The sequence below is a fragment of the Macrotis lagotis genome, chromosome 8, assembly GCF_037893015.1.
Source record: "Macrotis lagotis isolate mMagLag1 chromosome 8, bilby.v1.9.chrom.fasta, whole genome shotgun sequence".
In the NCBI taxonomy this organism is placed as follows: domain Eukaryota; kingdom Metazoa; phylum Chordata; class Mammalia; order Peramelemorphia; family Peramelidae; genus Macrotis; species Macrotis lagotis.
The window spans coordinates 6,665,646-6,809,824 of record NC_133665.1 but is presented as its reverse complement, the minus strand read 5'-3'; the positions used below and the strand labels follow the sequence as shown (position 1 = coordinate 6,809,824).

Here is a 144,179-nt window from a genome sequence, read left to right as displayed (position 1 = left end):
AAAGGCAGTCAATTGCTCTGCCTTCAATATACATTTCACTGACTTACATTTTGGGATCTTATGGCATATGGCCAAAACCTTTGAAAGGGATAGAATTAAGGCTGGCTTGCAGTGTATTCAGTAAAGGATTTGAAGTTATTTTTCATTTCTTTATTCCTATTGTCTCTCCACTGAATCTTCAATATAGATAGCATTAGCCAGAAAGATCTCTTTTAAAGGGAATATGATGGAAGGATAGTTTTAAATAAAGTTTATTCTGTTGCATGTTTCATTTCATTGACAACTCTACGCATAGATTGCCTACCATTCCCCACCTTAGACTTAGCTATCCCCAACACTATTTCTGAAAACAATTAAAAAGAAGGAAAAGGTGGGGCAGCTAGGTGGTGAATGGATAGAGCACATACCCAAATTCAAATCCAGTCTCAGACCCTTGATAGTAGCTGAGTGACTTTGGGCAAGTCACTTAAGCCCATTGTCACATAAAAACAAAACAACTTAAAAAAACAAAAGGAAACAATAAAGAAAGAAGGAAAAAGGACCCAGAGTAAAAGGTTTTGTCCACTTTATTGATGACAACCTCTAGAAGTACCAAGAGTTTCTCTGAACAGTAGTTGTTGGTATTTATTAAACACCCACTCTGAACTAGGCACACAGGTACTAGGAAGACAAAGAATGGCAAAACAGTTCCTGCTATCAAGGAACTCAAAGTTTAATGGGGAGATAACACTTCTTACTCCCAGGGTCTAATTCAGTTAGAATCCAAAAGAACCAGAAGATTTAGAAGTCACTGCCTTAAGGACATAGTTGATTCAGTCTGTGTTTCCCAGCCCAACAAGTAGAAAAACAGGTAAAAAGAAACAGCTAAAATGTTCTTAGACTGAGGAGTCCTACTCCCCTCCCCATATACATATTCCACATTCTTATTTAAATAGCTCTTGACTGGGTTATCTCAAAGGGGCCTTAGGTCTATTGGTACATTTGAAAGACTTTGCATCTATTGTCTTATGACAATATCACTAATATTTTTTTTAACCAGTTGTAGGCATTTTGGACATAGTTTGTATTTGAAGAAGGGCTAGGATCTCTTGGATCTTGAATGTACTCCTTTTTGGATCCCTGTCAGTGTGTGGCAGAAAGTAGCACTTTAATAAAAACTTGTTGACTGAACAGCTGAAAATTTAGTAGCTGACTATCTTAATTGGCACATGCGCCCTTCTGTATGTGGTTTGTATAGCTATCAATAATTATTAAAAAATAACTATCAAAACATCAAAATATAATGATAACTATAAAAAACAATTAAAAGTCCTGTAGAATGGTTTTTAAATTAATATGGTGCTATTTCTATTGGAGGGAAATCTAGAAGGTATGGTTACCTGTTTCACCAAACTCTCATAGCCCTTTCCAAAGCTGAGTCATCTTCAAGACATATCAGCCCAGTCTGAAAAACATATTTAAGTTCCCTGCTCAGAGTAAACTTATTTCTTTCCTTAAGATGATCATCTTTGTTCCTCAATAACTATCCCTCTTGTTCTCCATGACCAAAGTAAAAAACATATAGTATAGCAATACTATATTGCATTGTAAATAGCAATTTTATTTCTTCTAAAAAAAGTAAGGCCATTTGATTTGTTTGGAAGCTCTGGGTCATTTTTTGGAAGAGAATCAATTTGACTTAGGCAAAAGAATGCTGAAACAGAAATTTAGAAGCTTAAGCTCTTAAATCCTAGTTCTGACCCAAAATGGTTGAATGATCATGGGCATATGATTTTATCTCTGTGGGTCTCAATTATCTGCAGAATGAGGAGATTGAACTTCTATGGTTGTCTCCCAACAGGATGATTCTTTGATTCCAAACTGGAACTCTTGTATTCCAATGGAAAGTTCCCTTTCTCAGGTGACATCACTGGAAATCATACATGCAAATCTAAATATAAAAACAGGCATGGCATTTTAAAATAATAGGAACAGAGGCATAACTAGGAATCATTTTGCTTCAGTCAAAACTATTCAAGGGTGGGGAGGGAAGAATATAGTGTAGAGGAGAGTGTGAGTGAACTATGTGGGACTGAGGTGTCTAGGTGTGATTAAGTTTGACAGGGGTGTACCTAGCACAGGCTAGCAGAGTACACATGATGTTTACTGCAGGGAGATGGGATGGTCTCCTGGATAGCAAAACAAAACAAAACAAAAAATCTTTCACTCCAGTTGTCAGTACACAGAGGCAAAATTCCATTTACCCCATGTTAGGTATGGTTCTGATAGGAAAACCATGATTTGTTTGTCTTCCACACCAAAATCATTCATTCCAACATAGGATGGGAAGGGAGGAAAGGAATAAGCATTTTTTAAAATGCCTATTATGTGTCAGTCACTGTGACAAGTACTTTTACCAATATTATCTCATCTGATTTTCACAACAATTCACTGAAGTAAGTTTTATTATTATCACTATTTTACAGTTGAGGAAACTAAGGCATACAGAGATTAAGTGATTTGTCCAGTTAGTGTTTAAGGCAAGATTTGAACTAAAAAATTTCACTGCTCTAACCAGCATATTATCAACTATCTCACACTCAACAAAAAGAATACTATGAACATACACACACACACACACACACACACACACACATATACACATACAACTAAGAGTTTTGGCATAGCCTGTATATGACACAAAAAGAAGACCTCTTTCTGGCATAGCTGGATACAAACATGGTAACTCTCTTTACCAGAAATATGATAATCTGTAACCACATCTCTGAACTTCTGGCTTCCCCTGAAAGCAAAGTGGTACCCAAAGCAGAATTCAACATCTAGTGGTGCCAATGCATTGATGAATGTAAGGAAGATTTTGGTAGAAAGCTTAAGCTTTTTTGATATCTGAAATCAAATATTCAGGAATCAGCTATATTCCTGTAAAATATCCACTGAAAGAAAATTTTTCAATGGCCAAAAACCATCACCAAATACCACCACTAACAAACCATCTAAAGCAGCATACATATATTAGATTAATAATTTATATATATATATATATACATATAATACATATATATTTATTCTGCATTGCTGAATTTTGTGAAAGGATGTAATATGGGTAGATTTTTTTTTCAGTTTTATTGTCCTTGGCTTCTATACCACAATTTCCTCTGAAAAACAATAATAGAAGGAAGGCGGGGAGGGAAATTAAGTGAAATCAACAGACACTTATATGTATCTATGACTGAGAAAGAATACTACACTCCACAAGAGGACCCCCCACTTCTAAAACTGAGTGGAGAGTTTTATCAACAGTTTTTCAGACATGAGATTGATCATTTCAATTCATTTCTTTGTTGTTTTCCATTTAAATATTACAGATCTGGAACTGATTGCTTTCTTTTCTTTTCTTTTCTTTTCTTTTCTTTTCTTTTCTTTTCTTTTCTTTTCTTTTCTTTTCTATTTTTTTTTAGGTTTTTGCAAGGCAAATGGGGTTAAGTGATTTGCCCAAGGCCACACAGCCAGGTAATTATTAAGTGTTGGAGACCGAATTTGAACCCATGTACTCCTGACTCCAGGGCCGGTGCTTTATCCACTGCACCACCTAGTTGCCCCTGGTTGCTTTCTTTGATATAAGATCATGCAAGACTTCCTATGATTCTCTGAATTCCTCAAAATCATAATATATTGTGTATATATATATATATATATATATATATATATCTGTGTGTGTGTGTGTATAAATATACAGTATAATAATATTCTATCATAATCAGAAAATAAAATTTGTTTTATATATTCCCCAACCGATGGACATTTATTTCTAAATTTTTGCCACCCCAAAGAAGGTTGCTATTATGGTGAGAGGGTAGATGTATTTCTTTTTTATTTTTTTGCAAAGCATGGGGTTAAGTGACTTGCTCAAGGTCACATGGCTAAGCAATTATTAAGTGTCTGAGGATGGATTTGAACTTAGATTCTCCTGACTCCAGGGACAGCACTCTATCCACTACATATCTAACTGCCCCAGTGCATTTCTTTATTTGTTGACCTAGGAGAATTTTTGAAAGTAGAATAATTAAAATAGTATAACACAAAATGTGACCTACCAGGCATATCTTACCACAGAACTCTACACAAAATGGATATGGTGACTATATTTATTATCAGATTCTTTCTTGTTCTGGACTTTCCAAAACCATAATAACCTAAGAAAAATCTCTGGCAGTTATCCCCCATTATCAATAAAGCATCATACCGTCCTTGCCACCCTACCTCCCTTACAAACACACATACACACACACACACACACACACACACACACACACACACACACACACTCTGCTTTTTCACTTTCTTTTATGTTTTGCCTACTCTCATTAAAATATAAGTGTCTGGAGGGCAAGGACAGTCTATTTTTCTACTTGCATTTGTATTACTATGGGAGATATTTTATGAAATACATCATGGCCCCACTAAGTAGGGAAGAAAAGATGAACACAAATAGCTTTCATGAAAAGTAGAAGAGGAAAAGCAGAATACAAAGAATGAGGGCATTAATGAAGGAAAAGAACAAGAACCTTTTTAATCCTTAACAACAAGTTCCTAATTTTCAGATTCAGATGGAGCAAGAAAAATCTCTAAAACCTATTGCTTAAACATTTCAACAATACCTACATCCCTACCATGGGCAGTTAGGTGGTACAGTGGATTGAGTTAAGAGTCTAATGTTCAAATCTGGTGTCAAACACTTACTAGCAGTGTGACCCTGAGCAAATCACTTAACCATGTTTGCCTCAGTTTCCTTACCTGTAAAATGATTTGGAGAAGGAAATGGTGAGCTACTCCAGGATCTTTTCCATGACCCAAATGGAGTCATGAACAGTAGGACACAACAGTAGGACAAACATTTCCACCCTGTCCCCACTTCCTCCTTAAGAAACTCAAATCTCAAATCTAGACTGCTTTAGGACATAAAATAAGCATCTAGATTTAAATAGAGTTTAAACAAGTCAATTTGATAATTTGTATTTCTTACCAGAGGCAGATCTGTACCTGATTGTTAAGACTACACAAGAAGATCTCTATTATTCATACATATCTCCAATAGTAAGGGAAGATGGAAAAGAAACCTGCTTGCTCAGGAGACAGGACCTGGTTTCTTGATTTAATGCCAACTGGTATTAAATTAAACCCCAGGATGTCTGGCCAGGTTTCTTGGAAATAGAGTGACATAGGACTTTTTGTATATTTTTCAAACAGATTTACAAGTGTGCTTCAATTTTGGCTTTAAGAACCAGTAATGTGAATTACTAGTCTCCTTTTATAATGTGAATAATAATCTATTCCATTCCCCCTCCCAATTTATATTTTATCAGTTGGATTTTTAAAATATTCTCATTTTCTTGAAGAATGTTATACCCAAATAAAGAGGAAAAATGATCTAGTAGATCAAATGCAATATATATGGAATCAAAGTAAATGAGTTTATTTTATTTTATTTTATTTTATTTTATTTTATTTTATTTTATTTTTAGGTCTTTGCTAGGCAAATGGGGTTAAGTGGCTTGCCCAAGGCCACACAGCTAGGTAATTGACTCCAGGGCAGGGGCTTTATCCACTGCGCCACTTAGCCACCCTAAAGTAAATGAGTTTAAATCCTGGTAAAGCTAGGCAAGGCAATTCCTTCTCTGGGACTTTGCTTCCTCATCTGTAAAACAGAATTATTATCAGATAACTGTGGGGGGAGGGGGAATGATAAAGCTAGGTGGTGCAGATAGAGTGCTAGGCTTGGAGTTAGGAAAACAGATCTTCATGAATTTGAATCTGGTCTCAGATACGTTAGCTCTGTAATCTTGGAAGAATCACTTAATCCTGCTTGCCTCAGTTTCCTCATTTATAAAATGAACTAGAGAAAGAAATTGCAATCCACTTTAATATATTTGGAAAGACAACCCCAAAACAGGTCAGTAAGAGTCAGAAATGTCTGAAAAATGATTGAATAACAATAGGTAGTCTTTATCAAATGTTTAAGATGTGCCAAGCACAGTAATAGAAGTAGGAAGATTTTGTGTGTGTGTGTGTGTGTGTGTGTGTGTGTGTGTGTGTGTGTGTGTTTGTGTTTGTATAGGGGATGGGGATGACAAGGAAGTTATGGTAGAGGAAGTCCAGAATATAGTCTGAAAAGAAAGAGAAGTTAGCTGATTTGGATACCTTCCTTAAATTGAGGTTCTAGAAGAAGCCAACCAATCAGAAAAAGGGGCCATAGGGGTATATTCCTAGACTTGAGGCATGGATGGCCTGTACACTCTCCTTAAGAGGAAGTTCTGGATTGGATTAGATGACTGTTGAGAGATAGAGTATAATGGAAGGAACATTTGTTCTAGAGTCTGGTGATATCAGTTGATGTCAGTTCAAATCTCATCTAAGATAGTTACTAGGTGTATAAGGAAGAGTAAGTCACTTGAGTTCCATTGGCCTAAATTACCTAGACTATATAATAAGAAGTTGGGCTAGATGAACTCTCTTCCAACTCTAGATTTATGATCCATGACTGTATGTTCCCTTTTAGATCTGGAGTCTTTGAAGGAATCCATTCTACCCCAGTCAAAAACCTTCCAAGAGTCACCAGTTCCTTCCTACCCCACCCCCTTCCCTTCCTGTCCTTCTCCTTGTTTCTCCTTTCCTCTCCCTACTTTGCAGAAAATATTTTTTCCCCTACTCTCCCAGAGGGTTATAATTCATAGATATTTGCTCAAAAGATGGCCTGTCGTAGTACTGTGAAAGTAAAGAGATGAAGAGAAAGGCTATAGAGCATCTGAGAGTGGAAAAAGCTGTTCTTGTCAAGGTCAGGTATATATCAGCAGTGAGACAATGCAACACTCATTTCAACCTGAGGCAACAATAGACCTTGACCTCGGCCACATGAAAACAACAATTTGCCGTCATCTATAAAACACCTTCTTTACATTCCACCATTCCTTTTGCTTTCCCAAACCTCAGCCTCCTGAGTGAGTCACCGTATTTTATAACTTGCATGTGTGCGTGTGTGTGTTTTGCATCCTAAGAGTTGGGCAAAGATTTATTTCATTCTCTTGTAGTATTTTATAGTTATTAGGCAGCAATAAATTTCAGTTAAGTTAGCACTGCATTTAAATATGCAACTGCCAAGATGGAAAGGTGCTGAATCTATAGCATGTGATAAATTTCCATTATTTGCGATCATACTCCAATTCTGGACCCTGGCTAGGGAAGGTAGGGAATGTAACAATTTGGTTGGATACCTCCTCTTTACTAAAGCAAAGATCTGCCACATTTGAGGCAGTTACGCTTTCTTGGCATAGACTCTGTTTGCACCTTAGCAGCTGTTTTGTTTTTTATTTAGAGAGAACAGGGTTGCCACCATCTGTCTTTTGAAAAATGAGCTCTGCTTGAAGCGACACAGAACCAAGAAAAGGCAGAACTAGGAAGCCAAGTGCTGTAATGGAGAAGGGGTCAATTTGAACAGGAAACAAAACTAATGATGAAACCTTTTACTGCTTGGGAAAAAAATAGTAATGAATTTCAGGTTGGTAAATAGGTCTAGACTGACAGTCTGGGAGACCGCACTCCCCAGTTGATCTGCCAAACAAGTAGAGTACAATGTAACTTCAATTCACTGGAAACCAACTACCTGGAAGTCTTATTAACTAGATTCCCAACTCACTGTCCTACATGACTCAAAGGAGAAACATCGAAATCACAGTAAAATATTTGATAACATAAATTGATTTGACTTATTTTTCTCGTAGGATGGTCATTATTTCTTTTAAATTTTTTAAATAAAGTGATATTTCAGTCTTCCCAATACATATTTTACCCTTAAGAAAATCAAAAAGTTAAATGAAACCATTGGATAGAGTGACTGTAACATAAAGAGAATTTAATATTTTGCCATTGTAGTCCATTATCCATCAGAAGAGAAGGAAATACATTCTGACATTGGTCACCTGTAATTAACACTGGGTATTGTATTCATTCTAGATTCTGTTATCCTTCCTTGTCTTCATTTCCCTTTTTTTGATATCTGTTCCTAGTTCTGCTTTTTTTCAAGCTATATCACATAATAATTATATTTATTGGGGCTTATATTTATATATATAAATATACAGACATGTATATATATATTCATATTCATATATATCCATATATATCCACATATGTCCATATATTTATATATATAAAACACACATTTCCTGTTTATGAATACATATTAAAATCAATCTGCTTGTCTTTATCTAACTGGTCAAAAAGACTTCAATTGAAGACACTCAGACTTTCCATCATTAAAGAAAGATTTAATTATGATTTATACCTTTTACTTATTGAGAAAACAAAGTGAGTTATTCACCTACAATTATTTTCCTTTTTCTTTCTCTTCCTTTCTACCTTCTTCCTCTTCCTCTCTCCTTTCTTATTTTTTCCTTTCTCCTGTACTTCCTCTTTCCTTTTTTTTCTCTCTTCCTCTTTTTACTTTTATATTTTTCCTCCTTGAGTGTTTATTGGGATCAGTATGGGAATTTTGACTCAATTTGTTTCCAGTCTCAACTATGCTTTTATCTTTAAGTAGTCTTTAAGTAGTCAAGTGGATCCTTGCTTAAAGGAAGTCATCATATTAGTACCTTGTTAATATTGTTTATCCTAAATTCTCAAAGAGGACCATGACATCAGGGACATGATATCATGACATGCAAATGAATTAGACAAGTGAGGGAGGATGATACAAAGTCATCAACCTTGCTTTCTCCTCTGGAGCCATCTGGGTTCAATGATCAGATATGGTTCAGGTTGACTGGAGATGGTCCAGGATGCAGTGTGGGACTTTGGTCCCAGGACTAGTTTCTCTGAGGCAATACCCATTCAATGATTAAGATTAAGAAATGGGGCAGAAACCATATTGGAACCAGACTCACTGAGGATACCTCATCAATTTACTGCACTGTATTTCAGAACTCCTAAACTCCAGATTTCCCTCCCCGAGTTATACTGTGTGTACCACCATTCTAGAAATTATTTTCTTTTAATTTTTTCAAATACTTTCAACAAAAATCATAGGAAATTCTAGATCTATAGCTAGAAAAGATCTCAGTGTCCATCTATTACCAACTCCAAACCCTTATTATATAGATGAGGAAACTGAAGCCCTGAAAGACTAAGAGCTTACCAGAGTTCACATAAGTATCAAGTGTCATAGGTGGGATTTGAACACAGGTCCTTTAACTTCAGAACTATTTTACTTTCAAATATATTATGATAAAACCAATAAGCACAGAAAACTGAGGGGCAGCTCTAAATCTATGATGCTATTACAATTCCCAGCTCAACAGAAATATAAGGAAACAAAATGCCTAGAATACTCAAGCATTCCATTTCACTAAGGTTTTACTGTAGAATGAAAGAAGCCTAGTGACCAAAGAAGAAGCAAAAGTTTACAAATTAATATTAAGCATCACCAAATACCCATCATGGGTGTTTGAGAGAGGGTGGGTCAGATCCATCCCTAGAGGGGTTTCGGGAGTCATTGTAAAATTTTCAACATAAGCATTTATACCTCTGAAATCAGCAAGTTTTACAAACCAGGGATTAACTTTTTGTTCTGTTGAATGTCTAGATATAAAAGTAATGGAAAAAAATGTTAATAATGTAGAGTAAACTAAAAAGTATGTATAGTGTAAAATGGATAATTTTGATTACATTAAATTTACAAGGTTTTGCATACACATATACACACAAACCAATTCAATCAAGATTAGAAGGAAATCAGGAAACTGAGAAAATAATTTTTATAGCAGATTTCTCTCATAAAGGTCTGATTTTTTAAATCTATAAGGACAGTGTCAAATGTATAAGAATATGAGTAATTTTCCAATTGGTATATAGTCAAAGTGTTCAGATTGTCTTAAATGACAGAAAAGAAAAATGACAAATGTTGACAGGGATGTAGAAAAAATGGAACATTAATGCATTTATTGAAAAACACTTTTGAACTATGCTCAAAGGATTATCAAACTATACATAACCTTTCCCTTTGACTCAGCAAACCATGAGGTCTGAATCTCAAAGAAATAAAAAAAAGGAAAAGGACCTATATGTACAAAAATATTTATAGCAGCTCTTAAAAATATTTATAGCAGCTCCTTTTGGTAAAGTATTGGAAATCAAAGGGATGTCCATCAATTGGGGAACAGCTGAACAAACTGCTGTATATGATTGTGATGGAACACTATTATCCTATAAGAAATGATGAGCTAGATGGTTTCAGAAAAACCTGGGGAAACTTACATGGACTCATGCAATTGAAGTGAGCAAAATCAAGAGAATAATTGTACACAGTAAGAGCAATATTGAATAATGATCAACTGTGAATGACTTAGCCATTCTCAGCATACAATGATGTAAGACAATTCTGAAGGACTTCCGAGGAAAAATGCTATCTACCCCCAGAGAAAGAAATGATGGAGTCTGAATGAAAACTGAAAGATACATTTTTACCTTTATATTTCTTGGGGTTTTTTTTTGTCTGTGTTTTGTTTTCTAACATGATTAATATGGAAATATGTTTCACATGACTTTACATGTGTAATCTATATCAACTTGTATGCTCTTTTAAGGAAAGGGAAAGGGAGGGATGAAGGGAGAGAATTTGGAACTCAACATTTTTTTAAAAACAAAAATTAAAATTGGTTTTGTATAAAATTTGAAAAATATGCATTTTTTCAGAAATTCTTAAAAAAAAGTCATGTCCAGTTTAATTTTTTTCATACAGTCAGTTGTTAAATATTACCAGCATATCCTTGACTAAGGACTTTGATAGAATGACCTAAAAGCCATTGAACTTGACTCTAAATCTCAGGAAGAATTCTGTTAAGTCATTTGTCCTTAGTCATCAATTTGCCCATTCTTTTGCAAAATTTTAATATTATCAACCTAAATATCAGTATATATTTTTTAACACAATAGTCTATCCCAATTAGATTAAATTATTTTATAGGATTGTCTGTGACAAAATCAAGCCTTAATTGGTTATTCCATCTTTGCTTTCCATTCTTCCTTGCTGCTTAGTCACTCTCTTCCCTGAAAGTAACTAAGTGACCAAGCAGCTATAATCTCTAAAAATCTTTTCAGAATAGTACTTAGTATGTCACTAATGCACCATCAATGCCTGCCCTTCTCTCCATTCCAATTTTGTAGAAGCTACCAAGGATATCCTGTCCTATGCTACTTACTTTCCCCTAACATAATCAGCAATTTAATTTGTCGATTGATTTTAAAGGTATATTTGTCTTTTTTCCTATTTAAGTCTATTATGTCTGAGGCCAATCTCTGAGAATCTTTATCTTTTAAGTCTTCCAAGGCTCACTGAATATTGTAGAGCTCCAAAAAATGCTAAATCAATCAAACAAATAATACAAATCAGATAGATGCTAAATTTTTTGTCCTGGTGACTAGGTAGAGATGACTTTGTCCACCAATGAAATCCCTGCTGAATTTTAGATACCAGCTTCTAAAAAAAGGCCTCTGGAATGCAAAGCAATGAATGAATGATATGTGCATGCCAGAATGAATGAGCTGGATGGAAAAATATTAAGTTATTTGCCAGACACTGTAGCAAACACTGAGAATATAAATACAAAAGTGCAAGCTGTCCTCATGAAGCTTAAATTCTAAAAGGGAACTAACACATTTAGTAGTGATGTATCAGTGGTAGAAGGGATTTTTGGTCTGGAGAGTCTGAAGAACAAATATATATAAGAAATAAGAACTCATATTAATTGCCAAAAAAAGGAGTTTTGGTTCTGGAGTATATAAAATGAAACAAATTCCCCTCAACTTTGTAGAAAAAGGGAAGGGGTACTCGGGCATAAAATATTACATATTCTATCATATTCTATCTCTGTATTGTACTATCTCAAAACTATAAATCAGTTTTGCTTCATTGTAATTATTTGATGAGGAAGAGAGACAGAAATAATGTACAATAAAAACAAAAAGCATAAGTAAAATTTTAAAAATTAAGTGGCATAATGAAAACTTTAAAGTATATTTCAAATATTGTCTTCTACATATGTAGTACTATGTTAAATGATGGTGATACAAACACAGAAGGGACTATTAATAAATATTATGATGGTTAGTTGATTATCAATAATAATAAATGAGACATCTTAATTCTTTTGAGCTTCCTCTGTTTTGTAAAATGAGTCAGAACTTATGAGAAGGCCAAAGCAGGATAGAAAAAACAGTGAATCTCCTTGCAAAAAACCTAAAATAAAGGTCACCCCAGTCCTGTCCCAAAGCCGACCTTCTCCTGTGTCAGGGACTTGGAAGAAGTCTTCTACAGGCAGGCAGAAGGTAGTATCACCACCCTCTGTTGCCTACTTCCCAGTGATGCTATTATAGCTTGTCTGTTATTACTTCAGCAGCTTGACAGGAAACGCCTGCATTGTAAGAATACTTCCCTTAATGTTGAGGTGTTTTGACTTTAGGCCTCAAATAAATACTGTAATCTAAAAAGGGGAGGGGGAGAGGAAAAGATCTGAATTCCTTCACTAAGACTTCACAGAATTATTCATAGCAGCTTGTCAGTCTGCTGGGATTAGTCAAAACTTGAAAGGAAACCCAACATTTCCATTCTAATACTGCATGCATAGCTTTCCAGCAATTATAAAGCATACTGTTCTATGCTTCCTTTTATATAGGTTAGCTTAAAATTAATTGTCCCAAAAAGAAGTAAGGACTATTAGATCTCATTTATTGTTGGAACTCTCTCTCTCTCTCTCTCTCTCTCTCTCTCTCTCACACACACACACACACACACAAACACACAATTTTTTTTTGTATTAAAGAATTATAATTGTCAGAAAGAAAGAAGCAAAGCCAGAGTGATGGGGAGAAGGTTGTTTCAGACTTACTATTTTACTACACTAATTAAGGTCTCTGCTCCTACTTTCATTTTGGTACCTATCAATAGGTTACACAGGTTTACTGGGGTTTGAAATAAATGCAGAAAATTATTCCAAATATCTTAAGGGATTGTAAATGCGACAGATCCTCTGATATCATCCACATGATTGAAGCCACATGTTGGTTGACAGAATTCTAGGAAATACACTCTTCTACATCACTTCCTTGAGCTCTAAGTGATATCATCAAGCGTTCAATTCAATTTAAGAAATTTGTATCAAGTATCCTCACCAGGCATTTTGTTAGTTGCTAGATAACAGAAGCTCATGATGATAGACAATATTATGGCATAGAAATGTAATAACACAGGTGGGTTCTAGATTGCCTATTTCACCTTCCTTGAATTTATATAGAATGTTCCAAGGTCTTCGTATGGGTTTGGAGTTTAAGTTTAAATTCACACTAAGATTTATGGGACACTAAGTATATACTCACATATTTTCTTGTGTGTATATATATATATATATATATATACATATATATATATATATATATATGTACATGGTTTATATATTAAGGATTTTTAACATCATTGTAACTTTCCCAAAACTCCTGCATTATACACACATTGACATAGAATATTCCCTTGCAACAAAGTTATATAGTTGAACAAAGCAAATCAACACAGTAGCTATGATTGACAACTCATAATTCATTTTACACCTGTAACATCTAGCACTTAACCAGGTGCAGAACTAACAGGGACTGACAAGATATCACATCACATAAGGTAACATCATATCACATAACATAACATTAGCTACTACCCTCTAATCAGTGATGTCTATCAATATTGTTTCAATGTTTTCCTTTATGTTACTGTAGTCATTATATAAATGATTCTGTTGATTCTGTTTTTTCCACTTTGTATCAGTTCATACACATCTTTACAATTTTCTTTGAATTTTTCATATTTATTGTTTATATTTTTAAAGCATGGTTTTAGCCTTTAAATGGACATTCACTCTGCTCCCACTTCTTTAATCCCATAAAAGTGTTACTATAATTTTGAACATTTGTCTTCTCTCTTTGGTCTCTCTCTTGATACTTCAGAGGACCATGTATCTCTCTTTCAATGGAGAGAGATTGAAAGATTTATGCTATTCTTGGCAAAGGCAAGTTGGTCAATATACCAATATACCATGAGGTCCCCAAATGGAAGGAGACTTCAGAAAATTGGTTGTTCTGCCTTTTCCACAGGTCTTCTATAAGTTCTGTAGATAAATATGCAAATATTATAATTTTTCCAATCCAGAGAGCTTCATGTATGGGGACTTTCTCCACCTACCCAGATATGACCAGGCTATGAACTAAATATCATCCATGTAGACTAATAAATGAAGGAGAATGTATCCTGAGATGATTTGTTACAGAAGTTGCTTTTCCTGTTACCCTTAAGATGTCATTTTTGTACTGACTCTTGTTTTGATTCTCAGCTTCTGGAATATGGTTTGGGATATGGATCCCAGATGTGAATCAAGTTTTTTCAGTTTTCCTGGAAACATTCAGAGAAATGACACTTTTTCTTTCTGTCTTTGAAAAAACTGTATAAGCTTAATCTCAGAATGAAATCTTTTCTTCTATACCTATCTCCCCAGTTCACTACCAATACACGGATTGCCCTGAAGATTAAACAAAAAGGAATAGAATATAGCAGCAAAGGTGACTACATTCCTATTACCCACACAGTGCTATATTTGTAACTTCATATCACCAGTTTCTCCAGGCTTTGGGCATAGAAGTCCTTGGTTTGATGATTATCAATATAGTTCAATACTTTCATTATATAGATGAGAAAGCTGAGGCCTGCATAGTATGTATGGTTTGCTGACAGTCAAACAAGTATTGAGTGAGAAAGTCAAGATCTGAACCTACATTCTCTAATTTTCCATGACAGCAGCAACAGACAATAAAGTTCCTTTTCATGACACTTTAAGTGTCATGTCACCAACTCAATCATCAATATGTTTTACAGCAATACTGTCTATTTGAGACTATCCTAATAGCAGCCACCATGGAAACTAAAGTTTGGATCACATGGATTTTGTCTGTTCTGGAAACCTCCTATATTTATACCAGTAAACTGAGGGAACTCATATGTGTGTCATTTTCAGTATCTGTACAGGAAATGTGAATTGACTAAAGAAATCTCCCTCCACAATGTTTTCTATAACTTTCTCTGAGTACCCATTAAAATCTTTAAAAAGAATTTCTGTACCAATGATTCACCATTTAGTCCCAAATTGTCGATGATTTGGGGTTGCAGGCCTTGGTAATGGTGTGTGCTCATAAAAAGTTAATAGATTCAAGTTAGGGTACTTAGAATGGTCCACCTCAGTTATCCATAGCTTATTAAACTCACCCCTCATGGAATCATCATGTGCTTTTCAACAAAGAATAGAGTTGGTGCCCTTAGGCAAACAGTTATAGAAGTTAACTAAATTTGAATTCTCTCTGGGCTTTTCGAATGCATTCTCTTTTTCTTAAGAGTTCTCTGAGCTTATATCAAGTCTAATTGATTTTTAGCAAAGGGAGTGGGGCCTCCCAATGTAGCACTTGGTCCTTTTTTTCTTATCCCTTGTAGCTAATAACAAGAGATCCATTTATAAATTGTTAAACATGTTCACAACTAAACGACACCAAAATAGCCAAGGAATATTTTAATATTCATAGTTTGCTTTGATTAAAATACAAACTTTTCCACGTTAGCTCTAGGATTATTTTTCATAATGCAGGCAGGTTATGGAGCCGAGTGCCACTTAATTTAGTGTTTAATCAGGAGAACTACTGTGGCATTGGGCTGATTAGGCTGGCTCAACTGCTGCCTGCTCAATTTTTCCCCATAATTGCAGGATATTCTTTATGGTGACAGGGGCCCGAACGGTGGAATTCCAATATGCTATACATCAGGTTCTCCATTATTGGATTAGCTAGATGTGGCATCGTTCCTACTGCACTTTCACTCCTATCATTGATCGCATCGTTCTTTCTATTTCACAATTAATGCAAGTCCGCTGGATTGATCAATCTTCTGATGAGCTTGGCCCACAGTCAATATATTCTTATGGCTGTGTGTTACTGATCTGGATGGTTTATCGCCATGCCTCTGGATTTGTCATTCTAGCCAGAGATTTTCTCATTTTTAGATACTTCAGATCTCATCAAGCTGGCTAATCATACAGTGTTTTCGAATCACACATATAACAATAAAAAAAAACAATAGTGGGATAATGCTTTCAATCACACAGTTGGTTGTCTGGGTAATTATTAGTCTGTTAACTGAATTTTACTTTATACAACTTTATTGATATTCATTCAAAACCCACAAAAGTCAACCAACAGAAAACAATGTCCTTTAGGCAGTGTTATAAAAATGCAGTTTTGCCAACAAATTATTCTTAAGTAACTTTTTTTCATTGGGAGAGTAATGTTACAGTGGAGAAATTATCACAATTTGCTTTCTAAGCTCATGCCAAGCAATTCAGTTCATGAGCTCAGGTTGTTGTATGAGTGGTCTATAACTGGATACCTACCCTTTGCCAGTTCCTTGTATGTGTCTTGACTAAAGTTGAGTTAGGAAAACTTCAGCTTTCCTATCCTTGCCAAACTTTTGTTGGTGTATGGTAAACTTCTTTCCTATTCTCTGATCCCTCTCTGTTTTCATTCACTTTACCTCTCTGGGAATCTAAAGATTTCTCAATTGCTAACTTCAATGGTTTCTTCTTAGTCTTTTTTTTTTTTTAGGTTTTTGCAAGGCAAACGGGGTTAAGTGGCTTGCCCAAGGCCACACAGCTAGGTAATTATTAAGTGTCTGAGACTGGATTTGAACCCAGGTACTCTTGACTCCAGGGCCGGTGCTTTATCCACTAAGCCACCTAGACCCCCTAGTCTTCTTTCTTCTTGACCTCGCTACAGTTTGGTTTGTTGTCAACTAAACTTTCATTTTCTCATCTGCCCTTTTCTTTAGTGACATTATTCTTGGTTTTTCTCCTCCCTGTCTAATGAGTGCCTTTCAGTATTTGCTGGTTTATAATCCAGTTACTGTATATTTCAATTTTAGTTCTCTATCACTCATTGCTATAATTAATAATAATAATAATAATAATAATAATATTTATCCTTCATTTTTAAAGAAGGAAGGTGATGTCATGACAGGCACATGTGTGCTAAGTCACCAATCTCACTTTCTCCTCTGGAGCCCATCTGAGTCCCATGGTCAGATATAAATTAGGATGATAGGAGATGGCCCTGGATGTGAGGCAATCAGGGTTAAGTAACTTGCCCAAGGTCGTACAGCTAGTAAGTATCAGAGGTTCATTTCAAATTCTTTTCCTCCTGATTCCAAGACCAGTGCTCTATCTACTGAGCCATCTAGCTGCCTATGGGATACAGTTATACCTATTAGCCCATTGGAATGTCAAATTCAATGTGTGTAAAAAAATCATTCTTTTCTCCACATATCTTTTTTCCAAAGATAGCAGCTACCAAAGTAATCTTAAAGCATAGGTTTGAGATCATGCCATTCCATAACAACAACAACAAAATTCTCAGTCATTACCAATTACCTATATGATAATACAAACTCTTTTAGCCTGTGTTTTGAAGCTTTATACAATTGTGACCTAATCTATCTTCCCTGACATATTTCAAATTATTCTTTCACATTCTATATTCTAGCCAAAATCAAAATCTAGCCAAAATAACTGTGCCCTGAACTAATTTTTCTATTTCCTCTTTATATGGTTGGTAGGTTGGTTGGTTGGTTGGTTCTTGTCCTTTTTTGAAGAAGACCAATATGACATCACTATGTTTGAGGCAAATTACAGTGTGTCTGACTGTGACTGATCAGACCAATATGAGCTTGGAATACTCTGCCACAGGTTGGGCACAAATTATTCATGTGAATACCTGGGGTGGATACTCTAAACTTACATATGTCATGTTTCTTTTGAGCTGCTTCAATTCTGCTTTCCTCATATAGCACAGTCACTTCACTGATGAGGGCACACCATGCTGCATGGTCTTGTGCAGTGTCTCCCATACTGTACAATCAATTTTAAAGTTCTTCAATGAGACCTTCAGTGTGTCTCAGTATTGCTTCTTCTGCCCTCCCTGTGAGCTCTTGCCCTGTGAGAGTTCTCCATAAAATAGTGTTTTTGGCAAGCATATGTCTGGCATTCTAACAGTATGTCCAATCCATCATAGTTGTACTCGCTGTAGTAATGCAATGCTAGGTAGTTTAGCTCAATAAAGGACCTCAGTGTCTGGTATCTTCTCCTTTCAGAGAAGAATCTTCCTAAGAACTTAAATGGAAGTCATTCAGTTTCCTGGTAAACTTTCTAGGTTTCACAGGCGTATAGCAATAAGGTCAGCACAACAGCTCTGTAGACTTGTAGTCAGTCTAATACCTCTTCTCTCCCATACTTTCTTTCCAAGACTCCCAAATACTGAGTGAGCTCTGGCAATGTGAGTGTCAAACTCATTGTCAATGTGTGCCTCCTTGGAAAGGACACTGCCAAGGTAAATGAACTTGTCTACCGTACTCAAAACTTTTCCATTTGCTGTAATCAATGGTTCCACATATAGGTGGTGTGGTGCTAGCTGATGGAGCATCTGTGTTTTCTTAATGTTAATTGTTAGACCAAAATTAGCAGAAGCAGCAGAGAATTGATCCATACTTTGTTGCATCTCAGCTTCAGAGACAGCATTGAGTATACAATCATCTGTAAATAGAAGATCATGCACCAACACTCTCTCCACTTTGATCTTGGCTTGTAGCTTTTTCAATTTAAAGAATTTGCTGTCAGTGTGGTAGCTGACCTTGAGACCAAGTTCATCCTCAGTGAAGGCATTTGATAACATGACTGAAAACATCACATCACACTAAAAAAATATGGGAGCAAGGACACATCTTTGTTTCTCTCCATTTGTGACTGGGAAATCTTGAGAGCATCATCTACTATCTAGAACCCAGGCATGCATGCTGTCATGTAATTGATGAACAATTCTGGTGAACTTCTGTGGGCAACCAAATTTTGCACAGAATATCCTCCACTTCTGGAATAAACTATTTCCTCAGCCCTACCTCTTAGAATCCCTTACAAGTTTAGTTTTTGCCTCCTTATACTAAAAGGTGATCTATCCTCTACCTTTTTTTTTATCCTCTACCCTTTGTTAATGCTCTTCCTTTCATCAAAATTACCACCATTTTACCTATCTATATTTATACTGCCACTTCTCTGTCTTCATTCCAGAATTTAAGTTCACCAAGGGTAGGGAGTATTTCTTTTGTGTTTTTTTGTTATTTCCAGAATATAACACAATATCAAATGCATAAGAATCATTTGCTAAGTTGTTAGTTTAATAAGTCAATCTGTTGACTGAGATGGTTGCTACAATTTCTAGATAAACTATTTTCCCTCAGAAGGAGTTGAATAAGCAATTTCCCTCCCTCTTTTCCTTATTTATATGGATTTACCAAAATAATTAGTCAAATTATAAATATACCATATAAGTAATATTCATCATTCAATGTATTCCTCTCTCAGGAGGTATCTACCTGTCTCGTCTACCTTAGGAATGGGTAAGAATAGGAATCATTTGTTGTCTAAAAAAATCTTTTAAGAGAGACAAGTTTTTCTGTTATAATCTTTCTTTGAGAGTTTATGCTTTCATGAAAAATCATCATAATAAACCAGCAGACACTTGACACTTACTAGCTGTGTGACCTAGGGTGAGTCACTTAACTGTGCCTCACATCCAGGACCATGTCCTGTTATCCTGATTTATATCTGCCATTGGATCCAGATGGTTCTAGAGGAGAAATTGAGGTTGGTGACTTAGCACAGCACTCTCTCACTCAAATTCAATTTATGTGCTTGTCATGGCATCACCTCCCTGATGTCATGGTCTTCTTTGAGAACAAAGGACAAGCATCATCATGATCATAATAAGCCAACACTTAATGAGTATCTACTACCTAACTGGACACATAGATAAATAGTGCATATCAATGATAATATTAATATATATATGTATATATATTATATAAAGTAAAAAATTAATAGTAGAAAAATGAACAAAATAATATTAAGGGAAAGATCTAGTGGGGATGGATTCATGAAGGAAAGCCTTGAGAAAGATGGAAAGGATTGAATCAAGTGAAGAGATAAAAAAATCTATGAACAAGCATTTATCAAGCACCTGCTCTGACCTAGACAGTGTTTGAGGCACTAGAGATACAAATATGAGAGAGAGAGAGAGAGAGAGACAGACAGACAGACAGACAGACAGACAGAGACAGAGAGACAGAGAAAGGGAGAGAGATATAGAGGCAGAAACAGAGACATAAAGACAAAGAGAGAGAACTGTCTTCAAGAATTTTGCATTCTATTTATATGCAAATATTTAAGTATATAAAATATAAACATAAAATAAACTCAATACAATGAAGGTTGCAGAATTATCTCTTTTAGAAAGATACAAGCAAAAGTTTTGAGGTGAGGTAGCCTCTTAAAATCACTAATTCAGTCATGATTACTGTGTTGGTTTAAAATAATCCCATGCTTGGGAAAACAAGTATTCTTTGGATTTTGTGGTTATAGTTTTAGACAGTATATTTTCTGTATGGAAATTCAAAGCATTTAATTCCCCTAATGCTGTGTTAAAAGCCAGTTTGCACTTGAAAGATTAGCACAAGAGAAATAAAGATTTCTTGACATTTTCCAGAAAGAATTTGATATTCTCTTATTTCCAGATTATTGCTTGATTCTACATAATATTCAGTTGTGCATATCTTTGTAGTTCTTTAAAATTTGAACTCATTAGTTGTCCACACCAGAGTTCAGATCCATACAGTTTGTTACCTAAAGTCTATATGTAAATTCTTTTAGATACCTAGATCAAAAGTGAAGATGCAGATAAATATATATCTAAATGTTCACATTTTGCAGACAAATAGACACAAACTACTAGGTGGCAGAGTGGTTGGCAGAGTGGATTGAGTGCTGGGCCTGGAATCAAAAAGATGCATCTTCATGAGTTTAAATGTGATCTCAGATATTTACCAGCTGTGTGACCCTTAACCCTGTCTTCCTCAATTGCCTCATCTGTAAAATGAGCTGGAAAAAGAAATGATAAAATACTCCAGTATCTTTGCCAAGAAAAGCCCAAATTAAGTCAGGGACAGTTGGACATGACTGAAACAAAGACACTGACATCTAAACCCCTCACTAATATTTTCTGTTCTGTCCAGATATTTGGTTGCATGTAAACACAGATGAATAAGGCACTGAAGTCAAATAAATAGACATCTTGTTTCTTTTTTAAAAATGTATTTATTTATTTTCATCCATATGTACATGCATATTTCCAAGTTACAAAATTTCCCTCCACCCTTCCTTCCCACCTCCCTCCCCTCAGCAGGGAACAGTCAGGTTAGAATTTTACGTATATATATTTTGTTAAACATGTTTACAAATTAGTATTTTATGGCATGAAGAATTTGGATTAAGGGAAAGAGATAGTTAAGAGATAATTTTTATAAAGTGTTCATCAGATTTGGAAGCGGTTTATTTCCTGTGTATTTTGTTTTGTTTTATTTTTCTTCCTTGGGTTGGGGTCAATATAATCCATAATTAGTCAAATACAACAGTTGTCCTAGCTCTCTGAATTGCTGAGAGGAGCTGCTTGCATCAAGGTTGTTCATCTCATAATGTTGTTGTTGATGTGTACATTGTTCTCTTGGTTGACATCCTATTTCCGAGTTCAGAAGATCTGGGTTCTAATTCTAAGAAGATCTAAGCAACATTACTCACTTGCTGGATGTGTGATGCTACTCAAATCACTTAACCCCTTTATGTCCCAGGTAACTCTCTAAGACTCAAGTTGAAGGGGAGGTTCAGTTCTGTCTTAGTAGAGAAATGGATTATTGGGATTTTATTTTAGCAGTAAAATCTCAAATTGACCCAGAAAAAAATCAACATCACTGTTGTTATTTGATTACCATTATAAAATATATACTTTTATTGAGTATTGTATCTAAAATCAATATAACTGAGTCTATATAAGGCAAGGAAAGTAGATATTTGAGGAATTATTAATGCTTATTCCATATTGGAAATTGAAGAGATGCCCATCAACTGGAGAATGGCTAAACATGATATGATATGTGAATATTATGGAGTACTATTGTTCAGTAAGAAAATTATGATCAACTTGACTTCAGAAAAGCATGGAAAGATTTGCATGAACTGATGCTGAGTGAAGTGAACAGAACCAGGAGAATATTATACACATTAACAGAAATATTGTGATCAGTAATCAAAGACAATCCTGAGGTTTATGTCTCAGAAAATGTCATTTACATACAGAGAATAAACACTGAATTCTGAATGGAGGCAAAGCATAAAATGTTCACTTTATAACAACTTCATCTTTTTTCTTTCTTTCACGTGGTTTTTTCCTCTTAGTTCTAGTTCTTCTTTCACAGTCTGACTTATAAAGATTATTAAACACAATTTTACATGTACAACCTCTATTAGATTATTTGCTGCCATAGGGAGGGTGGTAGGAAATGGTGAAAAAGTGTGGAATTCAAAGACTTACAAAAGGATAAATGTTGAAACCTATCTTTTCATGTAATTGAAAAAATAAATAAGAAAAAAGAAGTTATAAAAAAGGAAAAAGGACTCACCTGCACAGAAATGTTTTTAGCAGTTCTTATGTTGACAAAGAATTGGAAATTGAGGGAATGTTTATTAATTGAGAAATGTAGTATACATGGTATATGAATGTAATGGACTCACCTAAACTGAAGCTGAATGAAGTGAGCAAAACTATGAGACTATTATACAAAACTGTGTGATGATCAATTAAGCTATCTTTAGCTTTTCTTAGCAATATAATGATCCAAGTCAATTACAGAAATTGCAAAAGACTCAAGATAGAAAATGCAATTCACATCCAGAGAAAGAAGTGATAGACTCTGAATGCAGATGAAAGTATATTATTTTCACTTTCTTGTTTTTCCTAGCTTTTTCCCTTCTGTTTTTTTCTTCTCTCACAACACAATTAATATGGAAGTAAAAAAAAAATCTTTGCTCCAATGACTACAAGTTCTCTAACATCAGGGACCATTTTCCCTGTTAGTCTTTCTATCCATAGAAGCTAATAGTACCTTATCTATATTATTTGCCTAAAGAGTTGATTCTATTCCATTAACATTTTCCTTATACTTAATAGGATTTTAAAACAACAGCATTCCAAAAAAAAAAAAACCAAACCCAAAACCCCCTCCAAAACTAGATCTCTGGATAGTTTCTGGGCAGGTCCTTCCTATGATTTGATTTTGAATCTAACTGAAATCTGGAATCTTGGATCAAGCAGAAGAAAATAATAGCTAGAAGTCTTACTTTGGAGAAGTTAGAAAGAAAAATGATAAACTTTCCAAGTCCTTTGCTTCCACTAATCTAGATAGTCTAGTGTGGTTCTATTTTCCACATAGGATATTCCCTTTCTATTTGTCAACTGGGAATAGTAACATCTGATTACCTACCTAACAGTGATGTGATCCTGGAGGAGACAGTGCTTTGAAAAACACTGAAAAGACAACTGGTATTATCATCATTTGCTATCAAAATTGATCTTAACACATGAACTGAAGAGTTGAGTATACCCAAGGTAAACATCATTCCCCTCTAGTTTTTTTTTTTTTAAGAGAGAACAGTTGGGGCGGCTAGGCGGTGTAGTGGATAAGCACCGGCCTTGGAGTCAGTAGTACCTGGGTTCAAATCCGGTCTCAGACACTTAATAATTACCTAGCTGTGTGGCCTTGGGCAAGCCACTTAACCCCATTTGCCTTAAAAAAAAAGAGAGAGAACAGTTAAAAAAAATTTTTTTTTCATTTATTTAAGACAATGGGGTTAAGAGTGACTTGCCCAAAGTCACATAGCTAGGCAATTATTAAGTGTCCCAGGACAAATTTGAACTCAGGTCCTCCTGACTCCAGGGACAGTCGTTCTATCCACTGGACTACCTAGCTGTCCCTCTAGTTTTTTTTTTTTAGGTTTTTTTTGCAAGTAAATGAGGTTAAATGGCTTGTCCAAGGCCACCCAGGTAGGGAATTATTAAGTGTCTGAGGCCAGATTTGAACTCCTGACTCCAGGGCGAGTGCTCTATTCACTGCACCACCTAGCCGCCCCTCCTCTAGCTTTTTGAAAATGATAATGACATTAAACTGTAGCCTTTGATTGGGTGATGCTATTTCTGGACATATGCCCTGAAGAGATCAATAACCAGAAGAAATATCTAATACATAATACAATCTTCCTAGTAGTATCATTTATAATAGCAAAAATAAAGAAAGAAAAAACAATGAGTACTTATCAACTGTGAAATGACTCAATTCTCTGTGTTTACAGAGAATATAGACATATCTATTTATTTAACCATACACACATGTATATATCTGAGAGAGAGAGAGAGAGAGAAAATGTGTGTGCATGTGCACATGTATATCTTAGGTAGGTGGCAATAGAGTACTCATCTTTTAGTCAGGAAGACTTGAGTTCAAATCCAATTAAATATATAACTTAACTGTGTGACCCTGGGAAAATTATTTACCATCTGGCTACCTGAGTTTCATTAGTTATAAAATGAATTATATGAATAAAATCTATCAAATGGGACAAAATTTGCAAAGCACTTATCATAGTGCCTAAAACACAGTAGGTCAATAAATGTTTATTTCTTTCCCCTTGTTCTCTGTTCCCTTCTATATGAAACAGTGAAAAACAGTTATTCAGTCATTCAATCAGGTACTACTCTTCATGACTCCATGGACCAAACTGTACATGGGGTTTTCTTAGCAAAGTTGCCATTTCCTTCTTCTGTGAGTTAAGGCAGAGATTAAGTGATTTTTCCTGTGTCACACAGTTTGTCTGAGGCTGCAGATCTTCCTAACTCTAGCTCCATCTACTGAGATACTGGCTGTCTCCTGTGTGATGGAAATGGAAAATTATGATGTACAACATGATGAATTAGAAAATTTTATTGAAATACAGAGCAATGTACATGAACTGGTGCAGGAGAAGAAAAGAACCAAGAAAAATACAACCATATAAATGAAAACAGCAGTAAACATAAACACTACTTAACTTACAGATTAAGTGATTTACCCAATTTTGATATTAAGGTACAGTTTAGAAGAATGGATAGGGTGACTCAGAAAGACTGGGATTAAGGTTTTTCTCAGGCATAAGGTATGTGACAGTACATAAGGCACTTCAGAAAATCTCTATTCCTTGATTTCCATATCTGTAAAATGAAGGAGCTAGTTTCTATGTTCTCTTCTTAGTGGAGAGGTAGGACATTATAAGGGGAACATGTTTGCTTTGTCAATGGATTTTTCATATCATCTTTCTTTGATATAAGGGAGAATTCAATTGAAGGAATGATACATTAAATAATTTTGATGTAAAAAATTTTTAAATGATTAACCCTTTAAATAACTATAAAAGTGATCACTGATATAAGTTATGTTTCATCTTACAAGCAAAATAATAAATAACAAAGTTGTTAATTTGGTAGTTTCTGTGGGTTTAGGATTTTGGATTGATTCAACTTTAAGTTTGCTATACTGAAGTATGGCTAATTATAAATTTTTCTATTTGAAAGCCAGCAGCAACAATTTATCCCTGCTTACCCCAGACCAACCTAAACAAATGAAAGACAAATTAAAACAAAAATAAAAAAAGAATATATCTATTATTTTAGCAGTACCTCCTTATATTCTTAAGGTTTATTTCTCTTTTTTCCTTTTTTTAAAAAACTGTTTATTGGCAGGCATAATGGGAGCTATTAAGAATTTTTGTCTAAAATAGATATGGGAAGGGTTTATGCTTTTTTTAGAAGTTGACATGATAGTACCCAACATTGAGCCAATTAAGCAGGCCCTTTGCTAACACTTTCCTGCTATTATTAGTAGACAAGTTATTTGTGCTAACAGAGCAGGAAATTCAACCTCAGAGAAAGGGTAAGTAAGTTCAGTACTTTGCAATTGGGAGGACAAAAAAGTTAAGATTCAATTAAGTCACATCACAAGATTTATACTAATCATTAACCAAAAGTTGTCTTCTGCTGGGTTTCAGGAAACTGAACAATGAACTAACAAAGAGAAAGACCTTTTAAAAATTAAGCAATAATTATAGTATGTTTGCAAAGTGCAGTCTATCTTCTACATCTCAAATTTCGTGGCTGTGCAATTTGCATACACATTAAACTCTGTGGGAAATTGGAAAGCAATTCAGATTTCAACAATTAAAAGATACAAATTAAAATTGTTAGCATTAACTTAAAGTTTATTGCTAGTGCCATGCTATTGTATATAAATGAACCCTTGGATCAGGCAGAGATTTCTTGACAATCTCTTCAGCAATTTCACCACTTTCTGAAATTTAGATTACTAACTAGATTTTTAAGACATGTATTGATTGTAGATATTTCATTTTGTCAAGAATTTAAGAGAAAGTGTTTTTTGTTATATTTTCTAAGGGGGAGGGGTATCGGGTATTTATTTGGTATAAAGCAGTGACTAGAAAACTCAAATCTTTGTAGGACTTCGAAAACAAAAATAAAATCATAAGACTGAGAATATTTTGTGTTTCTGTAGGATAGTAAGAAGAGCACTAATCTTGGAGTTAAAAGATTTGGGCTAAAGTTGACAAGTCACAAACTTACTAAATCTGTTTCTTCCTTTGTAAAATAGGGGCAGAGGACCATTTATCTGCTCACACAACCACAGTACTCCCAAGTTTATTCTGAAAAGAACAGTGAGACAAAGTTATTAAAAATGTTTCAAGTAGGTCAATTGTGATGCAAATATTAATATCATATATGCGTGTGTGTATATGCATACACATATGTACATATCTGAAGATAGATCTATTTCTATATGAAGCTAGGTAACATCACTGTGCAGAGTGCCAAACCTGAAGTCAATAAGAATCTTCTTGAGTTCAAATCTGTCCTCAAACACTAATTAGCTGTGTGACTCTGGGCAAGTCACTTAACTCTGTTTGCCTCAGTCTCCTCATCTGGAGAAGGAAATGGCAAACCACTCCAGTATCTTTGCCAAGAAAAACACAAAGGTTTGAATGTGGCTTGAAAAGTTGAATGTGGCTGAAAAATGAATAAATAACAAACAAAAGCTATGCTAAAAATGTCAGGCTGCCTGCTATAGTGAATAGATTGATCAAGATTGATCAAGACCTAGGCTTAAGCTTTGCTTCTGACATACATTGGCCACGTATAAGTCACTTAACCTCTTAGTTCTCCAGACAACTCTATGCATTTATAAATTATATATAGTATTTTTACATAAATATACATATATAAATATATAAATATTTACCTAAACATGCTATTAAACATTGCAACATAATGTGCATTGTAACAAATTATAATTCAACTTACATTATATATTAGAATCCAACATATAAAATTATGTATAACAAATAAAAGTATGTTTTGTTCCAGGGAAAGCCTTTGAGAAATACATATTAGTAGGGAGAAACATGACAAAATAAGTTATTTCTATAGGAATTTTTAAAAACAAATTAGCAATGAAGATAAAGAAAACTTCATAATTTTTTACAATTACAGGGTGCAATGTTTACAGGAATACAAAAATGGGGGGAAGCCTCGAGAATTCTTAACTGTGCTCTAAACCGGTTATATTTGATAACCATGAGATCATTTTAATTAAAATTTACTAAATTAAAGAAAACTACGTTATCCAACACAGTTGGGAAATTGGATGTTCTGGTTAATCACATATTCTAATGAACATTCTCTTACAGGTGGTGTGATTTTGTAATTTTCCATTAAACTATGCAGAGAACAAGGTCTGATAATATAAAATAGTTTAGTTTTACTAAAGGCATTGTCCAAACAAACACTATTTGAATTTTTGAATGTATGATCAGGGCACATCTGCTGGGGGATAGGAATACATATACAGTTTTAGATTCTGGTTTTGGTTTTATTTTGTCTTTTTTTTTTAAATCAACTCTGACCTTGATTTTTTGTCATCAAAAAGAGAAAGCCATCAGTTTCTGCAAAGGCAACAATTTACATGAAATTTAGTCAGTAATACACATAAATTCTCCAAGCATTGCAAAATATACATTTTAAATAAAGCTGAGAAAATGATAGCTTTTAGGATTTTAAGTGTATTACTAGGGTCCTTTCTTACCTAAATATGGGTGAAAGAGATTAAGCAGACTATACTTTCTTTGAATTATTGATGTAATTAAAACATGAGCAGCTATGCAACACCATTCTTCCTAGGGCTGGATCTTGACACTGAGTTTAAGGTGGAATTTTGACTTTCTCCTTTCCCATTAAAATCAGAAAATGAAAGAAAATTGGCTGTTGGTTTTTCACCTAAGAGATTCTGAGTTTTTATCATATTTCTTAATGTGCCATTTTAAAATGCAAAAAAGGGGGGGACTATTTTTTTTTTACAAAGAGTTACTTCAAGCTTCTTTCCACAGTGGCAGGAGAAGTAGTTCAGGATATTGGGGAGATCCTTCCTCCTCTAGATAACATATAAGGCCTTTTCCCACTCTCACTTGAATGTATGGTCCCAACACCTAAGTAACTATTTTTGGAGGATGGATTTGTTTAACCCTACACTCAAGATGAAAGTGGCCTCATTAAATAGAAGAGCGGTATTCTATTAAAGAAAGCTGTGATCATCACAGCTTAACCTAAAAGTGCTAATGTGGCCTTTTCTTTTCTCTAATTTTGCAGACGGGAAAGCAGCTTCCTGTGGCTTCGCTGATCCTGATGATAGCCCAGCTCAATTCCCAGGCTCTCCTCATCACCAGCAGATATCATTTCAACAGATGTCAAGAATAGCTAAGTGCACTTAGGCCTATTTGTTAAATTCCTAGGGGGAGGTGGATTGGCGAAATCCATCCAGTAATTAAACCCCGTATTTCTTTCAAGCTGCCTCTACCCCTTCTTCCTTTCATAATCCCTCTGCCTCGCATCAAATCATTTAGGCACTTATTGGCTACAATCAATACAATATGAGATACATTAATTTCATCCCTGCGAGACTTTCTGGGAATAGGAGGGTATTGCTTCGCAAGCATTCTGAAGTGTTCACACATGCATGCTATCGAATATACCGATACAGCCCCTGTACTGGCACCGGCAGATTTATGACTGTTCCATACTGGGGCCTACAGAGCTGGTTTGCAGCCAAACATACATAAATTGGATTGGAGCAGAGAAACGTTAAATATATTACCTAATGCACACAAATGCTAAATAGTGTAGATCATGGGGAAGAAGGGGAATGACCGAGTTGAATTTTAACAATTAAGCAGGGGTCTGTCCATATGTTCAGGCGCCCCTTGTGCCCCACTATGGAGAATAAAATTATGGGTAGGAAAGACCTTTCACCAGGTTTCCCAATCACAGATCCTGGTCTTCATGGCAACATAGCCCAGAGTACACCCGCCCTCCTTTCTGCCGTTCGGGTTTTCATCTTTTATTGCCTTTGATGCTGGGATGCGATACAACAGCAGCATAAATTGCTACAACTATTTGTGACAAACGTGGAAAAGACATTGGTTCTGAAATGAAGCAAAAATCAGCATTTATCGTATTACCTTCTTTTTGTTATGAATTCATCACTTTGGTTATTGAAACACACATTATGGATTCCTAGCCTCTGAAGGATAATTGGAACAACAAACAACAACGCCAGGCAGCCTTGTAACTACTGTACGATATAATTACTTTTCTTACTATACATTGCCATGAGCCATCTCTCAGCTATCAATACGGTTCAGCCTGTAATGATGTTATTTGACATGTGAAACAAAGAAAGGAAAGCTGATGTTACATTTAAACCCTGGTCTATAGGCCCAGAGCAAAACAAAGGACTAATGGAGTGGACTAACAATGAAAATTAGGAAATTGTAATGGGGGCTTGACTGCAGTCACAAAATTAAAATCTATCAAGAGAAGAAAACAATGAACATTCTTAGATGCCAGTCTCTGAGTTTGATTTCTTTTTAAATGGAGAAATAATTGGGGAGGTAGGATTTTGCATTTAACAATGAAAATCATTATAATTTTCTCATTAGCTCAGTCTGTTTAGGTTCGATGCAACCAATCTAGATGAAATGTTAGGACTCTTTTGGGAAAGGGATAGGGTGGAGCCAAAGGAAGAAAAAAGTACAGCTTTCTGATTAATGAGAGGTAAGAAGGTTACTAAGTAGTAGACTGGATCTGGGTTTATTCCTGGCTCTGTTATCAGCTTTGAGATACTCTCTTCCCTTTTCTAGACCACAACTTCTTTTGAAATGAGAAGATGGACCAGTTGATCTCTCTGGTTATTCTATTTTATTTTTTAATATTTATGCAGCATTTCCTCTTGAATAGAATCTTTACCCTGATTTGAAAATATTTCTTTCTCTTAGTCTAGTAATAATAATGAGCCAATGTTCTCATTACTGATAAAAACAGAGATTGGTTTTTGAGGTTGATGAACTTCTTGGTGGACCCTTCAACACACTTTCCTGGGTTCTGCACTGTTCCCCAAATGTATCACCCTTCCTTTGATACAATGGTGAGGTCAGCATCTAACTATTCTCTCCCCTTGCATCATACGAGGATGTTTAAAGATTAATGCCAACTGTACACATGAACAGAGCCTAAGATATATTTCATGATGTGAAACAAGTCTCACTTCTATCAATTTCCTGGTAGGTGATCTTAGACTAGATCTTTAAACTCTGAGATTAAATGTACTCATTTTCTAAATAAGAATAATCATACCTGTGAAGCCCCCCCTCCTGAAATATTGGGAGGGTTAAATAAGACAAAGGCAAAGCATTCCCAAATCTTAAAGAGCAATATAAATGTCAGCCCTTTCCTTCCATACTCATTTTGAGAAATAGAGGGAGAGATCCTCTCTAGGATTGACATAGGTTACCATAGACCTAAGATCTAGCATGACCACTATTACTTGTTAGTGAAGTTTGGAATGCAGGGGGCACCTTGGATCAATTATTTATCAAAGCACATAATGAAGAGTGTGGTCCATTCTCTTATTGAAAACCACATTGTGGTAACAGGCGATTTTTTTCTCTAACTATTGTGAATAAATCATTGAAAAGGAAGGATTCTGCATTTTATAGCACAAGTCATTTGGGACGTTTTCATTAGACACAAACTGTTTAGGTAAGATTCAGGTGATTCTTTTATAGACATTTATACAAGCTTTTGGGGAGTTATAAAATATTTTACACTCATGATATCATCTGATATGTATCAAATATATACAAGCTATTACTCACATTTTTATCAGTGAGGAAATTATGATTCAGAATGTTTAAGTGGTTACCCATGGTCACACAATTACTCTTGGTCAAAACCAAGATTCAAAATTGAATCTCTCCTGATTCTTTATCTACATTTCCAGTATATGACACTGCCTCATAATTTATGGCTAAAGTTTTAATTTTGAACTACTTCTCATGCTGGATTAGGGAAATTGCCACAAGTAAGCTGCTGAATTGAAGTCAAATTAACTCTGTGCTTTTTGTCAGATTCCTTATTATGCTACAAAATAGGGGCAAGAATTTCCTACCAAAGAGTAATGAGTGTTGGGCTTTTTAAACAGTAGGTCTATGTTCTTTGATGTGTCTTGGTGATGAGTAGGTATTCCCTTGATGATAGTGAATTGGGGATGTAGTGGCACAGAGAAGATAATATTTTCCAAGGACATGATGTTCTATTTATCATGCTACTTCACAAAGAAAAACCATCTTAGTTAGGATCACCTGAGCAAAATTATGAATTTAATGAAGTTCATCTTCGGAATCACTCATTTTCCTCTTTCAATGTCCTTTTTACCCCCCTTTTAGTGACTGAACTCCCCTCTCCTGTCCTCTAACAATCAGTGCCTTTCTGGTGACTATACTACTCATTTGAAATTAATTCACACTAAAGTGTTAATTATTTAAATATTACCATTCCAGAAATATGTTTCATGTAAACTAGCAGGGGGATACCAATGTTGAAATTTAAAGAAATTAATCTATAATGGTAGAATTTCAGGTTCTGTAATATCTGCATGGAAAAGAAGGTAGAAGATAGATTATCTAGTTTTAGATACCACTATGTATTAAGTACTGCTAAGTTTCATTGTCACTATTTCTCTGGAAGTCCTTGGGATAATCATTGAATCTGTGCAAGTCTCAGGTTCCTCAAATGTAAAAATGAAGAAGCATATCTCTTGGACATCTAACATCTCAAGTTAATCCATGAATCATTGATATTTACACAAAGTAAGGTTTTTCTATTAAATCCTTTAAATTTAACAAAATAAATAATTATCTTTTCCTCTATCAAACAAACTAAAAGTTTCAACAATATGATTCAGTTTATATCCTTATTTGCCCCTACTTGTCTTGATGGGTAATATCTCCCTTTTTGACTTCATCTCTATTTATTGCACATAGAACCAGCTGTCTCCTAGATATCTTAAATTCAACATTTTCAGAACAGATCTCATTAGCTTAATCTCTGCAAAACATACCATTAAAGAAAGTATTTGAGGGATAAATAACTTTTAAGTGTGTTGTTTGAGGTGTCACATGATTTACTTCTTCATTGATGATAGGATGCCATATGGCTACTTAAAGGGCATGATAACTAAAAGTAGAGTCAATATTAATCATTTTATGTCCAGAATAAGCAACCAAATTACATCCAGGGAAAGTCTTCCACTTTCAGGAGTGACCCATAGGAGAAGATTATGCTAACCATATTTCTGATGGCATTCTATTTTAAATAATTATTTTTACTAACTAAATATTAACTTTTTTTGTGAAAGATTGTGTTTTTCAAAATGCCCTGGAACAAATGTTAGAAATCCTGCCCTAGTTTTGTCCTTTATAGTGAACTAAAGGGTGCCAGTAACCTCTTTTTTTCCCCTTCAATAGATTGAAGAACCTGGAAGGGCCCTTCTCTACCCAACCCTCTTATCTTAAAGATGAAGAAATAAATTCGGAACACAAAAATGAGATGCTCAAGGTAATGCTGAGAATTCATGGAAAAGGTAGAATGAGAACCAAAATATTTTTGTGTTTTTTTGTAATAATGATGATGATGATGTCACACTAACTTATTTCCAGTGTTTTGTATTCTAGTTGTGGTCTTTAAGCACTACAGTCACCCCTAATCCTTTCCCTTTTAAATAAGTATTGTCAAGGTCATCAAATGGAAATTTATGGATACCTCAGCTTCTCTAGTGAGAATTGGGGTTGTTAAGATTTCATAATCTACTTAACTCAAATGGCTATTAATAACTCATGTGGTTATAATCTTATCACCAGTTTCAGGGAGACAAATATTAAAAAAAAATTAGACTGAAAACTGCCTCTGGAGTCAGGAATTCAAATCCAGTCTCAGGCACTTAATAATTACCTAGCTGTGTGACCTTGGGCAAGTCACTAAAAACCCTATTGACTTAAATAAATAAATTTTTAAAAATAAATTAACCTTCTTTTGCATATTGAAAGAGTCCAAAAGACCTGTCAATTATCATACTTACAAGTCACCAATTTGGTTAGTTATTGACATCAGTTTTCAAACCCCAAATCAGTCATTAACTACTAGGCTACATTGCCTACTGTTAATATATCTTTGAAAATAAGGTATTTCACTATTTAGGAGGTTACCTCCAAGCCATTAGGGAGTGACTCGAATTTCTGAGAGGATGAGGATGACATTTTTTCCCCCACAAATCTGTGGCTCTAGTCTCCTACCCAAGAGGCTTACAATTAAGTGTGCTAAAAATTAAGAAATTAATATAAAAATGTTACCATGCTGCCAATGCTTTTATTATACTTTAATTTACTAGAAATATTTCCACACAGTCCCCAGGGAGAGAGAATACAATGTAAAATTGCTTACATCTTTCTTAAAAGCTGAAGTAAGCTCTTCCTTTTCATCTTCCATAATCTTATTAAAAAAAGCTAGCAAGTTTGCTGACTAGAAGCAGCAAATAGATAATTATATCACTTTGAGTATTTTTTCCCAGACTTTTTCTAGGATCCTTCTCCTTCCCTCTTCAATTCTCTTCCACTTTCTTCCTCTTTTTTACGGTTACAAAGAAAATCTACAAAACCCATTGGATAGACACATGCTTAATAACTCTAATTAAGTTACAACTGATTCCCGAAATAGCCTGCTACTGCAAGCGGGATAAATCAAATAACCAAGCCAAAGAATTTGCACTCAGAAATGCCCTTTAGATCTATAACATATCCTGTGTCTAAGGACCTTTTCTTCCTGATATGGCACCAAGGGCAATGGAGCAAAAAAAAAGATAAAGAGAAGCATTTTGGCTACAAAGACAAGAATTCAAGTCCCCACTTTGGCTCTTGTTCACTTTGAGGCCTTGGCAAAAGTCAATTAAATTATATTAGAGTTTTCATTTTTCTCATCTTTTAAAATGGGGATGGTAATATTGGCACTGACTGTCTTATAGAGTTGCAAAGATAAAATGCAATTAAAAAGATTGCCATCTAAATGTAAGCTATTCCTATTATTCAATCATGTCCCACAGGCATCTTATATTCATCATGTCTGAACCAAAAAATTGTCTGTCCCAAAAATCATCTCCCTTCTTTTCCTCCCTAAAAACAAAATCTTACTCCTTATATGAATTTCTATATTTCTGCTGAGGATTCCACTATTTTCCCAGTCACCCAAGTTTACAACCTTGGGACTAAGCTACATTTCTTTTTTAAAAATTGATATTCTATTTTATTTTCCCAATTACATGTTATGAAACATTCAACATTCATCCAGATGCATATTTTTAAGGTCCTCCACCCTCTCTTCCCATCCCCTCCCCTTAGTGGCAGTCTAGTGAGCACTGTGCATGTACTTTTGTGTTTAACATGTTTTCATATTAGTCATTTTCTATATGAGGAATTTAGTTTAAGGGAAAATAAAGAAACCAAGAGATAGGAAGGAAAAACTTAAGAGAAATTTTTAAAAAGTGAAGAGTATTCGTTCATATTCTGTAGTTTTTTATTTTGTCTGGATGTGAATGGCGTTGTCCATAATAGGTCTCCCAGGGTTTTCCTAGCTTTCCTAGCAGGGTTTTCCTGCTGAGAGGAGCTGCATCCATCAAGGTTGATCAACTCACAATGTTGTTGTTAATGTATACAGTGTTCTCTTGGCTCTGCTCCCTTCGCTCACCATCAGATCCTGTCAGTTATATTTCTATCTTCCTTTCTTTCCCTCCTATGTCTCCCCAATCCATTTCCAGTCACTAAGTTCAACTAATACTACTTCCTCTACCATTCTTGAAAATATTCCCTCCTCTCCACTCACAGGAACTCTCACTTCTTTATTCATATGACCATCTTCATCACCTCCCACTTGGACTACTATGATAGTCTCTGGAGTCCATTTGCTTCCCTGCTTTAAGCCTCTTCCTATCTCCAATCTATCCTCAATAAAGTTATTGAATTATTTTTCTTTATAGTACAGATCTGATGATATCACTCACTTGCCCAAGAACCTTCAGAGGAGCCATATTTCCTCTAGGGGGAAATATAAAAGCTTCTGTTTGGAATTTAAGTCTTCCATAGCTGTGCTATAACTGATCGATCCAAGCTAAGTTTGCATTCTTCTTCTTCATTCATTTTGTGTTCTGTCCAAACTGGCCTATTTGACATCCTTTTTTTCTGCCTCTATTGCCTATATCTAAAAGAGGGCTCCCTCTTCACCTCTACCTCCTTTAAACCCTTCCTCCCTTCAAGTATCAACTCAAATGCTACCTCCTATACCATAATTTTCCTGATTCTCCCCATATAATTTATCAAAATTATTTGCATTTACTTTATACGCTTATAAGAAACAATATACACTTAACCACAAAATAGAAAAATATAAATGTATATATATATACATATATATCTATAGCTATAATCTATCTTGATACTTTGTTTACCTGTAAGTATAGTGTATCCTGAGAGAACATAAGCTCCTTGATGGCACCAACCCCACACAATGTAGGTACTTAAGTGCTTGAATTGATATAAAGGTAATGAAAGGCACTTTAGTCTTAATTTCCATACTTCTCTTTTAAAGACAGAGACTAGAGCTGAGACCATCATTTTCCTTATCAATATCTTATCAATTTAGTTAATATTATTAATAAATTACATATGTAGAGGGTTGAATATTTTATTGTTTTATTATAGCCATTATCTTATTTCATTCTCAAATGTGAAACAGGTGAGGCAAGCATTATTATTCCTATTTTACAGTTGAGGAAATAGAAAATTACAGAGACTTACACCTCAAGTCAAACACCTCCAAAGGAGCAGATGGAAAGGTCTTCTGAGTTTTAAACCACTTCCCTTTCCACTGCATCATTATATTTCCTTTAAAACTAGCATTCCTTACTTAGATCATGGCCTCCTTTCACCACCCCCAAGTCTAGGATTTGTCCTTCGCTTGGAAGTAGAAATTCATCCAGCTCTTCCTTTCCAACAAACTAAATATTCCTTCAAAAGGCCAACTTCTTCAGAAGAGAAAATGCCTCCATCATCAATTCTTCTTAACCAGTATTGGCTACTATTATTTCTGTTTTACATATGAAGACAAAGAGACAAAGGCAGAGAGGTTAAACAAAGGCAGACAGACTTGCCAGGGTCTCGGCTGGGATTTCAGTTCCTATATTCTTGAGTCTGTTTATTCTTTACATAAAACTATGTGTGACATTGAGTAACATCGGATATTCTGTCAGACAAGGTCCAAGTTTTATATGAACTTTTTTTCTTTTATTGTCCTCACTTATTCATTATTAAAAATGATTAAGAAACTCGTGTGTCTGTGTGTGTGTGTGTGTGTGTGTGTGTGTGTGTGTGTGTGTGTGTGTGATGAACTCTTAATACAATACTGGAATTTATTCAATCTTTCTCTAAAGAATATTTTAAATGAACAAACTAAAATACATAGAGATATTAAAGAAAACATTTATGTTGAAATAAAGATGTTTTCCCCCAATAAAAGTTCACTTAACCTGTAAAATCTTTCCATGGACCCTAGGATAAGAACTCTTATTATAAAGGATTACTCTATAGGAAGGGGAATGAGCAAACAAAAAAGGATATGTATATAAATATGAAAGTGATATATATATGAATAAAATATATCACTTTTTAAATATAAAAAAGGGGAAATGGCATCTTTTCCATAAAACCTTCTTGTATTAATCTTATCTCATATTGATCTATTCCAAGACAACTACTTCCATCTTCACTTACTCATCTCACATTTCTCTGTATTTAAATTGCCTAGGAATTTTTCCTCAAGGTTTTTGAAAAGTGTAAATCTTGATTTCCTTAAGAGACTTTAAGCTCTTCAAGGATGGATACCATATTTTCTACAACTTTTTATAACCGCTTCTGTGCATTATATCGGGATGAACATTTCACAGAGTCAAAAATTGATAGAACTTTCAGGAATCTTAGAATTCTAAGCACTCATCTTATATATGAGTGGTATTACTTAAACAAAGAAATGATATTATTTAACCAAAGTTACACCATAAGTACACAGATCTCGTCATCTTACTGTAAATTCAGTACACTTTTAAAATATAACACATTATCTAAAATCATTCCTAGTAATTTGCTTAGTGAATCAGATTGCTGCTTCTTAGAATATCACCACTCAAAGACTAACTCTAGGGTGGATTTTTCAGTTGTTTTTTTCCATTTCAAGCTCTCCATGGAATCTGTTGTGCTTTTTTCCAAAGCAAATTTTTTTTAATACTCAAGGTCATTTGGTCAGCTTACCTATTTTTCAGGACATTAGAAAATTCAAGAATTGCACCAATTATGGGAACTCAGTGATCATCTACTTCTGCCCATAGGTGGTTGTGCACTTTCTGCTTAAAGACTTCCAGTAAGGGTGAACTCATTCCTACCCATAAAAATCCATTCCCTTCCTAAATAGTTCTGATTACTTAATTAGTTTTATTAATTAGTTAATTGATTATTTAAATTTTAATTAGATTTAATTTTAATAATAAACAAAAATCAAATATGAAGATTTCAATATACAAAGAACAGAAAGTAGGATTTCATATGAAACTAATTATAATAAAGCCTTCTTTTTTAAAACATCAAGTCTAATTCTATTTGCTATTTCTAAACATTGCTCCTAGATTTGTCTTCTGGGGTCAAATAGAATATGCCTGACCAAATTTCCACACTACAGTCTTTAAAGATGCTTGAAGACAACTATTATCATAATATCTTCTAAGTCATCTTCTCTGGGTTAAAGTTATAGTTCCTACAACTAATCTTCATAATGCCTTATCTTACTGTTCATCCTCTTTCATCATGGTATAGCTTCTCTATGTCTTTCCTAAAATGAGTTATCCATCCATAGCTAAACACAATACTCCTATTATGGTCTGACCAAAATTACTTTGCCTTCCTTGTATACTACTGACTCATATTGACTCTGCAGTCTACTATGTTACCCAGAATTTAATCAAGCTTATTTTTAATCTTCATTAGGTTATTAGAACTCAAGTATTAAATTTGATTTTATTTGATTCAATCCAATAGTGTAGCCTGCCAAAATGTCTTTGGATACAAATTCTGTTGATCAGCATGTTAACTATCCCTCCAAAGTAGTGTTATTTGCAGATTTGACAAGTATCCCATAGGTACCTCCATTCTGGTCATTGACAAAAACACTGAACATCACAAAGGTAAGGAATAAGTGCTGGGAATTTCTACCTGAAATCTACCTTTAAGCTACATAATGATTATTAATGACTATTCTTTATTATGGACATGAAACAAATTCTGGATCCAATCAGAGTAGTAGTAATAGTAATAGTAGTAGTAGTAGTAGTAGTAGTAGTAGTAGTAGTAGTAGTAGTAGTAGTAGTAGTAGTACTATCCATCATATATCTCTTTATTTTGTCTAAAAGGATAGTAGGAAACACAGTCAAGTGCCATGCTTAAATCTTAGCAAACTTTACCTAATAAACTTCATTAAAGCTCTAAACTAAAAATAAATGTGAAAAAAAGAAAATTAGGTTGAACTAGCATGACCTGTTCTTGATGAAGCATGCTGGTTTTTATTAATCATGTTTCCTTTTCCCATATGTCCACTAGCCATCTCTTTAATAATATATTTAAAACTATGCCAGAAATCTAAGACTGCCTCATTAGTCTACTATTAGCAGATTCCTTTTTCATCTCAGCATAGCTTTACCAAGGAATGCAAGAACTTGCTCCATCAACACAAACTGAGACCCTTTGTGACTTTATGTAGGCTTCAAGAGCTATCTGAATTCCACGATTCACTCATAACCACAGAGTTGATAAGAGTCAGATCTGGGAATTGAATATAAAACTTCCAAGGATTCCAGTCAGGAAGTCACATTGCATCTTTAATCTCAATGAATCCGGCTGAAAGAATTGACATGAATTTCAGGATGCATTGATAATACTTGTGATTTGAACATACCTCTCAAACCTCATGAAAATCTCATCTTTTTATCTTGTTTTTTATACAATAGTTATAAAATTGTAAGACTTTTTACCCTTTACTTTCCCTTATTTCATATCACATGGTACTCCCAACTTGGCAGCATTTCCATTTAGAATGGATTCCCAGAAATCCTTGGACACTATTGAGAAATGCCATTTCATTGAACTTCTTACTATAGCTCTGACAGCTCTATATTACCAGCACAAACTTTCAAGACTTTTCTCCTAAAGAAATAGCCCTGTAAGTCCATTCACAAAGGTATGTCTCCACTCCCTCTGATCCATCCACCAAACTACTGTGGAGCAGATATTTTAATGTGCTAGTCACATAATTTCCTATTAAAAATATTCAGTGGTCTCCTAAAATATATCAAGTAAATTGTAATCACCTTATTCTGACATTCAAGGGCTTTTCACCATTTGATTCCAATCTACCTTTGTGTCTCTCTTTCCCACTAGTCCTTTACATAAAATCATGTCAAACTGGATAACTTGTCATTTCTTAAATATATCCATGATTTTTCATTTTTGTACTTTTTATCAACTACACCAACTGATTGGAATTTACTAAACCTAACCCTTACTGCCAGAATCTTTTCCTATTAAGATCCTTTCCATCCTATAAAGTCTAGCTTAGATATTACCTCTTTCACAAAGATTTCTCTCATCTTTCACTCCCCAAATTAGAATCAATCTCTGTTTCTTCTGAACTCTCAGTGCTTTTTTGTTAATAACACTTCTGTGATATTTGTTTATAATTTTTCTTGTTTATTATTATATATTTATATATGTACACATGATGTATGAACACAGGTATTAAATGTGAGTATATGCATGAACATGAATAAGTAAGTATATATAAATATATATGTATATGTGCATATGTAGATATTTTCTGTACTCAAAGGTAAGCTTTATCAACATCAGCAGTTATAGCATATCTTATCTAAATTCTGAATCTATCCAGCAACTAGAATACTCATCACACAGTAGGCATTTAATATATATTTGCTAAAATGAACTGAAAATTATAATTTTCATCTGTTATTTATGGCTTTTCCCAAATGATAAATTCATTGAGGAAACGAACATTGTCTATTTTATCTTTGGTTTCTAGCTAAGAACCCAGCATTAGATCCTAAATATAGAAAGTACTAAATAGAAGCTTTATTCAATTGAATTGGATTCAATTCCAATTGTGGGTGTGAATTAAAATATGTATATGGATTAAAATATTCCTTTGATTTCATGTGCAAAATCTCAACCACTTAATAGAAAGGAAAAATTAAAAAAGAAAAGCAAGAACAATGCAACCGTCAGCCAAAATCCCCCACATATCATGACAACAGGCTGAGCACTTTTATTATATCATGAAAACTGCCATGCTAGCATTGTAATAAAAAAGAATACTGCATTCTTGAAGACCCCAAAGTGCTCAAAATCATAGAAACATTTTGTAGATGTCTCTAATGACTAACCTTCTAGGACCAGGGGCACCATGGTTGTTGCTATGATGATTCCTGTTTAAATTGTACTGATGTCTCCCTAAGTCCTATTCCTGAATTTTAAAAGGAAGAAATGAAAAGATACAGTTTGGATAAAGAGAATGGAGATGAGGGAAGAGTCAAAGATAGTTCACAATTTCTAACCTGATATATATTATATTATATTATATTATACATATAAGGCATCTAAGGCAATTGCTTCATTCTACAAATGAGAACTAATTTGCTTAGGGTCCTAGAGGTAATAAATAGCAAAACAGGGATTCAAATTTGGATCTTGAAACCTAGATCAGTTAAATAATGGCAGATTATAAATATAGTCTCACACACCAGGATGAAATTTTTTTTTCCATTTTATATACTAAACTCCTCCCTAGAAGGAAATTTTCCCTTTAGAGAAATGAATTTTAGTACTTGGTTTAGAAAGCAAGCCATCTTTGACTCTTTCCTCTTCTCTATTCTCTTTATCCAAATTATATTTGTTCATTTCTTCCTTAAACACATCTTTCCATTTCTGTTACCATAGCTACCAATGTAGCCCAGATATTTAGAGAAGTTCTTCTCTAAACCATATCAGTATGAAACTCCTACCTGGTAACCCTTTTGTCCTTTAGTCCTTCATTTCTCCAAACCATCTTGCATATTTTGTTAGGTTAGTTTTCTTTTAAAAAATTTTTTTTAACAATGGATAAACATTAAAAAATATGAAGATTTTGAAAAGGGTTCTTTTTTATGTGTATATATATATATATATATATATATATATATTATATATATACTAAATTTGTCACAATAGGACAATACTGTCTTTTCCTTTCTGAACTTCATTATTCTCTCTTCAGTTTGTTTTAAAAAGTATTTTATTGATATATTTTTTTATTTACTACTTCCTCTTCCCCAGAGAAGCCCTCCATTGTCAATTTAAATGTAATTAAATGAAACAAGTTAATACATTGGCCATGTCTGAAAATGTATGTCTCATTCTGTACCTCAAGCCCATCAATTTTCTTCTAGGAGGTGGGAAACATATTTCATAATTAATCTTCTGAAGTCAAGATGGATCACTAAATTGATTTTAAGTCTTTCAAAGTAGTTTTCCTTTGAAAATAATTTAAATTTTTGTTTTAAATGATTGTAGTTACTATATGCTATATATATATACATGTATATATATATATATCTATACATGTATATATATATATATTTAATACCTTGTTCTTCTGGTTCTGTTCATTTTGCTTATTTTCAATTCATACAAGTCTTTCCTAGTTTTTCTGAATTTATAACTTTTATAATATTTTATTGTTCAATAATATTTCATTATATCAATCAATAAGAATTCATTCAATATAATTCATTCTCAAAGTAACAGGCATAAGATTGGTTTCCAGTTTTTTGCTATAAGAGAAAGTGTTGCTCTACATATTTTTGTACATATGAATTCTTTCTTCTCTGCTTTTTTACAATTTTAAGTATATTCCTACATGTATTATCATTGAATACATGAGCAAAAGCAGTTTGTTTCTTTTTTGTGTATGATTTTTTTTCCCAGTTAATGAACAAATTCACATATTCAATAATAATGCAAGTGTGCCCATCCTCCCATAGCCCCTTCAAAAATGTTTATTTTCTTCTTTTGTCACCTTAGCCAATTTGATGAGAATGTGGTAAAACTTCAGAATTATTTTAACTTACATTTTATTATTAGTTTTTAGAGTTTTTTATTTTTATTTTGTCTTTTGAAAACTGTTCTTATTCTTTCACCATTTATTTATTTGGAACTGTTATTCTTACATATTTATTTTAAGTCTATAGATCCTACATCTTTGGGTTAATTCCACCTCTCCCAAAGGATTTATACAGTCCTCTTAACTCACAATATATACATAATATCACTCCTTCAGAGTGGAATGAAGTATTTCAGATTGATTAGAATTCAACATCTCCAAAGGCCAAATCAGTTAGAAAAACAGAAAATCATAGGGAAGACTAGATGGTTCTAAAAATGTCAAAAATTATCAAGGGAATAAATGAGAAAAGAATTGGAAGGGGATTAGCAGTTCCAGATTTTGAACTAAACTATAGAGTTGTAATTGTGAAACAATTTATTGCTAAGTAATAAATAGAGGTGTTGAGCAGTGGAACAAATTAGGAACATTACATACAGAAGTGAATTACCACAATATCCTGGTATTTGATAAATCCAAAGATTCCTGGTTTTGGGACAAGAATTTTCTATTTGACAAAAACTGTTGGGAAAACTGAAAAGATAGACTGACAGAAACTAGGCATAGAACAATGTATTACACTCTATATACCTTTATCTGTTCAATATGGTTATATGATTTAGATGAAAAGATTGACATAATAAACATATTAATGAAACATGGAAGAACTTCTCTGCCCTATGGTCATAGGAGGCAAAACAGATAATTCTGATTATGTAATTTTTAAAAATTACATAGACAAAACAATGAGACTAAAATGGAAAGAAAAGCAAAACATGAGGAAAAATGATAGCAAGTTTCTCTGATAAAAGGCTCATAGCTAAGATATACAGTCATTTCTCAAATGATATTCAAAGAATAAAGTTAGGCAGTTTATAGAAGAAGAAATCAAAATTATCAATAGTCACATAAAATATTCTAAACAATTAAGAATTAGAGAAATTGTTAAAATAATTCTGAAGTACTACCTAACATTAATCAAATTAAGATGACAAAAAATTGGAAATTAATGCATTCTGGAAAATAATATGGAATTATGCCCCCAAATTACAGTATGTACACCCTTTTATTCAGCAATAAAATTTTTGTTCTATACTCCAAAATGATCAAGGAAGAAAGTAACTCTATGTACAAAATTGTTCATGGCAGTACTTTTGGTGGTGTCAAAGAATTGGAAACTGATAAGGAGATGCTTATTTATTAGGGAACAGCTTAACAAATTTTGGTAGATGAATGGGACAGAATTTTATTGTGCTGTAAGAAAGGATGAAGGGTATGAAACTTGGGAAGATTTATTTGAACTGAAACAAAGTGAAATGGGCAGAACCAGAGTAAATCAAAGACTTAGCAATTCTGATCAATACAATAATTAATCATACTTACAAAGAAATTTTGATTAAATGTGCTATCCACCTCCAGATAAATAATGGATAGACTCAGAATACAGATTGAAGCATATTTTTTTCTCTTTCCTTTGTCCATTGTATCTTTTCTATCTTTCTCCACTCCCTCCTTTTAACATGACTTGTGCATGACTATACATATTTGTAATGAGTTTTGTTTTTCAGGTCTTCTTAATGGATAGGGAAAGGGAGGGAATTTCTAACAGAACATTAGGCATATATACATTATATATATATATATATATATATATATATATATATATATATAAAAATTTTTAAAGACTATAATATATAAAGACTTTTTAATTAACATTTTATTTGTTTTCCAATTATATACAATAGAAGTATCTACCTATCATTTTTTTGTAAGGTTTTGGATTTTACAATCCCCCCCCACAAGGCTGTCTGATAGAATTGAATGTGTTATAAGAGTAAACATAAACTCCCCTCCCTCTCCCCAAGAAGAAGAGAAACCTTAAGAATAGAGAGGAAAAAATGTACTTCAGTCTGTATTCAGATTCCAATGACTCCATCTCTGGGGTGAGTTGCTTTCTTTATCATAAGTCCACCAGAGAAGTTGCTTCAATATTTTTCCCACAGTTGCTATTACTAGCTGTACCTCCACTGTATTCCTCTTCACTCTAATTTATTCTATTCTCTTTCTCCTTTCATCCTAGCCCTGTCCAAAAGTGTGTTGTATCTGGGTACCCTCTCCCTTGATCTTTCCTCTCTTCTATCACCTATTCCCCCCTCTGTCCCCCCATTCCCTCTTATCCCATCCCTTTCTTCTCATTTTTCTCTAGGGTAAGATAGATTTCCTCACCCTATTAAGTATGTATGTTATTTCCTCTCTAAGCAATTTCTGATGAGAATAAAGGCTCACTCACCCCCCCCACCTTCCCCCTTTCTACTCCAGTGAAAAAGCTTTTTCTTGACTCTTATGCGAAATTTCTTAGCTTCTTCTTCATCTCCTTTCCCTTCCTCCCAGTACTTGCCTTTATCACTCATTGACTCCATCTTTTTACTATGTTATACCATTATATTCTGTTCCTTCTTATGTCCTGTCCATATATGCTCCTTCTAACAGCTCTTATAAATGAGGAAGTTCATATCAGTTATCAATATCTTCTTCTCATGTAAGAATAAAAGCAGTTCAATATCCTTATGTTCCTCATAGTTAGTCCTTCTCTTCCACCCCCTCTATGGTTCACCAGAGTCTTATACTTGGAGATCAAACTTTCTGTTCAGCTCTGTTTGTTTCAGTAGGAAAGTTTGAAAGTCCCATTTCATTGAAAGTCCATCTTTTGCCTTGAAAGAGGATGTTCAGTTTTGCTGGGTAGTTGATTCTTGGTTGTAAACCAAGATCTTTTGCCTTCTGGAATACCATATTCCAATCCCTACAAGCTCTTAATGTAGATGCTGCCAGATCCTGTGTAATCCTGACTCTGGAGCCTCAGTGGTTGAACTGTTTGTTTCTGGCAGCTTTTAGAATTTTCTCTTTGATTTGGGAGTTTTGGAATTTGGCTATAATATTCCTGGAAGTTTCTCTTTTGGTATCTCTTTCAGGAGGTGACCAGTGAATTTCATTGATTTCTATTTTACCCTCTGCTTCTAGGATCTTAGGGCAATTTTGCTGTATTATTTCTTGAAAAATGAAGTCTAGTCTCTTTTCTTGATGGTGGCTTTCAGATAACCCAATAATTTTTAAATTATTTCTTCTGGATCTGTTTTCAAGGTCGGTTGTTTTTCCAAAGAGATATTTCACATTTTCTTCTAATTTTTGGCATTTTTGGAAGAGTTTTATTTCTTCCTGATTTCTTGCAAAGTCATCAGCTTCCTTTAGTTCCATTCTGAATTTGAAGGAGTTATTTTCTTCAGAGAGCTTTTTTTCTATCTCTTTTTCCAGCTGCCCAATTCTGCTTTTTTAAGGCATTCTTCTCGTCATTTGCCCTTTTGTTTTGCTTTTTCCATTAGGCCTAAACTGGTTTTTAACATTATTTTCTTCAGTAATTTTTTAACATTATTTTCTTCAGTATTTTCACCAAGCTGTTGGTTTAGTTTTCATGATTTTTCTGCATTGCTCTCATTTCTCCTCCCAATTTTCTCCCCATCTCCCTTAATTGTTTTTCAAAGTCTTTTTTGAGATCATCCATATCTGAGCCCATTTTCTATTTCTCTTGGAGGTTTTGCATATGGAAGCTTCGATCTTGTCATCATCTGAGTATATGTTTTGATCTTCCAGGGGACTAAAGTAATGCTTTATGGTCAGATTTTTCTTTTTCTGTTGTTTACTCATTTCCTCAGCCCAAGACAGCACTTCCAAGGCTTTGGGTTTGTTCTTTTTGAGGGGGACACTCCACTGGGATCTTTATTCCTCCAAGGTCTTAAGCTCTCTTGCCTGTCCTTTGATATGTAGATGACCACCTTATTTCTCTCTACCCTGGAGCTAAAAGGAGGAATTCTGCTTGGTTACTTAGTATGGAAGTGCAAATTGTAACCTGGATCTGAGTGTAGGCAAACAGCAGAGTCCTACCCCATGGGACTGCAGAGAAATTTCTGCATACTTCTCTGACCCCTTACTGTCTCTGGGGGTGCAGGCTGCTTTCTCCAGATTCTGTAGCCAGTGCTCCTCACTCCAGACCCATTCTGGTGTAGCAGAGTTCTCTCACTGCCCCTTCAAGCTGTTACTGGTGATCTCTGGGCTGGGGCTGGGCTGGGCTGCACTGTGGCAGTGGCTTTTTTTCAATCCTGGTCCTGGTGAAACATACCTTTACCGCAGAACTTCTAAGTTATCTTGGACTAGGAAAATGTATCACTCAGTCTTTCTGTGGATTATGTGCCTCTAAATTTTTGGCTAGAGTCATAATTTGTTGACTTTTAGAATTTTGGGGGGAAGGAGTTCCCAGGAAATGCTGCCTTCATGCCTCCATCTTGGCTCTGCCCCACCAAAAACTTTTTTTAGGTTTTTTTTTTTTTGCAAGGAAATTGGGGTTAAGTGGTTTGCCCAAGGCCACACAGCTAGGTAATTATTAAGTGTCTGAGACTGGATTTGAACCCAGGCACTCCTGACTCCAGGGCCGGTGCTTTATCCACCGCACAACCTAGTCACTGCCCCACCCAAGACTCTTTTTAAAGACTATAATTCTAACTTTTCTCCCCTGGAAGTTAGTTCAATACTCTTCAAACTTTCACCCTTCTTCTTTCTTGAAGGCTAGAACAAGGAACTTATTGCTATTCAAAATTTCAGCCATTCCTAAATCTACCATCTTCCCCTACCTTAGGAAAAGACCCAAAAATCTCAAAGGATGTCATGTCTATCTATATACAAGTTGTCAACAAACTATATTCCATTATATAGTTTGAGGTTTGCTTTTAATTAGCCTAATATGACATGTTACTGGCTGAAAATCTCTACTCAAAAAGGACTCAAAGGAAATTATCACATTTAAAAAAATTCATGGGCATAAGTAGATGATGGTAGAGAAAATGCCTAAGGATGCAAAATTTATTTGGGGCTTAAACTCAACATGTCATTAGGTTCTCTGAAATTTCTCTCCCCATCCCACCCCCTTTTCATTTTAAGACAGACTAATCACTAGGAACACAAAGAAGTTTCACTTTGCAACTGCCATAGTCAGCTCTCATAGTCAGATGTATTCATTTACTCATGTTAAATTTGAGATCAAACCTTTTTCACCCAGAATGGAAGAGTGGAAAGAGCCAAGAGCTGTTGTTATCATGCTTTCTGCATCATACTTTTCCTAAGGCTCTGCTTTGTCCATCTTAATATTATTGATTTTAATCAATCACAGCATACAAGCTTTCAAATTAATAGGAAAGATAAAGAGGAGGGTGGGGGTCAGTGAAGAAGAGTGGTTGCCTATCACTGGTTTGTTTGTTTTGTTTGTTTGTTTTTTGCTGTTTTGCTTCAGAGAACTTTAATTCAAATTTTAGACTGTGACCTATTCTGGATGAGCTTTGGACAAATCCAACATTGCTGTCTGGGGTATTCCAAGATCAAAACAATCAATCAACAGTCACTTGCTCACAGCCTACTAGCTTACTAAGTGATAGCTATTATGTTTGGTGCTAGGGAAAGAAATACACAAAAAAATTACATAATCTTTACTTTCAATGAGTCTACATTCTAATTATTTGATAAATGATTCTTTCAACTAGAATAGGGTTCTTTTTCAAGTACTTTTTACCCTGGGTTAAGGTCCCTCTTCCAAGGTAAAATGATAGATAGTATCTGCTAAACATGAAGAATGCTTTAAAATAAATACTGGCATGCCAACTGCTAGTCTGTAGGGATTAAAATCTCATTTGTCAAATGAAATATCTTTTAATTTGCACATATGAGGGCTGTATGCAGATATTTTCTGCAAAACAATACACTCAAGTAGAGTATAACACTTTTTTCAAGGTACTACTCAAGTTGAGAGGACATAGTTGAGACTGCCTAATTAGATGAAATATACTGTGTTCCTGCCTCAAGGCTAGAGGCAATGGACCTAGCTGTTGTATTTAGGCACTATAGTTTGAAAAGTCAGTCTTAATTGCATAAAGAAAGGGGGAATAGTTAGCAAGGAGAAGAAATAAGGATAATTCAGGAAAAAGAAAAAGTTATGTAGCCTCACCTTAGAATCTGACTACTTTAGACAAGGAGTTAGGGCATACACTAAGGAGAGAAAATTTGCAGCCCATTCCTTCCTGGAAATCTTACTCTGTTTAAATATGGGTTTTATACTATATTTTCAAGACATTTCAATAATGTTTTGAACATAATCCAGTTTATATTGATTCATTAATTTTGTGGAAAAATAAATTAATATTTCTTTAAATATGTGTATCCTCATGTAATAGTGAATATTTACACTTGTTCTATTGTGAACTAGTAAAATATTTACAATTTATAGTCATAGGTATTGTGAAGATGTAAAGATTCTTACATTTGTAAGTTAGATTCTAAAACAATAATTTCTTCAGCTATTATCTCCACTCATGACTACCTCTGTGAAAAGGCTCTGGACTTGGAGTCATGAAGACCTGAATTCGAATATAGCCTCAAATAAGCCATTTGTATTCAATACTTTCAAATCTTCTCTACTCATTCCTCAAAGCTTTGTAATCTGACTTTCAACTTCAGTATTCAAATTATACTACTTTTCTCCAACAACTAAAATCAAACAAAAAACAACCCACCAAAACCCAACAACTAGCATTTTAAAGACTAAATTCATAAATCTGTAGTATTTAAATTAATTCTTCATATAACCTTCCTCCCTTCTTTCCTCTTTACCTTCCTCCCAAAATTCAAAGGGGCTTTAAAAGTCATTAGTTTATTCCCTCTTTTTATAGGTGATAGAACTGGTTACCTTACCATAAAGTTTATGTAACTTGCCCAAGGTAATATAAATAATGCCATGGACAAGATTCAAATCCAAGCTTTCCAAGTCCAAAGCTAGGATTTTTTTTTGATTTTTTTTTTTAGGTTTTTTGCAAGGCAATAGGGTTAAGTGGCTTGCCCAAGGCCACATGGCAAGACATTTATTAAGTGTCTGAGGCCGGATTTGAACTTAGGTACTCCTGACTCCAGGGCCAGTGCTCTTTCCACTGTGCCACCTAGCCCCCCCCCCCCAGTATTCTTTACATTACACCAAATGCTTGCTTTCCACCTGCAAAAGGAAAGGAGGAGATGAAAAGTGAACAATTGGCTAAGATGCTGGACAATAAGATTTGCCTATTTGTATCATGGTCCAATACATATAAGAATTATATATAAATTATAATGTTATAATAATCACATCATATCATTATGTAAAAGAATTTATCATTATTTGATTATATTAAACTATTTATAAATCCAATAACATAAGAATTATGGAGTTTATTTAATCAAGAATAAGACTATATTTGCCTGAAGTTTTGATGATTAAAAGTAACTTAAATTAAAAATATGAGTGAAGAGTCCAAGTTTAGCCAAATTTTACCAAATAAGGTAAAGAGGAGCAGTTATGACATATGAGGATTAATAGCAATAATGGTTTTCAATCATTCACAATGGAGAAAGAATAGCAAAAATGATACCTATCAGTTTAGATATTTATATATCAATACCATGAGTTAGGATAATAAAAAGAGCAAAAGACCTTAATTCTAGTAAGTATATATCATTTCATATATACCAATGATATATTAGAGAGATACAGCCCATAGACACTGGCATATGCCAATGAATAGATAAACAATGTTCACAAGAAAAACCAGTAGAGTAGTTCTATACATCAAGAAGGCAGGTGCAGAAATCCATGAACTTGAAAGGGTCGGGGAAGGACAAGCATAATGAAAATTGTTTGGATGAGAGTCAAGAGAAGGAAAAATGAGAGAAGTATCATGATGGGAATAAATTCTAAACCTCTAGCTTATCTGAATTAATATGGTGACAAATTCTTAGCCAACAAAATTGGCAGAGATGTTAGATACAGCTGTTATACCAGACTCCAAGTGGTATGGTAAAAAGGCTGCTAGATTAGGAGCTACAGAACCTGGATTACAATTCTAGCTCTGACTCCAAAGTGACTTTGAAATCTAAATTTATGATCCTATGAAATTCATATTTGCTGAAAGTTTCTTTTCACTGAAGAACATAGAAGCTGGCAAGTACTTTTGTAAAAGTACATTTTTATTTTGTTAAATATTTTCCAATTGCATGTAAAAAAATTTTACCCATCATTTTAAAAGGTTTGAGTTCAAAATTCACTAACTCCCACCCCTCTCATCTTCATTGAGAACATATTTCAGTTTTGAACTGATAAGTTCTTAATATCACATAACCAATGACTTTACCATATATTATATGTCTATGCATACACACATATACACACATGTATGTATATAAATGTATTTATATATGTATATATATGTATATACCATATTTCCCCATATATAAGATGCACCTTAATTTTGGGGCCCAGAATTTGAAAAAAAAAGGGATTACATAAAGTTATTTAACTCAAGTTTTATTCATCATAAAATTCATACAACTCCTATCCATTAGCTTGTTCTCATTTGTGTTTGATGATGAATCACTGTCTTAGGAGAGTCTCTGACTACTCTCCTGCCTGTGCTCTGGTCTGTGGTTGAGCACAAGCACTCCCTGGCAAGTCTGGTGCATGGACGCATGCTTAGTCCATTCCATTTCATGAACCTGAATCACCGATTGTGTCCTCCTTTGACATCACTCACTTCTTTTTCATTAGCAATTCTGGCTTTGTGCTGAACCATCTTTGTGGACACAGGAATTCTAACAGCCCTTTGCTCTTCCATCCATCTCTTCAATTCCCTCTCTAAATCAGGCCATTTTACTGACTTGACTCTCATGGCCTTCTTCTGCCCCCCATGTTTTCAGTAGGGTTTCTTCTTCCTTTAGCCAGTCTCAGATTGTTTTCTTAGTTGGAGGAGGTAATTGTGCATATACATATACATATACATATACATATACATATACATATACATATACATATACATATACATATACATACACATATACATACATATATATGTACACACACACACCATAGATAGATTGAAATAAACTGGCATGTCATCCAGTCTACCCTTCTCATTTTATAGTTGAAGAAACAAACCCTTACCAAAGATGATATAGCTGGTGGGAGCCAGTATTTGAATCAGGTCCTCTGGTGCCAGATCCTGTATTTTTCCTCTCGCTTCATGCTCTTGATTTGTCTTGCTAGTAACTTCATATTTTGAAAGACCAAATAAGAAATGGAGGACTAATATTACAAATTTGATTTTAAAACAAGAGGGAAGAGTTATTTACTTAATTGGAAATGATAAGGATTTTGACATCCTAGAGACTGCAATAGATAAGGAGAGATCAATTATGAGTCATTTTCTAAATACTCCTTTGAGGGAGAGGTTTTTTCAAGTTCTCAGAGGTAAGATAAGTAGTTTAGCATGGTGATTCATGAAGGATATAATTTCTCAAATGGTAATTCAGTTGATTTGACAAGAATAAGGACCAAAGAGAGTTAGCATTCTAAAGATGTGGTTACAGAGAAATTCTTTAAGTCAGATTTTTAAAGGACATACACAAAAGATAGAATTGAGAACAAGCAAGTAAGAATGAATACAAAATATTGGCCACCAATTTAAAAAAAAATTCCTTCTAAAGACTGCGCTGTTCAGGTATTTTTCATTTGTGTTCAATTCTTTGTGATAACATTTGGAATTTCCTTGCAAAGAGATTAGAGTAGTTTGCTGTTTCCTTCTTCAGTTCATTTTACAAATGAGGAAACTGAGGAAAACAAGGTAAGTGATATACCTAGAGTCACACAAGTACTGTCTCTGGTCAGATGTGAATTTAGGAAAAGGAGACTTCCTAAATCTAGGCTGGCTACTCTATCCACTTTGCAAGAAACAGGACATGTACATGAAATAGAAAAAAGAAAGAGAGAAAAATTATGTAACAGAATGTCTAGGTAATTTTAAAATAATATCTACTAATTTCCAGGTAGAAAGAAAGATGATAGGTTGATAGATTTACAGACTGATAGATCAATGGAACATTTATTAAATACTTATGTTCTGAACAATACAAATCATAAATATATACAAATTCTGGGGTTATACAAACAAAAATAATTATTTTGTTTCTGTGTTCTATAAAAATCATATAACAGGATGATCAAAATAAAATAAAACAACTAAATACTAATTTAAGAGATCAATATAATTTGTAAGTAAATTACCCTCTATGAATTAAAAATATTTGCACTACTGAGAGAATTGAAAGACTGCCATTATTACTGAAATGGTATTGATGAGTTTTGAGGACTGATGGAAAACAGGAAATATCTACAGTTTATAGATGGCCAAATGTTGACCTGATTCCCAAAAGGTATAACAAAGTGAATACTTTAAGCCCTAAACCAATTTTCTTAAACTGTAGACCAACTTCTGAGAAAATTCTTAATTAGGAAAGTCATAACTTATTAAGAACCTAGAATTCAAAGAGGTGTGATCACTAAGAGTCAACATGGCTTTGTAAATAATGAGTCAGATCAGCCTAACCTTTTCTCTTTTGTTTTACAAGTTACTGGAGAAGCAGATTACAAGGGGATGTCCTGAACAAAATACATCTCAATTCTGGCAAAGAATGTGACAATGTGTCTTATGCTACTTTTATGAACAAGATGGACATAAGCTAATTGGATCACTTCAAAACTGACTGAATAATAGTTGATTAAAAGATCCATGTAAAACTGGAGGAAAAAAGTCACTGTATTCTCTTTTTTACCCAATTTTGTTCAATATTTTATATAATAGATCAAGATGAAGACATAGTCAGCAAATCTGTGCATAGCAAAATAAACTAAGAAGAATATCTATCATTAGTGTTTTGTATCATAAACATCTGTGATAAAAAAGATAGGAATAAATTTACTAAAGATAAATGTAAAGTTCTGCCTTTAGATTCAAAAAAGTAATTGTATGAATACAGAGTGGGCCATTAAGTGGTTACAAAGTGGTTCATGTGGAAAAAGGATTATGAGTTTTTATAAAATTAAAGGTGAACATGAATTAGTTGATGTGTTGATCATTAAAGACAATGTTATTTCTGATTTTTTATGTCTGGTGGAGAAGTGTCACTATTCTGAATTAGTCAGCCCTTCTTTGGGAATAATCTAATTCAGAGTAGCACATTTATTTATTTTTTTTTTTGAGAATTTCACAAACTGGATATTGTCCAAAGGAGGTCAAAGACAGTAATGGGGATAAGAAAACACATCACATAATCACTAATTTACGAGTCTTTTTTTAACTGGGAGAGGAAAAGAGTATAAACATGACAGTAGTCTTAAAATATTTGAAAATTGTCATATGGAAGAGAAAATGCACTTTCTCTGCTTGTCCCCTGAGGGCAAACCTAGGACTAGAGGATAGAAGTAGAGGGAGGAATGATTCTGTCTCAACATAAGGAAAAACTTCCTGTCAATCAGAACTGCACAAAACTGCGATGGGTTCCCTGAGGACATAGTGAGTTCCTGAGACTGGATGTCTTTAATTAGAATTTGGTTGACCACTTTTCTGGGATATTGTATAGAGTTTACAATTTGAGGAGAAGTTGCACGGGATGACATTTGAGATGACCTTTAGCTGGATAGTCTATGATTATATCCAACACATCTAATCAGTCTTTAATTCTTATTGAGTCTATGTCCATATTATCTCTGTTTCTTTCCTGCTCTTCTAAGTTCCCATATTGCCCTCTTTGCCATGAGCTATTGCAATAACATTTCTCTTTACATTCTTCCACCTCAGTCTATATTTTTATTCTACTGATAGAATCACTGTTTTATGTAGTCACCCCTACCTCATGTTCCTGCCCCTGCTTTCCAGTCTCCCTTTTTTGAGCTATTTTCCTTCATTACAATTTAACTCCCCAGGGATAAGAACTGTCATTTTTGCTTGTGTTTGTATTTCAAGAATAATGTTTGGAATAAAGTGAATACTTACTTTGTCTGCCCATCTGTCTATCCATTTATCTATCTATCTATCTCTATCTTTCCATCTATCTATTATCTATCGAACTATCCAATCATGCATAGAGTTGCACATGCCATTCCCCTATTCAGAAACCTTCTTTTACTTCACCAGAATAAATTCTTTAGTCAGGAATACAAGAACCTTTTCTACTTTCCAGACTTTTCTCACATTATTTCTTTTAAACTCAATTTCTTGGATAAATTCATTAGCTTGTATTTTTTTGCCTAGAATGTACTTTTTCTTGGTTTCCATTTTTTTCTCATGTATGAAATTCTATATTTCTTTAAATCTTTATTTTCTCTTTCTTTTTTTTTCTTTTTGTAAGGCAATGGGCTTAAGCGACTTAACCCAAGTCATGCAGCTAGGTAATTATTAAGTGTCTGATAATGAATTTGAACTAAAATCCTCCTGACTCCAGGACTGGTGCTCTATCCACTGCACCAACTAGTTGCCCATTTATTTTCTTTTAAGGTCCAACTCAAAGAATATCATATTATCTTATAACATGCTATATCAATTTATGGATGAGAATACAAACCAAAAGATATTTTTGACTCATTCCAAAATACTCTGTTAATAAGTAGCAGCTGTGGGATACAAACCCAACTCTTGTTCTCTTTAATTAGAATTTGACCAGTTTTCTGGGAGATTATTTAGGGATCATCCTTTGAGGAGAGGTTTCATGAAATGATATTTTTTGTATGTTATTTTATTTTATTATTTTCAATGAGATATAAACAATTTTCAGCATTCATTTTTTTTATAAGTTTAAGAGTTCCACATTTTTCTCCCTTCCTCTCTTCCCTCTCCACTTTCCATGATAGGGAGTATTCTCCAGATAGGGAGAATTTGATATAGACTATATGTATACAATCATGTATATATGATTCCATATTTGTCACATTGTGAAAGAAAAATCAGAACTAGAGTGCCAAATGATATTTGAGGTGCCCTCTTAGTTTGATTCTCTGCCTAGTACAACTAATTAGCCTTTAATTCTTTTTGAGCCTTGTCAGTCAATAAATAAAATATTTATTAAGCACTTACTATATACCAGAACACTGTGCTAACTACTTAGTTTACAAATAAAGACAAAAATCATAATGCCTGTCCTCAAGGAAAATACCTCTTAATGAGAGAGACTATATAAATAACTATGATATGCAAGATACATGTAGAAAAGATGGAAAGCAATCTGCAAAGGTAGCCATAAGCACTTAGGGAGATCAGGAACTGACTCCTACAGAAGGTAAGCATTGAGCTGAAACTGGAAGGAAATCAAGAACACCAAGAGCCAAAGTAAGGGGCAGAGCATTCTGAGTATGAAGCATATCTGGTTGAAAGACAGGGAAGTGGAAGGTCACACCTGAGCTAGTATAAGAGGGCAATCACAGTATGTAGGGGGAATAATATAAGAAGAATGGGGAAGCAGTAAGGATCCTGATTATGAGGTGTAGAGTCCCACTTCTGGACTCCCTTATCTTTCCCAGGGCGGGGCGGGAGACAAGAAAGACAAAGGAGACAAGTACTCCACCAAGATCTCCAAGTGCTCCATTTATTCATCAAAACACCAGTGCCTAAATACCTTTCCATTCTCTAATCCACTCCCACACCTGTGGTACTTAGTAAGATAAGATCTGGTATTCCAAGACACCAGGTGAAGATAATTCACAATACTCCCAATACACAATAGTTTCCAACAGTGAGGAAATTTAAAAGCCAAAGAAATGGGCTTTTTTTTTGATTCTGGATGAAAAGGCAGCCCTTGAGCTCACTGAATAGGGACCAGACCTAGACTTTAGAAAAATCATCCTGGTAACTGATAATGGATGGAACACTCTTTCTTTTCCTCAAGCCTCTTCTGATCTCTCTAATCAATAATGCTACTTCTATCAAAGAACTTTATTTGTATTGAATTATGGTCTTTTCACATATTATAGTTATTTTTAATCTATATCATAGATGACAACACAGTGAGGGATAGGTGCATCTCTTATCTGAACACTAGCAGAATGCTAAGCATATAATAGACTTTCTTTTTTATTATTTGAACAGGGGCTTTTAAGATATTTCATTTTAGAATCAGATTTTTTAAATTAGCAATCAGTGGACAATTAATAGAACATGATAGAATCTAATATTCTTTATACCTCTCAGTTGTGTAATGTTAAATTGTAGTCCATTGCATTCTTGAAAATCACCTGCCTGTTCCCTTTGCATATTTTCATTAAGGATATGTTCAATGTAACAATAGATTTTATTCATAAAAATTTATTGAGATGAGAAAGACAGATCCATAGAGTCTGATATTTTTCTGGTCACCTTTTGTTGATAATAACAATAATAATTCTTGTAAAATCTTTCCCCTTTTCACCAGTCATCCCTCATTCTCTGGATTTATGCTTTCTGACTTGGCTCCCATGGACTCCTTTACCCATTTAAGATTTCTTTCTAGAATTTAGACTCTTAATAAATGTTTGTTAAGATGAAATAAAAATATAGTGTTTCAATTATTCTGGCTAATTAAGAAACATGTCCTAACTTTCTAAGTGTCACTGTTGGAATCCTTAAGAAGAAGTGGCAGTTCACATTGTATTGTGAAGACACAATGTGTTCAAAGAACATATGGGAAGGAACTTCAAGGATCTAGTAGGGAAGAAAAAATTAGCTGAAACAAATGACAACTTTAGCAAAGTTGCCTTGATATAAAATAAATCTACATAAGTCATCAGAATTTCTATATATTACCAACAAAATCTAGAAGGAAGAGAGAAAAATAAAAATTTTTTAATGAATACAGACAATATAAAATTCTTGAGTCTACCTGCCAAGATAAACTCAGAAACTATATGAACATAATTGCAGAACTCTTTTTTCTTTTTTCCAGAACTCTTTTAATAAAATAAAAGGCTAAAGAATTAGAGAAATCTTAGTTGCTCATGTTTAGAAAGAGACAATATAATAAAAATAATAATACTACCTAAATTAATGTCATAAGAATCAAATTATAAAAACCCCTATTTATTAGTGAGAAAAATAATAAAATTTATTTGTAAAAAATAAGAACAAGAATAATAAAGGACCCAATGACAAAAAAGTGAAGAAAGGCAGCCAATTCATACCAGATTACAAGCTATATAACAAAGATGCAAACATCAAACCAATATGATACTGACTAAGAAATAGTGATGGATCCGTGGAATAGGTTATTTATAGACAATGACTATAGTAATCTTGTGTTTGTTAAAACCAAGTATCCAAGCATTGGGGTAAGAACTTACCATTTGACCAAATTTACTGAGAAAACTTGAAAGGAGTTTGGCAGAAACTAGTCACACATATACTTCAAAATAAGATCAAAGTGGGTGAATGATGTAGATATTTTACCTCTCATAACTACAGAAGAGTTTATGAACAAATAAGATAGAGAGAATTATAGGAAATTAAATGTTTTGTACAAACAAACCCAAATTCAGTCAAAATTAGAGGGAAAACAGGAAATTGGGAAAATATTTTTGTAGCAATTTTTTCTGATAAAGTTGTTTTTCAAATATATTTGGAAGTGTAAATAATTTATAAAAATAAGTCATTCCTAAATCAATAAGTGGTCAAATGATTTGAATAGGTAGTTTTCAGAAAAAGAAATCAAAGCTATCAATAATCACATGAAAGATGCTCTAAATTGCTATTGATTATAAATATCAAAACCACTCTGAGGTATTAACTCACATCCAACAGAGTGGCTAAAATATAGAAAAGGAAAATGCTGAATGCTGGAGGTAATACAGAAAAGTAGATGATTAATGAATTCTTGATGGCATTGTTGAACTGGTCCAATCATTGTAGGAAGAATATGGAACTATACCCAAAGAGCTATAAAACTGTTCATACCTTTTGACTTGATGCTACTATATTCATATTCCAGAAAGAAATTTTAAAAAGAAAAAAAGGATCCAGATATAAAAAAGATGTTTATAGTAGCTCTTTTTGTCTTGGCAAAGAATTGGAAATAGAAAGGATGCCCTCAACTGGGATATGGTTGAATAAGTTGTAGTATATAATTGTAAAGGAATGCTACTGAATTATAATAAGTTATGAAGGGAATAGTTCAGAAAAGCTTGGAAAGACTTGTATAAATTGATTCAGTGAAGTGAATAGACCCAGGAGATCTTTCTACATAGTTACAGTAATGTTATAATGATGATCAACTATGAAGTACTTAGCTTCATTGATCAGTACAAAGATCCACCATAATTCCAAAGAAAACATGTTAGAAAATTCTATTCACCTCTAGGGAGAAAACTGATGAATTCTGAGTGCAGACTGAAGCATAATTTTTTCACTGTATTTTTCTTGTTTGTTTTTTTCTTTTTTGAGACACACCTAATAAGGAAATACATATTGTATGATTTTACATAAATATGTGATATCATATTGCTTGCCTCCTTAAAAGAGAAGAAAAGGATAGGAGAGAGGAAAATATGGAATTGAAAATTTTAGGAAATAAATGTTAAAATTCAAGAAGAAATGAAAAAAAATTATTTTCTTCTTTGCAACATATCTTAACTGTTATTGGTTCTGCCTTCTTGAATCAAAGAAACCAAATCTAATTCTTCTTTTACAAGATATTCCTTCATTTCAGTTCTTTTAAATTTGTGAAAACAATTAGCATGGTTCCCATGAGCCTTCTGTCTTTTAGATTAAATACTCCTGGTTCCTCTAGTCTAAACCATCCTCATTCGGCAGGGAGTTAAAGTCCTCCACATGCTATAAAATGAAGGTATTGGATAAGATGGTCATTAGGGTCACTTCTAGCTCACAATTTATGGCTCTAAAATGCCCCCTGAATATTCTAATCAGGATGCCCTCCACCTTACCAATGTTTCTCCTAAACTGTGATACTAGAACTGAATAGTATATTTTAGATATGATCTGACTATGCAGAACACATAGATAGATGATGCCATTAAAAAAAGGCTTCCTCTTAATGCAGCTCCTCGTAGGAGTTCAGAGAGCTAGGACAATCTAGAAGACTGGATATGGACAATGTTATCCCCATCCAGAGGAAGGAAAAACAACAGCAACAACAAAAGAAAAACAAAACTAAAAAACCCTACAGAATCTGAATAAACACTACATTCACTTTTAAAAATTTACCTAAAGTATTTCTTTCCTATCTCTTGGTTTTCTTTCTTTTCCTAATTCCTGATACCAAAATGATTAAACATGTTAAACACAAATGTGTATGTACAATGTTCACCCGACTGTTTGCTGCCATGGGAAGTGGGGTGGGAAGGGAGGATGGAAGCAAATTATACAACTTAAAAATATGCATATGCATTGTATGAATGTTGAAAAACATTCACAACACTCAATTGGAAAAATAAAATATCCATTGAAAAAAATGCTTCCTCTTAGAGTATCAAAAAAATATAAAGGCTATCCATGATTGTGGCATAGGAAGGAAAAAAATACTGCAGAGTAAAACAGAAAAAGCAATAATAATGCACATGCCCAGCTTTGAATGAATCTATTCCAGCTTTTTAAAAATACTTCAGTAAAAGAGGAATCTCCATTCTATGTCTATTAATCTCTTATTACATTGTTAGTATTATAGGGGGAAAAACATTTCATAACTGATAGATGTGTCTGCCTGAGTATTATCTCCCATAGTTAAATTTTCTCTGAAATGGCAATCATTGTAATTTGACCCTGGTCTACAATGGAGCTGTGCTTTGTGTCCCCCTTTATGGCACATGATGAAATGCATCTGCTCTCTTCCAAGGAGGAGAAACAAATGAAAGACCAGCAAGGGAATGCTGTGCACAAACTGTAAATACTTTGAGAGGCACAGCATATGAACTTGAAAATACTGTTGATTTACCTACCAGTGTTTGATCTGCATTTCATTTTCCAGCTGCCAAGCCAAATTATGATTGAAGTAGGGTGCAAAATTTTATTTATTATCCAATCAGGACCCTGGAGAGCTATGGGTAGTGGAAAAGGGCTGCCTTCTGGTGTCCAGATGCTTCTGAATGGGACAATGTACCAGTGGTCTTACAGAACAACATGTGATCTAACTGCCAGGGATGGGTGGCAGAGAGAGTAGGAGGGCAGAAAGAGAAGGGTAGAGAGATAATGAGGAGGGGAAGAAAGAGAGAGAGGAAGAAGGGGAAAGGGAGAATTTGACTATGGAATATATTGAAGAAAGGAGAAAACAAATGAGATTGACACCATCCATTTGTGGCTAGCCTTAGCTAGAAACTTCAATATCTATGAGTTCTGATATTTTGACTTTTATAGATCAAATCTTTCTATACTATAGTATATGCTTAGAAATGCCAAATTCAGACAAGAATGAATTCAGGCAAAAAAAAAAAATGGGACCTAGAAATCTAGAAGTTAATTCAGTGCACAATTGTTTTGCCTGAAAATATTTGAAATAAAGAGAAATGATCCTCATCCCATAGGTGCGCCCCCCCCAACAACTAGACCCTTTTAATATGTAGTCATTTGTTTAGTAAGGAGGGTATTTCTATGTATTGTGATTAGTGTTCACCCTTTTCTCTTTGAAGGCAACAAGATATGGAGTAAAGATAATAAGATTTAGAATTAGAAGATATAGGTTCAAATCCCAGCTCTGCACCTTACTCCCAGTGTCATCTTGAAAAAGCCAGAAGACCTCTCTGGACTTCAATTTCCTCATCTGCAAAATGAGATGATCTCTAAAGTCCCTTCCATATCTAGGTCTTAAGCTTCTAGAAGTATCTAAAACTCCATCATTAATGATTACTTCATTTGAACGAAATGCTGATTTGCCTTGCCAATTACACATACTCCTCACATGAAGGAATTTATCAGATGAAACATCTTTCTCTCTTCTGAGAGAGACACAAGATCATTTAGACATTCTATGTCTTAGTAAGGAGAGGAATCATTAAAAGTAGAGAATAAGAATCTCTTGTATCCAAGGGGAAACTACAAAGAAAAATTTTATCAACTTTACAATTTTGCATAAGATTAGTCCAGCAATAGGGTCAGCTAGGTAGCTTAGTGGATAGAGCACTGGCCCTGGAGTCAGGAGGACCTGAGTTCAAATGATGATTTCAGGAACCTAGCTGTGTGACTTTGGGCAACTCACTTAACCCCATTGCCTTAAATAAATAAAATTAAAAAAAAAGATTAGTACAGCAATGTTGTTGTTCAGTCACGAACATGTGACCTTATGGACCAGGGTACTCCTATACTGTCCATGAAGTTTTCTAGGCAAAGATACTGGAGCCATTTGTCATGTCCTTCTCTGGTAGATTAAAGGGCAGAGGTTAATTGACTTGCCCCGGGTTTCACACACAGTTATTGAGTATATGAAACTGGATTTGAACTCAGTTCTTGACTTCAACCTCAGCACTCTATCCACTGAATCACTAGCTGTTTTCTTCTTCAGTGGATTAAGGCAAACAGGTTAAATGTATTGTTCAAGGATCATATAACTCCTAAGCGTCTAAGACCAAATTAGAACTCAGGTCTTTCCTACTGTAGGACAAACTCTCTATTCATTGAGTTACCTAGTTGTCTCTAACTAGGTATTATCCAAGGTTTAAAAAAATCTCTTTTCCATCTTGCACTCTACTCCTGTGTGCCCAAATGACAGTCTAGCCTACTCCTCTTTATGGGTCATAGGAGCTGAGGGGAGGGCAGGCTAAATAGGCTCTTTAGCTTGAAGAAGAAAGCAGAAGTGACCATCGTGTATTTTTTTTTGCCTTCCATCAGCTTCTCCATATTGTAAGTGTGATAATTCTTAGCTTTGCACTGAGCTGGTCCAAAATGGGCAGGAAGATGAGGAGGTTTCAGTTCAGTATTAAGTCTTGGCCCATGAAGTCTTCTTTCTCATAGGACCTTCACTGAGCAACCTCTGCAGTTGGCCACTGGTCAGGAATCTCTGGAGGATGGAAGGTACCTGATATCTTCCTCTAATGAGCTTATTACAGCATGACCAGAGTCAAAAACAGTGGCCTTCAGCAGTCAAAGGACCCAGAGGTATTTAAAAAGGATTGGATTAAAAGATACAGAGATAATGAAGGTATAATTCAGTTTACAAAGCAATAGACAAAGAAAGGAGATATTAAATAAAGTCATGAAGTATAGTGAGAAGAAACAGCTAATATGTGCACTTGTCCACAAGATTTCCTTTCTGAATTCCTTTGCCTCCTCTTGGATGCCATTATATTTAAAACTAAACTGATGATAATTAGATTGCGGTAATCCATCACTGAGACTCCCAACCCAGTTTTCAACTGTTTTCTTATAAAATTTGTCTTCAACTTTCATTACTTCTCTAAAGAAAATATGATTTGATGGATTTAATCCTGTCCAATGTAAGAAAAAGAAGATGAGGTGATAATCTCTAATTTCTCAATTAGCTCCCAATATCAACAGAGTAGATACTAACACTTCTAAATGGGATGAAATGAAAGAAAGTTTTTCATCTTAAAAATCATTTTAAAGTGATCTGTTTTCATCATCTCTATTACTGTTAATTTAACAGACACTTAAAAGAGAAATTCTTGGAATGAACTATTTGGGGTGGGGAAGACAGGTATTGGCCAAGTTAAATACTTCATAACTCCTCTAGTCACTTTGAACTGAGACAAAATGAAAACAAAACTAAAGATGATTGTGGAAAAGGGGGTGCAAATTCAATGAGGTAGAATACCCAGGCAATATGACTTCCTTACATTAACACTGATAGCAAAGTAAGAAAAGAGGGAGTTACCCAATGAATTATATTTGAGCTCCTACAACTTCTGGTGTCCTACTCACCATGGTGAACTCTTAGCTTACAGGGCTCAATCTTAGTTTAGAACCACAACACAGTTCTTTTTTCTTTCTGCTAACTGTAGAATTGCTAGGGTTTTTCATAAGGGTTTTCTAATTCTCTATGGCACCTGGGGTTCAGGAAGAATTAGTGGAAAGAAATGGTACAATGATTATGAGTTTATTTTTGCTTGTTTGTTTGTTTTGCAGAATGGAAATTCATTCATTCATTCATTCATTCATCATTTATTTATTGCACAAAAGAGTTTAAGTAGAAGGTTCTGGATTCAAGTTCCATCCCTGATATCTAACAGTACCTGTATGACATGAGTAAGTCATTTACTCCATTTCTTCCTCTGTAAAATGATGGAATTAGAAGAGATGACTTCTTGGTCTACTTCCCTCTCTAGATATTTGAATTTATGAAATATATCCACTTGTTTACAGGCGTTCTGTTCACCACTTTGGGTTTACTCAATGACCTAGAAAATCACTGGTAACAGTTCTCATTTATTTAGTTCTTTACAGCCTGCAAAATGCTCTTTTTGTAACAGCGTTGTCATTTTAACAAGCAATTATTGAATGCTTATTATGTGCTAGCCACTGTGAAGGGAATAGAAATACAAACAAAAAGAATGGTAGCTCTTACCTTCAAGAAGTTTATCTTCTAATGAGGGAAACACAACACATAAGAGGAGGCTGAAAAATGGTAGGGGAGTATGAGTAAAGAGAAATAGAGCACTTTTTCTTGGACATAGTAGAGAAAGTTCAGAAAAGGACCTGAAGAGAAATGAAGACATGACAAACCTGTGTTCCTTCCTTAAAATGGGAGTGTTTGAGAGGAACTAGTCAATTAGAGGAAGGGACCACTGGGAAAGTGTATTTATTTCCAACATAAGAAAGTCAAGGATGGAATGGATTTATTTCTAGGGTGAAGAAATTGTTGAATCTTGGTAGATGAAGTCCAGAGAGTCAGTAGAGGAGCCCAGAAAAAAATGAAAGTAGGTTGCATGAAATATAAAGTTCAAGCATGATGATTCAAAAAAAGAGATATGAGAGGACACTCCCAACTCACACCTTCCTGGAGATGGGAGGAACAGGTAGAGCACACTACAAAAGTTTTCAGATATTTTCAATGTAATGATTGATTGTGCTGTTTTTCTTCTTTTTCCTTTTTTTTTTTGGTCTTTAAATAATATTTGCTATAGGATGGCTCTTTGGGACAGGGAGAAGAAGAGATACTGGAGAAAACCATTAGAATATATAAAAAAAGTTGAAGATACTAAAAAAAGCCTTTTTAAGAAAAGGGGGAGAGATTACACAAATCTCTTCATTTTACAGGTAAGGAAATAGGTTCAGAAAGTTTAAATAAATGACCCAAGGACTACAGATGGCAAAACAGGGAATCAGGACTTGAACTTAGATGATCTGATTTAAAATTCACAGTTCTTCTCATACTGTTAAACCCCTAGAGGCAGTACATCTTTTATTTGTCCTACCCAGCTGTAGTCAACAACATGGCAATGTGAAACCATTAATTCATTCAGTAAGAATTTATTAAGTTCCTTTTATATACAAGAAACTATAGAGACTAATATCTCTTCCACTCTCTGGGCAACATTTAAATTAAAATTGGGCAGAATCAGGAGTTCTTAATATAGAATCTGTAAATTTAATATGTGTGTGTGTGTGTGTGTGTGTATGTGTGGTTTGATTGCTGTATTTCAATATAGTTGATTTCCTTTGTACTCCTACATATGTTATTTTATGCTTTTGAAAACATTATTCTGAGAGGGGATCCATAGGCTTCATCACATTGTCAAAGGGACCAATAACACACAAAAAAAGGTTAATAACCCCATCATTAGCTGGCCTCCAAAGTGTTAGCTAAGTTCAAAATCAGATGATTCTTGAAATGATCATTCTCAATTTCCCACAAAATGATAGGTAGATGATATTCTATCTTGTACAAATTTAACTGATGTTATATAAAAGCTTCATAGAAATTTGTCTAAGAGGAGATGGCAAAGGCAGCAACTATATTCAAGAGTTGATTGTACCTCAGCTATACTGAAGGAGTAGGTGTGGTGTGGGTGGGAGGTGTGGTGTGCATGGGTGGTGTGGCCCATGACCCCATTCCTTAGACTAGTGTCAAATTAAAATAGAAAAGAAGAGCACTAATAAATATTCATGAGGACCACATATTGACTTGGTTTTAATATAATGCTATGTTTTATTGTTATTTTTACTTTTTTGGTTAAATATCTTCCAGATACATTTTATTTGATTCTGGATGTACTTGAAACTGTTAAGGCCTGATGTTTGAAACTTCTGCTTTGGATTGTCCCAAGACGGTTAAGACACAGGTCTCTACAGGACCAAGAGGTTAATGATAGCTAGCTTGTCATAGTAAAGATGTCCTTCATATTGGTACTCTAGGGCTAAACTCTGTATATCATAATAGCTGATCTTCAGATAATTCAGTGAATCAATTATCATCAATCAGTTTTATTATTGTGTGCTAAGTACTAAGCACTGTTCTAAATTTGGAGAATATAAAAGAGGCAAGAAATAGCCCTAGACCTCAAGGAGCTTACAATCTAAGGGGACAGAAAATATGCAAACATAAAGAAAAGGCAAACTATATACTGATAAATAGGAGATAATTAATAGAGGGAAGACAGTGCAATGAAGAGGGGTTTGAGAAGTCTTCTTGAAGAAGCTAGGATTTTATTTGGGACTTAAAGGAAGACAGACAAGTCAGTAGTCAGAGCAGAGGAGAAAGAATATCCCAGACTGGGGACAGACAACATGAGAAAATGCTCAAAGCTAAGAGAAATGTCACTGTATCTAAAAATATATGATAGGATAAAGTATAAGAAGACTGGAAAGGTTGGAAGGGTCTAGGTTATGAAAGGTTCTGAAGGCCAAACTAAGCATTTTGTCTTTGGACAACAACAACTACTACTATTTGATTCTAGAGACAATAGGGAGATGGTGGAGTGTATTTTATAGGGCAAGTGACATGCTAAAAATCTCTACTTTTGAATCATAATGAAGGTCACCAAATTAAGTTGTTTGTCCTTGTTTTTGAAGAGAAACAATAACATCATGGAGAAATAAATTTAGGTGAGGTAGAGTTGTCTTACTGTCATCAGTCTCACTCTTCCAGAGTTACAGAAGTCCAGTGGCAGGGTTACTGGTGACTGGTGATGGCCTGGGATCTGTGGATGATCATGACAACTTCAATATCTGACCAAACTTTAGGTCTTCCACAGAACCTAGCTTTGGCTGCTTTCATGGAACAAACTGTTTTCTCAATTCCTGGAGCATAGTGGTCATTTAATCTTTGGTGATTGTTAGGAAATGATTGATTGAATTGTCTGGAGATCAGCTAAAGGAAGTATTCATGTGATTGGGGTACACATCCCCTAAACTCAGGGGTGGGGAACCTTTTATCTGTCAAGAACCATTTGGATATTTACACTGTCAATCACAGAATATATTTGGTCATTTAATTAAATTCACCTCTAAAAAGCACCTAGATTTATTGAATTTCTTGTTCCTGCCTGTAGTTCCCTTGGCAATGCCACACCAATGTGCTTGGTGGCCAAAGATTCTCTATCACTCACCAAAATCAATGATGACATTGAGACCCTTAGTTACCCTCAACCTGATTTAACCTATCTGCTGAGATGGATTGTGACCTCTTTATATACTACAGCTTCTTGGAGTCACAGATGAGAGTTGGGTGAAAGGTAGACAATGAAGGGGAATAAGAAACCCCAAAAAGGGCTCGGCAAGACCCCCACACCAGAGGTGCTAGTTCTCCCTGAATATCTGGAGGGGATCCAGCAAAGGAGATAGAGGACTGGAGATAGAGACAGAGACTTGAGACAGGCAGAGCCACTAACGAATCATCACAGTAGTCCAGGTGTGAGGTGATGAGTGCCTTTATCAGAGAAGGGATAGCCCAGAGAAGGGTACATATTCCAGAGAGGTTGAGAGGTAAAAATTCACAGGCATTGTCAACAGATTGCATAAGAGGGGATGAGGGATAGAGAGGAAATCAGGCTGAAATCTATATTGGGAGCCTGAGGGCCTGGAAAGTAAAAAAATGCACAAAGAAAATGCATAATAGCAGATAAATATAACAGAAGCTATTTGCATATGGGAAGAGGGACATGAGACAATAAAAGTTTAGTAAAGATACCTTCCTAAAAATTATTATATATTGGGGGAAGGAAACAGCCATTTTCCACTAAGGTATATATGGTTTGTTCATTTTTGTCAGCCATGCCTCACCCCCAACCTTTTCACCTCTCTACAGTTGTTGACTCAAGCTCTTTCAGTATGATACTGTTAATAGCAGACTTTAATCTTTGGTGATTGTTAGTAAATGATTGATTGAATTGTCTGGAGATCAGCTAAAGGAAGTATTCATATGATTTGGGGTAAACATCCCCCAAACTCAAGAGTGGGGAACCTTTAATCTGTCAAGAACCATTTGGATATTTACATCATCATTATTTTCAGGATACATCTGGTCATTTAATTAATTCACCTCTTCATTGTTTGCAAATCACTTTATTTGTGTTATTCTCTTTCATTCTCAGAACAATCTTTTGAGATAGGGGCTATAATAATCAGTTACAATTTACAGATGAGACAGCTGAGATAGAGAGGTAAAATGATTTGCCCAAAGTCATACCACTAAGAAGTAGCTGTAATGGATTTGAATTCAGATCTTCTTGATTTCAAGGGAAGAACTCTATTCTATCACCTAGATAGCTGCCTATAAAGAATATGTTGGCATATCATATTCTTCCTCCTTTTCCCCCCTCAAGCTACATAATCTGTGTTTCCAAAAGAATGAGATACTATATTACTGGTATGAAAATCTTGAATCTAAAAAAAAAAATCTCACTATAAGTCTAAAACTATACAGTTCTTGCAGGTTAAGGTACTTTCCCCCATTATGTTACTTAAGAGAAGCCTAGAAATACTTCCAAAGGAAAGAAATACATAAAGTGCAATATATTTATTTGCATTTCCAAATTATGGAAGTATAGGTATAGTGGGGAACTTAAGGTCAGTAAGATCTGGCAGAGTAAGATCTGGGAAAGTCCCTTAATATCTCTAAGGCTCAGACAATATTCCAAGACTGAATCTGCAGCTCTAGATGGTCTATGATTGACACAGATGGAAAGAGTTCCCATAACAAGGAAATCTTGAATCCTTGACATCTATGATGATTACTTTTTAATAATCATTCCTTGTGACTAAATTAGTTAGATTCTACCACTGCTATGCAGAGGGGGACCCAGACAGCCCAAACCAGGTGAATGCAGTGCCAGAGTCATTCTTCTATTAAGTCCTGATGTCATTATACATTTTGTTAGAAAGGAATAAATATGTTATTTATTTACCCAGATAGGTTAGGATCACATATGTCCCTATCTCTAGCACTCCTAAAGTGAAAGTGCCAATTTTTTGCTACCTTCCTATAATTGTTCCCTCAAGGCTCCAAATCTATCTTAGACTGCAGGCAAGTATGCCAAAGAAGCTAAAAAGAGCATAAAGAGTATGAAAGAGCAGACTATCTTCTCCCTACCCCGCCTCAGTATCAATCCTGAAAACTTGATTTTGTATTGTTCCCTGCAATTATCCCTGCTGTGATAAGCCCAGGGTACCATTCTTAGAAACTCAAAATGTGCCTTTCTGAAAAGCCATTCAAATTGACAGTTATCAGATGTACTGAAAACAATCGTTTTTGAGAGATTAAAAACAGAGAAAGTTTAATATTTCTTTGCTCTATCTTCTCTTTTCAAATTCAGCTTTACAGAACCCACCAGTCCCCTGAGTTTTGCATGTAAAGGTAGTTTTAAAGTACAATTTTAAGCCAAGTGAATATTTCACAGATGAAAAGACATGTGCTTTCCAAACTACAATATTCAGAAAGGTGGATTTTAATTTCCGCAAAGACAAAGCCAACAGAAAAGAGAATGCATATCTTAATGTATTTAAAAATATAATATTACTTAGATGGTAAAGTTTTATTCGGAAAAACGATCGTCAATTATGATTAATATTCTCCTTATAATTAATTCAGAATCTTATTAAAATCCAACTTTTATAACTTTACATATAATAATGTTGCCCATGTCAGGACAGAGACTATGCCTCATCATTAATTTTACCTGTATCATTTCTCAGCACTCAAAAAAAAGGCAATAAAAGAAAACCTCCTTAGAAATCAGCAAGGCCCTGATCACACTCATCTCCATAATAGCACAATTTCCAATTCACGCCTCATTTTCATTAATGTTTCTGGCCATAAATTTTTAAGCATATGATAAAAAATTTCTGAAGCGGCATAAAACTAACATGAAGAGGGAGTTCATTAGCATGTGACCCTAATTAGAAATTCCATATTAACTTCCCATTTCTACTTGTGCATATCCAATAACATTGGATCTAATATCCTAGATATGGCTTTTACATTCTTTGGGGGAATTAAAAAATTTCTTTCTTTTTATTTTTAAACAATCTGTGTATTTCCATTGTTATTGAATAAGTCAACAGACAATGGTATCACAGCTGAGCTTTTCATGTCCCAAATTATCCAGGAGAATTGTGAGAAGGTACTAGCACAATGCTTTATTAATGATACCAGATCATAAAAAGGAGGAAATATGCTGAGTCCAGCTCTTTCCTAATGTTGGGTGATAAAAATGCTACTTCAGGATTCAGAAGGTTAAGTTCTAATGTGTATTTTGAATAGAGTGTGCTGGGATAATTGCCTCATAAAGCAATGCATTGACCAGCCTGCTAATGGCTGCAGAGTGCAGAACTCAGCAAAGAGTGCCAAGCTTACTGGAAAAAATGCTGTGGCTTGACTTTTGTAGATTTTCCACATTAACTTAACTTCCCCTACCCCCAATTCCAAAATGGATAAAATACCACTGTTGGTGTACCTGTCATTAAATAAACATAAGAGGAGAACAGAGTGGGTTGATAACATAGCAAAAGTTAAGAATAAAATTTTGATCTTAAGAGATTAAGAAATACAAATCTTCCTCTTTTCCTTGGAAAGGTGGGGTGCTATGGGTATAGAAAACTACATACCTTGTATGCATACCTGCATACCTATAGTCACTGCATCAGTTGGACTTGTCAGTTATTCTTCTTTAGACAAAGGAAATTTACTGGCCAAGGTGGGTGAGATGGATGATGACATAGCTACAAATGGCTGTGGATGTTAAATGGATGTTAAAAACCAAAAAGAATCAATTTAAGAGAGCAAAGGGGAATTTATAGGCAAACTAGTATATTTTCAAGCTAACTAAAAGATAAAACTAAGAATTCTTGCTGTGTTGTATGGATGCCCTATGGATAACATATAGGGAGGGACATGGCTTGGAATGACCAGGACAAGCAAACATGAATGTATTAGGATCTGTAGGACTGGAGGGCATAAATTAATCTATCATGGAATCTATCATTAATATAGTGAAAAAAAGAGGTGACTGAAAGTGCCCTTTGTTGAAACCTGAAAAAATGGCAACAGATTGACTCAGTGGTCACATTTCTGTGACTTTTGCACAGGGTCAGGACTGTTCCAAAATAGATAAAAACATCATGTCCAGTGGACTTAGTGATGTTCCAAGGCAGAGGCTGTCACATAATAGGCTTATAGGAACATTGCTGGAGAGTTGAAAGGGATCATCTACTTCAGTGGCTTCATTCATTCCTCAATGAGGAAACTGAGGTACTACAAAGGTCAGAGACTTGTCCAGAGTCAAAAAAAGCAAGTAACAGAAGTGGAAATTGGAATCCTCTGCCTCAAAACTTAGTGCTATTTCATCTTATATTTTTTACTCCCACTCATTAAAGGGTAATTTCAGCCAATTTCTTCAATCTTGTGGAAGCTATCCCTCCACTGGGCTAAACCCTGATCTTAATCCTTGCCAATAAATATACAAATAAACAAAATGTTTGAACCTATGAAGTTAATATTGAACTGTAACTAATGAGAACAAAGTTACTAACAAAGGAATGTAAATGTATAGTTTTTTTTTAATTAAACAACTCAGAGATTTACCTCAATATATCAAGTTTTAGAGATACCTACTTTTTAAAAGAAATTTAGCAAATGTGTGTCTGGGATAAGAACTCACTATTTAACAAAAATTGTTGGGAAAACTGGAAAATAGTATGGCCAAAACTAGGCTTAGATCCACATCTCACATCCTATACCAAAATAAGGTTAAAAAGGATTTAGATATAAAGGGCGATGCCATAGATAAACAATAGACCAAGAAATTATCTAACTGAATATTGAAAGGGGGCAAATTTATGACCAATCAAGAAATAGAATATATTATAAACTGCAAATGAATGATTTTGACTATATTAAATTAAAAAGGTTTTGCACTAATAAAATCAATGCTGCCAAAATTAGAAGGAAAGCACAACTGGAAGTTCTGATAAAGGTCTCATTTCTAAAATATATAAAGAACCGCAGCAAATTTATAAAGCTGCAAGTTATTCCCCAATTGATAAGTGGTTAGAGGATATGAATAGACAGTTTTCAAACAAAGAAGTTAAAGATATATATATATATATATATATATATAAAATCATATGAAAAAATGCTTCAAATCATTACTGATTAGAGAAATGCAATTTAAAATAACTCTGAGGTATTGCCTCATACCTATCAGATTGATTAAGATGACAAAAAGGGAAAATGATAATGTTGGAGAGGTTGTGGGAGGATTGAGACATTGATGCATTGCTGGTGAAGTAGTGAAATCGTCTAACCATTCTGGAGAGTGATATGGAACTATGCCCAAAGACCCAAAAAACTGTTCATTCCCTTTGACCCAACAATTCCAATTCTAGGTCTATATCTAGAAGAAATCATAAAAATGGTATAAGTCCCATATGTGTCAAAATCTTTAAAGCAGCTCTTTTTGTGTTGGCAAAGAATTGGAAATTGAGGGGATGCCCATCAAGTGGAGAATGCTTAAACAAGTTAGTACATGAATATTGTTCTATAAGAAACCATAAATGGCCTGACTCTAGAGAAGCATGAAAGGAAATACAGGATCTGATGCTGAGCAAAGGGAACAGAATAGAGAGAACAATGTACACATTAACAACAACACTGTAAGATGATCAACCCTAATGGAAGCAGCTACTCTCAGCAGTTCAGAGAGCTAGGACAACCCTATTAGAACAGCTATGGACAATGCTATCCCCATCCAGAGGAAGAAAAACAAAACAAAACAACAAAAATTCTTCAGAATCTGAGGAACACCACATTCACTTTTTTAAAAAACTATCTCTTATGGATTTCTTTTCCTTAATCCTAATTCCTTATACCAAAAATAGTTTATCTGTAAACATGCTTAACACAAATGTGTAAGTACAATATTAACCTGTCTGTTCACCCCGAGGGGAGGTGGATAGGAAGGGAGGGTCAAAGGAAATTTTGTAACTTAGACATATGCATAGGCATATGGATGAATGAAAAAAAAAACCCTTTTATAATATGTATTTGGAAAAGTAAAACATCAAGAAAAAATAAGATAAAAACGTTTAAGTGTTTCCTACATAGCATTATACCAGGGGTCAGAAAAGATAAAAAGAGTGAATAATATAACTTTAGTAATCTTAACAGATTTGGAAAAGATTAAAGACACAAACAACATTAACTATAGTTCACATTGTTATATGAAAAGTACATTACAGAGCTTCAGATTAATGCTATATTAATTCCCATGGGAAGGTTATTAGCAAAAACAAAAACAAATGAACAATACATCAAGAAATACATCCTAAAGATGGTGTCATTTTAAGGGCATACTAAATAATAGGATTTCAAAAAAGATGACAAGAGAAATATTCCAGGTATAGGGAACAATCTGAGCAAAGGTACAAGAGAGTTATGGGTTTTCCCAGGAAGCTGAGAATTGTTTGTTTTGGGTAGGGAATGGAAGTGAAAAGAGGAAGTATGTAAGATAGTGTGGTTTCGTATTATGAAAAACCTTGAATGGCAAGTAAAGGTGCATGAAGAGTAGGCAAATGGGAGGCAATGAAGTTTGGGCAGAGGAGAGGCATTAACAAAAGATAATTCTGGCAACAGTACAAAGGATGCTTGGAAGTATGTCAAGAGTAAACAAAGAAAACCATCTGATAGAAAGCGATAGCAAAAGGATAATCAAATTGCAGTGCTAACATTGAAAGGATGGAAAAAACTGATTACTGGAGATGAGAATTAACTTTTGCCACATGAAAAATGATAAAACGACTTTCTCTTGCACAACTGGTGAAATTAAAACCTGAATGAAGTGTAACTCACTATTTTTTTTTTTTGGTAATAGGAGTGTCTCTTTTTCTACACATCTTTTAAAATTTATTCTTATTTTGTACAAATAATTTTTTATACATTACTAAAATATTTTTGTTTAAGAGTAAACATAATACCCCCTCTCCCCAAGAAAATATAGACCCATATAAATGATAAAGTAAAGGGAAGAGAAAACATTAAAATTAAAAATAATAATACTAATATTAATAATAATAATAATAATTGTAGGTATGACCAGGTGGTGCAGTGGACAGAGCACCGGCCCTGGAGCCAGGAGCACCCAAGCCCAAATCTGACTCCCAACAATCACCCAATTGTGTGACCCCATGCAAGCCACCCCAACCCCATTGCCCTACAAAAACCAAAAAAAAAGACCCAAAATAAAATAAAATAGTAATAATAATGGTAGGGGCAGCTGGGTGGCAGACAGATCACTGGCCCTTGAGCCAGGAGCACCCAGGTCCAAAGCAGACCTCAGACACCCAACAATCACCCAGCTGTGTGGTCCCAGGCAGGCCATCTAGTCCCATTTGCCCTGCAACACCCCCCAGAAAAGAATAATAAAAAATGTGCTTCAGTCTGTGCTCCAACACCACCAGCTCTGTTCTTTACAATTACTCCATCACAACAGTTACTTCCATATTTTTCCACCATTGCCATTGCTGATTGCAACTCCCTCTATTCATACTTCTCTACTACCATGAACTATATTTTCTCTCCCCTTTCACTCTGACTCTGCTGTAGGGTAGCTGAGTGACACAGCAGACAGATCCTCGGCCCTGGGGCCAAGAGGCCCTGAGCCCACACACCACCCATTACCTAGCATCCACCTGGCCCTATTGTCCCAGACAGGCTATCCAATCCCAGCCCCTTGCAAGAAGTAAAAAAGAAAATGTCTGCACATTATTTTTTACACAAATATTTGAAAAGATTTTTTTTAACACTGATGAGATCAAAATTCTTATATTTAAATATGTTTCTGGAAGAGCTTGAAAAGATGACTCATAAAATCAAGATATTGTGTTACTCTAAATTACTGCTTTGGAGAAGAATAATTATTGAAACAATTCAAGTTCCAACATCTTAATGACATATATTCTGGGGAAGGGCCCCACAAGTAAGAAGAACTGAGTTGGACTCTTGGTTCTGCTACTCTACATGTGCCCTTGGCAAAGTCTTTTTCCTCTCTGGGCCCTAGCTATTTTCTCTGAAGAATCAGAGAATTCTCTTAGATCCATTGAATTTGTTTATATCATATAATATACTTATGTTTGCAGAAGGAAAACAAAACAAAATACTAACACAATTAGTAGTTTCTGCTGAAAAATTTTGCTTGTTTTTATTTTATTTTATTTTATTTTTGGAAGGCAATGGAGTTAAGTGACTTGCCCAAGGACACACAGCTAGGTAATTATTAAGTATCTGAGGCTGGATTTGAACTCAGGTCCTCCTGACTCCAGGACTGGTGCTCTATCCACTATGCCCTTAGCCACCTCACTTGTTTTTATTTTAAATAAGTGCTGCACTCATTTATCTGGACAGAGATGTTCACATGTCAAAATACCTAAACATTTGATAGTTTGAGTTTGTCATAAAACATAAAACTTTCAAATTTTAAATATACTTATGAAAATGTAAACTGTTTTTTCACTTACTAAGGATCTATAGTATTTAAATCAACAATTAGCTATGGTAATAAAAGTATAAACACAAACACTATTCATTTACTGTTTTTCCCTATTGTAGCATCAAACAAGTATTTGGTTGTTAGCTTAGACATAAAAAGATAACAAGCATACATTTCAGGTTCTGTTGTGGGAGTCATATGAGCAGTATCTGGGCCTATGGGAAGGTACATTATCACATATACAATGCATAGTAAAAAGTTGAAACTGTCCCTTTGGCATGATTTAATAGGACTTTTCATATTCATATCTTCATACTTTACAGTTAACTGGGACATACACTCTTACCATCACTCATTTGTGACTTTGCAAAGTCATTTGATCTGTGTCACAGTTTACCCATCCGTGAAATGCAAATAATGCTTAATATGTCTCACAGGTCTATAATGAGACAATGGATCTATTTATATCTCAGATCAAGATATAAATACTATTTTTTAAAAAATATTTTCCTTTGGATCTAAACTGATCGGGAAAAACTTTGGAGCTGAAAGAATACTGATTTCAAGCCTGAAGATTTGGATTTGAAGACTAGAACTTCTATTTATCATGTGTAACTTTGGGCAATCACTATACATCTATGAATACAGTTTCCTTATCTATATGGGTTTGGAGATGATTTAAGTTATCTTCCAGGTCTAAACTTTTGATTCTAGAACATTTTATTAAAATTGGGTTTTACTTCTATGCATATTCTGATATAAAGAATAATTCATCTGTGCTTCAACCGTATGATAAATATGTTTATGTGTATGGATTATTTTGGAATAATTAATTTACAGGTTAATATGGTACTTATTTCTTTCTTTTCTAGAGAAGATGGTAGGAAAAAAAAGGTTATTTATTTAGAGGTTTATTCTCTAATTTTTTTTATCTTTTGGTTTTAACAGAATCTTGTTGTGTCATGAAGTCATTAGTTTCCACAGATTCCATTCTTTTTTTAAGAGAAGAACTTTTGCAACTTCTTTTCCAATTGGTCAGTTCTATTTTTGAAGGAGTTTTCCATTTTCCCAGTTGATGATTTGAAAGAATTATTTTCTTTTTGCATTTGCCCAATTGAGGATTTGAGAGAATTATTTTCTTTTTTGTAATTTGTCCAATTGTATTTTCCAATCTTGTTGCAATGTGTTAATTTTCTCTTGAGTTTCTTTTCCCGAGTTTTCCAATTGATTTTTAAACTCCTTCCTGATTTCTTCAAGGAAGTCTTTCTGGGCTGGAGACCAATTCATATTCTCCTCAGAAGTGCTAGATTTCTTTGGGCTAAAATCTGGTCCTCCCAAGTATTTCTCCATGTGCCCCCCCCCCTTTCACTGGTTTTTCTTAATTTTTCTAGGATCTTGTGTTAGAGAGGGGGCTGACTCTCAGAGGTTTGCTTTTGAAGATCCTAGAGGCTTTGTCCACTTGGCTTAGTAATTCCAAGGGCTAGCCAGAAGGGGGGTGCTGGTTGCTTTCTCTGGAGTGATTAAAGCCCTCTCCCCATCCTGGAAGGAGGGAGGAGGGACAGCAGGGTCTGAGTTGACCTCGAACAATGGGCTGGAAGCCAAGGTCCTTTTCAGCTGAGTGGGCTTCCCAGAAAAAACATTAGGAATCAAAGATACAACAAATATCATATTTCAAATACTTACAAAAGAAATTGCCTGGAAGCACAAGAATTTAGAAGGAAAAAAAGCAGCTCTACAAAATCCAATGTACACCAACAGAGAGAAACATAATGTTAACTCAAATAGAAAAATGGTCATTAAGTTGGAGATCTTAGGGTTAGACTTATATCTAACAGAGAGGGAGAAAAAAAGAGAGGAGGAAGAATAGTTACTGGTCCAGGGAGAGACTTAACTACTGAGGAGATCAAAAAGGATATCTTGTAGAAGATGGCAGTTATTATAAGAAACAATTAACGTTTGTTCTTCATGTTCAAAGAAGACCATATCAGGGAAGTGATGCCATGACAAGCACATGAACTGGATTTGAGGGAGGACTGCTGGGCTAAGTCACCAGACTCACTTTCTCCTCCAGAATCATCTGGATCCAGAAAGCAGATATGAATCAGGATGACTGGAGACAGTTCTGGATGAGAGGCAACCAGGTTTAAGTGACTTGCCCAAGTTCACACAGCTAGTATGAGTCAAATGTCAGAGGCCAGATTTCAGCTCCTATCCTAGGTCTGTGCTCTATCCACTGAGCCATCTAGCTGCCCTAGATGCCTAAATGACTCAACAGATAGACCTGGAGTCAAGAAGACTCATCTTCCCAAATTCAAATCTGGCCTCAGACCCAAGAGCTGTGTGACCCTGCATGTCATTTAACCCTGTTTACCTCAGTATCCTCAATTGTAAAATGAGATGGAGAAATAAATGAGAAACCACTCCAGTACATTTGTCCAAAAAAAAAACACCCCAAAATGGGATCATGAAGGGTGAAACTTAATTGAAATGACTGAACAACAACAGCAACAGTATTAAGAGATGGGGGTGAGGAGGAAACATATTCCATATATAGTATACAAAAGTATACTATAGATTATTGAGTTCAGGTAACTGCTAGTAGGTCAGATTGTCTAGAACATAACTTATATGAAGGTGGATAATGTATAACAAGTCTAAAGTTGAGTGGGAGCAATAATACCAAGGCAGGCTACCTGACCACTATGAATAATACTTTCTTCTTTGTGTCTAGGGTTGAGTAAGGCAGCAGAGTAGTCTTAGTTATATGCTCTCAATCTTTCTGTCTCTCGCCAAATACTACATAAATACATACATGTAGATACACATACATATATATATATCTATGTACATAGATATACATTTTATATATATTTATATTCTCTATAGAGGTCTAATTCTCATTGAATTTTCAAGCCAGGCTAAACCCTAAAATGTACTTTCTGAGAAGCAAACTAACAAACTTGATGTGGCTATGAACTGATCCATTCATTCTGGAAAGAAATTTTAATTTATGTGACTAAGGGGATTAAAATGTCTATGTACTTTGATCGAATGCTAGGAACATGCCCCAAGGAGGTCAATATCAAAAAGTCAGATTCCATATATACTAAAATATTTCTGTAGTTCTGTAAGGAGCTAGATACAGATATGATAAAAACTAAATGGACAAACAAATGGTGAAACAAGAATTTAATAGAATTTTATTGTGTTACAAGAAATGATGATGATAGATATGAAAAGTAAAAAGAAGCATCAGGACACTTACATGAACTGATGACAAAGAAAAGTAAGTAGAATCAGAAAAAGAATGATGATAGCAATAACAATAGAAAGAACTACAATAAAAATTTAAACTTAATGCCATTAAATAAAAATGACAAAATGACCCCAGTGAAGAGTAAGAAATGACATCACCCTCTCTTCTCTGCAGAGGTAGATCATCATAGGTTTTGAAAACTGCATATGATTTTGAACTTGATTGATATGTTGATGAATTTTGTTAATTTTTTTCTTTTCTTTAAAATTTTCTGTTGGAGACTATGGTTTCTGAGAGGGAAAAAGTGGGCTATGTTGGAAAATGAAGGAAATTTCTCAAAGGAAAGCTTTCAATACAAATTTAAATTAAAACAACAGTAATATGCTTTCTACTTAGAGCGGGAAATATCACAAACAGATATGAATAATAAAATCCACCAAAATAAATGGAAGAAACAAATAGGAAAATAAAAGGGACTCTTGGGCTATTACTTTTTGGTTTTTAATTTTCCCCTTACATTCTTCCAAGTGTCTGCTATTTGCTGACACAGCAGGTTTTTAAGTGCCCTGCCCCTAATCCATGACACATCTTTGTTGGCTTCTATTCTGAATGTTAGCCTTCCTTAAATAAAGCACCAGTTCATATTGTTCATTACATTTGAGCTAATGCCATGCTGGAGAGAGTTATTTGTTGAGGACATGAAGTTTGGGCTAATCTATTTTTCTTTTCCTGCTTAAAAACACAACCCAAAACAAATTTACTCTCATTGCATCTCTTGGCTGTCCTTCCACTGACTTCAGTATTCATTGTAGTTTCTGCCCACACCAGTATTCTCCCCTTCAATAATAATAAGATCTGACATTTGTAGAACATTTTAAAGTCTGCAAAGTGCTGTACATACATTATTTCATTTGAGAACGCCAAACAGCCCTGTGAGGTTGGTACCAGAGGTAGTGTTATTCCCATTTTACACATGAGGAAATTGGAGTAAATGTAGGAAATTTAAATGGTTTAGGATTCTAGGTATGGAACTGAATGAGACCTGACAGGTCATCTAACCCAGTACTCTCATTTTTCAGAGAAAGAAAAGAAGGTCCAAAAAGGTTAAGAGACTGACTGGAGGTCATAAAGCTAATGAACATTAGAAGCAATATTTGAATGGAAGTCTACCCCAATCCTAGTCTAACATTCCAGTCACTATGCCATGCTTCCTCTCAGCTTTAACAAGCTACTGCTTGCTCCTTATAGGATCATAAATTTAGAATTGGAATGAGCCTTTGAGGTGATCTAGTTCAAACTTCCTCCTCTCTTTTACATTCAAAGAAACCAAGGCAGGAGAGGTTACAGAAATAAATTGTCAAGCTACTATTTGACCTGAGACTCTCTGACTCCTGATTCAGCAAACTACCCACTATGTCTCTCATGACTAACTACAGGAGCCACTATTTGAAGTTAGCTCAGTATTTTGGACCAACATAACAGAATGGAGAATTGTTACCATTTTCTATCATCAACCTGAACAAACTTGGAGATTAATCATGGTGTGAATTATCAGAATGATTGATAGCCTATATAACAGAGATATCCAATTTTTTTTTGATGAGATTACTGGCCCCATTCTGAGTTTCAGGAGAGCTAGAGCCTCAATGTGTATATGTGTATGTGTTTGGGGGGAGATGCAAAGTCTTAGGAAAAAAACAATATATCCTCTCTCTGTTTAATTCAATTGAATGAGAACTTATTAGGGGGCTTACTCTAAGTCAAACATAGATTTGAAAGTATAAAGACCAAACATGAATTAAATTATTCCTACTCTCAAGAAGGTGACTTCAGTCAGTCAGTCAATAAACATATATGAAGGCTCCTTATGTCAGTCAAAATGCTAAATGATGGAGCTACAAAGAAAAGCAAAAGAGCTTCCATTCTCAAAGAGCTCACAGTGTAATATGGAAGAGAACCTGAAATCAACTCTCAAGGTGTGTGTGTGTGTGTGTGTGTGTGTGTGTGTGTGTGTGTAATACATAAAAAATTGGAGATGATCAATAATGGGAAGGAATTTATTAGCATTAAGGAAATCAAAAAGGATCTCACAGAAGAAGGGATTTTTCACTGGTACTTGAAAGAAGTCAAGGAGTCCAAGAGGGAGGAGGGAAGGGGATAAGGAGGCAAAGAAATTCTAGGCATAGGAAGGATTTTGTGTCTGGAGTCAAGAGATAGACTATCCTTGTGAGAGTAACAGTAATGAGTTCAGCGCCAGTATGTGAGGGGGAGTAATGTATGAAGACTGGAAAGTTGGTGGGAGTCTAGGAGTTGTGAGGGGCTCTGAATACCAAACAGATGATTTTATCTTGGACCTAGGAGGTGATAAGCAACTACAAGAGTTTATTGAATAGGGGTGGAAAAGGGTGTGACATGATGATTACTTTAGGAAGATTAATTTAATAGTTAAGCATAGACTGCACTGCAGAGAGTTTTCCCTGCTTTCCCTTCAAATATCTTTAACCCTTGCCTAAAAATAAGCATAACTTTACTGACTATATATTCAAGATGAGGAACACAGCAACCATCCTGACATTTTCTCAATAAGTTTTTATGACACACAAAACCTGATTAGGATTATCATTCTAATAAGAGATCATCAAACTGTTTACAGTGTTTGTTCACTTGTGCCAGTATTCACCAGTCTGCTTCTTATCAAAAAGGGAATACTAATAGTATGTGGAAAAAGAACTGCAATTCTCAACCAGCATCTTCTCAAAACTAAAAGAAACTTTTTCTTAAAGGGAAAAGTCCTTGCCTGATGTTTAAATTTCATTTCTTTCCTGGCTATGTAATTTCATCTATGTGGGTGCTCCTTCAAATGGTGCAGAATACAAACCCATTTGTACCTCCTTATCCTGAGTCTTCTTTGTGCCCTCCCATAATTGTGTTTGTTTGTGTGTGTGCTTACATAAGGAGTTCACCCAAAGACCCTTTCTTTGGATTCCTGAAGAGAAATATCACGGAAACATGTGGATTATTCCTAATCTTAGTAAATGACTTGCCCAGGTAATGCATCTTGACAAATGTAGACATGAAATTCTCTATGTGATTTGTGAGACATGCTTAGTAGGCACATATGTATCAGTGTTTCTAAGATATATTTTCTTCCCTTAAGGAATCAGAGCTTAAAATTCAAAAGTGATGGGGGGGGGGAGTTAAAGGCATGTTTGTAGAATAGGAGAGTCTGGGAATAAAAGATTGTCAGTTCAAACTATATCTACTTTTACTAGCAGATTCAACTCATTTTCTGTGTACTTCCCCTATTAAAGAGCGTATTCTCCACCCCTCACTCTAGAATTGGAGAAACATATGTTCCCAGACTCTTGAAATAAGGCCAGTTGAAGATGGAAGCTCCAAACCTCAATCTGCTCATTCTCTCCGGGAACCAGTGTGAACGATTAAAGGATTCAAATTGTGCCAGTTTTAAACCTGCCCCCGTGATGTCTTTATAATCTTTTCTTTAAAAGGCTGCTAAATCTCATCTCACCAGTGGGAAGGATGACCTTATTTTAAGATAATAGCAGAAAACAGAAAAATAAAATTTAACTTTTGACGTTTAAACTAAGGAGCCAAACTAAAAACTAACCCTTGGGAGAAATGTGGGGGAAGCTTTGTTCTGAAACTTATGGGATATTCCTAAAAAGCAACATCACTATCAGAACTATGACATATCACTGTTTATGTTTTAGGTGGCATATTGGATAGTACTGTCCTGGAAGTCAGGGAAGAACTGAGTTCTAATGTTGCTTCAGACCCTTATTAAGTGTAGAGTCCCAGCAATGACCAGAGCTCTGGGCTCTAAGATCTGAAATCAGATATAACCTCAGATACTTCTCAGCTTGTGGGACCCTGGTCAAGTCACTTAATTTCTGTCTGCCTCAGTTTCCTAAAACTGCAAAGAAAGTTATATACTAGTATTAATCATATAAGGCTGCTGTTTGGATTAAATGAGAAAATATTTGTAAAGTTCTTGTACCCCATTTAATCTTTTTTGTTTGTTTGTTTGTTCTGCAAGGCAATGGGATTAAGTGACTTGCCCAAGGTTACCCAGCTAGGTAATTATTAAGTGATTTGATCTCAGGTCCTCTGACTCCAGGGCTGGGGCTCTACTCACTGTGCTACCTAGCTTTTAAACTTGTTCAATCTTCATTTTCTCATCTAAAAAGGAGGGCATGATAACTATCTATTTCACTGACTTCTTATGAGGATCAACTAAGAAAATAAATGTGTGTGTATATACATATATATGTATTTATGTATGTATGCATTTAGGTATATAGATGTATAAGTATATAAATATATTTAGGTATATGTATGTGTCTATATGTGTATATATATATATATATATATATATATATATATACGTCTATAACTTTCTGGATCTTAATAGATGTTAACAGATGTTGAATATGATAATTTAATGACAACAGCATATTGGTATGCTTTGGTAACCTGAAATTTGAGCTCTTAGTCTCCTATTTAATTACTCTATTCCCACTGTGTCCTCACTAAAGGAGGACAGGACAAGGCCATTTCTGTATCCTTACATGAGCGGCATAAGAATACTGGATAGAAAGTTTGAAAATAAAAATAATTTGTACTTTAAAATCAGAGACTTTTTGTCCTGAAAGAAGAAAAGGAGATGTCAGTAGAAGCCTTAGCTAACTCTAAAGTCTATCTTCATTCCTATGGGCAGGGGAGGCTGAACTCTGAGTTAGCAACAACTAATTAATCAAACACCACCAATCAATTTTCCTGGCTAATTCAATATAGTAATTCTTTCCCTGTCATTCCCTTTACCACACCATCCTTTCTGCATTTTATAGTTCAATATCAGAGCATCAAATAAAGAATGCCAGGAGGGTCATATATCATAGGTTATATAGTAGAAGAGAGCTGCAATGGATCTTAGAGCCCAACTAATTTGTTTTCATTTTACTAATGAAGATACTTAGAGTGGTACGTGATATGTCCAAGATCAAACAGGTGCTTTTTTAAAAAGGAGATAGGATTTGAATCCAGGTACTTTGACTCTAAAGACAGGAACTATTTGGTATAACTCCAGGACATGACAAGGAAGTATTTTATACCATGTCAAAGGTGGAAAGATAAGATAGTAGATTCAGAGCTAAAAAAAAGAACAAAAAATTCCCAAAATATCCCATGGAAGATTATGTAGTTCAAATTCTCACATTTTCCAGATGAGAAAACTAGGATCCATATCAAAAAAAAAATTAACAATTAGAACTTTCTTTATTTCCCGTCCTTCCTTTTCTTTCTTTCTTTCTCTTTCTTTCTTTCTTTCTTTCTTTCTTTCTTTCTTTCTTTCTTTCTTTCTTTCTTTCTTTCTTTCTTTCTTTCTTTCTTTCTTTCTTCCTTTCTTTCTTTCTTCTTTCCTTCTTTCTTTAAGCAACCTAGTGATCTCCTACTCCTGGGAGTTCACCAGGTTGAGGCTAAAGTTAGTATGGTACAGATCATTAGAGCTCAAAAAATCAGCTAAAATAGATATTTTCAAATGAATAATGCAAATTATCACTAAGCTTATGAAAATAATGCTTCAAATTGCTAGCAACAAAAGAAATAAAAAAGTGACTCAGATTCTACCTCAAATCTGTTAGTTCAGAAGTAGTGATAAAAGTAGAAAAAAGATAATTGTTGAAGAGGTTATGCAGGACAGGTACACCAATGTACCACTTTTTTTTGGAGGTGATATTCAATTTTCAATTTTTTTCATTAAATTTCTTCTTATTATTAGGAATTTGATAAGCAAAAAGCATGAACATTTTCTTACACAAAGAAAATAAGAAAAGAAAGTATACTGTTGTCCTATCTGGGAAATAGTCCAACCATCATGAAAAGCATTTGGAACTATCAATTAATTAATCAATAAACATTTATTGTTTTTGTTCAGTTGTGTCTGACTCTTTGTGACCACATTTGGAGTTTTCTTGGCAAAGATACTGGAGTGGTTTGCTATTTCCTTCTTCAGCTTATTTTTGTAGCTAAGAAACTGAGGTAAACCGAGTTAAGTGACTTGTTCAGGGTCACCCACCTAATATGTGTCTGAGACCATATCTGAATTCAGGAAAATGAATTTTTCAGGGTAATAACTCTATCCATGGCCTATCAACCACCTAGCTGCCCACAAACATTTATTATGTACCAACTTTAGGCATCCCTATGCAATAGAGTTTCAAAGACAGTTAATAACAACAACAACAAACCAGTCCCCTGCATTCAGGAAGCTTAAGATCTAATGAATGAAAAATCAATATCCAAACAGACAGCAACAAAGCAAACTATATGCAGGATAAATAGGAAATCATTAATAGAAGGAAGACATTGGAATTAATTGGAAGGAAGAAATTAGATTTTGGTTAGGAAGTCAGTAGATAGAGTTGAGGAAGGTTGAGCATATTGGGAATGGGAGATAGCCAGAGAAAATGACCAGAGCCAAATGATAGAATATCAAGTTCCTGTGGCTGCCTGGAGGTCAGTGTCACTGGTTTGAAGCATTAGTCAGGAAGTAAGGTCTAAGAAAACTAGAAGAGTAGAAAGGGAATTAGGTTATGAAGGACTTTGCATACAAAACAGAGCAATTTTTATTAAAAATATGGAATGCTTTATGAATCTGTGTGCCATTCAATATAATAAAAGTCACTAAACTAGGATACAACATTGCCATTACTAGGCATAGAATCCAAAGAAGTCAAAACACTGAAGGAAAGAATTCATTTGTACAAAAATATTTATAACAGTGCTTTCTTTCTGGAAAAGAACTGAAACCAAATGTGGTACTTCTTGATTGGGAGATAGCTGAATATACTGTAGTATTTGAATATAATAGAATATATAATTATATCATATGAAACAAAGAATCAGACAAATTCAGAGAAGCCTGGGAACAATGACATGATTTTATGAGGATTAAAATTTGCCAAACCAGAAGAATAATTTAAATGGTGATCACAATAAGGTAAAAGAAAACAATTCTGAAGTATTATAGGAAACTAATAATTTACCAACTGATTAGTCACCAAAGTAACCAACAAAAACTTAAAAAACTGATGAGGAAATATATTATCCATTTCTTGGGAAAAGCTGATGGATTAGGGATAAGAGATCATGACACATATATTTTCTTTTTTTTAGAAAGATTTTATTTATTTTGAGTTTTACAATTTTTCCCCTAATCTTGCTTCCCTCCCTCCACTCCCCACATAAGGCATTCTGTTAGTCTTTACATTGTTTCCATAGTATAATTGATTTCAGTTGAATGTGATGAGATAAATCATATCCTTAAGGAAGAAAAATAAAGTATAAGAGATAGCAAAATTACATAAGAAGATAATGCGTTTTTTTTTCTAAATTGAAGGTAATAGTCTTTGGTCTTTGTTCAAACTCCCCAATTCTTTCTCTGGATACAAATGGCATGCTTCATTGCAGACAGCCCAAAATTGTCCCTAGTTGTTGCACTGATGGAATGAGCAAGTCCATCAGGGTTGATCATCACCCCCATGTTGCTGTTAGGATGTACAATGTTTTTCCTGGTTCTGTTCATCTTGCTCAGTACCAGTTCATGCAAATCCTTTCAGGTTTCCCTGAATTCCCGTCCCTCCTGGTTTCTAATAGGACAATAGTATTCCATGACATACATATACCACAGTTTATTAAGCCATTCCCCAGTTGAAGGATATTTACTTGATTTCCAATTCTTTCCCACCACAAACAGGGCTGCTATAAATAATTTTGTACAAGTGATGTTTTTACCCTTTTTCATAATCTCTTCAGGGTATAGATCCAGTAGTGGCATTCCTGGATCAAAGGTTATGTATATTTTTGTTGCCCTTTGGGCATAAGTCCAAATTGCTCTCCAGAAAGGTTGGATGAGTTCACAGCTCTGTCAACAGTGTATTAGTGTCCCAGATTTCCCACATCCCTTCCAACATTGATATTGTCCTTTCTGGTCATATTGGTCAGTCTGAGAGGTGTGAGGTGGTAACTCAGAGATACTTTAATTTGCATTTCTCTAATAAGTAATAATTTAGAGCAATTTTTCATATGACTATGGATCGCTTTGATTTCCTCATTTGTAAATTGCCTTTGCATATCCTTTGGCCATTTGTCAACTGGGGAATGACTTGTTTTTATGAAAATTTGACTCAGTTCTTTGTATATTTTAGAAATGAGTCTTTTGTCAGAAATACTAGTTGTAAAAATTGTTTTCCAATTTACTACATGTCTTTTGATCTTAATTACAGTGACTTTGTGCAAAAGATTTTTAATCTAATGTAATCAAAATTATCTAGTTTGTTTTAAATGATGTTCTCCATCTCTTCCTTGGTCATAAACTGCTTCCCTTTCCATAGATCTGACAGGCAAACTACTCCTTGATCTTCTAGTTTGCTTATAATATTGTCTAAATCCTGTATCCATTTGGATCTTATCTTGGTATAGGGTGTGAGGTGTTGGTCAAATCCAAGTTTCTGTCATACTAACTTCCTATTTCCCCAATAGTTTTTTACTGAAGACAGAGTTTTTATCCCAATAGCTGGACTCTTTGGGTTTATCAAACAGCAGATTACTATAATCATTTCCTGCTATTGCACCTAGTCTATCTATTGATCCACCACTCTATTTTTTAGCTAATCCCAGACAGTTTTGATGACTGATGCTTTATAATATAATTTTAGATCTGGTAAGGCTAAGCCACCTTCTTTTGCACTTTTTTCATTAAATCCCTGGAAATTATCAACTTTTCATTTCTCCATATGATCTACTTATAATTTTTCTAGCTCATTAAAGTAATTTTTTGGAATATCGATTGGTAGGGCACTAAACAAGTACTTTAATTTTGGTAGAATTCTCATTTTTATTATATTAGTTCGGCCTATCCATGAGCAGTTAATATTTGCTCAGTTATTTAAATCTGACTTTATTTGTGTGAGAAGTGTTTTGTAATTTTTCAAAAAAGATTTTGAGTCTGCCTTAGCAGGTAGACTCCCAGGTATTTTTTATTGTCTGAAGTCACTTTATCTATTTATTTATTTATTTATTTATTTATTTATTTATAGGTTTTTGCAAGGCAGACAGGATTAAGTGGCTTGCCCCAAGGCCGCACAGCTACATAATTATTAAGTGTCTAAAGACCACATTTGAACCCAGGTACTCCTGACTCCAGGGCTGGTGCTTTATCCACTATGCCACCTAGCTGCCCCTCTGAAGTTACTTTGAATGGGATTTCTCTTTCTAGCTCTTTCTGCTGCATCCTGCTAGTCATATATAGAAATGTTGAGGATTCATGAGAGTTTATTTCATATCCTGCAACTTTGCTAAAGTTGCTAATTATTTCTAGTAGTTTTTTAGGAAATATTTTTGAATTCTGTAGGGGTACCATCATGTCATCTGCAAAGAGTGTGAGTTTTTTCTCTTCCTTTCCAATTCTAGTTCCTTCAATTTCTTTTTCGTCTCTTACTGCTGAAGCTAACATTTCTAATACAATATGTATGGACATTTTAGTTAATTTATTTTTGTTTCCAAAGTGTTTTCCAGAATGATTAATTCACAGCCCCACAACAATGAATCAGTGTGTCTATGTTTTTCAAAACTAATCCCAAACTGACATTAAAATAAATCCAGATTGTAAATGGCAGAAGTCCACAGTTCATGTAGTCTTATGATCTGCTCATTTTAATAATTTCTATTCAATTGATAAACAGAAAATTAAAACAAGAAATAGAATCCAAGAGAAGTGACTTTCTAAGGCTATGTAGCAGAAAACACAAATACATAAATATTTATTTATATTGCATTGTTTCTCAACTCTTGGAAGGCAAGGGAGTATTTTATTTTTATCTTTGAATGCCAAGTACCAAGCAGAAAATACAATATGTTGTAAGCACTTAATGAGATCCATGTTGATTGATCTAAGTATTAGAACTGGAATTGGAACTCAGTGTCTTTGACACCAAGATATACCAAAGATGCTGTTTTTTAAACTGACAAAAAGAGCCAGAAGAGATGATGTTGCTCTGATTAGTTTCATCACATAAAATATTCAAAGCAGAGACAGGAATATTTTTGGCCATTAAATAAATAATAATTACAAAACTATGAAGAATTTCTTATCACTCACAAAATGAAACCTGAAAGAAAAACCTTCACATGATCTGATGGTAGTTTCTAAAGGAAAAAAAAAAACCAACCAAACTTTTCATCCATTATACTAGAATGTTGTTATTTTTATAAAGAGAGCAGAATTTCTGATATAAAAATGTGCTGAAAATAGAAATAGGGACTTGAATAATAGACATTCATAGGAATGTACCTCAACCTTTATAACTCTAGGGAGACACCCATACCTATAATAAATCTATATAAAGCCCCCCTTTCTACCTATTTCTTTCCTCCCAATGTGTTCAGTGCTTTTGATATGCCTAGTATCAATTCAATTCAATTTTTGAAATGAATTATTCAAATGATTATCAGTATGGGAGAAATTGGCACAGGACTGCCCAACATGGTGTACCCTCATCAAAGAAGATGCCGTGCTCTATGAACAAGGTAGAATTGAAGCAGGTCAAAAATAGTCCAGTTCACATGGACTATTTATGCCCAACCTGAGGTAGGGTATTCCAAGTTCATATTGGTCTGATCATCACAGTAGGACATACTTCAATTTATCTCTAACAAAGTGATATCATTTTGGTCTTCTTCAGTTATGAAGGACAAGAACCAACCAACCAACTATGACTAGGATATTTGTCTAATGCATACCTGACCAACTAATGTGTTTCCCCATGTATAAGATATTTCCATGTATAAGACACACTTTAATTTGGGGGTCCAAAATTTGAAAAACAATTTATCACATAAAGTTATTAAACTCAAGTTTTATTCATCATAACATTCATGCATCTCCTTATCACTGTCAAAACTCCCATCCATAGCTCATTCTCATTAGTGTTTGATGATGAATCATTGATTTAGAAGAGACTCTGACTGCTTTCCTGCCTGTGCTCCCTTGTTTGTGCTCTGGTCTGTGGTTGGCCACAAGCTCTCCCTGGACAAGTCTGGTTGTGGACACATGCTTTTTGTTTCATGAATCTGAAGCACCAATTGGGTCCTCCTTTGAAATTAGCCACTTCTTTATCATCAGCAATTCTTCTGGCCTCCTGCTAAACCAACTTTGTGGACATAGGAATTCCAATGGCCCTTTGCTCTTCCATCCATCTCGTCAATTCCCTCTTTAACTCAGGGCATTTGGCTGCCTTGCCTCTTGTGACCTTCTTCTGCCAGGGTGTTTTCAGTAGGGTTTCTTCTTCCCATAGCCAGTCTCAGATTGGAGGAGGACCAAACTGACTCAGCAGCACAATTCCCATTCATTTTTGCAAACTGGATCCCTTTAAACCTGAATACAGCACTGTATAAAAAAATCTTTTCTGAGTCATTTCTGGGCAAAACATAGCAAAATGTAACCTAATATACTGATGACAAATGCTAAACAAGCAGGAAATGCAAGTAAAAAATCTACAACCAACTGTATAAGATGCTCCCAGTCTTCAGACCCCAAATTTTCATTTTATACATGGGGAAATATGGTAAATATTTTCTGCCTTTAATTAGCGCCCCCAAGGATAAGAAAGGAGAAGAGATTAAACCCAATAGATGTGAAGTGACTTGTCCACAGGGGCACAGTAGATAGAATGCTCAATCCTGGATTCAGAAAGGCATCTTCCTAAATTCAAATCTGGCCTCAGAGATTTATTAGCTGTGAGATTCTGGGTAAATCATTTAACCTCTGTCTGCCTCAATTTCTTTAACTGTAATATTGGATCATAATAATATCCCATTTTCAAGGTTGTTTAGAGGATCAAATGAGATAACATTTATAAAATACTTAGGACAATGTCTGGCAAATAAGTGGTAAGTGCCTCCCCCCCCCGACCAATACTCCTCTCTTCTGTTTTTCTTCCTTCCTTCTTTTCTTCCTTCCCTCTTTTATTTCTTTCTTCTTTGTATTCTTTCTTTCTTCTTTTCTACCTTCTCTCTTTCCTTCCAAGGTGACACAGGTAAGTAGATAGCAGAACTGGGATGTAAGGCCAGATTCCTTGCCTCCAAATCTAACATGATTTATGTTATACTATACTGTAGGATAATATGCTCGATTTAGGTTCCATACCTGGAAACTTGGAGACATATCAACTCCCATAGCTCTGAGAAGTAGCAGGTGAAACAATCTCCCCTTCCAAAAGAGAACAGAACTGCAGATTTGTGTGCTTTGGCGAACCCTTAGTTGATTAGTTTTTGGCTCCTCTGAATAAACCCATAAATGTGTGCTTGCTCATTTTGTATGGATACATGGCCAGGTGAATGAAGACATACCAACAAGCATAGTAATGACAGAGGCTGTTTTAAAAACTCGATCATATCTATCAAAAACACAAACAATACCATTTTATTTTTTTACCCTTGGAACAAAAAATTGATTTGACATGAAATAGAGAGCCTAAATCATGCTACTGTAGCCTTTGGTATTTCTGACCATATTTTTTATACTATCCAGCCTTTGACTCTGAAAACTATTGCTTACAGCTGTGTTCCTACTCACTATAAAACTACAGCTCTTTATTACTGCTGAACTGAAGCAGTACAAATTTTGACTTGAACTGGATCTAGTTCCTTGGCTTCTTCTCATACCAGATTCACCTTCCACTTCTGAAGCCTCTTCCTCTAATTGGATGTTTTCTCTCAGAACCTAGATTTTAAGGAAGTCACCCAGTCCAGTCACCTTTCAGTTCCTTTTGACTTTCAATGATGTGCCTCCTCAGGGATTGTCCCTTTTCTATCTCCATCAACCCATTTTTTTCAGCTTCCTTTTGTGTGCTGTCTTCCTTCAATTAGCATGTAGGTTCCTTGAGATTGTCTTTTTTTCTGATTTTAATTTTATTCTCAGTGTTTAGCACAGTATCTGGAACATAGGAAGCATATATGATAGTTGATTTGAGGTCAGAACCAGAACCTCAGATACCTTAGGACTCAACCTGGCAGCAGAGTCTGAGGTACCAGACACATCCAGTATCTTGTTTGGGACCATAGATTCAGAAGACTGTTCTCTTGTCATCAGGACTTTACCTATGCGTTTGGATGCTAAAATAAAGTTCCATCTCCCTTCTTCCATAACATGTCACTGGCCTCTGTCATCCTCAGAGTTCTGTGAGTTTCATCCCCCTTGAAAATATTATATCTCTCCATCTCATGGCTAGCAAATCATTGACTCTTTTTTTTGTGTCTAATCCCAAGAATTACCAGATAAAAGCAAAAATTTGTTATCATGCTACATGCTTTCATCTTTATCTACCTTAGAACCAACCCTCCCAAGTCACATTCAGTTTTGACCTTCTCTTCCATCATGCCCTCTGAAATCCCCATTCTTTAGTTAGGAAACTTTCTTTTATCCTTTTACCCTCACATACATGCTGAATGAAGATGGAGAAAATTTATTTTAGCATACAAACCATTCTGACTGAATCTATCACAAATTTATGTTACACAACCTCAACTAGGCTCTCACTGCTGCTATAAAAGTTTATCAATTCTATTTTCAATTCACTATCATACTCTACACAGTAGCCCATCCAAATCTCTTTATTCCTTCTCATGGTTCTTTCTCCCCCCACTTTATCAGCTGAGAAATTTGTCTTATATATTTTACAGAAAAAATAAGCCATTCTCCATGAGCTCCCTATTCTCTCCTCTTCCTCATTTCCTATCACCAAAATCCTCTGGCATTGTTCCTTCCTTTACTCCTTTTTTCTTTTATTAATATTTTAATTGTTTTTCAATTATATACAATAGTAGTTTCTACTTATCATTTTCTGTAAGATTTTGAATTTTATAATTTTCTCCCACGTTCCCCCCATCCCCCACAGAAGGCAGTCTGTTAATCTTTACATTGTGTCCATGCTATATACATTGATCAGAATTGGATGTGATGGGAGAGAAATCATCTCCTTGAGGAGAAAATAAAATATTAGAGATAGTATAATTATGTAGTACACAAGACACTTTTTTTTAAATTGAAGGCAATAGACTTTGGTCTTTGTTTAAACACCACAGTTCTTTCTCTGGATACAGATGGTATTCTTCATTGCAGGTGCTCTAAAATTGTCCCTTATTATTGCATTGATCCTTCCTTTACTCCAAGCTTCACCCCACTACTTGTTTCTGAGATTATTTTTCCATCCATCTCCTCCAGCATATTATTCGTATTATTCTCTCTCTCTCTCTCTCTCTCTCTCTCTCTCTCTCTCTCTCTCTCTCTCCCTATTCTTATTACTTTTTAAATAATCTCTCTCTGTTTCTTGTTCATTCCCTACTGTCTACAACCATGACTACATCTCTTATATCCTGAAAAAAACACACTTCCCTCTTCCTTCCATCCCCTATATTGTTCAATAATTCTTTTGTCCTTTATGGCTAAACTCCTTGAAAGTCCATCTACAGGAGTTACCTCCATCTTCTTCCACACTTCTTAATCCCTTACAATAAGAATTCTGACTTTATAATTCCCATTAAAACTGCTCTCCCCAGAGTTACTAATGATTATTTGTCAAATCCAGTGACTTTTTCTCAATCTTCATTTTGCTTGAGCTCTCTCTACAGTCTTTGACATTGTTGATCACTCTCTTCTCTCTAGGTTCTCAGGACAACAGGTGTCCTAGTTTTCTTACCCGATTGCTAATTCTCTGTCACTTTTGCTAGATAATTTTTCCAGACCAAACTCTCAAATCATAGGTATATCCCAGGGTTCTATTCTAAGCCCTCTTGTCTTCTCCCCCATACTACTTTAGTGAACTCATTGGTTCTCATGGATTTAATTATCATTTCTATGCTGATGTTTCTCAAATTTATCTATTTTTCCTCTAAACTGTCTTCCAGTGACCAATTTCATATCTCCAATTAATTTTCAAACATCTGGAACTATATATCCAGTAAACATTTAAAATTCAACATATCCCAAACTAAACTCATTGCTTTCTCCCCCAAATCCTTCCCAACTCCAACCTTCCCTATTTTTATATAGATAACACCATCTTCTCCAATTCTCACTATCTTGCCCAATTTATGCAATCTATTGTAAAGGACTTGTAACATCTCTCAAATACTCTCCCTTCTCTCCTCTGGCACAGTCACAACTTAGTGCAGACATTATCCTAGTTTCATTTTGCCATTAAAGTGATTTTCATAAATTTCAGGTCTAATCAAGTCACTCCCCCACCCCACTCATTTGTTCTCCAGTGATCCCCTTTTGTTTTCAGTATCAAATACAAAGTACTCTATTTAACATTCAAAACCCTTCATACCTAAGCCCCCCAGTTTCTTATTTCTTACTCTTGATATAGGCCTTCTGATCATTTCATCAACTGAACACTCCAAAGGGAAAGATAGATTTGAGGGAAGAAACAATGAATTCTTTTCTGGAAATATTGCTTAGGATCACCTAGATTGAAATTCTAGAACATGGTGCTTCAAAACTGGAGTCCAGGAGAGAATAAGGCTGTATATACCAATTTGGGAATCATAAGAATACAAATTATAACTGAACTCATGGGAGCTGAAGAGACTAAGGAAGAGACTCTAGGAAGGGAAAAAACAGGGGTACTGAGAAACAACCACAGGTAGAAAATATGAGAGACAAAAAAAGTGAAAAGGATTAGTAAGATGCATAGTAAAAGAATTAAAAGAGCAATGAAAAAGAAGCCTAAAGAGATAATATCTAGGAGGAGGAGGAGGAGGAGGTGGCCATCAGTGGCAATGGCTGCAGAGACCAAAAAGGATGATAATTATGGGGAAAACTATTAATATCTGGTAATTAAGACACTGTTGGTAACTTAGGAAAAAATTTTAAGTGAAAGATGAGGTCAGAAGCCAGGCTTCAGAAGGCTTAAATGAAATTAAAAGTTTGGGATGCAAGTTGAAACACAAAGTAGATGATGTTTTCAATTTCATAAGAGGAGGAGGAAAGATATAAGATGTTGGTTATTTAAATATGGTAGGATTTGGTGAGGGTTATTTGAGGATGGGGAACATTTTGATTCATTTCTAGACAAAAGGGAAGAAATCAGTAGATGGAGAGAGACTGAAGCTATTCTGCTTAAAAAGTAGATAGAGACTGAGCCATTCTGCTTGAAAAGACTGAAAAGGATGGAGGAATGCCTTAGAAAGGCATCAGCAGAGACTGGAAATAGGGATGATGTCATTAAGCTTAAGAGAAGTAGAGAAGAGGAAACTCACAATGAATGCTTATAGTGTGTGTGTAAATATATATATTATATATATATATATATATGCATATGTATACATATATATGCCTGACTATATTTTATATATATATTCCTACATTATATTTTTGCCTTCAGTGTATATACATTTATATATATATATATATATATATATATATATATATATATATATGTTCTCTATAATGTTGGTATGCATGTGTATATAATATATCCAGAGACAGTGGCAGAGAGACAGGTTCAAAGAAAAAAAGAGAGAGATAGAGACAGAGAGAAAGAGGAGAGACAGACAGACAGACGGATGGATGGATGGATGGACAGATGGACAGGGACAGAGACAGAAAGACACACATAGGCAAAGAGGAAGAAGAGTATGGGGCAGAGTTCTTAGGTAAAAATTAAAGCAAGAGGTTTGCATATGGTTTGAGAAAAGAAGAGGTTCTGTATAGCTTCTGTGATAAGTAGGACTGATGAACATTTAAGGAATAGCTGAATTATTGCAATGCCACAGGATGAGATTAGAGAACTTAACTCTGTAGTCAAGGGCTTCCTCCAGTTCTGTTCAGCAGAATGTGAGTAGAAGCTAATGAGGCAGGTGTTGAGAGAAATAAAGGTTTGAATTTTGTCAGGGTATGAGTAATTGGACAAGGGGAATGAGATTCAAGAGCAGAAAATAATGTGGAACTGAATTACCAAAATGTAGGGATTGGGATAGAAGTGAATTGTAGCCAGAGAATGTATAGCTTGTCAGGGAAAAAGCTGAGGGTGGAGGAACTTTAAAACAACGGATAGCTTAAAAGTATTAAGGCAAAGATCAATGGAAAACAGAATTTTGAAGTTCTTGAACATGGAAGTAGAACAATTTTGAGTGATTAATGAGTGATGTGCAGCTGCTGTAGAATGGAGTAGAAACATCAAATTAGGATATCCGCAACATTAACTTCACTAAGGTGAAGTTACTTAGTATAAAGGTAAGAGCTGTTGGGTAAGGGGAAACAATATGCTACACTTATGTGAGGATCAAAGGAGATATGCATGTAAAAACTTTTAAAACTAAAATACCACATAAATAGGGCTATTATTACTAAAAATAGCTAGTTTGTTGCATAAAATACACTATACAAAATATATAATTAAATAATATGTACATAATATATAATAATGATACTAAAATACTAAAATAAGGATGAACAGCAAAAAAAACTACTAGGCAGATTAGCGTAATGCAAAGCAATTATGAATCCTTTTGAGTTTATCAAGAGTTCAAAGTACCCTGAAAATTCAAGAAGTTTTGAGAATCAAACATTTCACTTGTTTGTTGACATTTCCAAGTAAATGGTCCTGTCTTTAGTCCTGATTAAAAAACAAGGGATGAGGGGAAAGAATTACACAAAAAGTCCTATCTTTTCCCACTAGCACCTTGATGGTGCTGACAGCTGCAACCAGTTCATAAATTCCCCTGTTGCTGACTGACTCGTGAAAGTGGTCATGCAGAACATATTTCAAAGGAAAAAAAAATGTTAGCTGGCTAAAGGCTGTATTGCTGATCAAGGCTTGGAACTGCAACTACTGGTATGTGGCTATGTATTCATTTCATGCACTATAACATCTAATGTACATGACAAAGTGTTGAATATAAAGTTAATTCACAAACTGAAGAAGTGACTGCCACAGAGGCTCTGATGGAAAAGCAGCCTTTTCCCTCACACTTTAAGACATCTAGGAAAGGACTTTCTATGTTGCATATTTGTCTTTTTAAAATATTTTTTCCATGCCTCATGTCTTTTGTTAACAGAAAATGGGCAGCTGTGTTTTTGTATAGTCAACATCAGCATCACATGCACTGATTTTTCCTCAATAGGTTTAGAGCAGTAATCAGACACAGACATTTTTAAATGATGGCACAATAGTAATAGTTATTTTAAGGTCTCTTCTTACTAAGACCTTTCTCTAGCCCTTTTTCAACAAGCCAAACGACAAATATTTATTGATGGTATGCAATGAACAATGCACTGTAGGAGATTTGCAAAGAAGCATACCCTCTAATCTCAAGGAGGCTAATAATCTAAACAGGAAATGTAGGTAAAAAGATAAACCACCAAACAAATCAGCATGTCAGGTATGAAAGAAGTGTTGATTGATGGATGGCTTGATTACAGGTACCAAGTCAAAGAAGATCTTGATAGTCACATAATCATAGATTCTCACAGATGGAAGAGACTTCATTAATCATCTTATTACCCATTTGATAAAAAATTCCTCTATAAAATATGTGACAAAATGTTATAAAACATTTACTTGAAGTTTTCTTAGAAAAGGGTCAGACTTTTATCCACTATCAACCATTTCACTATAAAATATGATAGCAGTCTTTGATATACAAGAGGAGGGAGGGGAAGCTGTGAATGAACTATTTGTAGAAGATAAGAATTTGTGCTTTGGGTAGGGAGAAAGTGCCTTATTTACTTAAGCCTAGACCTCTTTATTTTCTATATTGCTAACTGAATACCTCCTGGAATCATTAAAGTAATATCTCTATTTAAAATAGATAAATGAAACATGTTCTAGAAGATTTACAGTCTGAAGGAGCCCACTCCTTCCTTTGGTAATCTATCCTTCTTCTGGATATGGCTAATTGTTAGGATTTTTTCCCCTTAAAGCAAACCTCCATCCATCTCCTTGCAAACTTCTACCCAATGATCTTAGTTCCATCCTTTGGGGACAAATGAAACAAATTGTGCATTGTGTTCTTCTGAAAACCTAAATGGAGAACTAATGGATCTACCCCTTCTAATCCTAAATAAAGGACTTTAGATATGATATAACAATATCACAGGTTCTAGGGATTTCATAGTGTCTAGGTACTAATTATGGTCCAGGGATCCAGGAATTGGGCTTTTTCAGGGATTACTCTTGTAACTCTTAGCTTCACTAGGGTTGGTCTGTAAATACAATTAGCACCTCTAATAAGGGCAACTGATAGTACAGTGACAAATGGAATGGTTTGGGAGGAAAAGGATCAGGTTTATTTAAATCCATCCTCTGACCATTACTATTTTGTGATCCTGGATAAATGACTTAACCTCCCTGGGTCTTACTCTTCTCAACTGTAAAATGGGTGGTTTGGATGATACCGTTTGAGTTTTCTGGTCCAACTCTAAATCTATGACAAGATGAATCAAAATCTTATGTGACTTTTTAAGGAAGTATTATGAGAGGATTCCTATGAAAAGGTGGGTGAATCAATAGGAGTACATCTTCCTTCCTGGAAAGAAAGAAAAGCCATTGAGTTCCTTGTCTTCCCTGAAGAGATAAAAAGGAGAAATTGGGGGATATAGAGGGAAGTGAAACAAATTGTGAATTTGGGGTTAAAAGAAAGGTTTTTCGGGGATCCCTCCTTTTTAAAATAAATTCCTTTCTTTCTAGGGTATATTGATATCATTTATGTTTTTTGCTGAAAAACAGCACAGCACATCAGATAGAAGGTAATAGAGCTCCTTTCTCTAAATACTTAATAGCTGTATGATTCTGAGCAGGTCACAACTTCTGGGAGCCTTAGTTTTCTCAACTGAAAAATAGTTCCTACTACCTTGGTTCTGAGGATCAAATAAGAGAATATAAAAGAGTTTTTGAAAACTTTGATGTGCTATATACATGTCAATCATGACTGCCATTATTGTCATAACTTCATAAAGGATTTAAATTATTTTTCCAGTAAAATTTATTGCTATAATAGTAGATAGAGTCCTGGATCTACATTGAAAAAATCTGGAGTTTAAATTCAGGCTCAAATGTTTCTTGGCTAAGTGACTCTGAGAAACTCTTTTAACTTCTCTTAGCCTCAATTCTTTCATCTGTAAAATGGGGACAAAAATATCATCGAACTCCCAGACTTGTTCTGAGGATTGAATGAAATAATATTTGTAAAGTGCTTTAATTTATAAAATGCTTCCCTTAAAATGCTATAGGTTGCTAGTTGAGTATAAGAATCATGATTATAATTATAAGGGGGAAGAAGAAATCAGATCGATTAATTTCAAACTAACCTGAAATTTGGAGATCATTTCTTACAACTTGCTTATTATATAGATCAAACCTTCAGGTTTGCCCAGGGCCATACAGTTAGGATTTGAACCCAGATCTCCTGAGCACTTCCATCCCAGTGCTCTTTCCATTGTTTCATGCTGCTTCCCTAAGACAAAGGGATTTCTGTGGGTGAAATAAGTACCAGAATGGGGAGATTGATGAGTTCAAAAGCTTTTTGAAAATAGTTTGCACAATTGTAGCATTTTACAACAGGTCCAAGTCCAAATAGTTCTTCAGAGATAATCACATGTCCTTACATAATAAAGCAAATGGCATATAAAACATAAATTATGCAAACTTTAAATACTGCAATGCAGTTTTTACTGTTTCATTTAAACAAATGTTGATTAAAAATGACTAATATGGAAGTTTTTACATGATTGCACATATCATATAACCTGTATCTGATTATGTACCATCTCAGAGAGGGATAAAGGAGGGATGGAAAGATAGAATTTGGAACTTAAAACTTAAAAAAAATGTTAAAAGTTGTCATACTATGTAATTGGGGAAAACAAAATATATTTAAAAAACAGGGGCAGCTAGGTAGCACAGTGGATAAAGCACCTGCCCTGGAGTCAGGAGGGCCTGAGTTCAAATTTGACCTCAGACACTTCATAATTGCCCAGCTGTGTGGCCTTGGGCAAGCCACTTGACCCTATTTGCCTCGAAAAAAAACCTTAAAAAACAAAAAAAATTTGATTAGATAATATATTTATGAAGTACAATGTAGTAATAGAAAGTAAATTGCCATTCACATTGACATTTATTTCCTCTGCCTATGAGATAGCCTCTGTTGAAAAGCCTAAAACTTCGATTAAATTTTGTTCATTGTGAATTCGTTAGCCTAGATAAAGATGAATGTTTACTGAATAGTTTTTTAAAAATCTAAGTAAGACTTTGGACCAAGTTTTACATTATTTCTGCCTCTAGGTAATTTATTCAGTTGTCACTTGAACAAAATTGCCCAGAAATAATGGCTTGTGTTATACTGAAGTCTAGGATATTGGTTTTGGACATTAAAGGAAAAAAAATGTGATTTTCCTGTTCCTATATCAAACTCCCAAGACTTCATTCTAAAAAAAAGCCAGCAAACTATTACATTGCCCATGAAAAATACATATAAATCTCTATGATTTAAAAAAAAATCAAATCTATAAGACTTTTATCATCAGAAAGTCATTAAGACATTAATCCAGGAACAATTTAGCAATAATGATTAATCATCCTCATATAGTGCTTTTAATTTTAGAGTTTTTTTAATTTAATTTTATCTTCAATACAAGCCTATAAAGTAGGTTCTTTTACTGCCCCCATTTTATAGAGAAGAAACTAAGGCTGAGTGAAATTCAGCATCTTGCCCAGGGTCACATAGATAGTAAATTTCTGAGCCTACATTTGAATTCAGGTCTTCCTAAATCCTAATCTATTCCTCTAATCAATGTACCACTTAGATATTTTTTATTTTTGCTGATAGTTTAATATTCAATAACTTTTACCAAGGCTTTCCACACTGCTGAATTTAGAGTTAGTCCCTGCATTAAAATTTTGATTTTGCTCCTTATTGCCCTCATGACCCAGGACATACTAAATCTCACTGAGCTGAATTCAGTATTCTTATCAATACAATGAGGGGTTTGTATATCCATTAAAGTTCCTTCTAGCTCTCAATTTATGAGTCAGTGTAATGAATATTGACTAAGTACAAGCTATCCCATGATCTCTTTGCCTCTTCTGAGATGTTGCTATCTCTACTGATTTTCTCCAAATTGAAACAAAAATACCCAAGCAAAAAAACAAACAAATTAATAAAACCCACCTAAACAAACAAACACACAGTATTGTTCCCATAACAAATGAGAAAGGTACAGTGATTGGGGCATAGTAAACATTTGATAAATAAAGAATAAACAGATGATTCTCTGTTTTTTTATCAGTCCTTTCACAAATGAAACAATATTGGTCTCTGATTGGGAATGGACAGAAGGGAAAAGAGATGTGATGTGAAATGAAGAATAGTAAATACAATTCAAATTCATTTCGTTCTACTCAGCCAAGATTTATTATTTTCAAGGTGCTAATAGAGATAAAAGTATGTGTCTCTATAGAGCTTCAGGGTCTCAATATTTTTGATGAATCAGATACCTGAAAACAAAGCAACCAAATTAACCTTATAGTCTATTGGGGCATACTAAAAGACCTAGGTTCATATTGATTCTACTCTTAAGAGGGCAGTTATCAAAATTATGAATGCTTTGTGAATATGCTTCCCATTAGAGAAAGAAAAACTGTAACTGAAAGTTGTAGTTTGGATGCCAGCCCAGAGATGGGAAGTCACCAGCTCTTGTATGGTTCCTAGAGTTGTCTCCATGCCCTCAAGACATGAACTAATAGATAACAAGGAAATATAAATGCCTTAGTCAGCTACTGAAACTTGTGAGAAGTAAAACTAGTTCTGCAAAAACATGTTTGTGACATGGTAAGAACTTTAAATGCTCATTGACTTGACTCATTTGATTTAACAACTTTTCATATTACTTTAGGTAGGCAAAGTCCATATTATCACAATGAACATTATTCTGTGGAATTGGATATATAGTACAAGTCTGATCACATCACTCAAAAAATAATAGTGACAAGTGAAACATTCCTGACAGATAATTATTGTTGTTTGTTGTGGTTCAGTTGTTTTTCATTCATTTTTGACTGGCTATGCCCCATTTTGAAGTTTTCTTGGCAAAGATATTATAGCATTTTTGCCATTCCCTTCTCCAGCTCATCTTACGGATGAAGAAACTAAAGCAAAAAGGATGAAGTGACTTGTTCAGGTTCACACAACTAGTGTCTGATACCAGATTTGAATTTAGGAAGATTACTCTTCCTATTTCCACTGTACCATCTGTCCTTTGATAGATTACAATTAATCTATAATATGGACATTTTTCTTATCTCTCATTCTTTGTTTATGTCATACAATTTTTTTTCCCATTGGAAAGTCATTCAACTCTGGACAGCAGACCAAGGCAGTTGAACTTTTCCTTTTTTTTATCCCTTTGATTATAGTTTTAAATATTTCTAAATAGAAGTTAATATACTGAAGCTTACAATTCAACTGTTCCTTCATATCCTGCAAAACTGGTTTTAAGAAAGGTAGCTATAAATAGTTTGAGCATAGATGAAGTATGACAGAGTGGAAGGCCACAGCTGTCCTATTGTCAACCTAGAATATTCTGTAGCATATTTCAAAAGAAAGTAGAATTTAATTCAACAGCATATGCTTGGGTTTCCAACACCTCTGATAGTTTATACTGATAGAATAACTCAACCATGTTTAAATAAGGTAAACATCTGCATATCCATATTTTGAGCATCTTTCCAAAGACATATAGACTATAAGTTTTTGCCACTGTCATTTTAAACTTATGTTTAATTATTATCTTAATGAAATATTTTAACAGCTTATATTTCCATGTTGGTGTGATTAATGTGCAAGCTTTTCATCTATGGTCAAGGGAATCTACCTGGATTTATAAACCAGGAGGCTAATCTTGGCACTGATAGATCATTTTCTACACCAGGGAACTTCACAAACATTCCTTTCAAACTAGAGTAAACTAGATCAGAACACTCAAGAGCTTCATGATTTGTTTGTTTTTCTCTCTTTTCCCCTCTAGAAATACAACCAAGACTGTGTAGTTTTAGGTTGCCTATACCCAGAGAAAAACAAATAATTGGATGCACATAGCACACCCCAGAGAAACCACCTAAGATAGGGCATACCTGCGGAGAAATAAACATGACTTGGCAGAGGCTGTGCAGGACCCGAGAGGTAAGGAATCATTTTAAAAGTTCCCCTGAAATCCCTGAATGATATTAAGCAACTCATTTAACCTACCCTGCCCCTTAGCTATCATCCAATATTTCTCCTCCTCTTGGTTAGGTAACTTGGAAAAAAAAACTGCTTCTATATCTTTTCCTCATACTCTCAGACTATCAATTGTTCAATAAACATTCATTAAGACTTTGTCCTAAGAACTGGAAATACAGAAAGAGGAAAAGACAGTCCGTGCCTTAGAGAAAGTTGCAATCTAATGGGAGAGACATCATGCAAACAAATATATACAAAGCAAACTAGATACAGGATAATAGGAAATAATTTATAGAGGAAAGGCATTAGAATTAAGAGGGGTTGGGGAAAACTTCCTGTAGAAGGTATAGTAGATATTTAAAGGAAACCTGGGAAGTCAGCAGATGGAGAAGAGGAGGAAGAGTAATTCAGGAATGGGAAACAGAGCAAATACATAGAACCTATAGATAGTCTTGTTTATGGAAGAACCAGGAGGACAGCATCACTGTGTGGAAGAGTACAAGTTGGTAAGTTAGGTGTAGAAAAAACTGGAAAGGAAGGAGGGAGGGAGTCTATTAAGGGTTTTGAATGTCAAACAGATTTGAATCTGGAAGCAATTGGGAATCACTGGAGTTTATTAAGTAGAGAAGTGAGGTGACATAATCAGATATGTGCCATAGGAAAATCACTTTAATGACTGGGGCAGGTAGGCTCTCCAATAGCCTAATGAAATAATACAGATAAGAGGTCATGAGTGCCTACACCAAAGTGGTGGGAGAGGGGAATTATTTGAGAAAAATGAAATTGGCTGTATTTGGAAAGTGATTAGATATCTTACTTTTGAGGGGTGAGAGAATGAGGAGCCCAAGATGCCTCATGGGTTGGGAACCTAAGGGCTTAGGAGAATGTCCTTGATCTCTATAGTAATAGTGAAGGTAAGGCCTGGGAAGATGGTATTGCCTTCTCCCTCCCCAGAAATATGCAAGGTGGGAGATAGATAATTTAGGGGAATAATGAGTTATGATTTGGATATATTGAGTTTAAGGTGTCTACTGGACATCCAATTCAATATGTTTGAGAGGAAGTTGGAAAAAAAGAGATTAGAGGTTAGTAGAGAGCTTGGGGCAATATTAGTAGAATTAATAACAAAAAGATAATCTTCTGAGAACTGGGTTTCTAGTCTTCCCTCTTCATTAGCTATCAATGATTCACCCTCCCCCCTTTTTCAAATTCTAATATTCTTTTCTCAATCTTCTTAACTTTCTGATGTATTCTCCATAGCATTTGATACCATTGAGCACCTTTAATCTTCATAAATTGTCCTAGGATTTTATAATATTGTTCTCTCTTGGTTTTCCTGCTCCCTATTTGGGCAATATTTCTCAATCTCCTTCTTCATTCATGTCATGTCCACTAATTGTGGGTGTTCCATAATTCTCTCTTTCTTCTAGACTCTTTTCTTTCCATACTTCCTCACTTGGTGATCTCATCAGCTCCCATGGGTTCAACTATCAATTCATATGCAGATACTTCTTATATGCAGATACTTTCCAGATTCAAGCATCCAGCCAGTTTCCCTACTGAGTTCCATAACACATCAGCTTATTTTCATCATCATTAACAGAATGTTCAATAAGCATCTCAAACTCAACATGTCTAAAACAAAACTTATTATCTTTCCTTCAGACCCTCTCTTTATCCCAACTTTTCTGTGAAATGAAGCTTCTGAAAATGAAGTATTAATTAAGCACTTATTAAGACCATGGCACAGTGCTAAGTGCTGGGGCTTCAAATAGAAAAACAAGAAAGTTCCTGCTGTCAAGGAATACATATTGTAATGTGGGAAGCATATATAGAAGAATTCAACTAAAAATCAGAGGGAATGGTACCATGGCAATTAGGATGCAACAGTAAAGCAGACAGCGATACTTCTTTAAAGTTATTTCCACTAAAAATCAGTTTCTGATTGAATCATTTGACAATGCCAAAGACTTTAGGGGCAAGGACAATGTTTATTAGCTGTGGCTGTAGCAATTGTCGGAACAATTCCAGGCTGCATTTCCAACAGGGGTTGTTACTTCCTAGAATGATGGTAATGGTCACTAGACTAGAGGCATTGCTCTTCCCAAGGGCCTTGGGTTCAATGTCCTAGGCTGTCATCATAAAGTCTCAGGGATGAGGTTAGTCATAGTAGTGATGGTTTTGACTTTCTCTGAACATTCTGCCTCCTGTTTCTCCTTGAAAGGATGGGGGTGGGGGGGAGAATTTTCCTGTTTTTGAATCAAGAAAACCTGAGTTCAAATAAATGCTTTATTCCTAGAATACCAGACACATAACATACTATGTGTTTGGTATTAGTAGAATTAATAATTCTGATTGTTAATAATTAATAAATTTTGGTTAACTAACTGAAAAGCTCTGTGAACCTAGGTAAGTCATTTAACTCAAGTGGTCACAAGCAACTCTTAAAACAATTAAAAACTCATACACTGCATTTTAGACAGGGTAGTTTTCAAACTGGTTTTTGAAGAGGTCCTACTAACCTGCTGAAAGGTACTGCTGAAAATCATGGGTTTAGACCAAAAAACTAAAACCAAACTAAAACAATAGAAGGTAAGAAGGAGAAGGAGGGCCTAGAGGAATACAGAAGTCTAAAGTGTTTATTATGTTTAAAGAAATCGATCAGTTTTATTACTTTTTTTTTAACTGTATTCAGATAACCACTTCTTTCTATAAGAGGTCCTACTTAAAGAGAATCCTTTATAATTAGGATAACTAAGTTCTAGCCTGAGGGGCTTTTGCTCTATTCTTATGCAAATAAAGGCTTCTAAAGAGCTTGAAAACATTTTGTTCTTGCAAATAGGTAAACATTCTTCTTCAATTATTGTTAATATTGTTCTTCCTTTTAGCAAATCTCACCAAAAACATTTAAAAAATTTTTAGGTAATACAGAGGTGAATTTCAGTCAATCCCCAAATCTTTACTTCCCATTCCTAATTAGTGAACTCCAATTTAATAAATTTTTGTTAGGGCAAAAATAGCATAATTAGTTAAATTTGTCAACCTGATCTATCATCAAGTACCAGACACTTTAAATGAATTTTCCAAGACAACATTGTAAATTGTTTTGCTTGAATTTCCTGATAATTATACAATCTTAAGTTTGAAGGGTTTTTTTTTTTTTTGCAGTGCAAAGTAGTGCAAAGAACATTAACTCTGGAATTTGAGGTCATTGGTTCACACACATTGACTTTGAACTTTTGATTCATTTCTCTGGGTCTCAGTTTCCTCATCTATAAAATGAAGAGCTTTGGACTTAGAGTTAGAGTAATGTTTTCTTTCTTTTTCTTTTCTTTCTTTCTTTCTTTCTTTCTTTCTTTCTTTCTTTCTTTCTTTCTTCCTTCCTTCCTTCCTTCCTTCCTTCCTTCCTTCCTTCCTTCCTTCTTTCTTTCCTTTTTCCTTGCTTTATTTCCTTTCTTATATCATTTTTCTTCCTTCTTTTCTTTCTCTCTTTCTTTCCTTCCTTGCTTTTCTTTTCTTTCTCTTTGTTTTATTTCTTCCTGTTCCTCTCTCTCTTTTTCTTTTCTTTCTTCTATTTGTACCACTGGACAAATCTTTGAGTCAGTGTTTGTTCCTAAGTAATATGAAGATGCTGAAGTAAAATGTTTTTTTCTAGTTTAATTCTATGATATTCCAATTATATTGACAAAGCACATAAATTTAAAGTTTCATATAAACATTAACTGCCACTGGGACTCACCCAAGTTACTTAAACTCTCTGGGCATTACTTTACTATCCTTGAAGATAGAGGAGAATCTATACTCGAGTATCTCTACAGACTTTTCTAATTCTAAAATTTTATCTTTTGAAGTTGATGGGTTTTTCTCCTAGAACTGAATTTTGATAATAATCATAGCTTACATTTATTCAATGCTTACTATGGATCAGACATTGTACAATTATTATCTCATTTGATATTCACAACCATCCTGAGAGGTAGAGCTATTATTTATCCCCATTTTACAGATGAGCAAACTAAAGAAAAGAGAGAATAAGTGATTTTCCCAAGGTCACACAGTTACCAAGTTTTTGAGTTAACAAGGACTTAACTCAGATTTTCCTTCCTCCAGGTCTGCAACTCTATCCACTTCACCCATCACTCAGAAGTCTCTGATAATTTTGATGAGACCCTCAGTACCTCAAGGGAGCAACAATACTTGTCTTTCAGGGAAGAGTACAACCCATTCATAGCAATATCTTCATCATGCTGAAATATTTCCTCCAGTTTTTTTAAATTTCCTGGATACCAGTCTTAGTACTTGACTATCTATCTCTTAAACTTCCCTCTCATTATATAAATGACCCTTATTTTCTAATCATTTATCCCCTACCTAGATGATGAGACTTATGCATTTTCTTATATGTAGCTCATCACTGCTAAAAGGGTCAGGCAAACATAGTTCTCTTTCCTTTCCTTTGGGTCAGCTACAACTATGTTTCTTTGGAAATTGCAATGTTCAAAGATTCTCAATCATACAACATCATTAGCAGAATATTTATGCTATTCAAAGATGGGTTTTTATGTTGTGTAGCTTGGATTTGTTGAAGGTAGAGTCTTCCCCCCCACACACACAACCATGTCTTCTGTCTTAATAATAATAGCAATAACATGAACATATATACATATGCATATTCATAGTGTTTGCAAATAAAAATATACACATGTAGTGCTTTAAGTATTTAGTAGTGTTATAGAAATAAATATAGTGTTTTATGGTTTGCAAAGTGCTTTATAAATTTTTCATTTTATCTGCAGGACTCTCCAAGGTAGGTACTAATAATTACTATATGGATGAGAAAATGAAGCAGAGAGAAGATCAGTGATACCAGATCACACAGATAGTAATGTCAAAGGCTGAATTTGAATTGGAACTTCTTAACTCTAAGACCAGCACTCTATAAACTGTGTCACCTGACTGTTGCCAAATCATTCACTATACCCTATTGTCCTTCTCAAGGTTCTCGTTTCAGATAAATGAATTAATGCACTTCAATGGAATGGTCAACTATACATCTAGAAAGTGGGCAAGTTTCATCCATTTATCTGTCCTATAGAATGTTAGGTGGATCTTCCTGAATAGTTATGGATCTCATAAATTTCTGGGGCTTGAGAGGACAAACAGTAATCTTCACAAAAAAAGAGTCTCACTAAGTGTAGGGAATTCCATTTTGATGAGACAATTTGCTAGACACCTTTGTAGAAATCTTTGGACAGATTATAGCTACTTTTTTTAGACCTAAAGTAATATTAATAATTAAGTGACTCTGGAATAGATTCTTCTCTGTGGTTATAATTACTAAGGAATGTTAAAGGCAAGAATGATGAGATTAAAGTGATGACAGAAAGTCATCTTTATCTTCCCAATATCATATTTGATAGTTGCAAACATAGCTTCCAAAGAACTGAAATATAGTAGCCAAGCTGAAACTATCAAGAAAAAAAGAAAGGGAAAAGAGAAGAAGAGAAAGGGGCAGGGGAGGAAAGAAGAAGAGAGGGAAGGGAGAAGAAGGAGAGGAAAAGGGGGAAAGGAGGAGAAAAGGGAAGGAGTCAGTTACTAGTTAGAATTCATGAATATGACTCCTAAAATCAATGCTCTTCCTGGTAACCATGCAGGCTCCACTGTAGAATTCCACTAGCAGTCTTCTTTTTTAATCCCCAAAGGGCAGAAAAAGATGCTTTTGAAATTTTCATACATACAGTATCACTAGAAGGAAGCAATGAATACATGTCTTTTTTAGGACTCAACCATAGTTACTTCAACAATTTGATAATTAAAACAAATTCATTGTGTAGCCCACAAACTAGGCAGCCTCTAATGCTGATGGTAATTACTTCACTCTGATTTAGGTTTAATATTCAGTTTGGTTTAATTTATTCTAATTTATTATTCAAAAGAGTATCCTTAAGGTAATATCCTTCCATAGACTAGAATGACTCTAACATAGTAAATTAATGTAATCATTCATCAAGTACAAGAGGGCTAAAGTTTCCTGATCAGAAAGCAAATTTCAAACTGAGTTGCTCCTGGACTGAACATTGTCTGGGTAAGTTAACCATGTGTAGTTAGCTGAAATTTTCTTGCCACTATCTGATTCTTAGCTCAGGGCCCTAAGGTATGCATTTCATTTCTGCAGAACAGCACCTATTTATACATTTTCACAGATGTTCTGATTGGTGTATGGTAACCCAAGGGCTATAAATATATAAAAATGGACAGGAATATAGGTCCTATTTAAGTAGGATAGCTCCTAGAAATTCCCTAAAACAGACAATTCATTGGTATTTGACTGAACATGGCATTTTTTCCCCTGCAAAGTTCTGATTTTTTTCAGTTCTTTTGCTATTATTCAATTCAACAAACATTTAATTTACTAAGTACTAGGAGTAGTGTTAAATCATAGAGATTTAAAACAAAATATAATTATAAAGTCCCTCCCTTCAAGCAGCATATTTTCTTTAGAGGGGGAAATGACATGAATACAGATAAGTAAATACAAAATATGTAGGCAAAGGAAATACAAAGTTATTAGGAAAAGATCCTTCTGTACTTTTTTCCTGGAATATCATGTTCATTTCTGGCCACCATATTTTTAGGAAGGAACTGAGAGAGCAGTCAGAGATGGGCAGCTAGCATGATGAAGGATCCAGAGAGTCTATCTTATTGAGGATCCTTTGAAGGAATTGGGGATATTTAGCCTAGAGAAGAGAAGATTTAGGGTTGAGTTGTGCAAATGATATCTATCTATCTACAAGTGATCTTTGTCCTTTATTCTCAAAGAAGACTATGACATCAGGAAGGTGATGCCATGACAAGCACATGAATTGGATTCGAGTGAGGGGGTATTTTCTCCTCCAGAGCCATCTCCAGAGTCCAATAGTCAGATATGAATCCAAGATGACTGTAGGTAGCCCTGGATGTGATACAATCAGGGTTAAGTGATGTGCCCTGGGTCACATAGCTAAAGTGTTAAATGTCTGAGTTTGAATTCAAACTTTCATCCTCCTAACTGCAAAGTCAGTGCTCTATCCACTGTGGACACCTAGCATACTTTTTTTACATCTACAACTATATAAACAGTAAATCATAGAAAATAGATTAGACTTAGGAAAAATGGACTAATTTAGGTTTAATATTTAAAAATCACTTAATATTAGAATTATCTTATTGTGAATAAATTAGTGGTCTTGGGGAAATAATGGTTTCTTCCTAATTCAAGATCTTCAAGCAAAGACTAGATGATAGATGATTACTCTTTCACAAGGGGGAACTTGCTAAACTATAAGCTAGGCCAGATGATCATTGTAGCCCCTTCCAGTTGTGAAAGTCCAAGATATGATTTGATTTGTTTTGATTATAATATGCAATCATATAAGAGATCTGCTAGAAGAAATTCAGTCTATCTAGCAATTTTAGGGGATTCATATGGCATGTATGACACTTGTAAATAAGCTTACAAAGTAATCTTATAAACAACCTATTTGGATAGGGGTCATTATAAGCATGGAATTTCATTTCTGGACTAGGAAATATACTTTGGAAAAAAAAGCATAAAAGGCTGGGAGGTGGGGGCGGGGCACGGAGCTTGGAGGTGGCACAGTCTAACTGAAGACCTTGCCAGAGTAGTGGGAAATGCTTCTCCATAGATGGCGGTAGCTTTAAAGAAAGGCCAGAGGGAATAACTGAAGAAACCTGCCTGAGAGTTGGGCAGTAGGTACCCCAAATGACACTTAGAAGCCGAGGGCAACTATGAATGAAGAGCAGTTTGTAAACATTGACTTAAATGATGACAACATTTGCAGTATTTGTGAACTGGGAACAGAAAAAGAAACACTATCCTTCTGCCACCTTTGTTTTGAGCTAAATATTGAAGGAGTACCAAAATCTAATCTCTTGCATGCCAGATCATTAAGGGGCCACAAAGAATGCTTTGAAGAATTCCATTTGATAGCAAACCAGGATTGTCCTCGATCTAAACTCTCCAAAAGCACTTATGAAGAAGTCAAAACTATATTTAGTAAAAAAATTAACTGGAATACAACATGTTCAGTATAAGGATAAAGAGTCTGACCCTGAACGTTCTAAAACTTCCCAGCACCCATTTTTAAATTTTACACATAAGTCAGATAGAAAGTTATTACCTCAATTTGATTCCCAAGTACCAAAATATTCTGCAAAATGGTTAGATGGAACAACATTAAACATTTCAAATCATGCACAAAGAATTTTGGAGCAAAGAGAATCTGCAAGCTTCTGACTTGATATGTTGCAAGATCCAAGTGCCTCTTTCTGCTATAATAGTGTTTTGTGGTCTCATCACCAGCAAACTCATAAAAAAGAAAAGAAAGCTTCTGTTTCAGAATTTGTGACCAGAGACAGTATACTTATTATACAAAAGAACAATTGAGTTCAATGAATCTGAATGAGGTACAGCAGCTGAATGAAAAGCTTCATCAACAAATTCCAAGAAATTTTTGAGCAGTTGGCACACCAAGTACAAGAAAAGGATTCTTTCGCTTCTGTACTCCATGTCCGACATATTGCCATCAAACAACTACTTAAGAATCATTCCAAGTTGCCATGTCTTCAAGCAGGGAAACAAGGAATGAAGTGTAACTTTCCCATAAGTAACTGAATAAGACTTATACTTAATTCTATCAATTCGTTGGTCAGTCTTGTATGTAATCATGCAATAATCATGGAATTTCATTTCTAATAAGTATGTTGAAAGTTGGAGTCTTTCTGAAAATAATTTGATTTTTTTCTCCATTTGCATGTAAAAACAAATTTTAATATTACATTAAGTTTAAAAGTTCAAAATTCTATCCCCCTTTGAAACAGTAATCAATCTGATACATTATACATGTGCAATCATGCAATCCATTTCCATAACAGTTATTTTGTGCAACAAAAGGAAGAGAAAAATAGTATGCTTCAATCTATAGTCAGATAACATCAGTTCTTTCTCTGGAGGTGTTTAGCACTTTTAATCACAAGTCCTTTGGTATTGTCTTGAATCATATTGCTGAGAATGACTAAGTCATTCACAATTCTTCATCATACTATATTGCTATTATTATGTAAAATGTTTTTCCTGGTTCTGCTCACTTCCCTTTGTATCAGTTCATGTTAGTCTATGCATGTTTTTCTGAAATTATCTTGCTTGTCATTTCTTAGAGCACAATAATAATCTCTAATCATATACCATTCATAAATCTGACAGTAAAGTACTCCATGCTCTCCTAATTTGCTTTATCACCCTGTACATGTAAATCATGTATCCATTTTGACCTTATCTTGGTATATGGTTTGAAATGTTGTTTTGTACCTAATTTCTGCCATACTGTTCTCTAGTTTTTGTCCAATAATGAGTATTTGTCCCCAAAACTTGAAATATTGGGTTTAGCAAACACTAGTTTACTATGGTGATTTTCCTACAGCATATTGTGTATCTAATCTATTCCACTGATCCACCATTCTGTTTTTTAGCCAGTATCAGATAATGTTTTTTATAATTACTGCTTTGTAGTACAGTTTGAGATCTGGTACAGCTAGACTGCCTTTGTATTTTTTTTTAAATTAATTCCCTTGATATTCCTGACCTTCTGTTTTTCTGGATGAATTTTTTTATTTTTTTCTGGCTCTATAAAATATTTTTTTGGTGGCTTGATTGGTATGGCACTGAATAAGTTTATTTAAATAAAACTGTCATCTTAATTATATTGGCTCAACCTGACAATGAACAATTAATATTTTTCTAGTTTTTTAGATCTGACTTTGTAAGTGTTTTGTAATTGTGTTCATATAGTTCCTGGGTTTGTCTTGGCAGGTAGATTCCCAGGTATTTTATGTTGTCTGCAGTTAATTTAAATGGAATGTCTTTTTCTATTTCTTACTGCTGTACTTTGTTGGTAATATGTAGAAATGCTTATGATTTATGTGGCTTTATTTTGCAAAAGTTGTTAATTTTTTTCATCTGGTTGTGGGAGTTCTTTTTGGTTTCTTTTCTAAGTATACTATCATCCTCTGCAAAAAGTGAAAAAAACAGAAAAAAGCATAAAAAACACCAGACCCTAGATAGGATCACTGTATCTAGAGCTAGAGTTTATGAATTTGGGCAATTACATAGTCAATCAATAAATATACCTACTTGGTGACAACCACAAGGGATACAAGGACAAGCAATGGAATAGTCCCTACAAATAAGAAATTACTCAACCACAAACCAACTTTTCTTCCTTCCTTTCTTCTGTCCTTCCATCTTCCTTCTTTTCTTCCTTCTCTCCCTCCCTTTTCTCCTCTTTTCCTCCTTTTTCTCTCCTCCTCCCTTCCCTCTCTTCTTTCCTCCCCTGCCACCCCTCCCTTCTTCCCTTTTCCCCTTTCTTTTTCTGGGTAATTTCAGCTTAACTGCTATATTTCAGTTCTTTGGAATCTATGCTTGCAACTATCAAAAATGATATTGGAAGATAAAAGACCTGAAAAGATATTTTTCTCCTATATCTCCCTTCAATCTTCCCCCTCCTGCGGCAACTTGGACATTCTTAATTCTCTACATATTTTACTGACACAGTCACTTTAGTAGATGTTCAATAAATGCTTGTTTAGTGACTATCAGGTCTGACAAGCAGAATTGAGGTTTAGAACAGGATCCATTTTATGCTATTTGAAGCCCACAGGTCCTGGAGATCCTAGGTTGGAGGTAGCCTATATTAGGGCAGCCATCCCTTTGGAATCCCTTCTGCTTATGCTTTGTTCATTTGGCAAACTGATTTTGCTCTAGGAAAACTTCCCCTCAGTGACTGGAAAGCTTAAATTGGGAATTATCAGATAATAGGAATTTACTCCAAATTCATCAGTGACTTTAAATGGAATATTGGCCATGATTGTAAGTGGGTAAAACACACCAGATAGTACAGGAAGTGCCTATTAAAGTTAATTCAAGAAAAAAAACAATGCTTCCTGTTATCCTACAGAGGCAGTAAACATTTAATTTCTTTTTATTTTTAAAAGCCATCTGTTTGGAGTTGAGGCACTCTGATGATGCATTTTCATTTTTTGGACCATAACTAGATATAACTCAGGAATATGCAATAAGCCTTATTGCTCATTTCTAAGCTGTTCTTACTGCCAGGAGCACCCTCTTCAAAATCAAGAATCATCAAATCATCAAATGTGAAACTGGGAAGGGGTTTCTGGAAATCTTCTAGTTCAACTCTAGCACCTTACAGATGAAGAACCAGGTTCAGAGAGATGATTTGACATTCCGAAAATTACCCACTCTATCCAAAGAAAGTCTCATTCTTAAAGGGATTATTGTTTGATAGGAGTTAACTGGTTAATTTAAATACAATGGTTTCCTTAGCAACCATCTCTAACCTAGAATCACATCTGCTTAGAGGTACAAAAATTTCAACTAAATAGCACCATACTTTTTAACAACAGATAAATGGAGTCTAATGAAGTTAAAAAAAAAAAAGATCTTACCACAAAACCATGAGTAAGAAATATGCAAATTTTCCAATGAAAATATGGCACTGAATGAAGCTTCTGTTTGGAACTAGTCCAGTCTAAGTTTTTTCTGAATATGAGATTCCTGAGAGAGAATGTGATTAAAAAAAAGAAGGAAAACCTCTTTACTCCCTGGGTACTAGAAACTTCATTCATGTCATACTAGACCTAGAGATAAGGGTGCCTATCACTGACTCCCTTTAATTAGCTCTACACTCCAGACATTGCTTACCAGCTGGTGCCATCTATAAAGTCTTTGTCATCGCTACCACCATTCCTAGTTTTCTTGGATTCTCTTTATTCTGGGAAGGGAGAAGATAACAGTTTTTCCACTGCTTACTTCTACTTTTTTGTTGTCTGAAAGGATCATAACATCCCTTTGGGAAAATTTTCAAAAGAAATTTGATGCAAATTATTAAAGAGGGAAAAACTATGATGGAAACAGTTATAGTGAGGATTAAATGAGACAATATAAGTGAAACACTCTGCAACCTTAAAATACTATATATATATATATATATATATATATATATATATATATATATATATATATGTAAAGATGATGATGTGACTGATAGGTACAATAGTAGATAAAAAACAAAAATAAAAGGAACTTAAATATCATAAACTGTAAGATTCTTACAACCTGATCTCTGAACCAAGCAATAATTTCAAGTTAAGGAAATTAACTTCTCTCTTGATCTTGGCTGCTGTGTATCTCAGTTCTTTGGAATCTATGTTTGCAACTATCAAATATGGTTTTGGGAGGATAAAAGATCTGAACAGTTAATTTTCTCCTACATCCCCTGCCCAATTTGGTCATTCTTAAATCTCTGCATATTTTACTAACTCACTGTTTGTGACCTGGTAAAGTCAGATAACTATTTTGTCACTTTTTTTTTGTTTAAAGGGAGAAATTGATGGGTGGTAAGGCTAATATCAGAGAAAATACTATAGAATAAAAAGCAGACTATCATTCAGAAATATCTATATATGTATTAAAAAGAGAATGTGATTTTACTAGATCATACTCATACAGACCCAGGCAGACACAGACATACACAGGCACACAGACACACAGACACACAGACACACAGACACACACACACACACACACACACACACACACACACACACACACACACACACACACACACACACACACACAGAGACATTCCTTAACCTTTCTACAAAGTGAGGGAAAGGGTGGTTTGAGTCTATTACCCAACAATCCAAAGATCTGAGAAGGTAAGGGTAAGCAGGAATGTCATTAGAGAATGAGAAAGAGATGTCTCCATATAGGAGAGTTTGACATTATTCTTTCTGATTTCACTATATTAAATAGATTACCATAGTTAGGAACAACAAAAGTCCCCTCCCATCCACTCACTCCCCCACCTCTTTTTCTGCTTTCTGATTCTTGTCCTTCCCTATCTTTCCCACAATGGCATTGAAGCATCCATTCATAGGAACTCATAGCTGTTCAGCAAAGGAATATTGACTTGCCCTGTTTCTGATTCTGACAATGATGTCATCTACCCTCCTTTGGAAGCCAGGTGGCATCTGCCACCATATTTATGATATCAAATTGAATTTGCTCCCCTGTAGTTCAGATTTCTTAAGCCAAGTGATCCACAGGACCCAGAATCTGAAGCAGAAAGTTAGGTTGTCAGCTACCGCACCCAACTCAGAATTATCATTAGAGATACAAGTTATATGTAATATTCCATGTGTTATATTCCAAATTCAATTTCAAGTTTAGATAAACAAGAACTCTGAATACTTTCCCATTTTTCATTGTTCATATCAAAGAAAACAGGGACCATAGAAACATCAGAACATTTTGCAGGGGAAAGAGGTGAGGTAAAAAGGGTAGGAACAATTGAAGAAAAAGGGAGAAATGTACCCCAAACAACTTTTACAACTTTTATCATGTGTGTGTGTGTGTGTGTGTATGTGTGTATGTGTTGGGTTGGGTTGGGAGGGTGAAGGGTGATGACTCCTTACTCATAAATGAAGAGGTAAGAAAGGCACTTTTCTAAAGCAGCTTTCTTAATATAGGTCAAGATGAAAAGAGATTTAACTTTTAATGTTTGAATTAAAGCAGCATGAGCAAGTTCTTTGAATACAATAAAAAAGCTACAGGACATCCCCTGAAACAATCATTTCTAACTATTTCCCTCCTGCATTTCATAAATAATAAATGTGTTAAAAAAATAACCCAGTAGTCACACATTCTCTAATATACTAGTTATGCAAGCTGGATATAACTCTAAGAATCTCTAAATGTGAGAAAAATTGAATTTGGTGGGTCTTTTTTAGCTAAAAATTAAATTTTCCTGGCACCATGCAGACCTTTTCCCTCACAGCTATAGTCATAACTGAATTTTTAAGCCTTCTGAAAACATTGGGGTTTGCAATAAAGCAAAACATTGTGTCAAAAAACTGCTTAGAATACAAAATGCCAAGCTTCTAATGTAGCATCACAGGGCTGAGGCCATTCAGATGAGCTAAAAGTCTTTCTCTACCAGCATAATGTTTAAAACAGTGATTTGCATGCTAAAAGAATGATCTCACTTACATTCTCATTACAAATTGAGTGCCAGTTAATTTTCACTCTTGGTTACCAGAGAGTTGCCTCCCCTGAGTGCTCAGACACCTACCCCTACTTTTCCCCACATTTAAAGTGGCCATTTTGTACTACCTTTGTGTTCTTATCTACAGTGACAGGCCTCCCACAGTTAGGCATCAGGCAATGCAAGAAAAAGCTCAGTTTTAAACACTGGCATTTGTTTGATTAGAACTTAACAGTATCCAAGAGTAAGGCTACGCTTAATAAAGTATTAAAGAGTGGCAATGTGGTCTATGGACAAGGAAATGGCAAACTACTACAGTATCTTTGCCTAAGAAAACCCCAAATGGGGTCACAGAGTCAGAAATGACTGAACAACAAAAGTGTGGTCTAGTGAATAAAACACTAAGCTGGAAATGGAATGAGATAGTCTATATTCCCAGTTCCATCATTAAACTGATACCTATTCTACTTAAGAACCAAGTCACTTGCCTAAGTACCAGTGAACACTATACATGTATGTGCCAGCCTGTCTCACCAACAAATGCATACAGTGCAATGGCAATGAGGAAGGGTGGGTGGGGGATGAAGGAGGTGGGGAAACAATTACTGAGATATAATAATAATAATAATAATAATAATAATAATAATAATAATAATAATAAATGCTTTTTCTAGTCTATATACTAGACTCTACTTGCCTAAATTCTGCAGGTTGTCATAACTCCTTACCCCTTTTCTATTATTTATTAAAGAACAGGAAAGAAATCAGTCCCATACTCAATAGACCCCCAGTGTTCTCTATCACTTCTAGCATCCAATACAAAATGTTTTGTAAAGTAGGCCCCTCCTATATTTCCATTCTTCTTATACCTTTTTGCTGTTGTAGTTGTTGTTAAGTTGTTTCAGTTATGTCCCACTCTTTGTGAACCTATATGGGGTTTTCTTGGCAAAGATACTAGAATGGTTTGCCATTTTTTTCTCCAACTCATTTTACAGATAAGGAAACTGATGGAAACAAGGTTAAGTGACTTTCCCAGTGTCATACAGCTAGCATGTCTGAGATCAGATTTGAATTTAGGAAGAAGAAGAATGAGTCTTTCTGATTTAAGGCCTGGAACTCTATTTACTTTGCCATTTAGCTGCCCTTTTTTTGTCTATTATGTAGAAGGAAAAACTGTAAGGAATCACTCACCTACTCTATAATCTCTAGTGTGCCCTCTCCATAATCTCTAGTGTGCCCTTTCACCTCCAGCATCTAATACAAAATGCTTCATAAATTAGCCTCCTCTTACCTTTCTAGTCTTCTTACACCTTATTCCTCATTATGTACTCTTTCATCCAGTGACACTAACCTCCTGGCTATGCCATGAACAAGAAATTCTACTTTTAGGTCCTCATTATTTTCTGTTTTTTTTTTTCCTAGGTTGGGGATATTTTCTTTCTTCACCTCTACCCACTAACTTCCCTATCTTTTACATACCAAATAAAATCCCATATTTTGTAGTAAGCCTTTCCCAGCTCTTCTTAATTCTAGTCACTTCAATAAGTTAATTATTTCCTATTTCTCCTATATCTAGCTTTCTGTGTATGTGTTTTCTTGTATCTTGTATGCCTCATTAGACTGTAAGTTCCTTGAGCTCAGGGGTCATTTTTTTGTCTCTTTTTTGAATCCCAACTGCTTAACATAACACCTGGCACATTATCAGTGCCTAATAAATGTTTACTAACTGACTGAATGAATGAATGGGTCAATGAGAATGGCTGCCTATTGCTGCTTTGGAATTTTCTCAGTTCATTATATTCATATTGTGAGGAGTTAATTTTTATTAATCAATAGTCATTTTTGATGTCATCTGTATATATCTTTCCATTATATAAAAAAAATCTAACCCAAGAAATAAAGTATTTTCAAATGTGTGAAAAAAATTCCCAAGATAATTTTTGTTGAATGTAAACATTGTCTTCATTTTATTTAGTTTACCTATATCCTTTCTCTATTGAGGAACATGTAAAGTATTTGCTAATGTAGGTTCAAAGAACCTGGATCTTTGTCTTGATTAGAGTAGTTGAGTCTTTCAAAGTTGATAACTATTATAATATTATTGCAAGTAAATACAATATTCTCCTAGTTATGCTCACTTCACCTTGCATCAATCAGTTCATTTAAGTCTTCTCAGATTTTTCCGAAACCATTCCCTTTCATGTTTCTTATGGCACAGTAGTATTTCATCACAAATATATACCACAACTCATTCTGCTATTCTCCAATTAATGAGCCTCTCCTCAGTTTCCAATTCTGTGCCAAAAGCTGCTATAAATATTTTTGTTTATATGGGTTCTTTTCCTTTTTCTTTGATCTCTTTGGGATACAGACCCACTAACAGTTTTGCTATGTCAAAGAGCGTGGACAGTTTTTTTTTTAGCCCGTTGGGAATAGTTTCAAATTATTCTCCACAATGGTTTGGACCAATTCACAGCTCCACTAATAATGCTCTTATTACCTATTCTTCCATATTCCCTCCAACATTTGACATTTTCCTTTTCTTTCATCTTAGCCAATCTGAAGGGTATGAAATATTTCAGAGTTGATTTAAAAAAAAATCTTGATTACTGTATTTTGATACAATTTGTTCTCTTAGTTACCCTTTTTATTTTGTACATTTTAATACATGACTCTGAGAGGCAGTCTACAGCCCTCACCAGACTAACAAATAGTTCTATAATGCATACACAGAAAGAAAGAAGGAAAAAAATAGAAGAAAGGAAAGAATGGAAGAAAGAACAAAAGACAGAAAGAAGGAAAAGGAGAAAATAGAAGAAAAGAAAGAAGGGAAGGAAAGAAAGAAAAAAGAAAGAAAAGAAGCCCTACCTCAGGTATATATTCCTCCAAATAAGAGTAGATACTAAAAAGCAATGGAACAATTTGAGTCATTTAATTAGTAGGTCCTAATAACTGCATGGCCTTCAGAGGAAATACAATTAACAAACTGACAGGGACAGAAATTACCATAAGAAGGTGTATGGAACAAGGAAGTGCCCCATTGACATGGACAGAGAAGGAAAATTTGTCCCAGCTTCTGGTTCATTTTGTGATTAAAGAAATTTAGAAAGGAAAATTATGCAAAAAAATAGGGAGCCAGACACTTGGTTTCTATAGCCTTCCAAAGCCAAATTTTTCCTAACACCCTTATAAGTTATTGCTTTTGTTTTAGATGTGTTTATATTTGGCAACTTAACAATTCCTCTGGATTTTGTTTGATCACAAGTAAAGATGTTTGACATGAATGATCATAGTACTCCACCCAAGACACTTTTATATTCTACCTAACATTATGATTATTTGAGTGTATGTTATCTCCTCTATTACACTTTAAATTCCATGGAGTTAGGAAAACTGCTTTTATTGCCCTTTGAGCTGATTACAAATATTTACCAACAATGCCTTGTATGTTCTTCAATACAGAAAGAATATAGGTAAAATAAATAAAATGAAGACAATTTACATAATCAACAAAATATCTTAGAATTATTTTTCACATATTTAAATGCTCAATAGTGAAATATACATAAGTCTTATGTCCAAAGAAGTAATTTAGGATAGTTCAGAGATATTGGGAGATATTCAAGGCATGGGAAACAGTTATAGAAATTTAGCATATGCTAATTTCAAGATAAGGACCGAAGTCCTCTCTTTTTTTCCCTATCAACTTCAGACATGTACAAAGTCCAAGATGAAATCTGGGACCAACTATTATTTCATTTTCTTTAAACAAGAAAGTAAGGTAATTATAATCTATTAAAAAGATTCAATCAAAAAATCTGGGAGAAATGGGTTTGAAGAGTTAAACTCTTTGACTAAGGGGAAGGATCCAGATTTTAGCTAATCAGACTATCAAGTGTTAATTGTAAGGATGGATGATAAATTAGAAGATACTTAAAAAGTAGAACAAGAGATAGCCAGAAGGAACCAAGGATTGAGAAGGCCAATCATTTCACAGCAAAGAACAGAATGCTTTGGAGAAAACTTGTATATAGAAAGTAGAAAGTAGTGGGGAAAAGGATAAGAAAGGAGAGAGAAGGAAAGGAGAGAAAGAGACCCATAGAAAGACAGGAGACAGAGTAAAATAGAGACAGAGGGCAAGAGAGATTTTTGTGTTTGTGTGTGTGTGTGTGTGTGTGTGTGTGTGTGAGAGAGAGAGAGAGAGAGAGAGAGAGAGAGAGAGAGAGAGAGAGACAAAGACAAAGACACAGAGAAGAAGAGACTAAAGTGAGAGACAGGAAACAGAGAAAAAAGACAGAAATCTTTCGTAGGCATTCCTAAGTTTTTGGGGGATTGTGTATGTGTTTATCAGTCTGAAATGGAATGCTGTAGTTTGTGGAGCTGCTTTTATGAACTCAAGGGACCAAAGGAAGTATTTAAAATAGGAATTCAGGAGATTTATACTTTACTTTATCCATTGTTAAAAAGGAGTAAGTGATAAGTGCTCCTTTAATTTGATTATGCAGAAACATCCCTTCTGGCAGCAGAGTTCCTCCAAACTTCTTGTACTGCAGGTTTTTAAAAAAATGTTCTGGCATTCTCCAAGAGCACTTCAACATACCATCCATGTTATCTTTCAAAGGCAGAGCCTTCTAAAGCTTTTGCTTGTATTTACAAACAAGCCATAGGGAATTCTACAACCAATCAGTGAGCTCCAAATGCTATTACCTTTATCTTAAACCTGAACTTTTATCTAGATTATACAACAAGTGGGGAGGAGGATATTCCTAGACATACTAACATACTATTTGGTGAAGTCATTAAAAAAATATTCAAGTCTTAGTTTTGACTCATGTTTTTTATATATATATATATATATATATATATACACACATATATATATACATATATATATATTTAAGAAGTTGGGAGTTGCACAATTTAATATCTGTTCAGATTCCTTTGTGCTTTCTGGGACAGAAAGGAAATGAGATAGGTTTATGAAATTATTTATTATTTTTCTTCATCCATAATCCCAACTCCCCAAGAAGGCAAAAAAAGAGGAAATGAGAAAGGAAAAAAGAGGGGGAGAGGAGGAAGGGAGGGAAGATGGGATAAAGGAAGGAAGAGAATGAGAGAGGGAAGGAGGAGGGGGAATAGAAAGAAGGGAAGAAAGGAGAAAAGAAGAAAGTAAGGGAGGGAGAAAAGGAGGGAAGGAGAGAAGAAAGGAAATAGGAAGAAAAGAAGGAAGAGAAAGAAGGAGGAAGGAAAGGAATGAAAGAAGGAGAGAGGTAGGGGGGACAGGAGGAAGAATGGGAGAGAAAGAACTGAAAGACAAGGGAGGATCCCTTTTAAGATTCATATATCAGGGCTGCTAGGTGGTGCAGTAGATGGAGCACTGGCCCAGGAGTCAGGAGTACCTGAGTTCATATCCGGCCTCAGACACTTAATAATTACCTAGCTGTGTGGCCTTGGGCAAGCCACTTAACCCCATTGCCCTTCAAAAACTAAAAAACAACAACAACAAAAAGATTCATATGTGGCAAATGTTTTTCATGTTCATATTCCTATAAGGTTATATTGCAGAGTAGGTAGAAAAACCCGAGTTCAAGTCCTGACTGACATTGATAGTATCTCTGTGACCTTGGATAAGTAATTTAACTTTTACTGCTCTTAGAATTTCCTTTAACTATAATTTGCAAAGTTACCGGCCTTTATTACTAGACAGAATTTTCTTATGGAAGTTTCCCTACAAACATGAAATCATCGGTGAAGTCCTTATCCCTAGACTACCTTTTGTTGTTTAGTCATTTTACTTATTTATGTCTGACTCTTTGTGACCCTATTTGGGTTGCCATTTCCTTTTCTAGCTCATTTTATAGCTGAGGAAACTGAGGCAAGCAAGGTTAAGAGATTTATAGCTAGTAAGTATCTGAGGTTGCATTTGAACTTGGATCTTCCTAATTTCAGGTGCAATGTTCTATTCACTTTGTGACCTAGTGACCCTACCTATTTCTCTGGTAAATAAACTATGAGAAAAAAAGGCACTTTAATATTCTTTCTATCTGGCATTAAAACACATTGATGATGCTTATCTCTCATTTTTCCCTATCAGATATAATTATAGTTTCAAAGGAAGAATACTGTCATAGATATAGAGTGGTAACGGGCCTCAGAGATGAGGTAATCACATCATCTCATTTTCTAATTGAGGAAATGGAGACCCCAAGAGTGATTTGCCCAATAATAATGTGACTAGCAAATGATAGATCTGGTATCTGAGTTTAGGTCCTCTGACTAAATCTAGAGCTCCTTCCTTTATCCCTTCTACAACCCTGATCCTTGAAAGTATAAAATGTACATTATAGTATTTGAATCAGGATATCTAGCCTATACCCTTCGTATCTGAATATGAAGAGACTCAGGCATAGAGAATAGAGGTGATTTTTCTCAAGGTCATATAGCTAGTTAGTGGCTGAATTTTGAAGAGAATCCAGACCTTTGGCCTCTTAGGACCAGTGCCCTTTCCTCTATGCCAAGATGCTTCTTTTTTCTAATAATGCAATATGTAAATTAAGGTCATGGGTCTCTCATAGAAGCTCTCATTAAGACTGTTCCATAAGAGAATACATCCAATAATTTTTGCTGAACATTTCTAGTTTTACAATTCCCTAAATCTTTCAGGGATTATAAATAGAATTTTTCTTTGCTTTAGGTTTTGGCTCTTCAGGTCCTTTGTAAGTCTACATTATCACTCTCTATGTCCATTAGTCCATCAGAACAATTGTGTATTGTTCAGTCATATCCAAATCTTCATGAGCTCATTTGGCGTTTTCTTTGCAAAGATATTGGAATTATTTGCCATTTCCTTCTCCAGCTCATTTTATAGATAGGGAAACTGAGGTAAGCAGGGTTAAATGACTTAATCAGGATCATATAGCTAGTAAGTATCTGAGGCCAGATTTTACTCTGGACTTCCTGACTTCAGACCCAGCCTTCTATCTAGCTTCACAATCAGAGCAATAACTGGTATTATATGGATTTTGCCAAGGAATGACATGGTAAGATTTAATAATATTTTTGTTTAGAAATGATACATTTGAGGGCAAAGTTGAAATATTTGAATTAGACCATATTCTTGAATGTGAAAGAAACCCTAGGAAATGAATTTTGAAAAAGATAGGGATAGGAATAAGAATTGGATTGTGATTTTGCTGGTTTCCTTCTACCAATGGAGGTTGCCATGTTCTTTGTAGCTAATAGCCTTAGAGTTGATAACATTACCTAAGGAGGTAAAATAGCTTGCCCAGAGCAGCCACACAAATAGTTTGTGTCAGAGGCAGAAGCTGACCCCAAATCTTTTTGGCTTTGAGACGAGCTCTCTTACCACTAGATTGCACTTACTCAAAGCAGAAGGCCTATGAAAGTAACTATTAAAAATGTGCTAACTGTTTATATTTGTAATCAAATACTTCAGTAAATTAGACAAGGTTCTGGAAAGTACTTTTAAGATTACTTGTCATAAAATGTGGTTTCTAATCAGTTCAACATCTATTCATTAAGCACTTTATGTTTTGTCATCAAATCACCCTGTGATCTTTCTGTAAAATGGAAGAGTCTGACTATATCTACCAAGGTATTGGTTGGCTTAAAGGACGTCTTTCATCCCTTCCAACTCTGAGAGGCTATGAATGTTAGAAGAGATGACTTCTAAGAAAACTGGTGTCTTGCAAAAACTTAGTATTCAGAAGACCTGAATTCTTGTTCTGCCGCTACTAACTTAAGTTCTCTGAGCAAGTCACTTTACTTTTTGTAAGTTCATTTATAAAACAAGGATGGTAGCCTTTGCATTGTCAACCTCATAAGGCTGCTGTCAGGAAAATATTTTGTTAGTGTAGTTATTTTTGTTGTTATTGTTATTAGTGCTGCCATTATTGCTGATATCAACTTATTAGGTAGGTAAGAAAAATGCTCCAATAATTTAAATATATTTTTTAAAAAGTAGAAATGAATTTTAATGGTATAGGGAACACATTGCTCTATCCAATGTGTTAGCTCTGGTTTTACAACTTAGACTTCTTCGACTTTTAGGACTTTGAGACTTTCTTAGTGACTTGGGAATTTAAATGATTTGTTCCAGTCTCATAGCCATTAGGTTTTAAGAGGTTCCTCACTCCAAGACTGGTTCTCTATCAACTTTTCTAGGCCATCTTTGAAAATGGGCTGTGAATGTGACTTATTATTAATGTCCCATATCTAAAATTTCCTAACTATGTGACTCTGGGAGAACCACTTTTCCTCTCTAGAACTCCTTTTTATCTTTGATAAAATGAAGACATGGTCTTAGATAATTCCTAAATAATTCTTTAGATAATTCCTTTCCAGCTCTAAATTTTCTATGAGTCCAAGCTTGAATTAGGAAAAGCATTTATTAAATGAAGTAGGAATGAGCATTCATTAAATACTTTCCTTGTCTATGATACTATGTTTGAGAATACAGAGACAAAACTGAACTGTTTCTCGGCTTGACTCTAACAAATAAATTTAATATGATTCTGGCAATCATAAGTGAAGATATGCTTCCCCCCCCTAAAACATGTAGGATATATGTCCATAATAGTTTTCCTTGCCTGAAAAAATAGTTTGTAGAAAACTGAACCTTTCACCACCTGGGGAAGGGTGTTTTAGCCTCTACCAAGGCACATCAGTGATTCTCAATAAACATGGATTGATTGACATTCACTGTAGACAAAGGCAATACACACACACACACACACACACACACACACACACACATGCATTTCTACTTTGGTACTTGAATTGATTATGGATTATACATTCCCTCCATTGGTAGAAATTATCATCTTCAGTCACACTCTGGTGTCAAAAAATATTGATAATTGCAGAAGGATATAATTTGGAATGTATTTTCCCACCATACTGTAGTCCAACTTCCTTTTCCTATTAAAGTCTGGGCCCAATTCATTGCCTCTTTTATCTGCTGAAAGGACATAGACTGATACATTTAACTTAGGGAGTCACATATCCAAACAAGTGTTATAATTTAGTGTTATAATATTCATTTTTCAGCACCACAGTTTTGTTTTGTTTTCTCCCATGGATGATGAAGCTAAACTCTATACAGTGAATGCCACTTTGGATGCCTTTTACTATTTTAGAGATTTGTAGAGTTAATAGATGACATAGTGGAAGAGGGACACCTGAAAAAGTCTGGCATTCACCAGGATCTTCTTCTCTCTTTGTACGTTATGAAGGACACCCTTTGTAGCCTTGGCAAGTCTCTCTGACCCATTTTTATTGAGTAGACTGTTGAACAGAGTTAACTGTACTAATGACTGTTACAGAATCTCATAAGATTTTAAATGCTTGGGAGACTATATATATATATGTATAGATATACAACTAGCTATCCACAAGAGCAAAAAAGTGTATATTTGTGTGTGTGTGTGTGTGTGTGTGTGTATGTATGGAGAGGGAGAAAGAGAGACCGAGACAGAGAGACAGTTAGGCAGACGTCTAGGCAGACAGGCAGCTAGGTGGCACTAGATAAAGTCCTGAATCTGAAGTCAGGAAGAGTCATCTTTCTGAATTCAAATCTGTCAGATATTCAGTAGCTGTGTGATCCTAGGCAAGTCACTAAACCCTGTTTACCTCAGTTCCTCATTTGCAAAGTGAACTGGAGAAGGAAATGTTAAACTATTCTGGTATCTTTGCCAAAAAAAACCAAACAAACCAAAAACCCAAATCCAACCCTCAAATGGAGTCACAAAGAGTAGGGCATGCCTCAGAAAAAGAATCAATGCACATATTTAATTATTAGACATATAATAAATCTGACATTGTTCTATTTATTTACCCATATTCAGATGCTACAGAACAATCTCCTTCCCCCCAAAGACCATTGTCCTCCTTACTGTGAGCAATTTTTCAATAATAAACACCTACAGAGACTTCCACTAAGAAGAGTGGGATTTAGAAGTCAATTTCACAATCTCATTTTATGTCCCTTGTTACTATTTTATTAATTAATGACTTAGGGACAAGGGATATGAATTGCAACATGAATGTTATAAATTGGGGACCATGGTAAAATTTAAATAATTAACATTTTATTTGATTGGTTTTTTCAGTTTAATTCACTCTGCATTTGTTCATTAAATACTCATCTAGTGGCATCCGGGACCTTCTGGCTCATTCTCTGTATAACACATTCGGTTTTCCCTGCATTGGTATTTTTCCACTACTCCTGAAAGAGGATAAAGAGTTCCCTGGGGCACTGTTGCTCTAAGAGGCAGAGGGATATCTGCTGTGATTCAGGGAAGAACAGTGCTCTAAGAATATGAAATATTTCCGCATGGGATACTGAGGTGTGTGCAGAAGCTAGAGTGAAAGTAGAGAGTCTATTCATCAAAATGTGCAGTTCCCATTTCAGGAAAGACAAAATAATATTAAAGAAAGGTGACTTAGAGTTGGAATATTTTACTGTCCATGGCAGGACATAGTAGAGGTGAGGGAGCATCGGTTAGATCTACCAGTTTTTATTTCAAGAGAAGATGATACTTAGATGAACCAGAGACATATATTTGATCTTCTCCTAGAGAACATTTGAACTGATTCACTTTTTTTCTGATTTAATCAAGGAGATAAGAATACTGTTTTCTGGAAATGGAACAGGTTAGGGCAATGGTTTCTAAACCACTTAATACAGCAGAAGTCAAAATAATCGCAAGTTCTGAAACTTTATTCTTTATAAAGACTGCAGTCTTTTTCAATCAGCCAAATTTATTGACTAAAGGCTATATCATGTATGAATTCTGTGTATGTTTGTGTGTGTGTATTTCCATGTATATAACTGTCTAGGGACAGAGACATCTAAAAAAACCTTTAATCTTAGGTGTTAATATTATTATTAATAGGCAATTCACTCAGTCAAGTTCAGTGGCTATTCAAATGCTTATACTTAAAAGTATGTATACTGAGATATATAAAAGGTCACCAACATTATCAAAAATTCAAAAAGATTTTGTAGATGACTATGCATGAGCATGAATGTATAATTATATTTTTTGTTGATCAATTTATTGAGTCTACCATGTGCCAGGAGGCAATGTTAGCTACAATGAATGAAATAATGCCTACATACAAAAATTATATTCTAACAGGGGAGAGAAGTACATACATAAATACAAACAGAATAAAAATATGTATATAATTATAAATAAATATAAATATACTTAAATACAAATAAACACAAAATAGTTGGGATTAGAAGGTGCTACTTTGGAGGGAGAGTGAGAGGCATCCAGATAGGAAAAGAAGGAGTGTATTAATAGGTATAGGGGAAGCCAGTTGTGCAAGAGGGGAAAAGGAAGGAAATATATCCATCCATCCATCCACTTATATTATAAATACATACACATATATACACAAACACACTTTGTGTGTGTGTGTGTGTGTGTGTGTTTGTGAGAGAGAGAGAGTGTGTGTGTGTGTGAGAGAGAGAGAGAGTGAGTGTGTGTGTGTGTGTGTGTGTGTGTGTGTGTGTGTGTGTAGAGTGCCTACAATTTTACAAAGAAAGGCATGAAGATGAGAATCAGAGTGTTATTTGTGAGGAAGAGGGAAAGCCAGTTTGGCTAGATCACTGAATGCAGGAGGGGAAATAATGCCCAATGAGGCAGCAAAGATTGTTTGGGGCCAGGCTGTAAAAGATGGTTTTATATTCCATCTTAGGCAATAGGGAGCCCCTGGAGTTTATTCAGTAGGGGAGTAACATGATAGTATCTGGACTTAATGAAAACACCTTTGGCAATTATGTGGAGGATTACTGGAGCAGAGAGTGAATTGAAACTGGAAGTCCTATTAGAAGACCTTTTAATGGATTAGATGAGATATGAAGTAGGTTTGAACTAAGGTGAGGGCTATGTGAGTGAAGAGCATGCATTGGATGAAGTATGCAAATGATATCGTTGAGATAGAAATGACAAGATTTGGCAATCATCTATATAAGTGAGGTGAGGGAGAATGAGGAATCAGGGGTAATGCTTAAATTTTAAGCCTGGGAGACTGGAAAAATAGTGGTACTTTCAAGAGAAATAGGGAAGTCTGGGAGAAGGGTGGGCTTTTTGGGAAAGACAACAGCTTCCTATCTTGAATAATGCATTCATGCATGAATATATACCTGCACAAGCATGAATATATACCTGCATAAAAATTCATGGTAATGAAGGTGATCCATATATGAAAACTTTGGAGTTAGAATAGATTTTTTTTTTTTAGTTTTTGCTAGGCAGTGGGGTTAAGTGGCTTGCCCAAGGCCACACAGGTAGGTAATTATTGTGTCTGAGGTCAGATTTGAACTCAGTTACTCCTGACTCCAAGGCCAGTGCTCTATCCATTACACCATCTAGCCGCGCCCCCCTAGAATAGATTTTAAAAGTCATCTTATCCTTTTTCCTAATTTTACACATAAGGAACCTAAAGTTCAAAGAAGTTAAGACTTACCCACAGGTCACATAGTTTAGTAGCAAAAGTAGGGTTCAAAGTCAAGATTTTTGATCAAAATTCCAATGATATTTTTACTGTACTGTGCTTTCTCCCACTTTAGTATTGCTTTAGTTAAATAAAATAATGTTTCTACCTCCTCTCCCTCTCTCAGATAGGAGAGGGTAAAGAGCAGAGAATGGAGAGCTCCTTCCCAATCTTTCAATTTATGGTGGGCACCCAGGGCAATCATCTCTCCTTGTTCCATAGACTGTTCTCTTGACTTCATCTTACCCTTGTGCCAATGCTCTTTCTCATACTTTTCAGGTTCTTATATGTACTGTTTTTCCTCATTAGAATGTGAGCCCCTTGAGGGCAAGGACTGTTTTGTCTTTCTTTGAATCCTGTGTGCTTTTCTTAGCACACTGTATGGTACATAGTAGGTGCTTAAGAAATGTTTACTGACTGACTGCTTTCAGAATTTAGTTACTGAGTTATCAAAAAGAATCTTTGGTAGAAAAGGTAAATGGGTAATATTTATCAAAAGATTATTTGAGAGGAAGATACATTCATCATAGATTTTATAGTTGTTAAATAATAGATTTTATAGATAGAAACATAATAATCCTTCACTCATCCATAAAATATATGTTGGAGGAATGATTCCCTAATTGACAATCCCAAGTATCATTCAATACATAAGTTTGTATTAAGCCTGGAGTTTTAGAGAATAGAATGAAAAGTAGAATAGAACATCTTTGAAGTTAAGAACTTTGAATCTAGTTGCCAGGACAAGATTAATATTTATAGATCAATAAACAAATAGGGACTAAATATAGATTGATGAAAGTGGACAGAGATTCAACCTAGGTTCAAGTCTCATCCTTGATTCATACTGGTTAGGGAACCCAGCATGTCACTTAACTTCTTAGTTTCCTAAAAAGGAACTGCATTTAGAGATCCCCAGAGGGATTAAACCAAATATTTCAAATATTGATACCATTCTCCAAAACAATTGTATTTAGTTAAGTACCAAATGTTATGGTATAGATTACATTTTGATTCAAAGTTTAAGAAAAGATCGCAATATCTTGCACAATCAAAGAAGGCTTCATAGAAAAAGTATGATATGACTTTAGTCTTTAAGCATAAATAAGGGCATGAATAACAGTAAGAGAGAGGCAGCAGGAGCAAAGGTATAGGGTCAGGAATTACTCCTGAGAGCCCCTTATCTAGATATAAGAATTGTATTGGAAATTGGAGTAGGGATAAAGTTGATTAGGTATCTGGGATTATGGAGGATGTTGAAGGTCAATTAATGAAAGTAGGTAATTCATTCACATGGGAGTATCAGGGCAAATCTTCCCCCCAAAGATCCAATAACACCTATTAAATGAGAGAGCAGAGTCTGACTCTTGACTGTAGTGAGTCCTTTTTGATAGAAGAATCCCAGCAGTTTCTCATGCAACCAACATCTGGAGAACTGGAAGAATCAGAAGAGTCTTAGGACCATTTGTTCCAAGGTGTAACTAAACTTTCAGAAACTGGGTTTCAAAACATGGTCCCCCAAAATATTCTTAGGAATAAACATGCCAAATTCGACTAGATATTTTAGCCAGGAAATTATGAGCTGGCATGAAATCAGAAATGAATTTATTATGTTCATATTTCTTTCACAGCAGCATGTAAAAATTTCATTCAAACTATTTTACCACTGGCTAGATTAGAAATAAAACAAAGGACAGCTTTCTAACCATTCTGCAATAATATTTTTGCTTAATGTTTCTAGCCATGTCAAGTAGAACATTCTCATAAAGTACAATATATACATTAGGTGGTGAGCATAAATCATCTTTAATTATAATATCCTTCACCCTGAGAGGCCCTTAGTGTTTTCCTTATAAAAGTTACACAGTTGAAAACTGCATACTGCTAATAGATCAGCCCTTACAGAAAATACAATTATGCCACATGCAGGGATTGGAAGTGGTTTTGCACGCATGCTGCCTTAGTGTATGAGACAAAATAGCTTCAACAGTGGACTTAACCACTGACTGGCCAAATCCTTAGCCTGTAGGAAAGGGGCAGCAGAACTGAGAAGGCCACACTAGCTCATTGTATGCAATAGATATCAGGGCATTAAAAAATCACCTCCTTATATAACCAAAAATAAGTTAAGAAAATAGACCTTCTGGTTAAGAACATGAGGATGCCACCAATCCAAGATCAATCAACAAGCATTTATTAATAAATAATAAATTTTAAAAGCACCTATTTGTAGGGGAATTGTGTTAGTCACTAGAGATATAAAAACAGAAATGAAATTGTCCCTGTTTTCAAGAAGTTTAATATACACATATGAGAGATAGGGAAAAGGACTAAATTTGTTATGTATGGAGGGCCTGAGTTCAAATTTAGCCTTGGACACTTACTGTGTAATCTAGGGCAAGAAGGAGAAAGGAAGAAAAAGAAAAGAAGAAAGAAGGAGGAGGAAAGAAAGAAAAAAAGAGAGAAAGAGAGAGAGAGAAAGAAAGAAAAAAGGAAAGAAAGAAAGGAGGGAAGGAAAGAAAGAAAGAAAAAGAAAGAAAGGAAGGAAGGAAGGAAGGAAGAAAGGAAGAAAGGAAGAAAGGACAAAGGGAATGATTTTAGAAAATCCTGGTTGAACTTACAAGAACTGATGCTAAGTGAAGCAAATAGAAGCAGGTGAATCTTGTATACAGTAATAGCAATATTGTAATGATAATCAACTATGAAAGACTTATTCTGATCAATACAATGATCCACAATAATTCCCAAGTATTCATGATGAAAAATGGGACTAAATTTTATTTATTTTCCTTGCCTTTTTATTTTTTGTGACATGGTTAAAAATGGAAGTATTTTTGAAAGACTTCATGTATGGACATCATATTGCTTGTCTTTTCAATGCATAGGGGAGAGGCTGGAGGATGAAAAAGAATTTGGAACAATTTTTTTAAAAGAAAGACTAAAAAATAAAATATAAGCTTCTTGAGAGCAGGCTGTATTTCAATTTTGTCTTTGAATCTCTAATGCTTGGCATATAATGGTAGCTTAATACATGCTTGCTTGCTGCTTACCTGGAGGACTTTAAAGCAGAGACTACCTGATTACCTGATAAGAATGCCATAGAAAGAATTATTGTATAATCTATATAAAATTAAGTTTGGATTACACTATATAGCCTTTGAGGTCCCTCCCAAATGAGAGTTTAGGGAAAATCCACAGACTATAAACAAATCCTATTATATACTTTGCTCTTTTTCTCTCAGTGTAAAATGAATAGCATCAGAATCCTTACATTTTCAAATGGAATTCAATTTTTCTCTTTCACGTTTTTCCTATTCCCTCCTGGCCCTGTGTTAAACCTGCATTCCATTCTCTTACAACTAGGTGGCATAGTAGATAGTGCTGGATCTGCAATCAGAAAGAAGAAAATCCAACCTCAGACCCTTACAAGCTAGGTGACCTTGTGCAAATCACTCTGTTGGTTCTCAGTTTCTCTTCTGTAAAACAAGGATAATAACTTCTTCTTTCCCAGGTTGTAGTGAGGATAAAATTAGATAGCATTTATAAAGAACTTTGCAAATCTTTAAGTGAGATTATTATTTTATTATTAATTTCCCTTGTGTCCAGTATTACAGGGAGGTTAATTTGATAGTGGAAGAATGAAAACTTCGGATCCAGGGTCAAAAAAGAAAGCAGCCTATACTGGACTTTACACTCTATGTCCCCGCTTGCCTCTTTTTGCATTAGCCATCCCAAACACTTGATATCCTCACTTCAGTTTTATTTTTTATTGACATATTATTTAATTTTTCTGATTACAAGCAAAGATATTTTCCAACATTCATCCATTTGCAAATTTATGAGTTCCACATTTATCTACCACCCTCCTTTCCCTCCCTCCTCCCCATGGTGGAGAACAATCTAGTAAAAGTATGCATGTGCAATCATGTTTAAACATATTTCCATATTAGTTCTGCTGTGCGGAATTAGAACTAAATGGAAATAAAACTTGAGAAAGAAAGGAAAAATATAAAAAAGTTTTTAAAATGAGAACATAAGGTATGTTTTGCTCTGCATTCAGAATTCATAGTTTTTTCCTCTGAATGTATCATCTCTGTTTTATTAGAATCCCTGTTAATATACATCTCAGAGATCACTTTCACTGCTTTCCTGATTCTTAGACTGCTAGAGTTCTTCCTCCCTTCCTTATACTTATTATAATGCTTTGTGCATAGATGATAATGTATTTCTTTTTTATACATTTATTCTCTATTTTGATATGTAGATAGTATCTCCCACAGCACAATATAAACTCTTGGAAAAGTTATTTCATTTTTTGGCTTTCTATCCCCAAAGCCCAGCATGGTGGCTGGCATATTAGGTGCTTAATACATAAATACCAATCTTAAAGAATAGTTGATTGGCATGACTGAAGATGAATGCAATGACTGAAGTGTGGTAATATGACTACCTATCCTGAGATAAAACTGAAATTCCTCAGTCAATCATTTCAAACCCTCCAAGATCTGGTTCTAGTCTAGGCTTCCAGACTTATTCCATATTGCTTGCCTTAGCACAATCTGTTTTCCAGCCAAAGTGACCTACTTACCACTCCCCAAACTTGGCATTCCATCTTTTGTTGCTATTCCTTTGCACTGGTTGACACTGTGGGACCAGAAGGGACTTCTCCCTTCCCTTCTTTCTTATCTAAGATTCCTAATTTGTTTTTAGGTTGAGCTCAAGTACCTATGAGAAGTGTTTCAATACTCTCTCAGTTGTTAACTGCTCCCTTCCTCCTCAAATTATGATGTATTTGCTTAACTCTTTCCATGCATGGTATGTCTCCCAATAGAACATAAGTACCTTGAGGGAAGGGACCATTTTTCATGTTTGTTTTTTTATTCCCACTCATTACCTAGCATGATGTTTTACACTCAGGCGATATTTCATAAGTGTTTGTTGATTTTTTAAGTCAAATAAGCTTCTGTTTCCTGCATGCTTTTAAAGGACTGGAGATACCATGGATAGTAAACCCCTAATTGTCGCATAGCAAAGGGTTTGGGGACTACTAGGCTTATGATTTCTTTGGTATAAGGGAATGACATGTGATGAAGTTCCTTCTACTAAGGCAGGTATCCACTCATTCTACAATATATATTTTTAGAACAACAGCATCCAACTCAAACAGAAACAAAGTACACTAATCTGTATATAAAGATTCCTCTGGGTTACATTGTGACTTAGTTTTAAAATGGAATATTATCTAGGTTTTATGATTTTCAAATTTTATTTTATTAAATATTTCCCACTTATAGTCTGGATTGGGTTGCTCTCAAGAGCATGAAGGACCTTAATGTGTCTCAGACATCTTTAAAGAGTTGCCTGGAATACGGAGAATACAAGTGAGTTGCCAAGAGAGATATAAACAGTATGTGTTAGAGGCAGGATTTGATCCCAGGTCATCTCAGTTGCAAGGCTAGGGCTCTATTTATCTCCTTTAGGAAAGCAGTGTGGTACACTGGAAAAAAGTAAGATCTCTGGAGTTTGAGAATTGAGGTTCAAATCTTTGTGCTTAGCAATTGTATGTACTTGGGCAAGTCATTTGAACTCCTTGGTCCTCAGTTTCCTTATCTACAAAATGAAAGAATTAGGGCAGCTAGCCTGATGTTCTGTCTAGTTCTACATCCTTGATTCAAACATTGCACCCACCTGAGAAATGCTTCTCTGAGGTAGCATTTTCTGGAATACACAATAATGAATCCAGCAATAATATGGTAATTTGCTTCTATGCAGAGCAATACTAAAACTAGAAACAATAAGACAAAGTGAATGGGAGGTGGGGGTGGATGTGCACTGAGAAGCAGATGTTAGTCATAACAAGATAGTATTACCTACCCCTCCCTTTCTTCTTTTCCTTCAATTATACAGAGATAGAAAGATAGTGGGGGGGGAGAAGTGGAAGAAATGGGGAGAGGGATAAAGTGAGGAGATGATGAGGGAGAGGGAGAAAAAGGAGGGGAGTGTAGAGAAAAGAGAGGAGTGGAGAAAAAAAGGAAGATAGAGGAAGAGAGTGAAGAGGAGGGAGACAGACAGAGAGACAGAGACAGAGAGACAGGAAGTTTGTGGAGTTTGGACTATGTTATGTAAGCAATTTTTTTTGCTTTACTGCACATACTGCTATTTCAAATTATTTTAAAATAAAGCAACTTTCATAGGCCAGAGGCTATTTTCCCATAATTTTTCTTGGTATTGTTTATACTGTATTTTTATGAGTTTCAGTGTTATTACAGAGTTTTCAACAATCATTAGGTAGTATGTGTGACATAATTGAATACAATTTTATTACCCCAGTGAACAGATATAAATATTTAATTCTTGTGCACCACATGACAATGTATATTCTTTTGGTTAATAAATCTTTTTATTGTTTTGCTGCTAGGATGAGTACCTTCTGCTGGGATGTAAGAGCATTTTCACTGATGCACTATTAAACTCATTAACTCCACTTTAAAATCCTAGGTGGCATATTTTTATGTAAAACCAAACAGTTTCTTTCAAAATTAAATAGTAGGTAGAGTTGTGCTGATTTTTATTACTCTCTCTCTCTCTCTCTCTCTCTCTCTCTCTGTTTCTTCTGCACCCAGGTCTAGGTCATAGGATTCTTCAGAATACTACATAGGATGAGCTGAGCATTCCAGAAGACCTTAACCCTGCCCTACCCAACTTTATCTTGGATATGCAGTCATCTATAGGACTCTGTCACCAAAGAAAAAATAAATGACCATTGACCTCATTTTCAGGAAACAGCAATCTAATCTCACCCAAGAGGGTGAGGGAGTAAACATATAGCCCTCAGCTATTAATAACATGTTGGGAAACCAGCATGTTCCTTAGGTAGAAACCATCTCACAGTCTGTCCAAAGACACCATTTTCCTCCCTAGTGTGTGAGGATGCCTTGAGGCATTTGTGAAATTCTTTCTAATATGGATGATTAACCTTCTGTCTGCCAATATTTCTTTCTTTTGAGGGGCAAGGTGATCATGGCAAACTGATTTGGATATCTGAAGTGAATAAACTGTTAACTGAATGATTTGAACATATATCTGAGAAGCCTTTTCTTGACTGCAGTTAAAAGACTTTTGCTTAGATGTGATGACTAGGAAACAATCTATTTAGAAAACATGGATAAATACACTCTGAAAACCATGCCCATAACATAATATGCTAATAAAGCAAAGAGTGAAACTGGCAAAATTTTTACTGTCACTAGCTCCCAGGAAAGAAATTGCACTAAGTTTATTAAGTAATTTCAACCTATACAATTTAGAGGAATCCTCCAAGTTTTGTACTATGCTAACAAGCAAAATTCTCTGACAGACGGAGAGCCGGAGAGATGTGATCCCCACTGTTTCTGTTTATACAACAAATTGTTGTTTTGTTATCTGAAGGATTTTGAAATTGGGAATTTGTAGAAAAGCTTAATTGAGAGAAACTTTTTCCCCCCATTAAATTATCTGCTCTACCTTTTTGGTTCCCCTTTCCTCAACTCAAGCTTAATATAGAACAAGCAACTTCCACCATGGAACATTGACCTTCTCAGCAGGCATGGAACACAAGGGTGTCTGTTAATAGAACAGGCCTTGAATGAGAGAGTGAAAGAAGCCTCCCTATAGCAATAATAGTGAAGAGCAAGAGTTATGACATATAGAAACTTACTCAATTTTGTTAATGTGAGAAAAGATGGGGTGGCTAGGTGGCGCAGTGGATAGAGCACTACTGGTTTTGGAGTCAGGAATACCTGGGTTCAAATCCGACCTCAGACACTTAGTAATTACCTAGCTGTGTGTCCTTGGGCAAGCCACTTAACCCCATTGCCTTGAAAAAAAATCTAAAAAAAAAAAAGAATGTACCTGCAATGATCTGTTGAAAAAAGAAAATATTCTAGGGCATAGAATCAGCTTCCAAATGAAGGTTTAAAAATATTTAATAATAATGAATGTCATTGGGAGTCTGGAGCTATAGAGACTAGATTCAGAATTAGGAAAACTAAGCTACAAGTTATACTTCTGAGATATTGGCTATTAGACCCTGGGCAAGGTACTTATCTGCAACTCTCTAAGGCTCCAAGAGGCACAATTTATTTATCAATTAGTAAGCACTTGCAAAGTCTTAGAAGACACAGTATGGTGTGGGGACAGACAGATTATCATGAAACAAAGAAATCTTGGGCTCAGATCCTCACTCTGACACAGGCTGACTATGTCCCTGGGCACATTGCTTCCCCTCTCACAGTGTTCTATGCAATTCTCTAAGACTGGAAGGTGCTGTTAATTCAGTAGGCAAATAAAATGCTTGGTCCCATCACTAAATGACTGAATGAGTGCTGCCTCAGTCAAACTATGTCCTGGGAAAGATCTAATTTTGAAAAGGTACAGGTCTCCAGACCATTTCTAGTCATCCTGATTCATATCTGGGCATTGAACTGAGCTGGCTCTAGAGGAGAAAATGAGGCTGGTGACTTAGCACAGCATCCCCTCGCTCATATCCAACTCATGTGCTTGTCATGGTATCACCTCCCTGATGTTGTGGTCTTCTTCAAGAGTGAAGGACAAACATCATCATCATCATCATCACCATCATTCATACTTACCTTTCTGTGTGGCAGACACTGTAACTACAAAAAAACAATGTCAAAGAGATCTTGTCTTCAAGAAATTTACATTTTAATGGCACCAACCAACAGGAATACACAAAATATTTTTATGGAGGGGGCGGCATTAGCATCTGGGAGATCAGACAGGCTTAATGAGGAAGTTAGTCATAGAGCCGAGCTTGAAAGAAAATAAGGAATCTAAGAGGCAGATGTAAGAAATGGAATCCATGAATTCAAAATGACATATTTGGTCTGACAACTGGAGGTATTATATTCTGTTTGGAGGTTGTTTTTTTTTAATTTGGTCCAATGTTTCATCAGTTCTTTTGGAAGTTGTAGTACGATGGCAACTTATATTTGGGTCGGCATCAAATAATTTAAATTTATTATCATTAATAAATTCTTAGAAATTTATTGTTATATTTATATATTTTAAGATATAATATATAATTAATATAATATATAATAATGAGCCATAAGTTTTTGCTAACACATTATAACATATAATAATCAATATAATTATTAATAAATTATATGATAAATTGTTGCATATTTGATACTAAATTTATTGTTAAATTAAAATTATTAGAATTAAAATATTTAAAATAATTTGACTGGTTGCATTTTTAGTCCTTTAAATATTAACTGTTTTATTCACTTTCTCTACCTTCTTCACCTGAATACATTAGGTGTGTTGTTGACTTTTTTTCATTTAAATGCAGGACTTAAAATTATCTCTCTATCATGGCAAAGATCAATGAGCCCTGGTTTCTATAATTAGAGAACCTTGGTTCAAATTCCCCCTTGATGCCTTAACCTTGAGACTTTGAGTAAGTCATCACAGCTATGAATTTCATTTCCTTCCCTTCTTAAGTGTAAAATGAAGATGTTTGAGGTTTCTGAGGGTCCTTCCAAATCTTGATAGTTTTAATAAAATGTTATAGCCTGACTGATTTTCTGAATCTGAACTCTAGTGGATTAGCAATTCCTAACCATTTTATACAATTCAAAGGTATCACAAGCAGATCTTCTACTTTCTTTACTTGATTATTTCATCAATGAACTAAATCAAATTCTTCACATTGTAAAAAAAACAAAAACAAAAACAAAAGGGTTAGTACTCTGTGGTACATGTACATGCCACCTGGAGATTGTCCTTCAAATGGACACAATTCTATCAATTAACACCATAAACAAAATTAATCAAATACAAAGTTACTATCCACTTTTATATCCATTTTGTCCTTTGCTTTGCTGAAATCCAAATACAATTTGATTATAGGGTAATATGCTTTCTAATGTGTTTCCAAAAATAAAAGTTGATTTGTCAAGGCTGTACTTAATGAAGAATTCACTTGGTTATAAAGACATCAAGGTCAATCTTTGTATTCCAAAACTTCCAGGAATAGGTTACTTAGAATAAACTAAAGGTAATCAAGACCTCAGTTCTGATTTAGTGTGCTTAGAACTCTCTTGGGACTTTAAAATCTATGATCAAGGTGGTTAGCCAACTGTTAATAGAACAACTCATGCTACTCTCTTGGTGACTGTCACTTCCTTTTGTAGATGCTCAAAAACAATTTTTAAAAAGTTGAATCAAACAATTAGTGTTTCACTTGCCAAAGAGGCAACTAACTGAACTGTGACTAATGGGATTTTGTGTATGACATAGGAATTTATGCCAATATGCATAGACTATTTTACATTTCTATACACTAGGTAAAGTACAAACTTAAACAAAGGTCTGATAAACAGATGTCTGAAACATAATGGTTCTGAAGGTGTTATTTTCCTGACGTGAAACAAAAGTGCTTAAAAGCCAGATGGCAAATAAACCACAGTTCATCACTTAGGTTCACACAATATACTCCAACACATTTTTCATCAATTTCCACTTTATATTTAACACAGTAAATACAAAAGTGAATTACAACATTTCTTCTTCCTCTATCCATCTCATCCCCGAATGTTAATCTCTACTGTATCTAAGGCAGTAATTACTCCAAATAAGCAAACGAGTTTTTATATAACAAATTATCTCTTTGCAGAAACAAGAAATTCTGTATGCTCAACTGTTTTAGTTTTATTGAAGATTGCCAAAAACAGATTTTACAAAAGGAAAAAAAAGTCTCTTCCCTCTCCCTACTCTTAAAAAGTATAATTGAGATATTGCACTGATAATTATATGTCTGTATGCTATTTGATTCTCAGTTTTCAATCACGTACTCACTGTTATCCTGTGTTAACCACAATTTCCTAGGAAGGAATAGTGTCTTGTACTAACTGTAGGTACTTACTAAGTATTTGATGAAATAAATTAAATTGTAAGGTAGTCTAACATGCCAATTAACATCTCATACAACTTTATTTTATCCTCTATCTATTGACTCAACATTATGATGCCAGTAACAAATAGGTCGCCCCATCTTTCTGCCTTCATTATATTAAATGTTTCCCATGCATGTAATTTCAAGAAACTTCCCACATGACTTGGCAAACCACTCAACCAGAGATATATGAAAGTGCCTACCTCAACCAGAGATATGAAAGCGAGCACATTTACATGGGAACTGAAGTTTGTCTATACTTAGTTTATTCTAATAAGTCTATTCCCAGAAGTCTTGGTTTGCCTTTGTTTGGTTTTATAATAAAGTGAGTTTTTAATTAATTTTTATGTTAAGGGTAGATTGTGGAGTATTTGGATCAGGATCTAGGAAAGAAGAGGATTAGAACTAAATTCAATACTTTCATTTCTCTGGATACTGAGTTGATTTTTAACTTTACCTCCCAAATGAAGGATAACTATGTGGCTCTTATTTGTGGATCAGAGGATACACTTAGAGGCAGATAGAAATGAGAGGATAAGTTCATTAAAAGTGACTAAATCAAAGTCAACAGTTATTATAGACCTATTATATATTACATATATTATTTATTATATATTATAGTTTAATAATGAACATGAGAGTTAAAAATTTGTTGAGGATCCAACTTTAGTCAGGATTTATAGTCAAGGAATATTAATGCACAGTTGCCTAGGGCAGGAGAAACTGTCTACTGCCAAAGAGAAAATGAAATACAAGGAATCTCACACACACACATACACACACACACACACACACACATACATTTTCACATAAACACATACATACAGACAGTTGAGAAAATCACTTTCAGAAATCCTTCAGTAAAAAATGTACTATTTCTTTTTACTGTTCTTTCATTGACAGGAATTTATATATCATGTAACTTTGAAGAGCTCATGTGTTCTATTTACTTTGCATCTATTTTATTTTCAGTTTATAAAAATAAATCTTTAATATGGATTGAATTATGAATTTTAAATAATTGATCTTTCTTATTCCAAATGTTTTCAATATGAATTATGTGTCAAACAAACACTTTGAAGGCCATACATATGCTTGCTATCCTCACCTTTTGCCACTAATGCCATTACTGAATGACAGTGTACTTTTGACATCTTAATCTCTAGTGTATATGGTTGAACTCTGGTGGTAAAACCACCATACTAAGAAGGTTTGAATTTCAGTTTCAGTCTTCTTATAGACCTTATTCTTTCCCACTCTCAGGCTTAAGTCTTTCCAGACATCTTGCAAATGAATGATATTGGTCACAAAGGGGACAGAGTGAGAGAGTATAGATTCATCAGATCAATCCTGAAGGAAGCAAACAACAAACATTCTCTGTTTGGCACCCTCTTAGGATCAATGAATTCAGTGATGGAAAGCATATAAGAAATACTCTTATGTTGTTTTAATGTTAATGTTTTAATCATCAAATTTTTCAGACATGGTAACAGATCTAGACAAATGAAGGTCCAAAGTCACTCAGAAAGTAAAAGTAGATTTAGAAGCCAGGTCTTCCAACTCTGGTTCCAGGTCTTGTCTACTTTATTACACCTACCTACATGAATTAGTTTAATATTAAGGTAAATATAATGTAAATTTATTTTTGGAATATAGGTTGATAGGTTTAGATCTGGAAAGTCATGCAGTTCAACCTCCCCTTTGTAAAATTATAAGAAACTGAGGCCTGAGCTAGTTCACAGTCAGTAACTTTTCCAAGATTAGAACCTTGGTCTTCTGACTCCAAATCTAGTCTGTGTCTCACTGCTCCACATTTATTGTACATGCTATCTTCAAAGTTCATATAATGGTAGTTGTTAATCTCTGGTAAGGAGCTGTATAGCAGAAAAGTAGACCTCAAAAATATTCATTGTTTTTCAGGGGATAGGAGAATCAGAATGATCTCTAAAATTTGCTTCTAGTACTTGAGAGGCTTCTTTAGATCATGAATACCTCAGTATTATTATAGTCTTCAAGCCTAGAAACATAGGTTCTAGTACTGACCTTGCCACTAGAGACCTCTTTAACCCTGGGACAAAGCATTTGAACTCTGGGCTCATTTCATTATTTGTATAATAAAGGAGTTTGAGAAGCTGTAACATTCTCTGATATATGAATTCTAGGATCTATATTTCTAAAATAGGTTCAGAATAATACTGGAAGATGATGCTAGGATAGTCTACCTTTTTAAAGAATGTCTAGGAATATATATTTACTATGTAATGATAAATATCAGTCCTAGATAGCTTTACTTCAATATTTTGCTTTCAAAGAGCATTTAAATGAACCAGACTACAACATAAGTCCCTATAAATTAAGAAGAGTATGAAATGAGGCATTATATTTCTAAGTGATACACTTTTTAAAAAATATATCCAAGCTATTTTTCTCTGCTGAAAGGATGTTTTGCAAATTCTGGATAGAAAACATTTGGAAACATCGAGACATTTAATTTTAGCTGAGTGAGCCACATGTTACTTATGAAATGTCTATTTCAAGAACTGCGGCAAAGAATTAAATCTGACACTTCTTATTCTGGTCTACTACCTTCATGATAAACAAAATAGTATTACAGAAACACAGCAGGAAAATGGTTCTTAAGAAGAAAAGAGAAGGAAATAAGGGGTTTAAAAACTTTATTCAAAGATGAACTTTTGTCAGTTTCTTAGAATCACAGAATTACAAATGTTAGCTATCACCATGTCCAACCCCTTCATTTTAAAGATGGGAAAAATAAAAAATCAAAAGGTCAAAAGAGTTACTGGTAGTACTGAGGTCAGACTTCTGATTTACGGTTCCTCCCTATTTGATCATACACTATGGCTTGACTCTTAACATGTGGGTGAATTGGCCATTGATTAAAGTTAGGTACAGAAAGGAGAATTTTGCTAAAGGGTCGGCCCTCCCATTACCACTTTTAGTAATACTTTTAGAATTCCTAAGTATAAGAGCTCATTGGATAGTGGTTTCTCCATAGAAACTGGAGTACTGAAAAGCAAGATAGATTTTTAGGATTTAGAGCTAGAAAGTGATGGAGGCAAAAGAAAAATAAAAGGAAAAAAGGACACTTAGAATAAGAATAAACTTACTGGGTTTGGTAGAATTGAAAAGTATTCTATATGTGTCAACATAAAAAGCAAACAAACCAAAAAACTTCCTAACAATCAGAGATATTCCAAAATGGAATGGTTTGGCTTCATCTATTCAATCCATAAACAATAATGCATTGAATACATGCCTTGTATATCACATATTGCAGTTATCTTGTGAGATAGTGCATTGCTCACCAATGGAAGTATTCAGGCAGAAGATAGATCAAGGGTGAGGAATGCACGAAAG

General features: G+C 34.8%; 1 long non-coding RNA gene and 1 pseudogene across 3 annotated transcripts; both read left to right on the top strand.

The window, feature by feature from the left end:
• Nucleotides 1–25,974: 25,974 nt before the first annotated feature.
• LOC141495231 (uncharacterized) lies at nt 25,975–138,830 on the top strand. 3 transcript variants are annotated; one of them, XR_012470695.1, is made up of 5 exons: nt 25,975–26,020; nt 28,801–33,105; nt 63,843–63,962; nt 64,841–64,973; nt 82,231–83,192. It is a non-coding gene; the product is annotated as an uncharacterized LOC141495231 (long non-coding RNA). The 3 variants fall into 3 exon arrangements; XR_012470696.1 differs by lacking the exons at nt 64,841–64,973; nt 82,231–83,192 and adding an exon at nt 136,465–138,830; XR_012470697.1 differs by lacking the exons at nt 63,843–63,962; nt 64,841–64,973; nt 82,231–83,192 and adding an exon at nt 53,365–57,677.
• On the top strand, nt 110,973–111,864 carry LOC141494697 (protein EURL homolog pseudogene; annotated as a pseudogene).
• Nucleotides 138,831–144,179: the final 5,349 nt, after the last annotated feature.